Consider the following 107838-nt stretch of genomic DNA (forward strand, 5'->3'; position numbering starts at 1 on the left):
ACACACACACACACACACACACACACACACACACACACACACACATTCTGATGCCTAGAGGAGATACTAAATAAGAGACCAACTCGTGAGTGGCAGAGGTCATGTTTAGGTTTCAGATCTAGATCTGCTCTGTTTCTTGTTTTTATGATTATTGCTTCTTTAATATTTCATAAAAAACAAGAGACTACCATCTTATGTAATCGAATTATCTCATTCATGCTATAAATGAGTTAACTAATCTTAGGCGTACTATATATATTGTGTGGGTTCTTTTGTCAAATCAAGAGTATTTCGAATGACTCTCTCTCATACCTGGAGAAAGTAAGATATAGCTGATCCAAACACAAAAAAGTCTGATTCCTTTGACAGTGTCAAGTTTAAAATCCTGGGATGGGAGAGTTGATTGATTTAGTTTGGATCACTTGTCCCCACTGATGGAGATTTTTTTAAAAAAAAATTTTTTTTTTTAATATTTATTTATTTTTGAGAGAGAGAGACAGAGACAGCGACAGAGTGCCAGCCAGGGAGGAGCAGAGAAAGGGGAAGACATGGAATCCGAAGCAGGGTCCAGGCTCTGAGCTGTCAGCACAGAGCCCAAAGAGGGATATCAAGCCCATGAACCATGAGATCATGACCTGAACCGGACACTTAACAGATCGAGCCACCCAGGTGCCCCTGGGACTATTAATAGAAGGAGAAAGGGAAAGTTGAACAATAAGACAAACAATAGTAACCACCTCTCGCTAATCTAAATAGCAAATATTCACTCTCCTTAAAATGGTTCTAATCTGCCACTTCCTCTCTATTACTTGCTTTAGTCTACTTTCTCCAAGGCATCTCTTGGTAAAAAGTCTTCAGCCTTTAATCCTTTGCATTCCAGCTTGTGTCTTCTTCACTTTACCCTAATAAAGATCACTGTTACTCTGGAGGTTTACCATGATTTCTCTAAGGTTTTTTTTTTTTTTAATTTTTAAAAAATGTTTTATTTATTTTTGAGAGAGAGAGAGAGAGAGAGAGAGCGCACGCACGAGCTAGCGGACATGCACACACGTGCATGTGATGGGCAGGACAGGGGCAGACGGGCCAGAGGATCGAGGAGGGGCTCACACTCACTGTGATACCATGATCCCAGCCCAAGTCAAATGCTTAACTGACTGAGCGACCCAGGCACCGGTTAATTTTTTTAATGTTTACTTATTTTGAGAGAGAGTGCATGCGTGCACGTTCAAGTAGGGGGAGAGGCAGAGAGAGAAGAAAGACAGAATCTCAAGCAGGCTCTGTGCTGTCAGTGCAGAGCCTGACATGGGGCTCAATCCTATGAAACATGAGATCAAAATCTGAGCCAAAACCAAGAGTCTGCTGCTTAACTGACTGAGCCACCCAGGCGTCCCTTCTCTATGTTTTAATTCTTTTTTTAAATTTTTTTAATGTTTATTTATTTTTGAGACAGAGAGAGAGAGCATGAACAGGGGAGGGTCAGAGAAAGAGGGAGACACAGAATCTGAAACAGGGTCCAGGATCTAAGCCGTCAGCACAGAGCCCGATGCGGGGCTCGAACCCACAGACCGCAAGATCATGACCTGAGCCGAAGTCGGCCGCTTAACCGACTGAGCCACCCAGGCGCCCCTCTATGTTTTAATTCTTAAAATTTAATATGTATATACACATATGCTTTATACATATATTTTTATATTGTATGTATTTTATTATAAATACAAAGAATTTATTAATGCATATATATTTTATAACTTAGATATAATTGACATATAAGATCATATTCCTTCTAGGTGTACAACATAATTTAATATATGTGTATTACTATATGATCACCATAATAAGTTCAGTTAACATCCATCACCACACATAGTTTAAAAGTTTTCTTGTGATGAGAATATTTAAGATCTACTCTCTTAGCAACTTTCAAACATACCATACAGTTTTGGGGTTTTTAAATGTTCATTTATTTTTGAAGGGAAGAGAGACAGAGCAGGGGAGGGTCAGAGAAAGAGGGAGACAGAGAATCGGAAGCAGGCTCCAGGCTCTGAGCTGTTAGCAGAGAGCCCAACACAGGGCTGGAACTCAAGAGCCATGAAATCATGAACTGAGCCGAAGTCGGATGCTTAACTGACTGAGCCACCCAGGCGCCCCTACAGTTTAACTATAGTCACCATGCTGTATATTATATCCCTAGGACTTTATTAATTTGTAACTGGAAGTTTGCACCTTTTGGCCATATTCACCCACTTTGCATACTCCTCCATCTTAGAGTACATTTAGTGGTTTTGCAAGACAGCTTAGCCTCATTAACATCTCTCAAACATCAAACATTAAACATTTCTTGCAATTCCACCCTTTCTTGTCACCCTTGATTCATTTTTCTTCCATCTGTCTAAAGTTTGTTTGTTTCCATCATTTCCCCTTCCTACTCCTTTAAATACACCTTATTGGCAAACTTTTCCTGTAAAGGGCTTGCTAATACATAGTTTAGGCTACGTGCGCCATAGAGTTTCCTTCACAACTACTCAACTCTCCCATTATAACATGAGAGCAGTCATAAACACTAAATAAATAAAGGAGCTTGTCCATGTTCCAACAAAACTTTACTTACAAAAACGGCTGATTTGGATTAGGGACCGTAGTTTGCTGATGTCTCATTTAGGAGCCTCTTGAGAAAGGGAGACTAGGAAATGAATGTTGGGGACTTGCATGTCTAAAAATGTCTCTAATCTCCAACTTAAATACTCAGGATGGCTAGAATAGAATTCCAGGTTGGAAAAACCGCTCCTTATAATTTCAAAGGTACTGTTCAATTTTTTTCTACCTTCCACAATGCGTTTCCTTCAGCTCAGCTAGCTCCACTGGCCTTCAGAGGTAATGCTTTCCCTTAAGATTTTACTCAGGCTAACAGAGCTATTTTACTTCATTAGTAACATTTTTCACATTTCTAAAAATCCATTTGAAGAAATTGACCATTATGTTTTCCAATTTCCTATACCCAAGGAATACCTTTTCCTGGAATTTAGTACCAGAAAAATGTTTGACTCTCAGGGAAACTTCTATGCTGTCTTTTATGAGACGATAAGCATTTTTTTTTCCAACGTTTATTTATTTTTGGGACAGAGAGAGACAGAGCATGAACGGGGGAGGGGCAGAGAGAGAGGGAGACACAGAATCGGAAACAGGCTCCAGGCTCTGAGCCATCAGCCCAGAGCCTGACGCGGGGCTCGAACTCCCGGACCGCGAGATCGTGACCTGGCTGAAGTCGGACGCTTAACCGACTGCGCCACCCAGGCGCCCCAAGACGATAAGCATTAAGTAACCCACTGTGATCCATTTTTTGTCCTGACCGTTATTATCCAATTGCATTCAGCTCTCATTCCATATTCATTTGTATCCTCTGACTTTTATTAAAAGTGAATACATGTGAAGGAATTGCCGAAAGGAAGGCAACTATTTTGTCAGCTTGTTGCAACACTCAAGGCTGAAGGGACAGAAACAGGTATTTCCTTTCAACATCAACATCACATTGTAATAATATATTTCTAGATGGGCTAGATATCATTGCAAGCATCTTTACAAAATATTATCTACCATTTAGTGCATCATTTTGATCATTTCTTTGTTCCTACCTATCCACACTTGCAATAAATCACCAAGTCCTACTACTACTATGTCCTGGGTCTTTTTTTTAGTTCACCACCAATTAGACCACCTTCATCGAGCCACCTGGATTATTGCACAGCGTCCTGACAAAACTAGGCTTTTTGCCTCCAGCTTTACCTCTTTCCAATCTCTTCTCCATCCTGAAGCTAAAACAGCTAAAAAACAAGCAAACAAAAAAGCCCACTTATTTGGTTAAGTGTTCCCTTGTGTGCTTATCCTGACTAGAGATCCCACCAGATTGCTTATAAGTGAAACTCATTGATATGTGGTTTTTCTCTTTCTTTACTGATGCACAACCCATCACTCTTTACCGCGATGGTTGCTTTTAATCAAAAGTTAGTTTGGTCACCAGTTCCAAGGAATCATTTTTTCCTGGTAATTTATTCATATGCAGCATGTCACTTAATTACAGAACATTTCAACTTGTGTAGTGTTTCTCAAAGTATAGTCCAAGGATCACCTACAATAGTTGTGGAGCGGAAGGTCCCAAAATTTGTACTCAAATGAAGAATATCATGTGTTTCTAAGGTACACATTGTTTGAGAACCACTAATTAAAGTTCCTCTGACTTGCCCAGTTAAACCTGCAAGCCAATTTTATATCATGTCCCTCTGTTTTCTCCAGCTTCTCCTTGATGTCCCATTTTCAGCCTGACAAGGAGAGGTGGGTAGAGGAGAAGAGTATGTACTCAGACCTGGGACTGGGATAGCTTCGTTTTGACTGTGGGCAGTTTCTTCAGCTTGCCTTGCTGCCTGTGAGATGAACCCAGTGGTTCAATTAGTTGAGCCTGCTCTGTCCTTTTAAAGTCTCAGGGCCCCTCTCACCTTGCTCTCTCAGTCTAGAACGTTTTTCTCTCCTAACTCACTCCACCCTTCCAAAAGCCATCTAGTCATTAGAACCTTCCAAACAATCCTTCCTGAGTTCCTCAGCCCTTTTTGCAAGGTCCCCAGTAATCTGTGCAAGCGCCCATTTCTAAATTCAACAAATCTACTGACCACCTACTAAGCACCAGGTACTGTTTTATAAGGCCTGGAGATTGTTTCTCATGGAACAAGATAAAAGATAAAAATCCTTACTCTTGTGGAATTGGTATTCTAGTGAAGAAGGCAGACAAAAAACAAAACAAGACAGTAAGTAGTAAACAAATTAGAAAATTATATGTTAGGAAGGGAAACAGGAGTGGAGATGGATGGGTTCCAATTTAAGCATTGTGGTGGTGGGAGAGCTTCACCAAGAAGACATGATACGAAAGGGTAGGAGAGTGAGCCATATAGCTGCCTACAGCAAGAGCATGCAGCCAGAAATGCCAGGCAGGTTGGAAAGAGAGAGCAAGGAGGTCATTGTGACTGGAGCAGGGAAGTCCAGGAAGAGGTCAGGGAGGTTATGGGTGATCGATCAGATTCTATCCAGCTTTGTAGGCCACTGTTAAAATTTGGGTTTTTACTCTGAGTGAAATGGGAAACCTTTTCAGGGTTTTAAGCAGAGGAGGGACATAATCTGTTTCACGTTTTTAAACCATCTCTCCCGCTGCCGTGTAAAGAATAGACAAGGGAAGAAAAGTGCATTCAATCGGCTATTGCAATAATCCAAGGGGAGGCATGATGGTGGTTTGCACCATGGTGGCAGGTGTGAAAATCATAAAATTAATATTTGTTAAATTCGAGTATGGCTCGAATTTTTAATTATGGCTTACATAGAATGCATCACTAATATGCATTCTGCAGTGGGTTTTTCCAGCCTGGATTTAAGGGAAGGGTAGGGAGAGGAAGGAGGAGGGATGGTTTGAGGTTACCTAGGAGACCGAGCATCATAAATCTGAAAACCTGAGATGGTTCTAGGCCTTCAGGCCTCTGGCGCAGCAATAATTCTGTGGCCGAGCCCACCAGCCGTTTCCCAATGACCATGCGCAACAGGCCAGGTGGGAGCCTATGGAAAACACAGGACTTTCGCAAAGCAGGACAAACGCATTCCGGGAATCGTAGTTCTGCGCCCTTGCGCAGGCGCAGTGGCTCTTCGCGGGCTTGCGCGCGCAGCTCCTGCAGGACCAGCTTCTAGAAGCTCATTGCGGTGGCGTTGGTCCTGACTGCGGGTGCTAATGCAGGTAGTGGTTGTCCCGGGCCCCTGATTTGGCGGCCGCGGCCAGGTCGCCGGCTGCAAGGATGCACCCGGGCTGGGTGCATCCTTGGTGGTGTGGGTGGGTGGGTGGGGAGCCGAGCGATCTCCCAGTGCACTCCCGATGCTGCAGCTTCTGGGGGAGGTGGGCACTGTCCTGAATGACGGAGCTTTCCTCCATCCCCTCCCTGCTTCCATTCTCCCTTAACTTGGGTACGCGGACTTTTTCGGCGGGAAAATTCCTTTATGTGTGTGCGTGGGGGAAGGGAGCATTGCGGTGACTGCAGTATGTTAGCAGCATCCCTAGGTCTACTCGCTAGGTAGGTACCACTAGCACTCCTCCTCCAGTCGTGATAACCACGTCTTCATCCGCCCCCCACCCCCTTTGAGAACTTCTGCCTGCCTGCGTCATATTTTCGCGGAGCTTCTACTGTAGGCTCCCTGGAGACCTAGACGAGTGTCTTAGTCACCACAGAGCCCCAGGTGCTCAGAGCGGCGTCAGGTACGTGGTAGGTGCCTAATATTTGGCGAAGGAATAAATGACGTCATGCATTCGTGTGTGCCGGGCTCTGTGCTCAGAGGTGGGGGAATTATTGGTATACTTGCAATAGGAGGAGAGGGCTTTCACTTGCCGCAATGTAGTACATCTCAGACTGTATTTTCATCTCCTGGGTGCTCTCTGAGGGTGAGGACCCCACCAGATCTCTCCACGCTTGTCATAGTTTCCTGATCTCCAGTTATTTGCAGAATGAAAGCATGCGTGTAACACACGATAGGCTCCGTGCAAAAGAGCACTTGGGCATCAGAGAAACCTTTGTGCAAGAGGTGACAGTTGAAAGGAGTCGTTTTGAAGGATGAGTAGAAGTTTGGTAGGAGAGAAAGAAGACAGCATTCCTAGGAGAGGGAACAGCACTAGTGCAAAGGATGAAAGGGGATATAGTTTTTGTTTTTTGTTTTTTTTATGGCTGCAGCATCCATCAGGGGCAGCTAGAGCTCAAGAGGTGAGGTTCTCAGGGCAGGGTCTCTAGATCATCAATACATGGCCTCTGCATTTGAATTTCACCCTGAGACAGCTGGGGAGTGATAGGTCCCTATTTTGCAAATTAGAAGGGATCCTTAGGCTGCAGCATGAGACTGGATTGAAGGTACCCATACATTTGTAGTTTAAGTAGGATCGGGGCACCTGGGTGGCTCAGTCGGTTAAGGGTCTGACTTCTGCTCCAGTCATGATCTTGCTGTTGGTGAGTTCCAGCCCCACATCAGGCTCTGTGCTGACAGCTGAAGCCTGGAGCCTGCTTCAGATTCTGTGTCTCCCTCTCTCTCTCTCTGCTCTTCCCGCATTCATGTTCTGTCTCAACAATAAATAAACATTAAAAAAAAAAAAAAAAGGTAGAATGGGGAGGTTTTTGAGAAATAAAACTGCCAGAACTTGGTTGTTGATTACGTGAGAAGTTTGAGAGGCAAATACAAAATCGGGCTTCTGAGTTGAACACCTGTTGGGAATATGTGGCCATTCACTGCAACAGGACAGGAGGAATAGAATAAATTTGTGACTAGATTCTCTTCTAGCAGTGTGCCTTTTTTGATGTGTTTTGCTTATGAAGAGTCTTTAGTCTGAAGAAACCATTTTCTTGGTGGGTATCTTTAATTACCCTTAAATTAACTCCCCAGCCTTTCCCCCACAAAGAAAATTGCTCTTTAATGTAGCAGTTGGGCAGGGCTGTTGCTGGCCTCTGTGTATGTTTATGTCTGTGAACCATACCAAGAACAATGTTTTTAGAAGTAATTGTTTTACCTGTTTAATATCTTTTATTTCTTGACAGTTTCTGCAAGACCATAAGCTGAATGCCTGGAATCCTTGATATTTTGCTGTCCCTAGTGCCTGTCGGTGGACTGTACTGTTAATTCACCTAGAGTCTGAAGGGGACTGTATTCCTGCTGGTGATACATTTTGCAAGCTGTAGTACCTTGGACGAGATGACAGCCATCTCCCCAGACCCTCAAACTCTGGCCTCAAGTGAACCAAACAAGGTCCTAAGAATGGATACTCCTGGGGATCAAGAAGCTATCCGGAGAGGAGATGCGACTGACCCAGAGACTTTTAGACAGAGGTTCAGGTGGTTTTGTTACTCAGAAGTGGCTGGACCCAGAAAAGCCCTGAATCAGCTCTGGGAGCTCTGCATTCAGTGGCTGAGACCAGACATCCACACGAAAGAACAGATTTTAGAGCTTTTGGTGTTTGAGCAATTCCTGACCATTTTGCCTGGGGAGATCAGGATATGGGTAAAGTCACAACGTCCTGAGAGTAGTGAGGAAGTAGTGACCCTCATAGAGGATTTGACCCAAACACTTGAAGAAAAGGAAGGTGAGAATCATAGATGGTGGGAGGAAGAGGGAGTAATTTCCTCAAGGTGTGAAAGTAAACTCCTCCAAAGAAAGCAGTTGATTGCTAAAATAGGAGTCCAGGTTTGGGGTTGGGACTCGGTTTGGATCAGCCTCACCTTTTACTGTAGAATCTTGGGCAAGCTATGTAACCTCTCTGAACTTTCATTTTTTTTTTAATCTGTAAAAAAGGGGTTCCTGTCTGTTCTAAGTCTTTTGTGAGGGTTAAACAGGTCAAGGCATAATACTAATTTCTTTCCTCTTCCCCTTGAGTAAGAGGGACTCTTAGAACATGGGAGAGAAGGAAATTATCTGAATGTGTTTGGAGTCACAAGCATATCATCCTACCCAGGCCTCAACTTCTGCCTCCAGCGGGTGCAGGAGCACGTTTCCAGAACGGGGCTGCCCGATAGCTGCAATGATGGAAATGTGTTCTGCACGGTTTTGCTCTTCAAATTGAACATATGAAATGTGGCGAAGGCAAATAAGGAATTGAATCTTAAATTTAAATAGCCTTACGTGGTGAGCAGCTACCCTATTGGATAATGCAGTTCACAGCCTTAAGGGAGGAACAGCTGACTTATACTTTTATGCCTACATTATTATAAATGTATAAACTATGAATTATAACTTATCATTGTAAGATATGGATAAAAAGACTTCTAGGGTGAATAGCCCTTTGAGGGCATGTGGTTCAGCTTTTATTTGTTCCAAATATGTGTAACATATGAGTTACCATAAGACTCTCAATACATATGTACAAGTTTGTATTCTACCCAGAGTTCCACAGAAGTGGCATTTACCACCACAGACTTGAATTGTGCTTGCACAGCTAAAGGCATATTCAACATTTGGGTTTCCTGACTTTCCTCTCACTTATCTGTCATTGCAGTGTGGTGCTTCTCCAAAATTAGGTCCTCTATATGGAAGCCCCTGCAGTAAAAAAGTTCATGAATTGATTGCTTTAGCCTTCTGTAAGAACAGTTTCCTTAAAATGGTCCCTTCTTTCTCTTTGATTATATAATTCTCATTCTTAATTTCTGTTGATTGTCTAATCAATAAGCTGCCTAAAATTCTTTTCATAAGAAAGTGAAGCATGATTTAAAAAATACTTTTCTCTTATTAGAAGAACTGCTGACAGGGGCGCCTGGGTGGTGCAGTCGGTTGAGCGTCCGACTTCAGCCAGGTCACAATCTCGCGGTCCGTGAGTTCGAGCCCCGCGTCAGGCTCTGGGCTGATGGCTCAGAGCCTGGAGCCTGTTTCCGATTCTGTGTCTCCCTCTCTCTCTGCCCCTCCCCCGTTCATGCTCTGTCTCTCTCTGTCCCAAAAATAAATAAAAACGTTGGAAAAAAAAAAAAAGAAGAGCTGTTGACATTGCCAGGTATGCAATATATTTAGTTGATAGTTTGGCTTCCTGATTTCAGTCTTTAGGAATCTGCTGGTGACCCCAGAAGAAGGGTCTGTTCCTGAGACCATCTTGGTTCTCTCATTCAATAAATGACTCTACAAGGCATTGTGCTAGGACTGTGAAGAAAACAAATTAACACATAAAACAAAATGCTTTTTTACCTTAAAACATCCTATGAATATTTTAAAAGAATAATTAGTATGCCATTTAAATTCATAAAACTGTAGGTGTATGGATTGAATGAAATCAGTTATTGTGAGCTTAGGAATCGAAAGGCTTTTTTATGGGGTAGGGGAAAGAGCTTGGATTTTATTTATTTTTTTTTCAACGTTTTTTTATTTATTTTTTGGACAGAGAGAGACAGAGCATGAACGGGGGAGGGGCAGAGAGAGAGGGAGACACAGAATCGGAAACAGGGAAACAGGCTCCAGGCTCCGAGCCATCAGCCCAGAGCCTGACGCGGGGCTCGAACTCACGGACCGCGAGATCGTGACCTGGCTGAAGCCGGACGCTTAACCGACTGCGCCACCCAGGCACCCCAAGAGCTTGGATTTTAAAAGAGTGTATCTGTGGCTTTTATCTCTGTTTTAAAGAGTAGGGAAAAACTGTTTCTTCTGACGTTTTTATCCAGAGAGACCTGTAAGAAATTCTAGTCTGAGGAACACATTTGAAAGACCAGAGTGTTCTTCTCTCCCCTTCTTAGATCCAGCCTCTCAAGAGTCTGTTATTTCTGAAGAGGAGAACCCTGAAGAAAATAAAATGGTTTCTGTCCTTCCAAGTGCTGAGTCCCGGGTAAGCTTCCCTTCACTGGTTTTCATTCTTTAGTGAATACTTACTGAGGTCCTACAGAGTGGTATAAAAATATTAAAGAAGACAGTCTCCCTTTTCTTTATATTCTTCGAGCTCATTCTTCAGATGCTATTTTATTTCAGTTACCAGAATTTGTCACAAGTCTGACTCTAATGAAAATAACAGCTCTGTGGAGCTCCTGGGTGGCTCATTCGGTTAAGCATCGGACCTCAGCTCAGGTCATGATCTCATGGTTCATGAGTCTGAACCCCGCCTTGGGCTCTGTGCTGACAGCTCAGAGCCTAGAGCCTGCTTCAGATTCTGTGTGTGTATCTCTCTCTGCCCATCCCTGCTCGCACTCTGTCTCTCTCAAAAATAAATAAACATTTAAAAAAATTATAAAAAAAAACAACAAAATATTTTTACTAAAATTCTTAAATTATTCTTGGTAAAATTAGTCAAGTGGAAATAGGGTTATATTTTCTTAACACAGTAAAACTCTAGCTGAACAGTGTTGGAAAACAAAAAGCAACTCTCCTGTAAAAAGATATGGCTGTCTAATCATGCTGCTGTTAATGAGTATTTCTTGAATATTCTAGCCAATGCAGTAAGGTAAAAAGGAAATGAGGTAAGTATTGGTGTGAAAGAGACAAACGTGTGTTATCTGCAGATGACAGGGTCTATTTGTAAACCTCTGAGTATCAAGTGAATAAGTACTAAAACTCGTAATAGTTGAGAAAAGTGGCTGGTTACAAGTCGATAAGCTTTCTATAGACCAATAATTATCGGTTAGAAAAAAATTCTTATTCACAATAGTAAATAATACCGCTAAAATAGACTCATAATAGCTCCCAAAAGTATACCCAGTTCTTAATCCCCAGGACCTGTGAATGTTAAGCCGATGCAAAAAGACTGTGTTTTGTGTGTTCATTAGGAGTCCATAACATTCAAGGATGTGGCTGTGAACTTTTCCAGAGGAGAGTGGAGAAAACTGGAGCCTTATCAAAAGGAGCTCTTTAAGGAAGTGCTACTGGAGAACTTTAGGAACCTAGAATTTTTGGGTAAAGATATCTCTTCATGATCTAACATACAAGCTGTGTATCTTTTTGTTCACTATTATTGAAAGGTAAATGCTATTAACTGTTTTGGCTAGGCATGCAGGGTTGACCATGACTGATCCTAAAAGTGTGTTCTGAAAATGTACTTTTCTGCAATGTTTTCTCCAAAAAAAAGAGTTCTGCTTTATTGAACTGGAAATGTTGAGTATCACTGTGCTGTCATCAAGGGGCATACCTTCCTTGGTTTCCTCCTCATATTCCAGTGTTGATGTCTGTATGTGAAAGCTTCTTTTCCCTAGAGAACCAGAGGCTGTGTGTGAATGTTGGAACATTTTTGTTCTATGCAGAAAACAGTCATTTGGTATTCTTTTCTCTATGAGCAGGCTTTGCAGTTTCCAAATTAGATTTGATTTCCCAGCTTAAGTGGGTTGAACTGCCATGGCTGCTGGAAAAAGAAGTCTCAAAAGGCTCCAGACCAGGTGAGTTGGTGAAAAGCAGATAAAGAAATTAAAACGGTTGTTTAGCCAAGTCATTTGTGAAGAGCTTTTGAAATGTTGGGTGGGCTAGATGCTAAAATGGAAAGGTGATTAGAATATACCCCTTGCCTTCCTGGAATATTCATTTTAGTGAGGAGACTGTTGGTGTAGGTCCTCTGAGAAGTGGATGCCAAGACACGATTAGCTATGCCAGAGACTTACTGGGGAGAATTTCAGTGAAGGAAAATGGGGATTATTGGAAGAGGCTAGAGGACCTTTCAAGAGCATAGTGTGACTGTAACGTCTGTGAGTGAGAGAGGGAAGGGAGAAAGGTTGGGTAGGAAGTATCTTAGACTGCAGTGCTGCTTAAGAAAGTTTTGGCAAGGGGGCGCCTGGGTGGCTCACTTGGTTGAGCGTCCACCTCTTGATTTTGGCGCAGGTCCTGATTTCACTGTTTGTGATTTCGAGTCCCGCATTGGACTCTGTGCTGACAGCACGGAGCCTGCTTGGGACTCTCTCTCCCTCTCTCTCCCTGCTCTTGCCCCACTTGTGCTCTCCCTCAAAATAAATAAATTAATAAACAAACAAATAAACTTTAAAAAGCTCTGGCAAGGCCAAAAACTGGAATCACCTGCCCGTCAGATTCCTGAGTCTCACAAGAAATGGACTTGCCCAAGTGTCCCTGCTGTACTTGCCATGGACTGGGAGCAGCTTATGGGAAAGTGGCCTTGGCATGAATGTGGTGGTGGATATTCAGGGCAGCTGCAGGGACTGGTAAGTAAGTGTCCCAGAGTTGGAGATGTGCAAAGTGCATCTGTGTGGATGCTATAATATGGGTATCAGAACAAAAGGTATACTAACAAAAGGTTAGTAACGGGATGTGTACTATAATAATGCATGTGTAAAGAATAGTGGGAAATACAGGAGCGACAGCTTTTTTCACGTTTAAGTTGAATCTTGAAGGAAAAGTAGGAATTCATCCAGTGGACAATATGTAGAGTATAATCTCATCTTTGTTAAAAGCAAAAAAATGTTACATGTACAGGTATTAAATATATAGCTATGGATAGCTTTTTTTAATGTCTGGAGAGCTTTCATGTTCACCCTGGTTATCTTTGAGGGATTACATTTTTTTTCTTTATCCTTCCTTTATATTTAACAATAAATGTATTAAATTTACATTTAAAAATAATTTGTTACAATACTTTTTTATGTTAAATAATTTCACTTAGCTCTGTTCCACCTTTTATTTTATATAATTTAAGTTTATTTATTTTGAGAGAGACAGAGAAAGGTGGGGAGGGGCAGAGAGAGAGAGAATTCCAAGGAGGCTCTGCAGGGTCAGCACAGAGCCTGACAGGCTTGGACTCACAAAACCATGAGATAGTGACCTGAGCCAAAATCAAGAATTGGATGCTTAACTGACTGAGCTACCCAGGTGCCCCTTACCTCTATTCCATCTTCTTAAATTTTATTTTATTTTTAATATTTTTATTTAATTTTGAGAGAGACAGAGCGTGAGCATGGGAGGGACAGAGAGAGAGGGAGACACAGAATCCAAAGGAGGCTCCAGGCTCCAAGCTGTTAGCACAGAGCCTGACACGGGGCTCAAACCCACGAACTATGAGATCATGACCTGAGCCGAAGTCCTACGCTTAACCAACTAAATCACCCAGGCGCCCCATCTCTATTCCATCTTAACCAAAGTCAACCTGTTGGCTCTTTTCAGTATAGATACACAAATAAAGAATATTATGTTTAATATAAATGATATAAATATGTACCTCTCCACCCCAGAACCATCATGTAGATGTACACCTTGTTTAAAAAGTTATTTACAACAGACTGGAGATGACGGACAAAGCAGAGTCAGTAGTTATAATTCATAAAATACTTAAGTAAATCAGCAAGGAACTGATTTTTCTAATGCTGAGTCTGTTCGAAAAATGGGTGAAGAACTTGAGCAGATAGCTGACAAAATTAAAAATAACTGACAAAACTAAAATTTAAATACCTGCAAATTTGAAAAAATTTTCCCAGTCACTGGTCAACAATGAAATATACATTTAAAGCAGCAGATCTACTTATTATCCATCAAATTTGTAAAGATTTAAAGAAAGATCATTTGACCAGAGAGGAGGACTCAAATACTTGTGTTCATCATCTTTCATATGGTGGTAAAACTTTTCTACCCTTGGTTCCATAACTCCACTTTTATGACTGTTTTCTGAATATATATTAATCATTTGATAAACATTCAGTATGGGAATGTCTCAACTGTAATGCATCTAAATGATGAATTACTACTGATTCAAATTATTCTTACGAAGCATTATCCATGAGATGGGAAGGAATTATGAATGAAAAAAGTAATGCCATGTTATATGTGGTTTTACTTCTAAATGTATACAAAAGATTTATTCTAAAATATAGAGAAAAGTGTCTTTAAAAAATACACAGAATTTTTAACAATGGTTAGCTTCTGGGTAATAGAATTTTTGTATTTTATAGTTAGTGCTTTGAAAAATAGTTTCATGAGGGGTATGTGGGTGGCTCCATTGGTTAAGTGTCTGACTTGGTTTTGGCTTAGGTCGTGATCTCATGGTTTTTGAATTTGAGCCCTGTGCCCGGCTTGGGAATCCTCTCTCTCTCTCTCTCTCTCTCTCTCTCTCTCTCTCTCTGCCCCTCCCCCACTCGTGCTCACCCTCTCTCTCAAAATAAATAAACATTAAAATAATAATAGTTTTACGAAAGTGACAGTGTGATCTTATGATTAAGAGCCAAGTTGAATGATGATGGCTAGTAAATGAATTCAAAGTTCTGAGAAGGGTGTAAATAGAATATGGTATTAGAGAAGGCTGTGGAGATTGTGGGACTTGAACCCTAGGCCCTGTCAAATTTATGTGTTTGTAATAGTGAATAGTTGAATAGTGAATGCTTGGGATTGCATTTCAGGTAGTACAAAGACTGAGAGAATAGGATTGAGAACACCACCATAGTGTGTAGGGACAGCGAATGGATGCCTGAGTAGAGTGTATCCATAAGATTGATAGGGCCAGACTGGGGTAACGTGTGAAAGTCTAGCGTAGTTGATGTTACATGTCTGTGATGTGATTAACATTTTCTATAAACTTAGTGCTATTTGGCTGCTTTGAGAAGCAGTGTAGTATAGGGATCAAAAGTATAGGCTTTGATAAACATTAAAAAATAAATAAAATGGTTAAAAATAAATTATGGGCTTTGGTGCCAGACTAGATTAAAATCTGCCACTTACATGTGACTTTGGGTAAGCTCCTTACAGTCCATGTGCCTAGGTTGTCACATCCACAAAATAGGGATAATGACAGGACCTACTTTATAGGGTTGCTTTGTAGATTAAGTGAAATACAAGCGCCGGATGTGGAACCTGGCATTTACTAAGTATTCAATAAATGTTCGCACTGTCGTCATTATTTGGAAAAAGGGTAGATTGTAGAGAGAGTGAGTTTGAACATATTACAGAAATTTGAAATGAGGGTGAGAACATGCATCTTTATTTTAACTATAAAGCATAAATTCTTCATTTTCCTCAATATTTTTCCTAATCCCTATATTTACCTAGTTTTCCTATATTACTTTTCTCTTCTCTGTTTTGTAAGATTCTGAGAACTGTCCAAGCCACGTACCTACTGTTCATAGTCCTTACTATTTATCTGTATTCCTGTTTCAGTCCCAAATATGATAGCTCCCTTTACTGCAACAGGACATACCCTATTTATTATTTCTTTTAGAGTGTGAACCTAGAGGTGAATTGAAGGAATCCTTTCGAAATCAAGATGCTCTCCTGGATGAATCAACTTTAAATAAAATAATAGAAAGATGCCTAATGGGTGGGGATCATGGCTTAATGGGAGAATCCCGGAAGCGTAGCAGTAAGGAATATTCACAAGGCGCAGTCACACAAAAGAAAACTCATGGGAGAGGCAGTAAGGGTGAGGAATTTGACCCAGATAAGAGCCCCTTTGGAAGTAATTTCAAACAAACCTCGGACATAATTAAACATCTGAGAGTCTACTTAAGGAAGAAATCTCGGAAGTATAATGAATGCAAGAAACCCTTCAGTTTTCATTCAGACCTTATGAACCGCAAAGAACACACTGGAGAAAAGCCACGGAAATGTAACGAAGGCAGGAAAGCCCTAGGTCACTCTTCATCTCTTACTGAACATCAGAAACATCAGAAAATGGGGAGGAATTTGGGGAGGAAGGCCCAGAAATGCAGTAACTGTGGGATAGCCTTTACACGAAGCTTGTCCCTTACTAAGAGAAGAAACTGCACTATATGTGAAAAATGTTGGAAAAATCTACATCAAGATGCATCCTCAGATAAAGATGAGGGAGCTGAGATGGGAGAGAAGACCCACAAATGTAGCAAATGTGGAAAAGCCTTCGGCTATAGTGCCTCCCTGACCAAACATAGGAGAATTCACACAGGGGAAAAACCCTATATGTGCAATGAATGCGGAAAAGCTTTCAGTGACAGTTCATCCCTCACGCCACATCACAGAACTCATAGTGGAGAGAAACCCTACAAATGTGATGATTGTGGAAAAGCTTTCACCCTGAGTGCCCACCTCATTAAACATCAGAGAGTTCATACTGGAGAAAAACCCTACAAATGTAAAGAATGTGGGAGACCCTTCAGTGACAGTTCATCTCTTATTCAACATCAGCGAATTCACACTGGAGAAAAACCCTACACGTGTAACAATTGTGGAAAGTCCTTCAGTCACAGCTCATCCCTTTCCAAACATCAGAGGATTCATACTGGAGAGAAACCCTATAAATGTGGTGAATGTGGAAAAGCCTTTAGACAGAATTCTTGCCTTACTCGACATCAGAGAATCCACACTGGAGAAAAACCCTATTTGTGTAATGACTGTGGGATGACTTTCAGCCATTTTACATCTGTCATTTATCACCAGAGACTTCATTCGGGAGAAAAACCCTACAAGTGTACCCAGTGTGAGAAAGCCTTCCCTACCCATTCGCTCCTCAGTCGTCATCAGAGAATTCATACTGGTGTAAAACCTTATAAATGTAAAGAGTGTGGAAAATCGTTCAGTCAGAGTTCATCTCTCAATGAACATCATCGAATTCATACTGGAGAGAAGCCCTATGAATGTAACTACTGTGGAGCAACCTTCAGCCGCAGCTCAATCCTGGTAGAACACCTAAAAATTCATACCGGAAGGAGAGAATATGAATGTAACGAATGTGAAAAGACATTTAAGAGTAACTCAGGCCTCATCAGACATCGGGGATTTCACTCTGGAGAGTAGTTCTTGAAATACTGTAAGGGGGTGTGGGTGGGGGGTGGGGGCGGTGGAATCTCACCAAATTGTCCCTTATTAAAAACCTGGGGTGTAAACTACCACAGCCTTGATCTGCAGCCACAACTTTGATGGGTTGGCAGCTAGGAAAAACACTTTCTCCCATGCACGCTTCTTTGGCAAATCCTAATTTGGGTTGGCAAAGTCACATTGAAAGTGAAGAATGCAGGCGAGATGGGCAATGATTCTAAAAGGCCAAACGCAGATTTAAAAAGCAAGAAGCGGTGCACAAGACCCACTTAACCATTTCTCTTCAAGAGGTTTCTCTTAGCTTCTAGCAAGAACTGGTCGAATTCTGTTCCAGTTTGCCAACCACCTCGCTATATCACCTTGGGGCATGTCATTTGCCCTTTCTAAATTTGAGTTTCTTTACTGGTACAATGAAGTGGCTGAGGCTCATGATTTCTGAGTTTACCTCTGATCCTCTCTGAAGCTGTGGGAATAAGCTAAACACTTGGCTCGTTGGAATTTTCAAGTTTCTGTGGTAGGAAATTACTCAAGAGCCTGAGCTTCTAGCATAGTGAGAACGAAGTATACTCTTGGAATACTTGATGCCAAATCCCTAGACTGTCAGCAGGAACAGGTCAGTGAAGCTCACGCAGGTGTGTTTTCAGGGAGCATTTTAATTGGACAAAGTATCCCAACCTGTTTTTTCCTCTGGACTTTGAGTAAAGGGCTTAGGAATCTAGAGGGCATGCGTGGGAGCCATCTTAGCCATGAGAGTACCAGTCCTCGGAAAATAGGTTGGGGGCTGGGGAGGGGGGTGGTAGGGGAAGAAATGGGTGCTGAAAGCAGAGCTATTCTGGATGGATTGTCTTTTGCAAAATAGAATTATATTTTTTTAAAAGTTTGCTTATAGTAAGTATAGCTCCTTGTAATTGGAGTGCAAACATTGTGTATGGCAAAGGTCACGAGCTAAGAATGGGCCATTTGATATGGTTTCGTTGGTCTGCACGATAAGGGGTGTGTGTATGTGTGTTGGTGGAGTTGTCACCATTTAAAAATTAGATTTCATATTTAAAAAAATAAAGGCTTGCCTTGAAAAATTGCAAGGGGTGACCACACTGGCCCATATTTCAGTGGAGTAGTCAGCTGGTTTGGTGTGGTGCCTGCTGCCTTTACATGGGGAATCCACTCTTCTGCTTGCCAAGTTCTCTCGTTTATAGGACCTGACTTGCCCACTATAGGAACTTGATACTATGATCCTCTACCATCTGGAGAATGCAGATCCTAAAATCTAAAGAGACTCTATTGATACGGATATTCAGGAAAAGAATGTAGAAATCAAAAAAAACTTTTCAGTTACATTTTCTTGTTGAAACTGGACCTGAAAGGAATAGAGTGTGCAGATACTAGTGGATTGTTACTTAGAAATCTCATTGGTGGAGTGTGAATAACAATTTCTAACTGAAAAAGGAACTAGAGCCCTGAGTCCATTTGGGTTACGTCTCAGGTGATAGGGTTCTGGAGGTGCCCTACTGATTCAACAGTGGTACTAAAAAGTTCCTCAAGTTGAAGTTTGAGGCAGCTGTTATATGAAAGAGAATGAAACCAGAAAACTTTTGGCTTGTGGAAGAAGAACTTTCATGCTTACTGGAGACTCAGCAATATTTGCTGTGATTTAATAGGTGTGGGTTTGCAGTGCTACCTCTGGATTATACTGTTGGTTTCTTCCTTGTACCCCAACTCTCCCCACCCCAAAGCTTGTAGTTCAGATACTGCTGAGTGGTAAATTGATCTGCATAGTTAATTGCTCAGTGGACCAACCAGAGACATTCTAGCCTTGAAAGGAATATGGTTTATGAGAATCATTCAATCTGGTCTCAGTGTTTTTTGTGAACATATATAAACCCTGGTTTGGTTTTTTTTTCTGAAAAGATAGAGTATGTGAAGGGAAGTATTTAAAATTCTTGAGAAGAGGCTTGTTCCAGGATGTTTACCAACATTCTCCAACATTCATAAGAGGATGTTTTATACCATTGTTGGGAATCTGGAACATAGTTTTTTTTAACAAGTTTTTTGGGGTGTAAGTTACATATAAAAGTCATTTCAAGGGTATAATTGAGTTTTGGCAGATTCACTGAGTTGTGCAATCATCACCGTAATCCATTTTTAGAACATTTTATAACCTCAGATCTCTCGTGCCTGTTTACAGTTAATCCCTATGCCTACTCTTAATCCCAGGCAACCACTAATCAGTTTACGCTGTCCGTAGAGTTGCCTTTTCTGGACATTTTATACAAATGGGGTCATATGTGGTCTTTTGTTTTTCATTAACATGTTTCTAATTTCATATTATAGTGTATCAGTCCGTTATTTTTATTGTTAAATAATACCCTATTTTATGGGTATACCCTATTTTGTCCATTCACCAGTTGAAGGACATTTGGGTTGTTTACAATTTTTGGCTGTTAAAAAGAATGCTGCTTTGAACATTGATGTATAAGTCTTTGTGTAGACATGTCTTCATTTTTCTTAGGTAGATGCCTGAGTGGCTGACTCATCTGGTAAATTTTTGTTTAACTTTTTAAGAAATTGCCAAATTGTCTTCTCAAGCGAGTACATCATGTTGCTTTCTGAGCAGCACTGTATGGTCCCATACAATCTGGGAAATACAGATCCTAAAATCTAAAGAGATTCCATTGACAGAGAAATTCAGGAAAAGAATGTAAAAATCATACAGAGTGACTCTTCAGTTAAGTTTTCATTGTAAAATTACACCTCAAAGGAATAGAGTGTGTAGATATTAGTGGATTATTTCTTAAGAATTTCATTGACAGAGTCTGAATAATAATTTCTAACTGATGAGGCAGCTGAAGCCTTGAGTCTGTCAGGTGTCTCTACATCCTCACTAACCCTGGTTATATTATCTGTTTTTATGAGAGCCCTCCTAGGTATTTGAAATGGTATCTCTTTGTGGTTTTAATTTGCATTTCCCTGGTGGCTAATGATGGTGAGAGTCTTGTCATGTGCTCTTTAACTATTTATAAATCTTTGGGAAAATATTTATTCAAGTGTTTTTTTTTTCCATTTAAAAAATTGCCTTATTGAGTTGTCATGGTTTTTAGTCTACGTAAAAGTCTTCTCTCCAGTATGAACTCTCTAAATACCAGGTACCAGCCACAGAGAGTGACCTCAAACCCTGCTGCATGGTATTTATCAAAAGCTTGCTTTCAGTAACTACTTCTGTGTAATTGCCTAAAGGATATTTGATCTGGGCCATCATCCAAGTACTTAAATTCATTTTTATGCCCTATCAGCTCATCAAGATATTTTAAACTTTTTTTGATTCCTTATAGATTTGTTTTTATTAACCAGTATTTGACTTTATGCTTTTTATATACATTGACGGGTATTAAAATCAGCCCTTTAACACATTCTAATTTAAAATGCAGATCTTGCTTTTAAAAATGTTTCTTCTTACGGAGTTTCTGTTGAAGAAACTTCTTTCAGCTCACAGGACAAGATAAAAGCTTCTCCTGTCAGTGAGTCTACTTTTATTTACTTACTTTTGAGTTAGTTTTTAGTGTGGTAAAATACACAGAACATAAAGTTGAGCCTTTTAGCCCTTGTTGGGAGTACAATTCGGTGGCATGAAGTGCATTCGCATTGTTGTGTAATCTTCATGACTGTCTATCTCCAGAACTTTTCTGTCATCCTAAATGGACACTTATTACAGTTACTCCTCATTCTGTCCTGCCCACAGCCCCTGGTGACCACTATTTTACTTGCTGTCTCTCTGAATTTGAATATTTGTCTTTTTGTGTCTGATTTCTTACACTTAGCATAATGTTTTTAAGGTTCATGATACAGCATGTGTCAAAATTTCATTACTTCTCAAGGCTGAATGATGTTCCATTGTATGGATGTACCATATTTTGTTCATTCATCCATCCACGGACATTTGGGTTGTTTCCACCATTTTGGCTACCGTTAGTGGTATAAAATAGAGTCCCTAGTTCTAAGCAGATGTTCTTAATGGCATCTAGAATGGTGATCCATTCCAGAAGGTTTTCCATTTACTTTGCCGAGGTCCATCAGAGGAATCACTATCTGTGGCAGCTATAGCCTTACAAAACGTGTTTGTTAAATAAATAATAAGACCTGGAAGTTGAAATTAGTCCTTGATCCAGGGGCTGCAGAGTAGATACTGTTAGCAGTGATAAAAACAAGTCTTCTACATCTTCGTGAGAGCTCTTGGGTGACCAGGTAAATTGTCTTTGAGCAGTAATACTTTGAAGGAATTTTTTTTTTTTTTTCTGAGCAGATCTCAATAGTGGACTTAGAAAATTGAGTAAAAACCATGTGGTAGGGGTGCCTGGGTGGCTCAGTTGGTTAAGCATCCGACTCTTGATTTCAGCTCAGGTCATGATCTCAAGGTTATGGGATTGAGCCTCACATGGGGCTCTGTGCAGACAGTAGGGAGCCTGTTTGGAATTCTCTCTCCCTCTCCATGGCCGTGCCCCTGCTCGCACGCGCATGCTGTCTCGCTCACAAAAAAAAACAAAACCATCTTGTAAACAGTTGTGTTGCAATCCAGGTTTTGTTGTTTCATGTATAGAGCACAGGCAGAGAAGATTTAGTGTGATTCTTAAGGGCCCTAGGATTTTTGGAATGGTAAATGAGCATTGGTTTCAACTTGCAGTCACCAGCTGCATTAGTCACCAAATGAGAGTTAGCCTTTCCCTTGAGCCAGGCACTGACTTCTCTCTAGTTATGAAAATCCTAGGTGGCGTTTTCTTATAAGACTGTTTGGTCTGTATTGAAAATCGTTTGTTTAATGTAGCCGCCTTCATTAAATTGTCTTGCTAGATCTCCTGGATAACTTCCTGCAGGTTCCACATCAGCATGTGCTGCTTCGCTTGCTGTTAAGGAGACAGCTTCTTTCCTTAAACCTCATGAACCAGTCCCTGCTAGCTTCAAACTTTTCTTTCTGCAGCTTCCTCGCCTCTCTCAGCTTTCAGAGAATTGAGGGGAGTTAGAGTCTTGCTCTGGATTAGGCTTTGGCTTAAAGGAATGTTATTGGTTTGATCTTCATATCAGCAGTAAGGCTGCCTTGCTTTCTTATTCATGTACTTATGGGAGCACTGCTTTTAATTTCCTTCAAAAAACGTTTCCTTTGCGTTCATAACTTGGCTAACTGGGGCAAGAGGCCTAGCTTTTGGCCTATCAGCTTTCAACGTGCCTGCCTTATTAAGCTTAATCATTTCTAGCTTTTGATGGAAAGTGAGAAATGTGTGACTCTTTCACTTGAGCACTTCAAGGCCACTGGAGGGTTATTAATTGGCCTAATTTGAGTATCATGTCTCAGGGAATAATGAGGCCAGAAGACAGGGAGATGGGGACAGAGGGTCGATGGAGCAGTCAGAAACATGCACAGCGTTTATCGTTGGTGTTCGTTGTCTTACGTGGGTGTGGTTCTTGGCACCCCAAGACAATTACATGAGTAACATTGAAGATCACTGATCATAGTTTACCATAACAGCTATAATAATAATGGGAAGGTTTAAAATTTTGTGAGAATTCCCAAAATGAGACACCTAAAACGAGCAAATGCTGTTTGAAAAATGGTGCTGGTAGACGTGCTCAACACAGGTTGCCACAGATCTTCAGTCTGTGAAAACAAAAAACACCACAATCTGTGAAGCACAATTAAATGAGATATGCCTAGGTTCGTTTTCACAAATGCTACGTTTATTAAGGCTTCATATATACAGTGCACTTTAAGAGATGAGATGAATGAATATTCCCCAGAATATTCCTGCAGAAATCCAGTCTTATGTGTAAGACTGATGTGTGTTGGAGGGCAGGTAGGTTGCAGGTCACAGTATGGTTGCATTTAACAGCGAAAATGAACTGTGTTCATTGCTAAAAATGAAATGTAAACATAGCACGTGGGAACACCCAGGAAAGGTGGCTCTGATGCTTGGGGATAGGAGTCCGTTGTGTTCCTTGCTGCCACGGTGCAGGCCCTGCATTGTAAAGACCTTTCTTTCCAGCCCTGGTGAGGAGTTTGTGTTTTGTTACCAGGGCAGTGGGGAACCAGTAGAGGTTCTTCATGTGTGCATGTGTTTGCTGATAGAGAACTTCTGTTTTTGCTGTTTTTTTTGTTTTGTGTTTTCCTCAGAATTGTTTTTCCGTTGTGGAACAGCTTGATGCAAAGAGAGAAACAAAAATTTTAAGATTCTGGAAATACACTGTCAAATTGTTGTCTATACAGGATAGCACGTTCATAGGGTCTCTCCTTTCTGTGGAAATATGGATGTCTCTATGATCTGATGTAAGGGATCTTTTCCCCAAACCAGGGCACTTGTGAAATGTCTCTCCTGAGTTAATCTGATGCTTAGTAAGTTGCAAATTACTAGCAAAATATTTCCTACCCTGAGAACATTGGTGAGATCTCTCTGCTGGGCTCTCTCTCTCTCATAGGTTCTAAGGTTGAGAGGTCCTTCCAGGTTAGAGTCTTCAGGTCTCTACCCCTACAGAGTGGTTCTGATAATCTACAAGCTTTGCTAAATATCTGCAGCTTTTCTGGGGTTTTTTGCCATTGGTATTCAAGATGTTTGTCAAGATGTCCCATATAAAATGAGACCAAGGAGAGCATTCCTCTAAAGTAGTAATTAATGGATGCATAATCCCTAGTTTTTTCTCTTTGAAGAATCTTCATTTTTCTCACTGGATTTGCCAACCTCATCAGAACCTTCCTTTAGCTCTCAAAGCATCTTTAAGACCATTGTTTTAAAGGTCTTGTCTGGCAAGTGTGACCTCTGGGCTTTCCAAGGTACATTTTCTGTTGATTTATTTTATTCCTTTGAATGGGTCATACTTTTTTGTCTCTTTGTATGCCTTGTGATTTTTTTGGTTGTTGTTGAAAACTCAACATTTGAATCTTACAGTACGGTAGCTCTGGAAATCAGGCTTTCCCTCTTTTCAGAGTTGTCTTTTTTATTGTTTTAGCATGTCTCTGTGCTGGGGATCAGTCTGTGAATGCTTAAACTTTTCTCAGCTCTCTTCTGACTCTGTATTTCCCTGGGAGGAGTCCATGGTATTCTAAATTCTCCCATATATCAGATTTTTTCTCAATGTCTAAAAAAAACCCAGGTCCTGTCCCTTAATCCTCTGGAAGCTACTTGAGCCAGTGGGGGTTGGAAGAATGGTAGTTGGCTTCTGTGCTCTTCCTTCATGATCAGAAGCGGCCACCCACAGTCCGAACCCAGAACTCCGACATTTAGAGACAGAGGTTTTTATTACTTCCTCTGGCACCAGCAAGCCCAACTACAGATGTGGGTTTCGTCTCCACAGCTGCCTCCCCCTGGGCTGGCCAGTAGAGAATGAGTGGCTCCTACTGTCCTGAAGGCTAGAATCCACCACTAATCATTGCAGTGTACCAGTCAGGAGTTCCCCTGGGAGCTGTAAGTTTTAAAATAGACTTCCTCTATTCCAGAATTATCACTAGCTACCTTTTTCCAGTACAGTTGTTGTCTACGTGCACAGATGGGTTCCTGGCTCTTCCTTCTCCGCCATCTTCCCTGTCATCACTTCCTTCATGTCTTTGATCTTTATCTTGCTTTCTGGAAATTTTCTTTAGCTTTATCTTGCAACTCTACTACTAAATGTTTTGAATGTTTTATTTGTGTTGTCGCATTTATAATTCTAAGTGCATTTTCTGATTCTCTTTTCCTTTTTTGTTTCATGGGTGAATTTCTTTTCTCTGAGGATGCTAATATAGTGTCTTTATTCCATGTTCTTCTGCTCCCTGCATTATCTGCCTTTGCTCTGAGTTGCTTTTAATCTGTTTTCTCTCTTTCACATTGGAGGCTTTCCTCAAATGTCTGGAGAGCTTTGACTATTCGCATTTAAGAAGAGGGCTCTACTGTTTCCGATTCTGTGTCTCCCTCTCTCTCTGCCCCTCGCCCGTTCATGCTCTGTCTCTCTCTGTCCCAAAAATAAATAAAAAACGTTGAAAAAAAATTAAAAAAAAAAAAAGAAGAGGGCTCTAAAGAGCTGAATGGAAGGTATTTCATTTAGTGCATGCAGCACTGTCCGATAGCATAATGTGAGCCACACATGTAATTTCAAATTTTCTAGTAGCTGCTTTTAAAAAGCAAAGCAGATGAGGTGAACAATATATTTTAGAGACATATTATTTCAACATACAACCAGTGTAAAAATTGACGAGACATATTTTTTGCATTGTCTCCAAAACCCAGTGTATATTGTATAAAAGTTGCAGCACATCTTAATTCATACACTAAGTTTTTCCTTTGAAGTACTTGATCTATATTTAGATTTATAAAACTTAGCATTGAAAAGTAGATTCACCTAGTTCTTCCAACCATATCTTGATGTTAATGTAAATGTACTTAAAGTTTTCCAATAACTGGATCAAATATCAAAAACATTACTTTGATATTTGCATCCACATTGACAAAACTGCTCATTGTTTTATTGGAAGAATTGATTTGATTTTGAAGCAAAAGCAATCATTTTGAAAATTTTTTCAGTAAATTCACTAACTCTTGTGTCCACTCAGTATTGTGAACATCAAATTTGGCAAAATAATTGCATGAAATGGAAATAAAACTAAGTTTTATCCAATCAACAAACCATTCTTCACATTTGCTTTTTTCTTTTTTGGCATCCAACTTACACAGAATACTATTGATTACATTTAAAATTTACATATTGACCGATGTTAGAAAAATGTGTACAATTGTCATTTTTTATTTGTATTATGAAGTGTTTCAATTTTAACTAAATTATTTTACCTAAGTAGGTATAAGTTTTTCCTGTTCTAAGGAGTTTCATATTTAGCTCATTCACATGCAGCGTTCAGTTAAGGAGAAATATGAATCACACTGCCACTTTTTGTCCATGATTATTGAATATATGGCAAGCATTCCTTTCATTTTAAGAAGACCTTAAATTGAAATTCCTAGTACAGGAAATCTTTGTAAAAATTCTTTTCTAACTCAACCAAGGAACATTGGTAGAGAACACAAGATCATTAAAAACATTATCCTCGCCAGTTCCATAACCTGGCAATGATAATTTTGTAGCATTTGCACATTATATACTGAAGAATTTTAACATCTGTATTCTTGACTCTCTTTAAGAGTCTCCTTGAGAAGACTGAACACAAATATTTTCAAGAGTTATCAGACACTGGAACAAAGCAGTGAGGGAAACATCATTCTCTTGCTTTAAAATTCTAATACAGCTGGTCTTTTGACTTAACATAGCTGGAGTCTCATTCTTATGATAGAAACTCGTTTTTCTGTCTCTAGCTGAAATTCTTCTTTGACAGATGGAAAAATGTCAAAAATACCTGTCATGAGTTTGAGTTTTTAGGCAATGAATTCACATTTCTTTGTAAATTTGGATGTTCTTTGAGACAGAATGTACCAGATTTTCAATGGGCACTGTCTTAGTACATGACTCATCCAAAGCTAAAAGTAAATACTTGGAACTTTCTGAATTTTAAATCAATTGATCTTTGATAGTATTAGAAACTTCTTGTATTCTATGAACAACTTTGTTTAGAGAGTTAATTGAAAATTTCAATTTTTGTAAATGTCTTTTTAAGTCTTTCATAATTTCTGAATTACCATAACTAACATAATTTCTTTTTATCGTCTCTCCATGTAAGATTTCTTGTGTATGTGTTAAAGAATTCAACTATTGCATAGCTGGCCAAGTTGACAAGTTCAAAATCCTGTTAAAAACTGTTTAAATTTTTTTGATGGAAATTGCTCATTTCATATAACTAATTTTGTGGAATTTTTTTTTTTTTTCTGTTAGAATACTTAAACTCACTAGATTGTTGCTGAAAATGACAAATATTAGCTATTGTCTTAAATATTGTCTACTGTATCTAACACATTTGTATACAACAAACAGCTTCTTCATTTTGCTGTGCCTGCAGTAAGTTGCAATGGCCATTCATCGATTGTGCACTATACCCTCTCCCCCTTTTGTCTTTCCTGTACTAGTTGTAGTACTAGCTTCTGTATTGCACTGAATTCTGCCTCAGTAACATGCCTTCATTTTGAAATTTAAATATTTTCCCTTATTTTTTTATCTAGAAAAAAGTTATAATTAAAATAGTATCTCAGTTGGTGGTTAGGATTTGCATAGATGTCACTGTAACTGTGCTGTCTGCATAGGTATGCTTTAACTTGTGCTAGCTACATAACATGCCCAAGTAAACACATTGTGATGTTCTTTCAGTGCATAGAAGAAAATCATCTGAACTGAAACAATCCGTTGATAACTGTGTAGATTGAAGTGTTTGTCTGTAATACTAGAAATAATGCACGTCCCTCTACAAGCATTACAGTACAACATCCTATGCGATGCAACAGTTAAAGTGAATTGTAGTTCTACAAAAACAATAAAGTTGTGTTTAATGGAAAAACATTGACTCTGCTTCAGTTTTTTAAGCCTCAGAATGTGGCACTGTCTGTACTTGCAGTCCTAAGAAGCCTTCAGCAGCTACCATATTGGACAGTACAGAGTCAGAGTAAGCAGCACTAGCCACAGAGAGCCCAGCAGATCAAAGTGCTTAACTGATAACCGTTCATTTCCCAGGCAGGCATCCTACATTGTGGTGCATTCCAGTGTTTTGTAGCTGTACCATCTGGAGGTCCCAGAAGCAGAGAAAGCCAGAATGGGGAGCATTATATACATGGGTCCCAAATGGGTGCCACCGTGTCCCAGGTCACTGTAGAGAATTCTTAGGGGATTCCAGGATATTTTAAATTTTAGAGAAACACAGATACAACTATTGGGCATAGTACCAGATACTACTGTCTTATTATTTGGAACTTACTTAGCACATGGGACAGTTTGGTATTTCTTTTCTTGTGAAAAGACGATTGTGGTGCTAAGAATGCTCTAACCAAGAAACTTTGGGAACATGTAGCTTAGAAATCACTTCCTTGCTCTCCCATTGGCCAGAAATCAGTCACATGACACTAACTGCAAAGGAGGCTGGGAAATTGTCTTGCCCTCATTGTGAGCACATAGATTGCTTCTGCCACTATTTGTCCTGATCACTATACCCTTTCATTCTCCCCGCCCACCCTCCTGCTCCCCCCCCCCCAACCCCCGCCCAGTACATACCTTCTTTCCCCCAGGGAGATAATCCAAAGTCTGTTGATGAGTGTTCACACCTTGAAGTCCAGGGTCTCTGGGTTACAAACTGAGTACCTGAAGGATATTAGTGTGCGTGTGTGTGTGTTTATCCGTTCATATGGATACAAACACTTAGGTTGTTTGCATACCTTGGCTATTGTGAATAATGCTGCAAAAATTCATTTCTTTGAAGTGTACAATTTAGGGGTTTTTAGTATAGTCACAAAGATGTGCAACTATCACCACTATATAATTCAAGAATATTTTTATTTCCCCCCAAATAAATTCCATACCTATTAGTCATCAGTTTCTACTCCTCCCGGTCCCATCTGTACAACTACTAAATCTACTTCTGTCTCTAAATGTGCCCGTTTGTTCTGGACATTTCATATAAACAGAATCCTACAATGAATGGCCTTTTGTTTCTGTCTTCTTTCACTTTAGCCTAAGGTTTTCAAGATCTTCTGTTGTAACATGTATCAGTACTTCATTCCTTTTTATGGCTGAATAATATTCCATTATAAATATGCCACATTATAGCATATTGGACATTGGCTTGTTTCTTCTTCGGGCTGTTATGAATAATGCTGCTATGAACATTTGTGTACAAGTTTTTGTGTTGACATATGTTTTCAGTTCTCTTTGGTGCATACCTGGGAGTCACATTGATGGTTCATGGGGCAATTCTGTTTAGCATTTTGAAGAACTGCTCAACTATTTCCCAAAGCAGCCACCCATTTTACATCCCTACCAGCAATGTATGAGTACTGCTAGAATCATTTTTTTACCTCTTTGCCATCACTTGTTATTAACCTTTTTTGTAACAATTGGTTACAAAAATCCTACTGGTTCCTCTTTATTTTTCTTAAATGGAGTTTGCATTTTTTTTTTTTTTTTTTAAGTAGGCTTCATGCCCAGTGCAGTGCCCAATGTGGGGCCTGAACTCAAAACTCAGAGATCAAGGCCTGAGCTGAGATCAAGAATTGAATGCTTAACCAAATGAGCCACCCGGGTGCCACTGGAGTTTGTATTTTTGTTATGCCTTATGTTATTTTGGAGGATTTTCTGGAGGACAAAGCAGAATTCTTTACTCCCTTAAAACCAGAAGCCCTATAGATCTTAAAATTTTTCAGTTGGGCTAATAATATGCTGTCAGTGGTAATGTCCTGCCTGGTTCTTCATCTGGAAATGTCTGTCACTTTACTATTGAAATTTCACTGAAAAAAATTATATTCCTGGGATATGCACAAGTTCACAGAACATATTACATGCTGGAAAAAAGCACATTTTTGGTGCAATCAGTTGTATCATATCAAGTCCAATTAGCTACCTGGAAGCAGTTCTGGATTATGCTGTTAGCATCAGGCTAAAACACTGCAGTGATGATTTTAAATGAGTTAATCCGAAATACTGTATTTAAAAGAGCACTCTTTTCGGGACACCTGGTGGCTCAGTTGGTTAAGCATCTGACTCTTGGTTTCAGCTCAAGTCATGATCTCATGGTTTTGTGGGTTCGAGCCCTGCATCGGGCTCTGCACTGGCAGCGTGGAGTCTGCTTGGGATTCTCTCACCCTCTCTCTCTGCCCCTTCCCTGCTCACCATGTCTCTGTCTCTCTCAAATAAATGAATAAATTTTAAAAAATATTTTAAAAAGGAGCACTCTTGTAATACCCTATTACAAAAATGCATAATTGTGCATAGATTGACAGATTATTTAAAAACTTTCCCAAGCCCTGGGGCATCTGAATGGCTCAGTCGATTAAGCGTCCGATTCTTGATTTTGGCTCAGGTTATGATCTCACGGTGAGACTGAGCCCCACATTATTGGGGATTCTCTCTCCCCCTCTCTCTCTCCCTCCACTGCCTGTGCACCTGCACACACTCTCTCTCAAAATTAATAAACATTAAAAAAAGAAAAACTTTCCCAAGCTATAGGAATAACTAATAAAAAGTGTAATAGGAAAAAATCCTATTCCCAGTAGTGACAAAATAATGAAACACACAGATCAGTTGAGCGGGTTAGTCTAGCTATGAACCAAATACCTATGAATAGAAAACACAGTAAAAGATGTGTTTGAAATCAGTGAAGGGTAGATGGGAGTATTCCATAAATGATGTAGGAAAAACTGGCTCCTAACTTGGAAAAAATAAAGAGGGATATGTATCTTACAGTGGGGACCAAGATAAATTCCAGACAGAGAAGTAGATGGGAGTGGGGGAAACATGAAGACCTGTGTTCATCCTGTCTCAAGTTGAAAATATTAATTCCCATTTAGGAGGCTTTTCCACAAAGTACATACCTTGTGGTTGTAGATCTTACAGACTTTCGCCTTACGCTGGCTGTTTATCATATTTCTTTCTCTCTGCACGTAAGTCAGGAGTCTGCAGCGGTTTGGTAGCAAGCAAGCTCCTGTCTTGCAGCCTACCTTTCGTACTGGACATATTTTCTTCCTTTTAAAAATTAACTGTAGTAAGGTATAATTTACATACAATAAGATGCACATTTAAATGTACCACTTCATGAGTTTTGACAAATGTCTCCCCTTATGTAATACCCACCCCCAACAGGACACTGAAATCGCCCCCAGATAATTCTCTCTTGCTTCTTTGCAGTCAGTCTCAATCCCCTATTCTCTGCTGTCACAGATCTAACATAACAGCTAAAACTGTAAAACTTACAGAATAAAACATGGGAGAAAAATTTCATGACCTTGAGCTAGGCAAAGATTTCTTAGGCGAGAAACTAAAATCAGTAACCATCAGGGCACCTGGGTGGCTCAGTCTGTTAAGCGTCCCACTCTTGGTTTCAGGTCAGGTCATGATCTCATGGTTCATGGGTTCGAGCCCTGCATTGCTCTGCTGGCAGTGTGGAGCTGGTTGGGGTCCTCTCTCTCTCCACCCCTCCCCTACTCACCCTGTCTCTGTCTCTCGCAAAATAAATAATCTTTAAAATAAAATAAAATAAAAAATAAAATCAGTAACCATAAAGGAAAAAAAGATAAGTATTTTCAAAATTAAAAACAAATGCTCTTGGCTTCCAATTTCTGGGCCAGCCCATGTTGGGTTTGGAAGTCATCACTCTGTCCTAACAAGAAAGAAGTTGAGGAAACTGAAAAATCAACTCTCTTTAGATACAGCAGAGAACTGACGTCACAAACTGCTGCCCCCAAATTTAGAAAGTCAGACAGACACAGAGAATCATGTGATTGGAGTCAAAGCCCAAGAGCAGAAATCTCCATGGGAACCAGTAGTCCCATGGCAGGAAAACTTAAACTATAATTGAGGAATTATTGGAGGCTCAGTCTGGATATCTTTGAGAGTTAAAAAAACAAACAAAAAAAGCAGGGGTGCCCATCTTGGGGATACCCCCACACTTGCCTGAGTTTTATCTCATCCCTGTATGGGGGACCCAGAAAGGTGAAGATTTTTATTTTTTAATTGTATTTTAAATAGTGGATAATTTGTAAGACCTAGAATTCAAAAAGTACAAAAGGTTATATAGTGTAAAGTTTCTTGCCTTCAGGCACTCCCCAGTTCTCTTCTCTGGAGACAAATCATATTATCAATTGTTTATTACATCCTTCTTGAGGTTTCTCTCTCTCTCTCTCTCTCTCTCTCTCTCTCTCTCTCTCTCTCACACACACACACACACACACACACACACACACACACACACATTTTCTTCTTCCATTTTTTCCCTTCCATTTTTCACTGTGGTCTAATTTACCCCTTACCCTATTTGGAGGCAGAATTGACATCTTCAGAATTCTGAATCTTCCTATCCAAAAGCATGGTACCTTTCCAAATTTTAAGTCTTTGTGTTCCTCAGTAATGCTTTAAAGCTTTAAAGTGGGGGCGCCTGGGTGGCGCAGTCGGTTAAGCATCCGACTTCAGCCAGGTCACGATCTCGTGGTCCGTGAGTTCGAGCCCCGCATCAGGCTCTGGGCTGATGGCTCAGAGCCTGGAGCCTGTTTCCGATTCTGTGTCTCCCTCTCTCTCTGCTCCTCCCCCGTTCATGCTTTGTCTCTCTCTGTCCCAAAAATAAAAAATAAACGTTGGAAAAAAAAAAAAAAAAAAAGCTCTAAAGTGTTTGTGGGTGGGCACCTGGCTGGTTCAGTCAATAGAGCTTCTGACTCCTGATCTCAGGGTCATGCGTTCAAGCCCCACGTTGGGTGTAGAGAGTATATTTAAAAAAAAAAAAAAAAAAAAGAACTTGAAAGTGGTCTTCATTTAACTCTCAATCACTTTGGAGGCTTATATCCCCATGTGCTATCTTTTTGTAGCCGTTGGGAATGATAAATCCCTTCCTTGGTCTGTCGTATTATTAGACTCAGCTGCAGAGAACCAGTTTGGGCTGCCCTGAGACCCCCATGAGCAATGATTATTTCTGCTCATGTAAACATAAGCAATAAGAGTGATAATTTTATGACTTCAAATTCACTGATTTCTGCAGGGAGATAACTAACACTTACTGGGTACCTAATATAGGCCAGGCATTATGCTGGTATTTTAAATACATTTATAATATGTACATAACGCAGATGTTACTATCCTCACTTTACAGATCGAAAAAAAACAAAAAACAAAAAAACACAAAACTCCAAAGTCACAGAGGCAGTAAACTTTTGGCCTCTAAGCCATTATTTTCTCCCTTAACCTAGAAGGAGCTGTAGTAGGCAGTGACATGACTGGCCATTGTTCACTATGAAATTTTCACTCTCTGTTGCTAATTACATACCACTTAAATGTGTTTTATTAGATAGATCAAACTCATTACAATTTTTAGATAATGAAGGCAGTATGTATTTTTACTAAATGGTTAAAGAGACGTGGTAATCATCCAAATGAATTCTAGATTCCATGTGTCTTTTTTTTTCATGCTTTCACTATTGTTTTCCCCAAATTTTCACCTTTCAGCATTCCCATAAACGCAGCTGGCATGTTTTCAAACCCTTCAGTGATGTATTCACGGTACTGGATTTTACCCTGTATCAAAATGACAACAAATATAACAGATTAATTTCATATTCTGAATGATATACTTTTCTCATCATAGCAACAAATTTATCAGGAACATCATTATCTTGGACATCTAAGAGGGAGGCCCAATCCACCATGAGCGAATAGTCAATCTAGTGGCATGAGCCACAAAGTACACATAAAAGTTTGGTAACAGGTGTTAGGTCACAGTATAACAATAGAAGAAATGCTACAGGAAAGTGATTAAGCAATTTATAAGTAAATCACATGGAAAAGTTTAATAATGTAATGATCTCAGAAGAGGTGGAAGAAGATGGAAAAAGGGGCCCCCTTCCAGAGTATTATCCACTTTAATCCTTCCAGTAGCTTCATGATGTAGCATCATTACCTCTCTTTGACCCCTGAAGCGGCAGAGCCTGTTCAGGAATGGTAAATACCATGGCAATCTAATAATTCGTCCTCCCTTCAAGCCCAGATTCTTTCAATATGTGTTGAACATTCACTTAGGAATGTGGGAGGGAAGGGCTTATTTAGTGAGGGTTTTTCATTTCTCTGCTACAAGGCAGTCTACTAAGTGGAACTAATTTACATTTTCAAGGTTTTTATAAAGGGTCTTCTGTGGAGACTGGCGTTACCGGATACCATTTATTTTCTTAACATATTCCAGTGATGGCTTAGTACCCTTTATGAATTTATGGAGGGACAATTTGCTTGGGGTCACTCAACTAATTGATAAGTACGGAGGCTGGGATTTGAGGAGGCCTTGACTAGGAAGCCCCAGCTCTTTTCTGTTCTTAAAGGAGGCAAAGAACCTGTAAAGGGGAAAATGCTGTAATCAAAAGTTTATAAGTTAAAAGTAGAGGATGAATACTAATATATAGGTGATAATAATATGGTAAATTAAGGTGCAGAATACAGGGCATATTGAAACCCTTTGTACCATCTTTGTGATTTTTCTATATATCTAAAACTATTCTAAAAGAAAAGTATATTTTCAAGAAGAAAAAGAGACGAGAAAAAAAAATAAGTAGTTGAGAGAGAAATTAGGCCAATTCACTAGTTACTGAAAACAAAACTGTAATTAGGTCCACTCTGTTAGAAGGAGGCATTAGGAAGACCAGCACAGTGGTTTCTTGTTGTCAGTTGCCATCATGGGAGGGCTAGATCAGATTTCACCAACAGGGACAAAGAGGCTCCACACTGGGAGCTTGAAAATCATTCAGCTCTTCCCAGCTTCCTGGAAAGAGCCCAGCTCAGCACTCCAAGCGTTGGACTGGGAAAAACACCAAGCTCCAGTGGCTGCCAGAGGAGCAATCTATTTGAATTGGGAAAGGATGATAAAGCCAAGAGTTTAGAAGTGTGATATCACTTTTCCCCTCCAAAACTAAAATAATGCCCCTTGGTTATTCAGAATTCTGTTGACTAAAACTGCAAATTGTGAAAGATGGGAAAAGTATCACAACATAGGACAGGATTGGCTTCTTCCTGTGGATTGAAAGCCATGGCTATAGGAAGATGCCAATTTGGGACCTGGAAGAGCCACAGCCCCAAATATATGCCTCTCCAACATTTATCCAACAATATTCATCTAGAGTTTACATTGATTCAGACACTATTCTAGGTGGTGGGGATACATCAGAAAAAAACGCATGAATGTTGCTGCCTTCATGGAGGTTACATTCTCACAGGAGGGCGATGGGCAATAAATATACATGAATTATAGTATACATCATGTTAAAAGATAATAATTGCTATGGGTAAAAGTAAGATAAGGAGGATCAAGAATGGAGGGGGACTGCAATTTAAAATAGGGGCATTATGGGGCACCTGGGTGGCTTAGTCAAGTTAAGCGTCCAACTTTGGCGCAGGTCATGATCTGGTGGTTCATGAGTTTGAGCCCTGCATCCAGCTTTGTGCTGACAGCTCAGAGCCTGGGGCCAGCTTCGGATTCTGTGTCTCCCTCTCACTCTAACCTCTTACCTGCTCACACTCTGTCCCTTTCTCTTATTAATATTTAATAAACAAATATTTAAAAAATAATAAAAAAATAAAATAAAATAGGGCCATTTTAAAAGTTGCCTCATTCAGAATGTAGTTATGACTTGAAGGAGATGAGTGAATTAAGGAAGCAGTTACAGAGGGCAGAGGGAAGTGGGGAGGGATTGGGCAAAGAAAGCAAGGGGTGAACACTAAGAAATGAAATTAGGTAATGGAGGCCAGATCATGTACAATCTCGTAGGTTTTTTTTTTTTATTAGTTTATTTTTGAGAGGCAGAGAGAATCAGAGTGCCTGTGGGGGAGGGGCAGAGAGACAGGGAGACACAGAATCAGAAGCAGGCTCCGGCTCTGAGCTGTCAGCATAGAGCCCAATGCGGGCCCGAACTCAAAAACCGTGAGATCAAGACCTGAGCCGAAGTCAGTCGCTCAACTGACTGAGCCACCCAGGCGCCCCTCGTAGGTTTTATTGTAAGTGAAATGGGGAGCTTTGCAGAGTTTTGAGCATAAGAATGACATGGTTTGATTTATGCCTTAAAAGATCACACTGGCAGCTGTGTTGGGAATTGTCTGTTGGGGCACAAAGTTGGGAGGCCAGACAGAGGCTACTAGGCTAGATAAGAAGGTGGCCTGGACCAGGGTGGTGGCAGTAGAGGTGGGAGAGCTGGACAGATTCTGTGTATATTTTGAAGGCTGAGCCACCAGAATTTCCCAACAGATTAAATGTGGGTCTGAGAGAAAGAAAGGAATCAAAGATGATTTCAAGGTTTTTGGATTGAGCAACTGGGGGGGTGGGGGTGGGGATAGAATTGCCGTCACTGAAATGGTGAGGTCTGTATATGGAATGGATTTGGCAGGAAAGATCAAGACATATTTAGTTTTTGACGTGTTGAGTCGAAGATGTGTATTACACATCTAAGTGCAGCTGTTGAGCAGCCCAGAGCCCTGGGGAGAGATCCAGGCTAGAGACAGACATTCAGGAGCTGTCAGCATACCAATGATATTTAAAGCCAAGAGCCTGGATGAGCTAAGTAAGGGATAGACAGACTGTGGGCAGAGAAGAAAAGAAGTCCAGTGACCATACCTTGGGACACTCTATTATTGATCTGCAGAGGAAAAAAGAAGTTAGCAGAGGAGGAGGTCCTCTGAGAAGGACAAATCTGTGAGGAAAACCAAGAGACAAGGGAAGGCATGGGAAGAAAGTGTACCAAGGACAATGTGATCACCTCTGTCAAACACCCCCCAGAGCCAAGTGATACTAAGAACTGACCACTGCAGTTCACAATCAGGACATCGTCAACCTTGACCAAAGCAATTATGGTGGAGTGGCAAGAGTACAAAAGCCTGATATGTGGGTTCACGAGAGAATGGAAAGAGAGGAACTGCAGACATTGAGTGTCAACACTTCCTGGGGCATCTGGGGGGCTCAGCTGGTTAAGTGTCCCACTTGGGCTCAGGTCATGATCTCATGCTTCCTGAGTTTAAGACCTGCATGGGGCTCTGTGCTGACAGCTCAGAGCCTGGAGCCTGCTTCAGATTCTGTGTCTCCCTTTCTCTCTGCCCCTCCCCTGTTCACACTCTGTCTGTCTGTCTGTCTGTCTGTCTCTCTCAAAAAAAAAAAAAAAAAACACATTAAAAAACAAACACTTCCTGGTATTTTGTTCTAAAAGGGGAACAGTGAGATGCACCTGGATTTGCAGTGGAAATGAAGCCTGTCATGTCAGAAGAGAATGGGATCCAGTGTACAACTGGGGGAGTGGCTCTGGAGCTCCTCACCTCTAAGACCCATGTCAGCAAGTCTTTCAGAGCCTTCTGACGGACATCTCCTTGCCAGCGGGTGACAATGAACCCTTCCATGCGGAGTTGCTGATAGATGATATTCTCTGGGGGTGGGCCTGTGAAAAAGGCGGACACATTTAGGTGACAGGGTCCAGGGAGGTGGCCGTGGTGAAAACACAAGCAGGATAAGTCACATCACTGTTCTAGATTTCTCCACTCTTTTCTGATCCACGAGGTTGTCCAAAAATCAACATGCCCTCTGTGGTAGACAGAATAATGGTCTCCACAGGTGGCCATATCTTAACTCCCAGAACCTATGAATGTGCTTTCTTACATGGCAAAAAGGACTTGGCAGACATGATTAAGTTAAGGGCCTTTAGATGAAGAGATTATTCTGTATTATACAGGTGGGCCCAATATAATCACAAGGGTCCTTGGAAGGGATGCAGAAAAGTCAGAGTCAGGAAAAAATATGTGATGATGGAAGTACAGATTAGAGTGAAAGAGAGAGAAAGACAGACTTTGGAAGATTCCGTGCTGCTGGCTTTGAAGATGGAGGTAGGGACCATGAGCCACAGAATACAGGCAGCCTCTAGAAGCTGGAAGAGGCAAGGAAACAGACTCTCCTCTTGAGCCTTCAGAAAGAATTCAGCCCTGCTGATCCATGTTAGACTTTTGACCTCCAGAACTATAAGGCAATAAATCTGTGTTGTTTTAAGCCACTAAATTTGTGGTAATTTGTTACAGCAGCAACAGGAAACTAATACACACTCAGTCCCTGCACAGGCCAGGAAGCCAGGGAATGTTCAGCCTGCACATGCCAGAAGCAAGGCCCACCAAACACTGCCCAATGGCAGTCCATAGAACAGTGTTCTATGGAACAGAAGTGGGTCCTGAAGATAACGTGAAAATGTTCCTGTGCTAATCAACCATAAATACCCTGATATTCCCGACATGTAGAATGTTCTTTTTCAGAATCACATGGAAGGCTTATGAAAAGAGATTGCTGGCCCCTCCCCCAGTTTCTGATTGTGGATATGGAATGGGTCCCAAGAATCTATATTTCTAACAAATTCTCAGGAGATGGTGATGCTGTTAGTCCTGGGCCCACACTTTGAGAACCACCAGCCTAGAAAAAGTACCAGCCTACTCTGCAGCCTATCAAGAAGGTAGTACTCAGGGCCCCTGGGTTGCTCAGTCAGTTGGGCATCCAACTTCGGCTCCGGTCGTGATCTCATGGTTCATGGGTTCGAGCCCCATGTCGGGCTCTGTGCTGACAGCTCAGAGCCTGGAGCCTGCTTTGGATTCTGTCTCCCTCTCTCTCTGCCCCTCCCCCACTTGCGCGCGTGCGCTCTCTCTCTCTCTCTCTCTCTCTCTCTCTCTCTCTCTCTCTCAAAAGTAAATAAACATTAAAAAAAAAAAAGGTAGTACTTTTCTGTGTGAGAGAGAAAAGGTTGTGTTGGTTGCCTGGCTTATTTTCCCAAGGATCCTGAGTGACCAGAAACTGAGGGAATGACACCTGAACATAGTCTTAAAAGTTTCAGTAAGTCAGGTAAACATGCCCCTGAAACCTCAGCACCAGATGAGCCGAGGTGACTGGCAGAATTTATTTGCGGCATCCTTGATAACTGGCATCGCTCACGCTGAAAGTTCCTACTCCCTACTTTGGAGAAAGTCACATTAGCAGTCAGAAAAATAAGGCCTTGTCCTGAACCAAAAGAAACTGGTGCAAGAGGAGTGAGATATGAGGGTGACACAAGACAGCAACACGTCCAAATGTCAGGTTGCCCTTGCAGAGAGGGTGCTTCTTTAGGAGATGCACACCAACCATATTTCTCTTTAGGTTAAGAACTGGAATCCTCATTTCCTCATCTTGGGAGAGGATGAAATACCATTTTTGGGCTTATCCACCCTGATGGGAATATAGTTTCTTTATTGGGAGCAAGAAGAATGTGGCATTTGAACGTGGCATTAATGCTGGGGCAAATAATTACCTCTGAGCTATCCTAACAGTGATATATGTTAGAATTTCTGGAGCTCAGAGGCAGGGCAGGATCTCATCTAAAATGAATGGACAAGGCCAGCTGACGTCTCAAAGACCTTCAACTTCCAATCTAATTGCTAACAAGACAAGATCAAGTTACTGGACCCAAATATTTGGCTGTACCTTATTGGACTATGGTCAAGAAAATGCATCCTGGTGCTTTGCTCAACGGACAGGCAGAAGATTTCCCAGGATTCTAGCTTAGCTTCAATTAGAAAAATAGAGGGGGGAAAAGTCCATAGCAATAAGACTGCCAAGTGCACCTGGAGTCTTTTTGGAGATGGTAGTATCTTTGATTTTTCCCAGCCCAAGAGGGAGTCTGGAAGCTGTCCTTTCTCAGTCCCTTCCACTCTCGCTCACCTGTCTCAGTGCAGTTGTGGGATTGTTAACTAGCAGGGCTGTAGGGTTTCATTCCCATGAGTGAAGCCCATCACAGAAGCCAAATTTATTTATGGTTATCATCCCAGATCTTGATGATAATCTCTAAGATTCCTTTTGCTCTTTTTTTTTCTTTTTTTGGACCACAGGTCAATCTATAATCTCACCAACAGCACAAAATCGTTGTAGTAGGAAAGGACTCTGTACGAGGAGTGCAGAAGACCTGTCTTTGAGTCTCTTACTAATAGGATTTAAAGAGCCTCTGGCCTTCTTGCCCATTCATCTCCCCATTCATAAAACAAGAGGCCTGCACAACATCTCTCAGAGAGTTAGGATTTCACAAATAGAGTTCTCTAGTTGATACTGCTTTTAGACCTTTGTGGGTATAAAGAGGGCAGAGGGCAGTCTCAGCATAGGAAGAGTGGAGAAGTGGAGATGGATGCACGAAAGAAACAAAATAAGGACAGTCCAGGAACAGAGGAGAAATGCATGCTCCTCTCCCTTTCCATGGAAATTGTCAGTCTGGGGGAGCCAGTGTGTCCTGAAGCTCTAGGAGGCACTGCCCTCCACTGTCGGAAGGAAATGGCGGCCTGCTGTTTGCTTCACCCACATTGAGTCATCCTCTCCAATCCCCATTCCTCCAGCAATGTTCTGAAGAACCCTGATATTGCACCAGCCAGGCCAAGGTGTTCTGTCTCTAAATCAAAGCATGGCTGTCTTTTCACAACTTTGCCCAAAACAATAGGTAAACAATTAAAACTTTTAACAATTATCAACATTTCTTCCCTATTTTCAGATTCTGTTATTTCTCTATATCAAAATCGAACATAAGTTATTTAGCACAAACATATAAAAATACATAGTTTTAGTTTAATAAACACTACTTCATCAAGAATATCAGGAAGTCTGGGGAGCCTGTGTGGCTCAGCCAGTTAAGTGTCCAACTTTGGCTCAGGTTATGATATCGCAGTTCGTGAGTTCAAGCCCCAGGTTGGGCTCTATGCTGACAGCTCAGAGCCTGGAGCCTGCTTCGGATTTTGTGTTTCCCTTTCTCTCTGCCCCTCCCCTGCTCGCTCTCTCTCTCTCTCTCTCTCTCTCTCTCTCTCTCTTTCTCTCTCAAAAACAAATAAACATTAAACAAATTTTTTAAAAAGAGGAAAAAGGAGAAAATTATTTTTTAATTATTTTTTAAAAAGAAAATTATTATCAGGAAGTCTTTTTAATATTTTGATAGTCACTGGCCTATATACCATATCCGTGAATTTTCTCCTTGCCCAGTCTTTCTACATCTGTGGTCGTGTGCATGAGCTCATTACCTGGGGGAAGTGGGCGAGTAGTATTATACACAGAGATGGCCCCACAAATAGCAATCCTTCCAAACTTCTTCATCTGGGGGATAACAATGTTTGAAAACTCTCCACCTACCTAAACAGGATGAAAAAAAAAAAATCCACTTTAATCTAAACACTAGAAGATTCAGGAGAATCATTAAGTCACAATTACCATTTCATAACATTTATTTTAGAAGGAAAAAAATCAGACTGAATTAGCACAACAGTGCAGAAAATTGCACTTGAAAGGGACATGTGAGGTTGGACATTTCTGTTTTACTATAGGAACGTACCATATATAACTTATACATTTTACTTTATTATATTTTGGGGTTTTCTGACCAGTTCAATAATCTCTTTGCCCCTATCTAAAACCATGGAAAAAAATAGTCGGAAGACACATCAAGAACAAAGTTGGAAGACTCATATTTGACAATTTCAAAACTTACTACAAAACAGTATCAATCAAGACAGCATGGGAGCAGAAATATAGATCAACAGAGCTAAGTTATGAGTCCAGAAATAAACTCTTACTTTATGGTCAATTGATTTTTGACAAAGTCCCAACACAATGAAATAGGGGGAAAAAACAGTCTTTTCAACAACTGGTGCACAATTACTGGCTATGGTAAAGAATGAAATTGGACCCCTCCTTACACAATACATAAAAATTAACTTAAAATGTATCATGGGCCTAAATGTATAAGCTAAAGTCATAAAACTCTTACAAGAAAACATAGGAGTAAATCTTTGTGACCTTGGATAAGGTAAAGCCTTCTTAGACATGACATCAAAAGCCCAAACAACAAAAGGAGACATAAATCAGCCTTCATCAAAATTTAAAACTTCTACAGGGCTCCTGGGTGGCTCAGTTGGTTAAGTGCCCGACTTTGGCTCAGATCATGATCTAGTGGTCTGTGAGTTCGAGTCCTGCATCAGGCTCTGTGCTGACAGCTCCGCGTCTGGAGTCTGCTTTGAACTCTGTGTCTCCCTCTCTCTCTGCCCCTCCCCTCCTTGCGCTCTGTCTGTCTCTCTCTCTCTCTCAAAAATAAATAAACATTTTTAAAAAATTTAAACTTTTGTGCTTCAAAGGACACCATCAAGAAAGTGAAAGAAAAGAAAAGAGAAGGTGAAAGACAACTCACAGAATAGGAGAAAATTATTGCAAACCATATTCAGTCAATCCTCATTATTGGTATATTCCGTAGTTGAGAAAGAGACTACTTGCTAACATTTATTTATATCCCTCAAATCAACACTCACAGGGCTTTCCTGCTCATTTGCAGATGTGCCTAAAGCAGTGAAAGATGCACAAAGTTCCCAGCTAAAGTAAAAAAAAAAAAAAAGTTGAGGTTCTCTCTCCTTTTTTCACCTCTCCCAGAGATTACCAAGGGGGGAAGGCAGAAGGGCACAGTACAGAGTAGTTCAAAAAGCTCCAGCTCTGGGGTTGGTTGGATGGGGTCTGAATCCCAACTCTGGGAGGATCAGTTTGTGGGGCAGCCGTAGGCAAACTTAACACTTCTGAACCTCCTTTTCTCTTTTAAAAAATGAAGAAAAGAAAAGCTGTAGGAAGAGTTGTTTCTAGGATTTAAGATTGCAATGGAGGTAAAATATATACATGTATGTACATACTTGCCCTAGAAGCAATGCTCGTTGTTCATGGTGACTTGATAGAACATAACTACCAGGAATACTGAGAATTGACTGTATCTGATGAGGGACCTATCATAACTCTTATAAAGAACTCTTGGGTGGAAGAGAGCCAAGCATAAGAGACTCTTAAAAACTGAGAACAAACTGAGGGTTGATGGGGGGTGGGAGGGAGGGGAGAGTGGGTAATGGGTATTGAAGAGGGCATCTTCTGGGATGAGCACTGGGTATTGTATGGAAACAAATTTGACAATAAATTTCATATATTAAAAAAAAAAAAAAAGAACTCTTGGGGTGCCTGGGTGGCTCAGTTGGTTGAGTGACCGACTTCGGCTCAGGTCATGATCTCAAGGTCCGTGAGTTCAAGCCCCACATCGGGCTCTGTGCTGACAGCTCAGAATCTGGAGCCTGCTTCAGATTCTAGGTCTCCCTTGCTCTCTGCCCCTCCCCCACTCATGCTCTGTCTCTAAGAATAAATAAACATTAAAACAAAATTTAAAAAGTCTTAAAACTCAACAAATTGAAAAATGGGCAAAATATCTGAGTAGACATTTCTCTAAAGAAGATATATAAATGGCTCATAAGCACATGAAAAGATGCCCAATACCATTAGCAATTAGGGAAATGCAAATCAAAACCACAGTGAAATATGACTTCAAACCAACTAGTATAGCCATAATCAAAATGATAGTTAGTAAGTGCTGGCGAGGATGTAGGGAAATTGGAACCCTCATATGCTGCTGGTGGGAATGTAAAATAGTGCAGCCATTTTGCAAAATAGTTTGTCAGTTCCTCAAAATGTTAAATATGGAGTCATCACATGACACAACAATTCTACTTATAGGCATATACCCAAGATCATGAATGTTCACAGCATTATACGTAATAGCCAAAAGGTGAAAATTACTCAGATGCTCATCAATCGATTGATGGATAAATAAAATGTGGTATATCCATACAATGGAATATTATTTTTCAGCCATAAAAAAGGAATGAAGTACTGATACATACTACAACATGGATGAACCTTGAAAACATGCTAATGTACAGTGTAAGAAGCCAGTCACAAAAGGCACTTTGGGGGGAAAATGGGTGGTGATTCATTGTGGTGATGGTTGTACAATTCTGTGAATATGCTAAAAACCACTGAATTCAACACTTCAAAATGGGTGAATTATATCTCAATAAAGCTGTTTATTAAAGGCATATGTACTTTATATATTTTAGATGGAACTCTAGAAGGCTATTCCCTTGTATAGTACTTTGTTAGTAAATAAGATATTAAGTCCATTTCATGCTTACGTTATCAAAATAACAATCGTAACCATCAGGAGAGGCTTTTTTCAAAGTTTCTTCCAAAGACTCTACTGTTTTGTAGTTAAAGGCAACATCATATCCAAGCTTTTTAAGGTAGGCAACTTTTTCATCAGACCCTGCTGCTCCAACAACTTTGCAGCCCTAAATGGGGAGAAAAAAATGGAGACCATTTATAAGCCAAAAGCATGGACTAACTCACCTTCCTAGCCTAGTATGGTCAGGTTCCCCAAGAACACCCTCTTAGGTGCTGAACCACATACATGAAGATACCATAATGGGCCAACAGACCCATAGGTGAAATTGGTCCCTGAATCAGCCTACAACCCAACGTTAACTTTAGCTGGTCTCTGACCAACCAACAGATTCTGGTCTATGTTTATGTGGTTTACAGCTCCTTTCAACTTACTGACTTGACAACCTATTCATCTGACTCTCATTTCTTTATTTTGGGTCTTCTCTTGCAGTGACTTGCATGCTATCTTTTGGAACAGTGGTGCTTTAGACTATAATTTGGGCTCAGCTCTGGAACTCTCAGCCATCTTGTCACTTCTCCTGGTGACTGCCCCTTTATTATTTGATTTGGGCTCAAGCATTGGACTAGATAGAACCTGTCTAATCATACCATAGAGGAACTGGAGAGCATTCTGAAAAGCACTTTCAGGATGAGCTAGAGATTGTATTGGTACACAGAGAGTAGCACTTCAGAAATATCTCTTGCATTCTCAATGTATCTTCAACTTCCAAGCAAGACCCACTAAACAAAACTCCCTGAGATCAGAGAAGGTCTGCTCTGTTCACTGTTGTATTCTCAGTGTACACTGTGGGTATTGAGTAAATGTTGGGTAATGGAAGAAGACACTTACCTTGAGCTTAGCTATCTGGCCCACAGCAGAGCCCACTGCTCCTGCTGCTGCATTAACCATCACTGTTTCTCCACCCTTCACACCACAGATGTCAAGCAGGCCAAAGTAGGCTGTTAGCCTGAGGGAAGAAAATTAAAGATATGTGGGTTGATTTGTGGCTTTCTCTTATAAGTTGTTCAGATATATCCTGAAGGCCTTCTCAACAGCCCAGTGCCATGGGTCCAATAAAAGACAGAAAATATAGGAATTGAATATTACCAGCCACTAATGGTCCACCTCCTCCTTCCTCGCTCCTAGATAGGAATAAATATAATGGGAACCAGAGAAGAAATGGAGAGTTGGTTGGAAAGGCGCTGCACCCTGTTTATCCCTAGGCCAAGTCTCAAGAGCAAAAGAAGATTCTAGGACTCTGGGGGTCCTAGAATAGAGGGCTTGTGCCTCATTCCTATATACGCCCTGGGGAGATGGTGAACTTCATGGGGAAAGCCTCCATGTCATCATGGTGCCATAACCATAGAGCAGATGAGAGGATCCAAGAGAAACACCTTGAGTTTTCCATGGCTCCTAAGTGCTATGGAAGAGCTTCTGAAATTTCCCCATCTCATCCTAAGTGAGATGTTGAAGTTAGCTTGCAGGGAAAAAACTATGGGGTCTGCAAAGATGCAGCTCAGAGAGTACTGACAAGAACTGAGTGAAGAAACCACCAGCTTGGATGGCCAGCTTGGAAGGGGATGTCACTGAGGACTCAGTGGGAAAAGTCACACTTTGAAGCAGGAGAACAGCATAAGACTAAGATAGATCAAGACCAAGAAGTTATTGGGGCACCTGGGTGGCTCAGTTGGTTAAGCGTCCAACTTCGGCTCAGATCATGATCTCACAGCTCATGAGTTCGAGCCCCACGTTGGGCTCTTTGCTGTCAGCACAGAGCCCACTTCAAATCTTCTGTCTCCCTCTCTCTCTGCCCCTCGCTTGCACTCGCTCTCTCTCAAAAATAAACATTTTTTATAAGTTAAAAAAAAAAAGATCAAGAAGTTGCTGTCGCCCCCCTGCTGACATGGAATCTGTTAGCCCTGGAAGCTCTGCATCAATCTTGGGGAGAAGAAAAAGAAAATTCTGAGTTTTGAACCTGAACAATGTGAGAAATCACTAAATTAAACTGAGGCTCTGTTTTACTACACAAGCCAAGATGCAGGCTTGGGATAGAGATGAAGTACAGCAATAGAAAAATTTTTGAGTTTTATAATCACGCCCCTGAGTCTGAGTCAAAGAAATCTATATCCACTGTGGCAATTGCTAAGCCACTTGCAAAATTTCAGACAAATTCATGTAAAGTTGTTTCTATAAGAAACAAACTATACATTAGCCTTTGCCTATATCTGGGGACCCATTAGAGTTGGACATTAAAGGCAAGGCAGTGAAAGGCATAGAAATCTACACATTTTCTGAGGACCCAAAAGCTAATATTCCCAGTAATTTTCAAAAGATGAATGGGGCACCATCTGCCTCAGAATCACCTGGAGTTTTATTAAAAATTTAGATTCCCAGTCCCCACCTCAGACCCACTGGTCCAGAAATACTGGGACATGAACATCTGAATTTCATAAGAGTAGGTGATTCTTAGGAATTTAAGCAACTGAGAACCACCACCTTAATGAATGCCGAAACCAAAGCACACTGGGTGAGCATAACCTCAAAAGAGAAGCAGAAGGTGCATTTTCTGATTATATCATTCCACTCATGACAATCGTTACCACCCCCCAACCCCAATCTCCCTTCTAGAAACCCTAAAATCACCTCTCAATTAGACATACTGCCCTAGAAGACACAAGGCCTCTCCCAAACATCATATCCTTTTAGAAGTAAAATGGAGAAGCCAACAGTAAAGCAATCTTAGAGGAAAAATTAAAGGTACCCTTGGGACTAAGGGGGGACTTAACATATAACAGTTTGGAGAGCAAAACACATGAACTCCTCCAGCTTAACTGAGAAAACAGAGGCCCACTGAAGGAAATAATGCAAACCTGGAGGGAATGCTAAATCTCTGGAGCCTGGACAGCTGAAAGGCACCCTAGGTTTCAAAGTTCAACTTCTTTTTTTTTTTTTTTTTTTTTAATTTTCTTTTTTTTTTTTTTGAACGTTTATTTATTTTTGGGACAGAGAGAGACAGAGCATGAACGGGGGAGGGGCAGAGAGAGAGGGAGACACAGAATCGGAAACAGCCTCCAGGCTCTGAGCCATCAGCCCAGAGCCTGACGCGGGGCTTGAACTCACGGACCGCAAGATCGTGACCTGGCTGAAGTTGGACGCTTAACCGACTGCGCCACCCAGGCGCCCCACAACTTCTTTTTTTATAATGTTTATTTATTTGTTTTGAGAGAGCGAGCGAGAGGGGGAGGAGTGGGGAAGAGACAGGGAGAGAGGCAGAGAATCCCAAGCAGGCTCCACACTGTCAGCAGAGAGCCCCACAGTCTCACAAATTATGAGATCACGACCTGAGCCAAAATCAAGAGTTGGACGCTCAACCCATTAAGCCACCGAGGCACCCTAAAGTTCAACTTCTTTTATGGTCTATAGCAGAAGTTCTAGCACTCTTGAAGGGCCGACCCATCCCACTGGTAAGTAGTCCAGAAGGCAGGAATTGCTCAAAGAATGGGCAGTGTGTCACTAGAGAAGGTTAGAAGCATGGGATAATGCCTCTCCCTCAATCAGTGAGAACCAATGGTATGAAGTTGATTGTTTATGGAGTAAAAATGCACTCCTTGGGGGTTTGGAACAGGGTGAATGAGAAGTACACACAAATGAGTAAGTTATCCTCTGTTTTAGGATTCAAATCTCCTTATATTTTACAGATTACTTTCTCCCCATCTAAGTCATGGGAGACTTGCTCCAAGGTTTCCTCATGTCTGCCTTCACCCCTGCATTCTTACACCTGGCTCACAACTTAGAACGACAGGTGGGATAACAAGGTGGGAGGAGAAGCTCTCCCTCGTAGAGGTTATGGGGCAGGTAGGCAGGACCTGGAAGTGCTATAATTCTATTCAGTGCTTATTTGAAAGTAAGAAGGGGGCGCCTGGGGGGGCTCAGTTAAGTGTCCCGCTCTTGATCTTGGCTCAGGTCATATCTTAAGGTTCGGGAGATCAAGCCCTGTGTTGGGATTCTCTCTCTCCCTCTCTCTGCCCCTCCTCTGCTCATGCTCTCTCTCTCTCTCAAAAAATAAATAAACTTTAAAAGAAGACTAAAAAAAAAAAAGCAAAAAGGTATTAAGCACCCTCTAATTTCACATTAATTTCAACATTGCCTCTTGGTCACAGCAATACTAAGGAGGTCATAATCTGAGTGCAATATGAAGTTGGGGTGTATGGGACTGGTTTTTGCTAGAAGCTGATCATTTGAGGTATACATATCCAGTTCATTCTTTAGAAGTCCTTCAAAGTATGAAAAAGAAGGAGGGAGGGAGGGAGGAAGAGATCAAATAACTTAGAGAAAGAAAGGAAATACATGAATTTCAGGCTAAAAAAGTTTTGGGGGGATTCCAAAAGGAATTCAATTGACCTTGCTTCTCCAGGCCACAAAAGGAAATTTGAAGCCTAAAGTACAGCTGAGATAGGATGAACTGACCAGGAGTCTTCCTGAGGGACAAGGCCAAAGGACTCTTGTGGAGTTTAAGTCTGTGCCAGCTGAGTGACTGTGCAACCATACTTGTGATTCATCTCATTTAAACTTCAGATCTCTTTATACCTCAGGAGATTCAGATGTGCATAGGGAAAGGTGAGGAATGAGAGACAGCACAGAAAAGCCAAGGTATATTGAATTCTCTTCCCCTTTTCAAACTCTGAAATGGAGACAGAGACCCTGAAGCCAAGACCCTTCCAGGGACAAAAGGAGCTGGTCCCTTTGTGTTACCATTTGCCAGCTGCTAAAGAGGGATCATGCCCCATGCTGCTTCTCACTGCCGCTCTCTGGTTCTGAGGGTCTCTGGCTGGATTTTTCCCTTTCTTTCCTTTAGTCCAAGGCCAACTTTAACCCATCTTATTCCCTTCTCAGTCCCACCATTTACTCTAACCAGCCCCTGAGCCTAGAATGTCTTGGGTCTCTTCTTGTTGACCACATTCTAGACAAACTATTTTGGAAAACCAGAATGTCAGATATTCAAATAAATGAAACATACCCATGAAACTCACCCTGTCATGCCAACTGTTCCCAGAGCCAAAGACACTGGTAATGTGTCTGGCCACTCTGCAGGCAGTTTTTCCAGATCTTTCCCATCAGAAATGGAGTGAGTTGTCCAGCCTGAAGAAGCCACTACCATAGTTCCTGTTGGGAAGGCTGAGTTTTTACTTTCCACAACTCTGAAAGATAAAGCACATTAAGATGTGGGAAACCTCTTTTCTTTCAAGGGAGTTAGGATGCTGCATGGTTAGTATTCCTAAAAGGGCATGGAAGTTAATATTCCATGATTGAATACCCCACCACATCTCTCCATCTTATTCCTAGCCATTGGTTTCTCCTCCTCCTTGAGAAAAAAATATGGGCCATTAGGGAGGAACTCTCTGAACTGGTTCAACATCTGTCTCTGTCCTCACCCACTTCTCTTTAAGCAAGAGGTGTACATCCTCTGGTTCAAGGTGTTCTGTTCTGTTCTTCAGGGGCCACCCTCCATCTCCTAGCCCCTCCTCTCTCCTGAATATTTAACATTGTCCTCTCCACTGCCCCCTTTCCCTTTTATATTCAAACTTCTTCACTGCCCAATCACTTGACAACCCAATGCAACATGGCCTGCACCCCTGTTACTCCACTAAAGTCACAATTTCTGATTGCAAAATCTAGTGGACACTCTTCACTCATCATCTGATTTCACCTTTCAACTGTATTCAGCACTCTGGGCTACCCAAACTCTTCTTCATTGGTTTCCACAATACTGCCTTCACTGGGCTTTTTGCCTCTCCCTCTAAGCTGCTCCTTTTCTGTCTCTTGCTGATTCTTATTCCATCTTCTCCCACTGTTACCATTTTTTTTTACTGTCTTTCCCTTGATCATAAAATTATGTAACACATTTATTTTAGAAAAGTTATAATATATAAAATAAAAAATCAGTTCTAATCCCATAATACAAAGATAACTGCTAATATTTTGGGATATGTTATGGCAATCTTAATGATAGATTTAAAAATGTGTATTATAAGAATGCAAACTGGTACAGCCACTGTGGACAGCAGTATAAAATTTCAAAAAATTAAAAATATAATTACATATGATTCAGTAATTCCACTACTAGGTATTTACCAAAAGAATGGGAAAACACTAACTGAAAAAGATATATGAACCTCTATGTTTACTGCTGTACTATTTACAATAGCCAAACTATGGAAGCAACCCAAGTGTCCTTCCATAGATGAATGGAATAAGATACGGGTGCGCGCGCGCACACACACACACACACACACACACACACACAATGGAATATTCCTCAGCCATAAAAAAGAATGAAATCTTACAATTGCAACAACATGGATGGATCTACAGGGTATAATGCTAAGTGAAATAATAAGTCAGTCAGAAAAACAAATACCATATGATTTCACTCATGCGTGGAATTTAAGAAACAAAGCAAATGAACAAAGAAAAAAAAGATACAAACAAAAAAATAGATCCTTAAATACAGAGAACAAACTGATGGTACCAGAAGGGAGGTGGGTGAGGAGATGGGTAAAATAGGTGAAGGGGGTTAAGAGTACACTTATTGGGGTGCCTGGGTGGCTCAGTCGGTTAAGCATCTGACTTGATTTTGGCTCAGGTCATGATCTCCTGGTTCATTGGATTGAGCCCCGCATTAGGCTCCATGCTAACAGTGCAGAGCCTGCTTAGGATTCTCTCTCTCCCTCTCTCTGCCCTTCCCTGCTTGCTCTCTCTCTCAAAATAAAGAAAAAAAAATTTTTTTAATTTTTAATATTTTTGAGAGAGAGAGAGACAGAGCACAAGCAGGGGAGGGACAGAGAGAGAGGGAGACACAGAATTTGAAGCAGGCTCCAGGCTCCGAGCTGTCAGCACAGAACCTGACACGGGGCTCAAACCCACAAATTATGGGATCATGACCTGAACCAAAGTCAGGTGCCCAACCGACTGAGTCACCCAGGCCCCCCAAAATAAATAAAATTTAAAAAAAAAATTTTTTTTTATTTTTAAAAAAAAAAATTTTTTTTTCAACGTTTATTTATTTTTGGGACAGAGAGAGACAGAGCATGAACAGGGGAGGGGCAGAGAGAGAGAGGGAGACACAGAATCGGAAACAGGCTCCAGGCCCTGAGCCATCAGCCCAGAGCCCGACGCGGGGCTCGAACTCACGGACCGCGAGATCGTGACCTGGCTGAAGTCGGACGCTTAACCGACTGCGCCACCCAGGCGCCCCCAAAAAAATTTTTTTTAAAGGAGTACACTTATTGGGATGAGCAATGAGTAATGTATAAAATTGTTGAATCATTATATTGTAACTAATATAACACTGTATGTTAATTATACTTGAAAAGAAAATAAGTGCATTTTAAAAATGTTTATTATATATATTTACATAATTGAAATCACCTTATGTTTTGCAAGCCAGCTTTTCTCTCTCTACACTAGCATATATGACTTATACTTTTTCTCATGTTAGTAAGAATCCTTTAAAAATTGAAATGAATTTCAGGGCGCCCTTCTGGCTCAGTCAGCAGAGTGAGCAACTCTTGATCTTGGAGGTGGGAGTTGGAATGCCACGCTAGGTGTAGAGATTACTTAATAATAAAATCTAGGGGCGCCTGGGTGGCTCAGTTGCTTAGGTGACCAACTTTGGCTCAGGTCATGATCTCATAGTTTGTGAGTTTCAGCCCCATGTTGGGCTCTGTGCTGACAGCTCAGAGCCTGGAGCCTGCTTAGGATTCCGTGTCTCCCCCTCTCTCTACCCCTCCCCTGCTCACGCTCTGTGTCTCTCTGTCTCTCAATAATAAATAAACGTTAAAAAGAAAAAATTTTAATAATAAAATCTAAAAAAAACCTGAAATGAATTTATTATACCAGTATTAGACACTTAGGTTATTTCCAGTATTTTCTAAATTATACTTCAATTAATATTCGTAAATATGAATTTATAATTTTCCTAGGCAATATTTCTATAAATGGAATTACTAGGTCAGAGACTATTAAAACATTTGTTAACTCTTGTTGCATGCATATTGCCAAATTCTTTTCCAGAAGGTTATGCCAACTTTTGCTTCCACCTTCAGGGTATAAGTGTATCATAACAACATTTCCATCCCTCAGTACTGTCTGTTGTTCATATACAGTACAGTATGTTGTTCATATCTTTGATCATCATATACGACCTATATGAAGAAAACTGTTAATGGGCCATAAGACAAAGATGGATAAATGGAGAGGTATACTTTGTGCCTGGAGAAAAATGTACTAAAGATAACATATTTCCTCTAAATGAATCTATAAAGTCATTGAAATCCCAAAAATCCAAATATAATTTCAATAAATGGTGTTATAACTGGCTTGTCACTTGGACATAAAGTAAATACTTCACCCATATTCCAAAACAAAAATTAAAGGATCTGAAGATTTAATTATAAAAAATTAGCATATAAAATACCAGAAGAGAGGCACCTGGGTGGCCCAGTTGGTTAAGCATCCAACTTTGGCTCAGGTCACGATCTCATGGTTCATGAGTTTGAGCCTGGAATTGGGCTCTTTGCTGTCAGTGCCAGTCCACTTAAAATAAAATAAAATACCAGAAGAAAACATGAATAAATATTTTAGTTATTTTGGAGGGGAGGATGCCTTTCTAATGATGAAATGAAACCCAGAAGCCACAATTACAAATATTAATAATTGTATCACATAAAAATTTTAAATTATGACTGGACACAGGGGAAAGATAAAGATAAAGACACAGATATTTGCAACACTCCTATTCCTAACATATAAAAAGGCTTGTACAAATCACTAATAAAAGATAAAAAGACCTAAAGGAGGAAAGGAAAGGACATAAACATAATTCAGAGAAAAAAATTGATAATTAATTTACAAAAAGAATGTCAACATCACTAATATGAAAGAAATGGAAATTAAACTAAGCATGAAGTATCAACGTGAATTCACCTCAGATTGCCAAAATTGATGGTAAGCAATGGGCATTTATTTGGTATGAGAAAGGTTCTTTAATACTATCGGTGGAAGTGGATATTCATACAATATTTTTGAAGAGCAATTTTACATTAAGTCCTCAAATTAAAAATGTGCATCTCCTTTGGCCTAGAATTTATGCTTCTGGGAATTTAATGTGAAGCAATATTTATCCAAGTAGGCAAAGAATACACAGACATGCACATAAAGATGTACGTATATTCCCTGCAGAACTATTTGTAATAGAAAAAATAGGAAACATTTGCTATCAGGAATAGATTACTTAAATGACAGATAACAGTGGAATAATTTGCAGCCATTAAAAGGTAGGTAGTATATTTATATACTATCAACAAAAGATATCCATATTAAGTGAGAAAAATAAATTTGCTGAAGGGCATATAATACTGCTAGTTAAGAAAAATTATAGACATTGGTTTGTGTACTGAACAATTTTTGAAATAAGAATACATTAACAATAGTCATCTCTAAGGCTCAGATGATGGAGGAACTTTCAGTTTCCAAAATAAAAAATTGTGGTTCATTGGAATTTTTACTCTAGTCATAAACTGGACAAATGCAATTTTTTAACTAATTAAAAGCAAGACTAGCAAAGTGAAATTGCAGTGATGACAATCTCACAGCCGTCCCTCTCCCACAGGAAAGGGGCAAGATGTCCCAAGTTGCTTCCAAGGTCAGTGAGTGAACCATACAGGCTGAAGAAACTGTAGGGGCGATGGACAGACTCAGAACCCAACAGAAGGTAAAAGAGAGATGTATTTTTCAAGCGCTGGGACAAATAGAAATACCTGGCCACTTGCTGCCCCATCATCGTATCACCCTCCTTCAATCTTTTGGCTGCCACTCTGGAAAAAAAAAAAAAATTCTTAATACATAAGAGCATCAAGGGAAAACCATCTTGAGTTTCAAGCCAAATGGAAAATCAGTGGGAAAGTGTGTGCTGATACATGAAGGTAATATAACTGGGTGAAATGCGGGAGAGCTGCTAGAAGTAAGTAGTTCTGCTCTGTGACCCCAAAGAAGCATTCTGATAGTATTTTTCTGGGAAATGAACATGAGAATCTTACCATCATATTCCACTGGGGTTGAGTTTCTACCAATGACTTAAAAGATGACAAAGACACCACTGGGTACTTGTTACTCAAATCACAAGCTGTGATATTGTGATTTAGAATTAGAATTATTATATTCTGTCTATATCCTGTTTCTGGCAGAGCACCTAAACCCCTGGGATTTCCTAATTAATGAGACTGATAAAGGTATCTTTTGTTATGTTAATGAAGTGACTTTTGGAAAGCACCTAAGGATGGGAGCTGGTTGCCAGAACCAACCGTGTGATTAGAGGGCTGTAACTTTCATTTCCCTTATCCAGATCTCAGGAAGGGGAGAGGGACTAGAAGTCAAATCAGTTGCCAATGGTTAATGATTTAATCAACTGTGCCTATGTAATGAGCCTTCATAAAATACGTTCAGAGAGCTTCTGGGCTGGTGAACACAAGGAGATCTGGGGAGAGTAGTGCCCTTGGAGAGGGCATGGATGCTCCTTACCCCTCCCCACATACTTTGCCCTATGCATCTCTTCCATGGGACTTTTCCTGAGTTATATATCCTTTTATAATAAGCCAGTAATCTAGTGAGTAAACTAGCTTCATGAGTTCTATCTATGAGCCACTCTAGCAAGGAAGGTGTCGTTGGAAACTCCAAAGTACAGGTAACAATGTGGACTTGAGTCTGGCATCTGAAGTGTGTGGGGGCAGTCTTGTAGGACTGACTCCTTCACGTGTAGGATCTGACACTATCTAACTGTAGATACTGTTAGAATTGAGTCGAATTGTAGGACACCCAGGGGTTATCAGAGAATTGGTTGGTATTGTGGGGGGAAAACCTACAAATTAGAATTATTATTGCAGAATCGTACTCGCCACACATAAAGGGATGCTAGTTAACATTTTGAAACATTTTTTACATTAAATTTGAATCTCTATTGATCAGCTCTGAAAATCATTTTAAAGAATGATGACTACATTATTTACCTAGGCAAAAACCACTGAGAAGTTAGTGCCCCATAAAGGCCTTTTATTCCCTCCCCCCCTAAAATTGTTTCCTGAGTACACACATTTGATTACAGGAATACAGGTAAATGGAAGTCAAGAAAACCTTATTTTAGTCTTACCATCTTCCTCTACACAAATAAGTGCCAGTAGTAAAATGGACAAATTGGATTTGTCTTAATTTTTGGGGAAGCAATTCTGATAAGCAATTTGAGGCAAATTGTGTACATTAAGATAGGAGATGATGGTAAAATACAGGGGCAGGGTAATCCCTTGTCAACCTTCTCACACCTTTGCTGGCAGAATGAGCATCCATGAATCTTATCACTGATATTATACTGGGACAACAGGGGGAAATGACAATCAGTTGGATATTTGAAAAGATGGACTATTTCAGGGGCGCCTGGGTAGCTTAGTCAGTTGAACATCTGACTTCAGCTCAAGTCATGATCTCATGATTTGTGAGTTCGAGTCCCGCATCAGGCTCTGTGCTGACAGCTTGGAGCCTGCAGCCTGCTTCAGATTCTGTGTCTCCCTCTCTCTCTGCCCCTCCCCCGCGCTCTCTCTCTCTCTCTCTCAAAAATAAACATTAAAAAAACATTATAAATTTTTAAATTAAAAAAATTAATTAATCAATTAACTAATTAAATAAAAGATGGACTATTTCAAAACAAGGTCCCAAACACAATACATGAATTTTTAGGAGGAAAATAATACCTCATGTAAGGATCCACAGTGAGGAACAAAGCTTCCAGCAGGACCTCTACAAAATAAAGCATTCCATAGGCAATTAGATACTCAACACTCGATGCCTTCCTTGACTTTGGCACTCTAAATAAACACAGATAACCTTTCTGCTTCAAGGTTGCCCTTCCATCAGTACTTTCTATGGAAGAGACAAGAGGGGCTCTCACATTTGGTCCAGCCCAGATCATTATCATCATCATCACGTTATTTACTCAGCACTCCATGCTTTACATGGATTATTCTAGATGATATTCTCAGCGATTACTGTTTTCATTTTATTTAGGCCTAGGTTAAGGAACTTGATCAGGGCCACATTTGTAATCACTATGTTACAATGATCATATAAGGTTTCACTAACAGCCCCCATCAGTATTAAAGAATCTATATTTTGTTGCAGTGACCTCATGCACACATTCTCTGGAATTTTGAATCTGAGTCCTGGCTACCCCAATTTAGATGGGACTGAACTTTGCCATGCTATTTGATTGCATGTCCTTTTCTCAAAGCCTGCCTACCTACCTGTAAACACCTTTTATTGTCTGTTCTACAAAGCTAATCTCCAAACATGTTATGGCACGTGCTGCCATTTCTCTCCCCTAGATTTCTTTAGGTTTACCTTGTCCTTTCACTTTCCCTAAGGGGATGGGAGACTCTTCAATGAAGGAAGAGGGTTTATCCCTCCTGTCTGTGTATAGGATAATCTGAGCTTTGCACACAGCTGCTAGGTATTGCTTTCCCCACTTGCTTACCCCATCATCAGGCTTGCCAGGACAGAGAGGAAATCCTCCCCAGAGTCTGGTCAAAGTCATGAACAATGTACCCAACCGTGAGTTTCAATTATTCAGGAAATCAGAGGGATCCCACATGACATGAAGGCTTCACACAAGAACACCCTGAAAAAGTCTCTGTGGCAGATTGCAAAATTGTCACAAATGCCTCCCATCTCTTTGTGTGGGGCCTCTTTGCCACTCCTCCCAACAAGAAGTCTATTTCTCAATCCTTGAATCTGGACTTGGCTAATGTGACTTGCTTTGCATATTAGCAAACATGATATAACTTGAGGCATGAAAGTACTTGCACATTGGAGCCTGCCAACTCCTACTGTTCTAGATCAATGAGGCCACTGTGAAAACAAAGAGCTCAAGTCAGCCTACTAGAAGAACTGAGACACACACCTCAGCAGAAAGCTTGCTAACCACCAGACATATGAGGAGGGCCCATCCTACATTAAACAGTCAGCCCAGATGAGACGTGAAGAGTTACCACCAACTTAACCCAGCCCAAATTGCCAACTCACAGAATTGTGAGCAAATAATGATTGTTGTTTGACATCACTAAACTTTGAGGTACTTTTGTTATGAAGCAAAGGCTAACTGATACAGTCTTTTCCAACTCAAATCTTAGGACTTACCTCCATTGTTTAAGGGTGGGAGTTCAACTGTTTTCAACTCAAAGTTACCATGAGTGGGGCTGCCTTCGAAGTGCTTCTTCAGGGTCCAGCTCTTAGCATAAACCATCCTGAAGTTCCTGGAACACAGTAAAGATGTAGTCAGCTACCACAAAGTGACTGGATTATTAAGACTTCCTAGCCATTGCAATGAAGACAGGAGGGTCTATTCATCATCTACTTCTCTTCATTATCATTTAATACCAACCACATTTATTATTTATTATATTTCCATTGCTGTGCAAAACACTTCAAATGCATTATCTCATTTTATCCTCCTAAGTTCCCTATTAGATAGGCATTGTCACTGCCAGTACCAATGAGGAAACTGAGGCTTCCTCAGAACTCTCCAAGGCAAGGGAAAATGTAAACCAACACAGAAATTCTTCTCAGCTACCGCTAGGGTTTCACCAGGACACTCAACAGCCACCTCATGTGCAAATATTCTGTTTCTCACCTCACATAGAGCGAATCCTGAGAAAGAGTGTCAAACACAAAGAACCGAAGAGAGGAACACTCACATCTTTCAGCCGGATAAAGCAACGTTCTAAGGCAAACAGTCTCATCCTGCTGAACACCACGGCGTGGCGCTGCTGCTCTGCTCAGTGGTGAATTTACTCTGGCACCAAAAGGGAAATCCAGGGTTTAAACTTGCCTTCACAGGGAACCAAGAGAGATGATCCAGGCTGCCCTGAGCTTTGGGATCAGGACATTTTGCTTGGACCGATCTACCCCGCATCATGTGGGAGCCTCTCCTTCCTCACGTGTGTACTGCCAGCTGACAGGCCTGTCCCCCAGCAATGTAAGCAGAAAGAGGGGTTGACGGATATAAAAAGCTGAAATAGAGCTTTGCCGACACAGAAGTCATTTTAGGCCCTCCTGACACTACTTACCCAAGTGCACCTCCTTCAGAATTTCCTAGGAGGTGTTAGAATTACAAAGGAATGCAAAAACCTCAGAAGTTAAGGATTTTATGGAAACAAATCGTCTTTGCCGAGCCAGAGAAAAAAAATCAGAGACAAAAAATCAATGCCAAAGCTCCCAGCGCTGTTTCAAAAGCAAAGACTGACCTCATGCATATGGTTGGGCTGTTCTTTGCTAGACTGAAACCCTTTCAGCACTCAAATTCCGGGCTAATTGGAGCCAGAGAACTGACGATGCCCACCCTTGCTGACCCTCAAGACTTCAATCAACTAGGACCTGGACTCCGTCGACTCAGGATGACCTTTGCCCCAATTCATAATGAATTTGCCTTTGCAGAGCCCCTTCATGAATATGGATGTATCATTAGCTTAAAACCTCCTCACTTTTCTTGTTCGGGGAGACACTACTTTGGGAAACATCCCTGGTGTTCTCCTTTACTCGCAAATAAAATCCTTCCTTTTCCTATTCTTTGCAGTCAAATGCTCTACCCCTGAGCTATACCCCCTACTTTTCCTATTCTTTGGCTCGGTTGTGTCTTTTCACTGAACACCCACCAAGAGGCGACCCCAGTTTAGGGTAACAGCAGGGCCCTGGACATTTCTGCATTGCCAGGGGAGCGATCCCGGCGGGCGGATCCGTAGTCCTGCTCTTCTACTTCTTTTCCCAAAAAGGCAGCTGAGAGCGAATTCTGAACTCGCTGCCAGTACAGAAGCCCCCCCACCCCGGAAAGAACGTAGCCGAAGAGGCCGCAGAGTTCACGGAGTCCCACCCACCAGAGGGAGATGTCCAGGTGCAGAGTCCGGAGGCGCGCTTGCTCCTAGCTTCCCACCTCGTCGGCCTGCACACACCCGTGCCCACTAACCGAATTCCGACCCCTATCTTAATTGTCCTTCCACACTTGTCCCAGTTCCGCGGTTCCACAAGTTACTTGGCCAGCCGCCGCCGGGGTTGGGCAGCTATGCTGAGAACCCGGAATGCAGACAGGCCGTGCCCTTCCCTCCAGTAGGTCTCTGATTTCTCCAAGAACGTGCTGGGACTGGGAGGAACCGATCCAGACATCTGGCTTTCTAGTTTCCTCCTAGCCCAAGACTCAGAGGTTATGCAGCAAGAGGTGAGGGAGAGCAACGCGCAAACGCTCCACAATAGGGAATTCTAGAAAATCAGCAGGAAAAAACGGTGAGGATGTTTACTTACGAGAATACGCGGGCTCCACTACCTAGACACAGAACGTGTTTGAGGTTGTGCAGCGGGCCTTCCACCTTAAATCCAGGCGGGTCCCGGGAGAGGGTGGGGCTTCCCGCAGAGGCGGAGCTGCTCCTGCAAGAGTGGTGGAGCCCGGGCCCGCAGAGGGTTTCGGGAGGGAAAGCCAGGATTACCCACAAGTGTGTGTGTAGGGCGTGATTCCAATGATAATGGCCTCTATTGGAGCCCTGCCCAGGTGGAACTGTGCTTCCACTAGCGTCCTAAGTGGCAATCCGGTGGAAAGACTTCGCTTAGAAGAACGAGCCTTGGCGTCCACCGTTCAGGAAGGAAGAGCCAAACGCAGGGTCCCCCGGCGGCCGCAGCCCAGGTCTGGCCGAGTGCTGTTTTCGATCCGCAGGATCCTCCTCAGATCACAGCTTGCCTGGTGTCCACACCTCCACCCCGTGCCCAGTCCCCAAGTCTCCCTAATGAACACCTGTTTACCTTTCACAAGTCGATACAAAGGTCCCAACGTCTGTGAGCTGTGGTCAGATTCCCCCAGGCAGGAGTGAGTGCTCTTCACTGAGGCGACCTCCGAGTCAGAACGTCTAGCCCTTCACAGGGCCTTTCTGGGACTCGGGGAGGAGAGGAGAGGTGGTCTAAGGGAGGGAATGTACACAAAGCCAAAGTGCTGGTTTGGGCTACCCTGATTCGAAGCTGGTGTGTCTCCCTTTTCCTAGTGGTGCAGCTTTGAGGGAGTTCCTCAGCCTCTTCCTGCCTAAATTCACCCCTGTGCAAAATGGGGATAAGACAGTGCTTTATGGGGGCTCCCCCTAGCTGCCCACCCCGCAAAGCCTTCGACTCTTGATCTTGGGTCTGAGTTCCAGCCCCATGTTGGGTGTTTAAAAAAATAAATAAGACATTAAAAGAAAAACAGTGCTTTATGAACATTAAATATCTTCTCTCCCCCGTTTCTTTTTTCTTTTAGAGAGAGAGCTCACCAGTGGGGGAAAGGATCCCAAGCAGGTTCCGTGCTGAGCAGGGGCTGGATCACGTGATCCTGGGATCTTACCTAAGGGGAAATCAAGGGTCCAGAGCTCAACAGATGGAGCCACCCACGCACCCCTTACGTGTCTTTTTAAAGAACAAAATGAGTTCATAAAGCTCAAGTGCTTAGAGATTACCACACAGGTGTGTGGTAAACGCAATAAACCTAGCTCCCAGTAACAAAATCTTTGGACTTCCCCGTTGACCCTAAGTCAGTCCCAGGAGCCCCACATTGTGTCTGATTCAATCATGTATCCCCATCTTCTAGCCCAATTCTTGCCAGCCATGTCATGTAAATAGTGAAACAATGCAAAGATGTTTAAGGAATTTTAAAACTACCCCTTAATTTCCTCCATTACCCTCTCACTAAGCTAACTCATGTTACCAGTGCAGTATTTACCTTTCACTCCCTTCTCTGTAGCCAGGCAGACATATACATAGAGAAGACTTTTTCCCCTGTTTTGACATCACTGGGATCATTGTCAACATGGTACTCTGTATCTTTTTTCGTTTTTCTTTTTTTTCCTTCTGCATCTTTTTTTCTTTTTTTTTTTTTCTGATTTAACATCAGGGACCTGTCTCCAAGTAAAGAGATACAGATATAACTCATTACTGAAATAGTTCTTAGATAATATTTCATACTTTGGGTGTATGATACTTTATTCCTCAATGTTGAGATTTTTTTTTTGAGATGGTTTCTAATCTTGCTTTGCTTTGTCACTATCAACAGTGTTGCAATAAATGCCTATGTAGGAAGAGCTTTATATTATAATGATTTTATTCTTATACGCTAGTTTCCCAAAACTGAGATTGTTAGGTCAAAGAATATGTGTTTTTAAATTTTTTAAAAATGTTTTTATTTATTTTTGAGAGAGAGACAGAGCACAAGCAGAGGAGGGGCAGAGAGAGAGGGAGACAGAATCTGAAGCAGGCTCCAGGCTCTGAGCTGTCAGCACACAGCCAGATGCGGGGCTCAAACTCATGAACCATGAGATCATGACCTGAGGTGAAGTCAGAAGCTCAACCAACTGAGCCACCCAGGCACTCCAAAGAATATGTGTTTTTAATATATTGAGTTGAATCACATGAAACTATTGATACTCAACCACTGTGACCTAAAGAAATCACAATTTCAAAGGTTAAGCCTAATAACCTTGTTTTCCAAAAATAAATAGCAATTTACATTCCTCTCTTTATTTTTTTTTAATTTTTTTTTTAACGTTTATTTATTTTTTTGGGACAGAGAGAGACAGAGCATGAACGGGGGAGGGGCAGAGAGAGAGGGAGACACAGAATCAGAAACAGGCTCCAGGCTCTGAGCCATCAGCCCAGAGCCCGAAGCGGGGCTCGAACTCATGGACCGCGAGATCGTGACCTGGCTGAAGTCGGACGCTTAACCGACTGCGCCACCCAGGCGCCCCTACATTCCTCTCTTTAAAAAAAAATGTTAATTTATTTATTTTTGAGAGAGCATGTGCGCATGAGCTTGGGGGAGGGGCAGAGAGCGAGGAGAGAGAAAATCCCAAGCAGGCCCCATGCCCTCAGTGCAGAGCCCAACTCGGGCTGATCTGCATGACTGTGAGATCATGAGACTTTGATCTCATGACTGTGAGATCATGACCTCAGCCAAAATCAAGAGTTGCCACAGAGATGCCCCAGCAATTTACATTCCTACCATCAATGTATGTGAGCTTCTGTTACCTAAAGCCAATAATCAGGACTGGTGTTATTGTTGTATTCACTTTTTGCCAAACTGATCAGTGCAAATGAATTTATGCCCACAAACGGCTGAGATCTGATTTTATTCACATTTGTACCCTTGTACCTACCTGTAGTATCATTTAGAATATTTTTTCTTCCAAGTTACAGAGGACTCACATTGGCTTAAAAAATATGGCTCATGCGACTGAAAAGTGCAGAAGCAGAATAGGCTTCAGGGTTGGTCTGAATCAAGACCTGGCATATTTCATCCTTACCTACAGCTTTATGTGGCATCAGCATAATCCTAAAGCTTGCTTCCCTTATGGTAACAGAATGGCTGCAGCAGCTCCACTAACCTAAAGGAAAGAAAAATACCATGTCACAAAATTCCTAGCCAGAGTCCTCTACCTCTCATTGACTGAAATGTCTCTAAACCAATGTCTGGCCAATTAAAGACTGAAAAGCTTGGGCCTGGGTTACCTAAACCTATCATATGTCATCAGGGATAGGATTCCTCTTTTCCTTTTGCCAGGCTTTCAATTAACAAGGCACTGAAAGATTCAGAACTCCAAGAGAAAGACTTCTCAGTTTTCAACATAAAAATGGCATTAAGTAATAATCAGACGTTAGCAGTACAGTATTGTCAGTTTTGTAGGAAACCTTGTTTGTTGGCTTCGAAGGCTTTCAACAGAAGAATTGAAAGAAATCTGGGTGTCTCTGAGAAAGTATGTTGGATTTCTAGAACTGCCATAACAAAATACCATAGGTTGGGTGGCTCAAACAACAGAAATTTAGTTTTTCATGGTTATGGAGGCTGAAAGTCCAAGATCAAAGTGTTGGCAAGTTTGGTTTCTCCTGAGCCCATGCTTCGTGGCTTGCTGATGGCCACCTTCTTTCTGTGTCCTCACATAGTTTTTCTCTGTGTACACACATCCCTGCTGTGTCTCTCTTCTTTAAGAACACAGGTCATATTGGAGTAGAGCCCCACCTAAGAGTCTCAGTTGAATTTACTCATCTCTTTGAAGGTCCTGTCTCCAAATGCAATCATGTAGATTAAAGCTCACTCATTTATGACTTCATTGAACTGTAATTAACTCTTTAAAGGTTCTATCTCCAAATACGATTTATTCTCAGGTACTGGGGTTGGGCTTCAATATACGAATTTTGGGGGAACACAGTTCAGCTCATAACAAAATGTATGTATGAAAAGTAGATGGATGCACACTGTGAGGTATAATGCAGCAATCAGAAGCTCTGGGTTAGATGTACATAAAGCAACTTGGATGGATCCTAAAAACCCAATGCTGCCTAAGAAAAGAACATCATATGCCCCAACACAGTGGGGCATATAACTCAATATCATTTCTACAAATTAAAAGTATATGCCCAGAGGGGTGCCTGGTTGGCTCAGTCTATGGAACATGCAACTCTTGATCTTGGGGTTATGAATTTGAGTCCCACATTGAGTGTGGAGATTACTTAAAAACAAAATCTTAAAAAAATAAAAAATAAATACAAGTATAACCTCCAATATGCATTATGCAAGAACATTTACAAAAAAAGACAACTATACATTAAACACACCACTCTAATTGTCTATAGTAGAAGGAGGAGAAGAGTAGAGGACGGGTCTTTTAAGTACATAAATTAATGAGAGAGAGAGAATTTTGGACAGACCAGTGATGATGATACACCGTAAATTATGATGAGTATGAAGAACTCAACCCTCTGGCCCTGAGGTCCAAAATCAAATATGAACAGTGAAGAAATTAGGATACCTCTCTTCTTAGCAGGGTGACAGAAAGCTTTTGCCACAGTCCAGCTCCACAGACACAAGACAACCTATGTCCCTCTTTTTCCTCTAAAATATTTGGCCCATATGGTGACATCCAATTGCAACATATCCTTTCTGATTTGGGATGCAGAGAGTTTATGGTTTTCTCTATTATCCAACGGAAACATTGCAAAGTAACCAAAGTGGCAAGCATGTACAATTAATGGCAAAGAGCCAGATATAAACACTTAGAAAAATATTTCATGCTTGGTATTGCCTGTCCAATATCCACTTACCCCTCATTTTTCCTACAAACATATCCTAATTTTGTTCAGGGTAGCAGTGTGCCCAGTTAAAGAACTCTGCTTTCCAGATTCCCCTGCAGCTGGGGTTTTGACACAGTTCTAGTCAGTAAGATAGAAACAGAACTCTAATACCTAATGGGTAGGGATTTTAGGAAAGTTATTGTTTTCCTGATTAAGATGAAAAGGGACAAACTTAATAGACATGATTTTTTTTTAAGTAAGGTCTAAGCCCAATGTGGGGCTTGAACTCACAACCCTGAGATCACGAGTCACATGCTCTACCAGTTGAGCCAGCCAGGTGCCCCCAGATATGCATCTTTTGTCCTTGGTCTTTCTTCCTGCTTGGGATGTGGAGATACTGCCCAGTGGTACAACAAACATTTTGTGACTATGGAAGAAAGCCTTTCACTACAGACAGCAGTAGAAGAGAAAAGGTGTCTGTTTTCCTGAGCAGTTGCAGAAGCTCTGGACTTTCTACTTTGGACTCCTTGTTATATGAAAAAAATAAATAAATAAAAAGGTTTTCAAGCCATTGTGATTTTGGTTTCTGGAACCACTGAGCGCAGCCCTACATCTGGGGAATGGAACAAGATAAGCCTGTACCACCATGCTCCTGTCGTGAGAATTTATCAAGGCTATCTTTCTTCTAGATAAAGAGAGGACAATCATGACTATTGGTCAAGAAGCCCCTTCTGCCTGTGGGGTGAGAATTTCCAAAGCTTACCCGGCATGCATGGACTAGATTTTGGGGAAATATCTGCAGTGCTCACTACATTATTAAACAAGATTGTTGAAAAAATTGTGACATGGGACATAAAGTACCGGCAAGTGGCAAGCCTCCAAAACATCTTCATTTCCCTCCCCTCTTCTGTATCTTGTTTTTTTTTTTTTTTAAGACATTAAAAAATACTTATTGACACCTTTTAGAATGGATAAAATAAAAGACAAGGAAAAAAAAACAAGAAACAACAAGTGTTGATGAGGACGTGGAGAAAAAGGAACCCTCATGCACTGTTGGTAAGAATGTAAACTGGTGCAGCCACTGTGGAAAACAGTATGGAGGTTCCTCAAAAAATTAGAAATAGCAATATTATATGATCCAATGATTCCACTATTGGGCATTAATGAAAATAAAAACACAAACTTGAAAAGACAGATGCACCCCTACATTACTGCAGCATTATTTATAACCAAGACATAAAAGCAACCTAAGTGTCCATCAATAGATGAATGTACAAGGAAAACAGCACACATGCGCGCGCGCACACACACACACACACACACACACACACACACACACACCAGAATATTACACAGCCATAAAAAGGGATGTGATTGTGTCATTTGAGACAGCAAGGATAGACCTAGAGGGTATTATGCTAAGTGAAATAAGTCAGACCGAGAAAGACAAATACCATATGATTCCTTCCACTCACAAATGGAATCTAAAAAAATTGAATAAACAAACAAAAAGCAGAATCAGAACTATAAATACAGAGAACAAATCAATGGTTGCTAGAAGGGAGGGAGGCGAGGATTGGGCAAAATGGGTGAAGGAGAGTGGGAGATATAAGCCTCCAGTTATGGAATGAATAAGTCATGGGAATAAAAAGCACAGCATAAGGAATAGAGTCAATCATATTGAAATAGTGATGTAATGGGACAGAGGTAGCTATACCTGTAGTGAACACAGCATAATGTATAAGTGTGTCAAATCACTAAGTTGTACACATGCAACCAATGTAACACAGTATGTCAAGTATACTCAAATTAAAAAAAAAAATTACTTCTTGAGTGCCTATTGTGAACAAAGCATGTTTCAGGTAAGGTACATCAGAGTTCAAAAATGAGAAAAACACTCTCTGATATTGAATATTGGAAAAGCTGATAAAATCACAGGTATGAAAAGTCTTTGTAAAGCAAATAAGAGTTATAGAAAGAAAGTTCCAGGAACAAAGTCTGCCTTGAACACTTACTTTCTTGACATTAAATGGAAGGTATGGATAAGATGTGACCACTCTGGGCCAACCAGAATCTCTTTCTCAGTCAGTCATTGTGGCTCAGGCTTATGAATGAAGTGAGTGTCATGATGATTAAGCTCAATCAAGGCTGTTACATCATCACACAGAGTTAGTTAGAATATGTCTTAAAGGATTAAGGAAGATTTTCCCTTACTTTGCTTTAGGACAAGATCTTACTCAACTCAGTGCTCTGATGTTAGGTTTCAAAGAGCTCTGATCTAGCGAGCTGAGGGAACACTCCACTTAAAACAATACAATCACACAAATAATAAGAGTATGTATCTGGGCAAATAATTCAGATAATACAGATGTGTAGAGCATAAAAAGCAAAAGTCGTTATCTGTTTCGTGGAAATTACTTGATGGCTTTCTATGGCGATGCACTTTAAAAACAGACAGACCTGTCTTCCCTTTCTTTTCTACAACTTCCATTGCATTGGTCCAGTGAGATAAGGCTTGTGAAATTATTAGAAAACTGGATAGTAATATTAGTCTCATAAGTGAAAGAATCCCTTAATAAACATAAGACACTATGTTTGGAGAGATAACAATTATGCCTCTTCCCACACAGAACTATGACGTGTGGCTGGTGCAGCACCAACTAGGAGCCTTTGGTATCTAGTATTTCTTTCTTCTTTTTAAATTAAAAAAAAATTATTTTAGAGAAAGAGATAGATTGAGAGCACAAGAGGAGGAGAGGGGCAGAGAGACAAAGGATCTTAAGTAGACTCCACACTCAGTGGGGAGCCCAACGTGGGGTTCAATCACACAATCCTGGGATCTTTCTTTTTTTAATATAACTTATTTTCAAGTTAGCTAACATACAGCATAAACAGTGTGCTCTTGGCTTCAGGAGTAGATTTCCACGATTCATCACTTACATACAATAAACACCCAGTGCTCATCCCAACAAGTGCCCTCTTCAATGCCTATCACCCCCCCCCCCCACCAAAGTTAGCCCCCAGCTTGTTCTCTGTATTTAAGAGTCTCTTATAGTTTGCCTCTCTGTTTGAAACTATTTCTTCCCCTTTCCTTCCCCCACGGTCTTCTGTTAAGTTTCTCAAATTCCACATATGAGTAAAACATAGGATATCTGTCTTTTCTCTGACATTTCACTTAGAAATAATACCCTCCAGTTCCATATACGTTGTTGCAAATGGCAAGAGTTCATTCTTTCTCATTGCCGAGTAGTATTCCATTGTATATATAAACCACATCTTCTTTTTTTATTTTATTTTTTTATTTTTTATTATATGAAATTTATTGTCAAATTACTTTCCATACAACACCCAGTGATCATCCCAAAAGATGCCCTCTTCAATGCCCATCACCTACCCTCCCCTCCCTCCCACCCCCCATCAACCCTCAGTTTGTTCTCAGTTTTTAAGAGTCCTTATGCTTTGGCTCTCTCCCACTCTAACCTCTTTTTTTTCTTTTTTTTTCCTTCCCCTCCCCCATGGGTTTCTGTTAAGTTTCTCAGGATCCACATAAGAGTGAAAACATATGCTATCTGTCTTTCTCTGTATGGCTTATTTCACTTAGCATAACACTCTCCAGTTCCATCCACCTTGCTACAAAAGGCCATGTTTCATTCTTTCTCATTGCCACATAGTACTCCATTGTGTATATAAACCACAACTTCTTTATCCATTCATCAGTTGATGGACATTTAGGCTTTTTACACAATTTGGCTATTGTTGAGAGTGCTGCTATAAACATTGGGGTACAAGTGCCCCTATGCATCAGTACTCCTGTATCCCTTGGGTAAATTCCTAGCAGTGCTACTGCTGGGTCATAGGGTAGGTCTATTTTTAATTTTTTGAGGAACCTCCACACTGTTTTCCAGAGTGGCTGCACCAGTTTGCATTCCCACCAACAATGCAAGAGGGTTCTTGTTTCTCCACATCCTCTCCAGCATCTATAGTCTCCTGATTTGTTCATTTTGGCCACTCTGACTGGCATGAGGTGATATCTGAGTGTGGTTTTGATTTGTATTTTCCTGATGAGGAGCGACGTTGAGCATATTTTCATGTGCCTGTTGGCCATCTGGATGTCTTCTTTAGAGAAGTGTCTATTCATATTTTCTGCCCATTTCTTCACTGGATTATTTGTTTTTCGGGTGTGGAGTTTGGTGAGCTCTTTATAGATTTTGGATACTAGCCCTTTGTCCGATATGTCATTTGCCAAATGTCAAATATCTTTTCCCATTCCATCAGTTGCCTTTTAGTTTTGTTGATTGTTTCCTTTTCAGTGGAGAAGCTTTTCATCTTCATGAGATCCCAATAGTTCATTTTTGCTTTTAATTCCCTTGCCTTTGGGGATGTGTCACGTAAGAAATTGCTGCGGCTGAGGTCACAGAGGTCTTTTCCTGCTTTCTCCTCTAGTGTTTTGATGGTTTTCTGTCTCACATTCAAGTCCTTTATCCATTTTGAGTTAATTTTTGTGAATGGTGTAAGAAAGTGGTCTAGTTTCATTCTTCTGCATGTTGCTGTCCAGTTCTCCCAGCACCATTTGTTAAAGAGACTTTTTTCCATTGGATATTCTTTCCTGCTTTGTCAAAGATTAGTTAGCCATACTTTTGTGGGTCTAGTTCTGGGATTTCTATTCTATTCCATTGGTCTATGTATCTGTTTTTATGCCAATACCATGCTGTCTTAATGATTACAGCTTTGTAGTAGAGGCTAAAGTCTGGGATTGTGATGCCTCCTGCTTTGGTCTTCTTCTTCAAAATTACTTTGGCTATTCGGGGCTTTTTGTGGTTCCATATGAATTTTAGGATTGCTTGTTCTAGCTTCAAGAAGAATGCTGGTGCAGTTTTGATTGGGATTGCATTGAATGTGTAGATAGCTTTGGGTAGTATTGACATTTTAACAATATTTATTCTTCCAACCCATGAGCACAGAATGTTTTTCCATTTCTTTATATCTTCTTCAATTTCCCTCATAAGCTTTCTATAGTTTTCGGCATACAGATCTTTTACATCTTTGGTTAGATTTATTCCTAGGTATTTTATGCTTCTTGGTGCAATTGTGAATAGGATCAGTTTCTTTATTTGTCTTTCTGTTGCTTCATTATTAGTGTATAAGAATGCAACTGATTTCTGTACATTGATTTTGTATCCTGCGACTTTGCTAAATTCATGTATCAGTTCTAGCAGACTTTTGGTGGAGTCTATCAGATTTTCCATGTATAATATCATGTCATCTGCAAAAAGCGAAAGCTTGACTTCATCTTTGCCAATTTTGATGCCTTTGATTTCCTTTTGTTGTCTCATTGCTGATGCTAGCACTTCCAACACTATGTTAAACAACAGCGGTGAGAGTGGACATCCCTATCGTGTTCCTGATCTCAGGGGGAAAGCTCTCCGTTTTTCCTCATTGAGGATGATATTAGTTGTGGGCTTTTCATAAATGGCTTTTATGATGTTTAAGTATGTTCCTTCTACCCCAACTTTCTCGAGGGTTTTTATTAAGAAAGGATGCTGAATTTTGTCAAATGCTTTTTCTGCATCGATTGACAGGATCATATGGTTCTTATCTCTTCTTTCATTAATGTGATGTATCACATTGATTGATTTGCGAATGTTGAACCAGCCCTGCATCCCAGGAATGAATCCCACTTGATCATGGTGAATAATTCTTTTTATACGCTGTTGAATTCGATTTGCTAGTATCTTATTGAGAATTTTTGCATCCATATTAATCAGGGATATTGGCCTGTAGTTCTCTTTTTTTACTGGGTCTCTGTCTGGTTTAGGAATCAAAGTAATACTGGCTTCATAGAATGAGTCTGGAAGTTTTCCTTCCTTTTCTATTTTTTGGAATAGCTTGAGAAGGATAGGTATTATCTCTGCTTTAAATGTCTGGTAGAATACCCCAGGGAAGCCATCTGGTCCTGGACTCTTATTTGTTGGGAGATTTTTGATAACCAATTCAATTTCTTCGCTGGTTATGGGTCTGTTCAAGTTTTCTATGTCCTCCTGTTTGAGTTTTGGAAGTGTGTGGGTGTTTAGGAATTTGTTCATTTCTTCCAGGTTGTCAGTTTGTTGGCATATAATTTTTCATAGTATTCCCTGATAATTGCTTGTGTTTCTGAGGGATTGGTTGTAATAATTCCATTTTCATTCATGATTTTATCTATTTGGGTCATCTCCCTTTTCTTTTTGAGAAGCATGACTAAAGGTTTATCAATTTTGTTTATTTTTTCAAAAAGCCAACTCTTGGTTTCATTTATCTGCTCTACAGTTTTTTTAGACTCTATATTGTTTATTTCTTCTCTGATCTTTATTATTTCTCTTCTTCTGCTGGGTTTGGGGTGTCTTTGCTGTTCTGCTTCTATTTCCTTTAGGTGTGCTGTTAGATTTTGTATTTGGGATTTTTCTTGTTTCTTGAGATAGGCCTGGATTGCAATATATTTTCCTCTCAGGACTGCCTTCACTGCATCCCAAAGCGTTTGGATTGTTGTATTTTCATTTTCGTTTGTTTCCATATATTTTTTAATTTCTTCTCTAATTGCCTGGTTGACCCATTCATTCTTTAGTAGGGTGTTCTTTAACCTCCATGCTTTTGGAGGTTTTCCAGACTTTTTCCTGTGGTTGATTTCAAGTTTCATAGCATTGTGGTCTGAAAGTATGCATGGTATGATCTCAATTCTTGTATACTTATGAAGGGCTGTTTTGTGACCCAGTATGTGATCTATCTTGGAAAATATTCCATGTGCACTCGAGAAGAAAGTATATTCTGTTGCTTTGGGATGCAGAGTTCTAAATATATCTGTCAAGTCCATCTGATCCAATGTATCATTCAGGGACCTTGTTTCTTTATTGACCATGTGTCTAGATGATCTATCCATTGCTGTGAGTGGGGTGTTCAAGTCCCCTGCAATTACCACATTCTTATCAATAAGGTTGCTTATGTTTGTGAGTAATTGTTTTATATATTTGGGGGCTCCCATATTCGGTGCATAGACATTTATAATTGTTATTTCTTCTTGATGGATAGACCCTGTAATTATTATATAATGCCCTTCTTCATCTCTTGCTACAGCCTTTAATTAATTAATTAATTAATTAAATTTTTTTAATGTTTTCTTTCTTTCTTTTTTTTTTTTTAATTTTTTTTCAACGTTTATTTTTGGGACAGAGAGACAGCATGAACGGGGGAAGGGCAGAGAGAGAGGGAGACACAGAATCGGAAACAGGCTACAGGCTCTGAGCCATCAGCCCAGAGCCCGACGCGGGGCTCAAACTCACGGACCGCGAGATCGTGACCTGGCTGAAGTCGGACGCCCAACCGACTGCGCCACCCAGGCGCCCCTTTAATGTTTTATTTCTGAGACAGAGAGAGACAGAGTATGAGTGGGGGAGGGGCAGAGAGAGAGGGAGACACAGAATCTGAAGCAGGCTCCAGGCTCTGAGCGGTCAGCATAGAGCCTGATGTGGGGCTTGAACTCACAAACTGTGAGATCATGACCTGAGCCAAAGTCAGTGGCTCAACTGACTGAGCCACCCAGGCGCCCCAATTACAGCCTTTAATTTAAAGTCTAGTTTGTCTGATATAAGTATGGCTACTCCAGCTTTCTTTTGACTTCCAGTAGCATGATAAATAGTTCTCCATCCCCTCACTTTCAATCCGAAGGTGTCCTCAGGTCTAAAATGAGTCTCTTGTAGACAGCAAATAGATGGGTCTTGTTTTTTTATCCATTCTGATACTCTATGTCTTTTGGTTGACGCATTTAGTCCATTTACATTCAGTGTTATTATAGAAAGATATGGGTTTAGAGTCATTGTGATGTCTGCAGGTTTCATGCTTGTAGTGATGTCTCTGGTACTTTGTCTCACAGGATCCCCCTTAGGATCTCTTGTAGGGCTGGTTTAGTGGTGACGAATTCCTTCAGTTTTTGTTTGTTTGGGAAGACCTTTATCTCTCCTTCTATTCTAAATGACAGACTTGCTGGATAAAGGATTCTCGGCTGCATATTTTTTCTGTTCATCACATTGAAGATTTCCTGTCATTCCTTTCTGGCCTGCCAAGTTTCAGTAGAGAGATCCGTCATGAGTCTTATCGGTCTCCATTTATATGTTAGAGCACGTTTATCCCTAGCTGCTTTCAGAATTTTCTCTTTATCCTTGTATTTTGCCAGTTTCACTATGATATGTCGTGCAGAAGATCGATTCAAGTGACGTCTGAAGGGAGTTCTCTGTGCCTCTTGGATTTCAATGCCTTTTTCCTTCCCCCAGATCAGGGAAGTTCTCAGCTCTTATTTCTTCAAGTACACCTTCAGCACCTTTCCCTCTCTCTTCCTCCTCTGGAATACCAATTATGCATAGATTATTTCTCTTTAGTGCATCACTTAGTTCTCTAATTTTCCCCTCATACTCCTGGATTTTTTTATCTCTCTTTTTCTCAGCTTCTTCTTTTTCCATAACCTTATCTTCTAGTTCACCTATTCTGTCCTCTGCCTCTTCAATCTGAGCCGTGGTCATCTCCATTTTATTTTGCAGCTCGTTAATAGCATTTTTTAGCTCCTCCTAGCTGTTCCTTAGTCCCTTGATCTCTGTAGCAATAGATTCTCTGCTGTCCTTTATACTGTTTTCAAGCCCAGCGATTAATTTTATGACTATTATTCTAAATTCACTTTCTGTTATATTGTTTAAATAGTTTTTGATCAGTTCATTAGCTGTCGTTATTTCCTGGAGGTTTTTTTGAGGAGAATTCTTCCATTTCATCATTTTGGATAGTCCCTGGAGCGGTGTGGAACTGCGGGGCACTTCCCCTGTGCTGTCTTGAATAACTTGCATTGGTGGGCGGGGCCGCAGTCAGACCTGATGTCTGCCCCCAGCCCACCGCTGGGGCCACAGTCAGACTGGTGTGTACCTTCTCTTCACCTCTCCTAGGGGCGGGATTCACTGTGGGGTGGCGTGGCCTGTCTGGGCTACTTGCATATTGCCAGGCTTGTGGTGCTGGGGATCTGGTGTTAGCTGGGATGGATCAGCAAGGTGCACAGGGGCAGGAGGGGCAGGCTCAGCTTGCTTATCCTTCGGTGATCTGCTTCGGGAGGGGCCCTGCAGCACCGGGAAAACCACATCATCTTTATCCATTCATCAGTTGATGGACATTTGGGTTCTTTCCATAATTTGGCTATTGTTTTTTTTTTTTTTTAACGTTTATTTATTTTTGAGACAGAGACAGAGCATAAACAGGGGAGGGTCAGAGAGAGAGGGAGACACAGAATCTGAAACAGGCTGCAGGCTCTGAGCGGTCAGCACAGACCCCGACTCGGGGGTCGAACTCATGGGCCATGAGATCATGACCTGAGCTGAAGTCAGACGCTTAACCGACCAAGCCACCCAGGTGCCCCATTTGGCTATTGTTGATAGCACTGCTATGAATATTGGGGTATGTGTGCCCCTATGAATCAGCACTCCTGTATCCTTTGGATAAATTCCTAGTAGTGCTATTTTAATTTTTTTTTTTACTGTATCTCCTAATGTTTGTTTGTTTGTTTGTTTATTTATTTATTTATTTATTTATATTTATTTTTTAATATGAAATTTATTGGCCAATTGGTTTCCATACAACATCCAGTGCTCATCTCAACAGGTGCCCTCCTCAAAGCCTATCACACACTTTCCCCTCCCTCCCACTCCCCATCAACCCTCAGTTTATTCTAAGTTTTTAAGAGTCTCTTATGGTTTGCCTCCTTCCCTCTCTGTAACTTTTTTCCCCCCTCCCCTCCCCCTTGGTCTTCTGTTAAGTTTCTCAGGATCCACATAAGAGTGAAAACATATGGTGTCTGTCTTTCTCTGTATGACTTATTTCACTTAGTATAACACTCTCCAGTTCCATCCACGTTGCTACAAAAGGCCATATTTCATTCTTTCTCATTGCCAAGTAGTATTCCATTGTATATATAAACCACAACTTCTTTATCCATTCATCAGTTGATGGACATTTAGGCTCTTTCCATAATTTGGCTATTCTTGAGAGTGCTGCTATAAACACTGGGGTACAAGTGCCCCTATGCATCAGCCCTCCTGTATCCCTTGGGTAAATTCCTAGCAGTGCTATTGCTGGGTCATAGGGTAGATCTATTTTTAATTTTTTGAGGAACCTCCACACTGTTTTCCAGAGTGGCTGCACCAGTTTGCATTCCCACCAACAGTGCAAGAGGGTTCCTGTTTCTCCACATCCTCTCCAGCATCTATAGTCTCCTGACTTGTTCATTTTAGCCACTCTGACTGGCGTGAGGTGATATCTCTGTATGGTTTTGATTTGTATTTCTCTGATGAGGAGCGATGTTGAGCATATTTTCATGTGCCTGTTGGCCATCTGGATGTCTTCTTTAGAGAAGTGTCTTTTCATGTCTTCTGTCCATTTCTTCACTGGATTATTTGTTTTTCAGGTGTGGAGTTTGGTGAGTTCTTCATAGATTTTGGATACTAGCCCTTTATCCAATATGTCATTTACAAATATCTTTTCCCATTCCATCAGTTGCCTTTTAGTTTTGTTGATTATTTCCTTTGCAGTGCAGAAGCTTTTTATCTTCATGAGATACCAATAGTTCATTTTTGCTTTTAATTCCCTTGCCTTTGGGGATGTGTCAAGTAAGAAATTGCTGTGGCTGAGGTCAGAGAGGTTTTTTTCCTGCTTTCTTCTCTAGGGTTTTGATGGTTTCCTGTCTCACATTCAGGTCCTTCGTCCATTTTGAGTTAATTTTTGTGAATGGTGTAAGAAAGTGGTCTAGTTTCATTCTTCTGCATGTTGCTGTCCAGTTCTCCCAGCACCATTTGTTAAAGAGACTATCTTTTTTCCATTGGATATTCTTTCCTGCTTTGTCAAAGATTAGTTGGCCATAAATCTTTGGGTCCAATTCTGGAGTCTATATTCTATTCCATTGGTCTTCTATTTTTAATTTTTTGTGGAACCTCCACACTGTTTTCCAGAGTGGCTGCACCAGTTTGCATTCCCACCAACAGTGCAAGAGGGTTTCCATTTCTCCACATCCTCGTCAGGAGCTCTTGTTTCCTGAGTTGTTCATTTTAGCCACTTTGACTGGAGTGAGGTGGTATCTCAGTGTGGTTTTCATTTGTATTTCCCTGATGATGAGCAATGTTGAGCATCTTTTCATGTATCTGTTGGCCATCTGGATGTCTTCTTTGGAGAAGTGTCTATTCATGTGTTCTGCCCATTTCTTCACTGGATTATTTGTTTTTATTATTTATTTTATTATTTGTTAAGTTCTTTATAGATTTTGGATACTAACCTTTTATCCGATATGTCATTTGAAAATATCTTCTCCTATTCTGTCGGTCGCCTTTTAGTTTTGTTGATTGTTTCCTTTGCTGTGCAGAAGCTTTTTATCTTGATGAGATCTCAATAGTTCATTTTTGCTTTTATTTTCCTTGCCTTTGGAGATGTGTCGAGTAAGAAGTTGCTGCAGCTGAGGTCAAAGAGGTTATGGCCTGTTTTCTCCTCTAGGGTTTTGATGGTTTCCTGTCTCACATTTAGATCTTTCATCCATTTTGAGTTTATTTTCCACAACCCTGGGATCTTGACCTGAGCTGAAATCAAGAGTCAGATATTCAACTGACTGAGCCACACAGGCACCCCAGTATCTAGTATTTATAATCCTCATAACAGTCCAGAGAAGCAAATATTATTATTATCTTCCTCAGAAGCCTAAAGAACCTGAAGTTCTAAGAGGTGAAATCAGTTAGACAAGCTCACAGAGCTAGTCAGTAGGAGGGTTGAGATTTGAATCCGAGTTAACATGCTCCAAAGCCCTGCACTTTTCACTGTTCCATGTTACCTACCAATATAAGTGAGATGGATTCCTCTTGTAGGCAAGAACAAACGTGGGAAAGATCACACTTATGGGATCTCTGTAAACAACTATTAGTAATGTTATTTTGTACATACAAATATACTTGTCTTGGAATGTTACTCTCTCATCTTGGTTTCCTCTCTTAGTCCCTCTTCCCACCATCCTCTCCACTTGGCTGGTGTCTGATGTAATTCCGTGGCAGAGCTCCTTTCTGTCGCATGAAGGCTGTGGCTGGGACTGGGACAGAGAAAATACAAAATGAACCTGAAATACCTTTTGGTACCAGTAAGTAAGAAAACACATAAAATATGATGGGAACAAAAAAGGACATGGAACATGTTAAAAGGATACAGAACCATCTTAAAGGAGCTTCCCTTGGCCGATTCTAAGACAATTTGAGCATCAAAACAAGTAATGAAATTGACAGATTAGCACCCATATGATTAACAATAACGATTAATACATTAGTGGAATTAACATATTTTATTGCCCATAAAATAAGTTTCCATGAGTTTATAAATGTAGAAGCAAAGAAAGATCTTCGTTGGAGCACCTGGGTGGCTCAGTCAGTTAAGCATCTGACTCTTGATTTCTACTCAGGTCATGATCTCGAGGTTTGTGGAATTGAGACCTGGCTTGGGCTCTGTGCTGACGGCATGGAGCCTGCTTGGGATTCTTTCTCTCCCTCTCTCTCTCAAAATAAATAAATAAACTTAAAAAAAAGAGAGAGAGAAAGATCTTCTTTATAGTAAGAATGTAAATGTGGTTGGGGGGCACCTGGGTGGTTCAGTTGGTTGAGCGTTCCACTTTGGCTCAGGTCATGATCTCACTGCTTGCAGATTTGAGCCCTGCATCAGACTCTGTGCTCACAGCTCAGAGCCTGGAGCCTGCCTGCTTCAGATTCTGTGTCTCCCTCTCTCTCTCTCTGCCCCTCTCCCACTCATGGTCTGTCTGTCTCTCTCTCTCTCTCTCTCTCTCTCTCTCAAAAATAAATAACATTAAAAATTTTTAAAAATAAATGTGGTTGGGGGGCGCCTGGGTGGCGCAGTCGGTTAAGCATCCGACTTCAGCCAGGTCACGATCTCACCGTCTGTGAGTTCGAGCCCCGCGTCGGGCTCTGGGCTGATGGCTCAGAGCCTGGAGCCTGTTTCCAATTCTGTGTCTCCCTCTCTCTCTGCCCCTCCCCTGTTCATGCTCTGTCTCTCTCTGTCCCAAAAATAAATAAATAAAAAATAAATAAAAAAAAATAAATGTGGTTGGAACGACAAAATTAGAATGTCACCATTCTGCAACCATCGTATTAATCATTGGTTCAGGCAAAAATCATGGAAGCTAAAACAAATAGGTGAAAGTTTGTTTCAGAAAAGAATACACCTAAAAGTTTCTCTTCACACATTATTTATTAGGGGAAAAGGTAACTTTACAGTATAAAAACCTGGCAGATAAGTGGCCAAAGTTAACATTAACAATAATGAGACAGATGTTATCTTGTTCTTTCTGATATTATCCATTGAGAAGGACCTTGCATCGGTTCTGTGGTATCCTGACAGAAATGCATACCTGGAGTTAATTATGAGGAAACAGAAAACTCAAATTGAAAGAAGACCTTCTACAAAATAATTCGCTTGTGATCTTCAAAAGTGTCCAGGTCATGGAAGTCAAGGAAAGCCTGAAAGATTGACTTTCTAGATCAAAGAAGACTAAGAGACATGACACTGAGATGCAGTGCAGGAAACTGGGTTGGAATGGGGATTGCAAGACAGCTCTAACTGCGTGATAGAAACAGCCGGTGAGATCTGAATATGTACTATTGGTTAGAACAGGAGCTGGCAAACTGTGTATGACCCTCTGGTCAAATCCGGCCTACAATTTTTATATAGCTGGCAAGCAAAAAATGGTTTTAACATTTTTAAAAATTATGGAAAAGAGCCACAAAACATAAAGTTTATCATCTAAGTCATTTTTAAGTGTACATTTCCATAGTGTTAACTATATTCACGTTATTGTGCAACAGATCTCTAGAACTATTTTTGGAAAACTAAAACTCCATACCCTCCAAATGACAACACCCCATTGCCATCTCCCCCTAGCCCTTGGTACCCACAAGTCTATTTTTTATGTCTACATATTTGACCTCTTTAGATGTCTTCTATGAGTGAAGTCATACAGCTTTTGTCTTTTTGTGATGTGCTTATTTCACGTAGCATAATTTTCTTTTTAAAAACTTAAAAAAATTTTTTTAATGTTTTGTTTTATTTATTTTTGAGATAGAGACAGAGCATGAGTGGAGGAGGGGCAGAGAGAGGGAGACGCAGAATCAGAAGCAGGCTCCAGGTGGTCAGCACACAGCCCGATGCAGGGCCCAAACCCACAAACCACAAGATCATGACCCGAGCTTAGCCGACTGAGCCACCCAGGTGCCCCATCTTTTAAAAAACTTTTTAAAGTTCTTACGTATTTATTTTGAGAAAGAGAGTGAGCATGGGAGGGGCAGAGAGAGAGAGGGAGACAGAATCCCAAGCAGTCTCCACATTCAGCACGGAGCTGGGTTTCCTAAGCTCAGAGTTCCTCTGCTGTGATATCAAGCCACTGCACGTGCAGTATTCACCTGGGCTCCCCTATGTTGCCCCTGTGGGCTAGGGTGGGGTGCAGGTGGGGAGCCAATGTGAACATGAACTTCATGCTGCTTGCTGGGCTATAAATAATAAAGTCCTTTTTCTCTGACCAAGGAGTCTGTGTCTTCTGCCATCATCTGTGAAACTGTGGCAGGCTAACTTGCTAGCTTGCAAAGAAAGGTAAAAATCTCAACCCCTTCACGGTTCCTGACAATTACAAAGTACAAAAGCATTCACTCATATATAAGGAAGCACAATTTGGCAAACAAAAGTGATTATAAAAAGTAATTTCATTTTTCACTCCTATCTCTAAATGAATATTTAAAGGATTCAATTCATAATTATCTTACTGTACAACCATGGCACCATCCAGCTTCTTCCACATACAATTATGGTCCCCATCTTATCTCCTGATTTGAAGGATACTCCAAATGACCCATGGAATCTAAATCTATCTGGCCATTATCCAAAATCACTGATCGGTGGCCAAGGGGTAGAGTAAAGAGTGTTTTAAGAGAACTGGCATTTCTGAACTCCCTCCAATATCTCAACTGACCCCTTCCTCATTGATTCTGGTGTGTGATGCACAATTCCTAGTATCTTCTTCCCAAACACCCAACTTCAGAGCAACTATATAGTTTTGTCCCTGTTACTTCTCAGTCCACTCAGTACCAATGACATCCTGATGGCTGACCCAGGCCTAAAAGAAATACAACTCACCAAGAAGGACATCTAGGAAACCCTGAGTGTGTGTGTGTGTGTGTGTGTGTGTGTGTGTGTGTGTGTGTCTCAAACACTATTAGAACAATGATTAGTGGTACTAGCTCCAGACAGAAAACCTAAGTGGTGGACACTGCCTGGTTCTTCCATCATGATTTACATATCTTCAAGCCTGAAGGAGGAGCACAGTTACTTGAGTTCTCTCAACATGATGGAAGTTGGGGGCACCTGGGTGGCTCGGTCAGTTAAGTGTCTGACTCTTGATTGTGGCTCAGGTCATGATCTCACAGTTGGTAAATTCAGCCCCATGGCAGGCTCTGTGCTGACAGTGCGGAGCCTGCTTGGGATTCTCTCCCTTCCTCCCTCTCTGCCCCTCCCCTGCTTGCACTCTCTTTCTGTATCTCAAAATGAATAAACATTTTCTTTAAATGATGAAAGTTGTCAGACCAAAGCCCTTTGGATCCCAGTGTATTTACTCTGTCTTTTACCATTCTTTGTCACGCCAAGTTTAACGAGGGCACAGAATAGATAACAAGAGAATGTTGTTCCGGAGAGGCTGGACTCCTGGTAAGTCCCAGTACACAGAGGATGGCTGTGGGGATGGATCACCAGAGCCTTGCCCCTCCAAATGTGATCCCTTGATCAGCAGCATCAGCACCAGCTGTGAGCTTGTTAGAAATGCAGAATTTCAGGTCCCACTTCAGACTTACTGATTCAGAAACTACATTTTCAACAAGATTCTTGGATGATTCATATGCATATTTTACAGACTGAGAAGTATTGCGTTAAAGCTTTCTATGTGGGAAACCCACAGAAATACAAGTTCTGCTTTGTTAATGATGACCTGGGTGTGAGACAGAGTGTGTGTAATCTAAATGGCCTTGTAGCCCCTAATACTCTTCACACATCATTGTGGGTTTTGCTCTATCATCCCAGGAAATGTCTCCCAATCCTGTCTGGAATTCTGAAGCCATGTAATCTGTTCTGGGGTCTCTGATTGCTATCTCCTTATCTTGTACTGGGTATCATCTCCCTGATGCTTAGCTGTCTGCTCCACCCAATTCCACCTTTCATCCTCACCTCCACATGGCCATGGGACAATCTCATCCTGCCTGCATCCCACAAGCCCCATGTTAGCCCTCCCAAATTCTGCTTGTGTGGGAGTGGGGTTTAATGACACACACCCACCTCCCTGCTAGAGTTCTACACGCCCAGCTAGAAGCCTTTGGCCAGGAAAAAGTGAATCAGTAAGAAAGTGGCCTATAGGAGCACCTGGCAACTCAGTCAGTTGAGTATCTGACTCTTGATTTCGGCTCAGGTCATGATTCCAGGATCGTGGGATTGAGCCCCACATTAGGCTAGAGCGTGAAGCCTACTTGGGACTCAATCTCTCTCTCTCTCTCTCTCTCTCTCTCTCTCTCTCCTTCCCTCCCTCTACCCCTCTCTCCTGCTTGTGTTTACTCTCTAAAATTAAAAACAAACAAACAGTCTATGGTCTTTGATCTTTCTGGAAGGCTTGGGAGAAGAAACATCTCTTGGCTGGGTCCCATAGCAGAGGCTAAGGGCTCTGGCTAGACACTTCTGGGCATGTTTGTTTTGGCTGAGGCTGAAATGCAATGCTGGTATTTGCTACTGCCTTCACTACACTTGTCAGGCTCCGTGAAAAGCCTCTTGACAGGAAAGGAACAAGGAATGAGGCGTTGGCAGAGTCGGCAGGGCATAAAGCTCAAATTTAATAACCTATGGGTTCTTTTATTTATGTGCTTTTCTTTCCCTGGTTTTGACATTCTGACTTTTAATTACCATTATCATAGTGGGTATGAATTTTAGTCCAACTTAGTTCAGGTAAAATTCCAAGGTTCTTCACTATAATTACTGCCTAGCAAATGCCTTCAGCTTCCTTGCTTTTCTCTTCCTTTATCAGTCACCTTGGCATAATACTAACCCTGAGTAAAAATGATTGCCTTTTTCACATCTGCTCATGAGCAGCTAAACATTACTGGAGAAAACCACACAACCAGTGGTTTGGCTCAACCCCACCCAACAATCCCAGTCATTCTCCAGTAAATTTGCTTTCTCACACAGTGTGATAACAATTTTATATTTTCACTTCTATTCTCAAGTCTTATCCCTTAAGAGATAATCTTACCTTAGGTTTCATTAAGAAAATAGAAACCATTAGATCAGAGACCTTGACTTTTCATGGTCAAAGTTACAAGTTTCTCTGCATGTGCACACATCTTCCCTTTTCTTCCTCTGATGATGGGGGAAGCCATCTCCTCCTACTGAAGGTTCATGAACTTGTATTGCATCCCTTCTAACTTCTTAGGCTACTTAGGTTATTTCTTTTCTCCTGCATAATCAACCTCTTGTATCAACTAGAGTACTTTCGACAACAAATAAAAAGGCAAAAACCCCTTGTAGACTAAAGGCTCTCAAATTTATATCCCCTGCTTCCACTCAGGAGCCATCCATATCTGAGTGGGTATTATGCTAATTAGTAAATTCATATGTCCTTAAACTTCCCATGTAAAACCTTACCATGGAGAGTATTTCTGAAGTGACTGTTTACCTAAGTTTACACATTATTTTGACAAAAAGTAAATAGATATATGTTTGTACATCGGAAATGTTTTTCCTCCCTTTAAAAACAGAGCCAATGCTTTAAACAGTGTTTAAATTATATGTTTGGTGCAAAATCCTCGTAACCACCATCCTGTTATGAAGCATGCCAGGGAGTGGGTGCTGGAACTGTGTTTAGCTTTCCCCTTTTGTCTATGCAACCAATCAGGTTTTGTTTCCCTTATTAGATGCTTGGTTTTAAAAAAGTGCTTCATTCAAGAATTCTGAGGGAAGGCTAAGAAAAACAGAAACCATTGTAAATTATGGGGTTTATCCATCAGACATTTATAACAGACTGTGCATGAATGGGTAGCATCCTCTAGTGGACAATTTGGAACTGGCATCAGTCTCTGTTGGGTGCTTTGGAACCAGTTAGAGGTACAGGGCCAGGTTGAGTTCTCTCCAGAATTTCTGCTCAATGAGATTTTATCTGTGGTTTCCTGGTGGTCAGCAAATACACAACTGGCTTCTGTCTTCCTGATGACCTAGCAGGTCCAGGATATAAGCCCAGTAAGAGTGCGGTGTGTGTGTTGTGTAATTTTTGTCCTTGCCTTCAATAAGAATAACAGAGGAGGGGAGAATTGTAAAATGAGTTTCTCCACATTAGTGACTGAATGGGCTAAATAGTTGAAAGGCAAATGGATGTTTAAAAAAGCAAGAATTAATACAGTCAGATACTACCACTCTCCCATTCTTCAAGTGGGTGGCTGGTAGAAGAGATAAGGAAGAAACAGATATTAATTTTTAAAAAGATAGGCATATGTAAAGAAAACAAGAGAGAGGGTATATTCATACGAGTCTGACAAAATTTAAAAATGGGTTTGGCAATGAAATTGGTGGTGTTCTGACTCCATAAATCACCTCACTCACATGACCAGACCTCTGGGCTAACAGATATGACCAAAATGAAGTTCAAGAGCAATGCTGGTTTTGAGTTAGCTTTTTTTTTTTTTTTTTTGCCTTCCTAGTTTTAGGACATTCTTAAAAATCTTTTGAAAAGATCTTATAGTACCAATTCCTTGCCTTAGAAGTATAGAGAACTTTAAAACACTATAATATCCCAAGTTGTATATAGAATGGTTGTTTTTCAACCATTTATTGATTTGGGGGTATGTAGGTGTAACTTTTGTTCACTTAATTCAAGTCAACTTTTGGGCCAAGCAATTCAATGTAAGTGTGAAAAAAAGTATGCTCAATTTGAATGGGAAGACCTTTTAAAAGTCTTATACCAGAAATTATAACAAGGTTTTCTCTCACTTCAGGTGACTTTTGGCCAGACTGACCAGTAGTCATCTAGCATAGTGGTACAAATGTCATCTATCTGGGAGTGTGAATTACAACACCCCACTGCTCTAGTTGGACAGTGTAGATCCACTAGGCTAAAATCCATGGTTAGAGCAGTTTCTTATCTTTACTGTTTCACCATTGGAGACACAGAAAAAGCCAATCGACTCTAAATTATTTTACCCAGATTATTCACCTGGTAGATGAATCAATTTGTGCATCAGTTGAAATGTATTTATTGAATGCTAATTACATAAAGACACTAAAAGAATACAAAGAATTAGAAGGCATGGCCTTAGTGGCTTCTTTTTAAAGTTAATTTTTATTTTGAGGAGGGGAGGGGCAGAGAGAGAGGGAGAGAGAAAGAATCCCAGGCAGGCTCTGCACTGACTGATCTCATGAACCATGAGATCATGACCTGAGCCAAAGTCAGACGCTTAAGTGACTGAGTCACCCAGGTGTCCCCTTAGTGTTTTTTAATAGAATTTTTTTAGTTCTTAAAAAAATTTTTTTTAATGTTGATTTTTGAGAGAGAGAGAAAGACAGAGAGTGAGCAGGTGAGGGGCAGAGAGGGTGACACAGAATCTGAAGCAGGGTTCAGGCTTTGAGCTGTCAGCACAGAGTCAGATGTGGGGCTAGAACTCATGAACCATGAGATCATGACCTGAGCCAAAGTTGGATGCTTAACCAACTGAGTCACCCAGGCACCCCTTTAATAGACTTAAAAAAAAATTTTTTTTAACATTTATTTATTATTGAGAGAAAGAGAGACACAGAGCATGTGCAGGGGAGGGGCCGAGAGATGGAGAGACACAGAATCTGAAGCAGGCTCCAGGCTCTGAGCTGTCAGCACAGAGCCCGACACGGGGCTCAAACTCACAAACCACGAGATCGTGACCTGAGCTGAAGTCGGACTCTTAACCGACAGAGCCACCCAGGCGCCCCTAACAGACGTTTTCAAAGAGCGATTTTAGGTTCACAGCAAGACTGAGAAGAAGGTACAGAGATTTCCCATATGGCCCTTGCCCCCACATATGCATAGCCTCCCTTATTATTAACGTCTTCTACCAGAGTGGTACATTGGTTACAATTAAGGAGCCTACAATGACACATCATAATCGCCCCAAATGCAGTTTATACTAGTGTTCATTATTGGTGTTGTACATTCTATTTGTTTGGACAAATGTATAATAACATGTACTTGTCATTACAGTGTCATACAGAACATTTTCACTGCCTTAAAAATCTTCTGTGTTCTGCCTTTTCATCCCTCCCTCTTGCCTGGCAACCACTGATCTTTTTACTGTCTCCATATATAGTTTTGCCTTTTCCAGAATGTCATATAGCTGGAATCATACAATATGTAGCCTTTTAAGATTGGCTTTTTTCACTTAGTGATAGGCATCTAAGCTTCCTCTATGACTTTTCATGGCTTGACAGCTCATTTCTTTGTAATACTAAATAATGTTCCATTGTCTGGAGGTACTTCAGTTTATCCATTTCACCTGCGGAAGGACAGGTTGGTACTTCCAGGTTTGGGCAAGTATGAATAAGGCTTCTATAAACATCTATGTGCAGGTTTTTGTGTGGACATAAATTTCCACTTCCTTTGGGTAAATACCAAGGAGTGCAATTGCTGGATTATATGGTAAGAGTATACTTAGTGCAGTGTTTTTTTTTAATGTTTATTTATTTTTGAGAGAGAGAGAGAGAGAGAGCGCAAGTGGGGGAAGGGCAGAGAGAGAGGGAGACACAGAATCTGAAGCAGGTTCCAGGCTCTGAGCTGTCAGCACAGAGCCCAGAGTGGGGCTTGAACCCATGGGCAGTGAGATCATGACCTGAGCCCAAGTTGGACACTTAGCTGACTGAGCCACCCAGGTGCCTGTTTTTTTTTTTTTTTTTTTAAAGTAATCTCTATGCCCAATGTGGGGTTCAAACTCATGAGCGTGAGGTCCAGGGTGGCATGCCCTACCAACTGAACCAGCCAGTGTCCCAGAGTATGTTTAGCTTTATAAGAAAACATCAAACTGTCTTCCAAAGCATCTGTACCATTTTATATTTCCACCAGCATCCAATGAGAGCTCCTGTTGCTCCACATCCTTGCTAGCATTTGGTGTTGGCAGTGTTTCAGATTCTGGCCATTCTAATTGGTATGTAGTGATATCTCATTGTTGTTTTGTTTTGTATTTCCTTGAGGACATATGATGCAGAGCATCTTTTCATATACTAATTTTACATTGATATACTTTCTTTGGTGAGATGTCAAGATCTTTGGCCCACCTTTTAATCAGGTTATCTGTTCTCTCATTGTTGAGTGTTTTATTTAAGATTTTTATTTTTAATCAATCTCTACACCCAATGTGGGGCTCAAATTCACAACCCCGAGGTCAAGAGTTGCATGCTCCTCTGACTGAGCCAGCCAGGCACCCCTCTCTTTGTTTAGTTTTAAGAGTTCTTTGTATATTTTGGATAACAGTCCTTCATCAGATGTGTCTTTTGCAAATATTTTCTCTCAGTTTGTGGCTCATCCATTCTCTTGAGCTTGCCTTTCACAGAGCATAAGTTTTTAATTTTAATGAAGTGTAGCTTATCAATTATCTCTTTCATGGATCACATCTTTGGTGTCGTATTTTTTAAGTCACCACCATACTCCAGTTGACTTAGCTTTTTAAACCATAATTTCATTTTTTAAATATATGTGAATTAAGGCATTTCTTCCTCCACTTTGAAGGGAGTGATTTAAATTTTGAGACTTTCTGCTATGTGTGTAAATTAATTATGCTTGTACTTATAAAATTTCAAATGTTACTTTTATTTTTTTTTAAGTTAATTTATTTATTTTGAGAGACAGAGTGAGAGTGAGAGCACAAGTGGGGTAGGGGCAGAGAGAGGGAAAGAGAATTCCAAGTAGGCTCCATGCTGTAAGTGCAGAGCCCAATGTGGGGCTCAAACCCATGAACCGTGAGATCATTACCTGAGCTGAGATCAAGAGTTGGAGGCTTAACCAACTGAGCCACCAAGGCGTCCCTCAAATGTTACTTTTATAAATATTTTTTTCAACGTTTTATTTATTTTTGGGACAGAGAGAGACAGAGCATGAACGGGGGAGGGGCAGAGAGAGAGGCAGACACAGAATCGGAAACAGGCTCCAGGCTCTGAGCCATCAGCCCAGAGCCTGACGTGGGGCTCGAACTCACGGACCGCAAGATCGTGACCTGGCTGAAGTCGGACGCTTAACCGACTGCGCCACCCAGGCGCCCCTCAAATGTTACTTTTAATAGAGACTTACATTTTGGAACAAGTTTGTGTGCTTATTCCAAATGTAACAAGTTAACATCAAGTGAAATAAAGTTTATGGAAGTCTCAAGACCATGCTGACGCTATAAAATCAATTGTGTTCCATATGACTTTCCACTATGGTTTATCAAAACCTAGAAATGATGTAGAGTTCAATCTCAATTACCAGAATCCTAAATACAGTTGTCATCAAGTTGCTAATCACAAACTTGGTTAGCCTATGAACCTACTAACTCATTGAAGTCATTTGGCAAAGGGTTATCTGTGAAGAAATCACTATTTACCATGCTTAGTATTTCTCCTTTCATATACCTTAGGAAGAAATTCAAGGTACAGATAATTGGTCTGTAGAAACTACATCTCAAAATTCCATCTGTGATCATCTAATATTGAACTTTGGACTATAATAAGTGGAACCAAAGGCCACAGTTTAAGTAATAAGGATATTTTGGCTTAAGATATTATTACTCAGATAGGTTATAGTGGTCAACCAAACCTACCCAGATGATTTTTCTGATTTATTGAACATGTTTTTACCTAAGCAGTTGAGTCACAGGTAATAACAGCCTCAAACCCCCCAAATTTGATGACTTTACAGTTTCCTTCATATTTACATAAACACCAATCTTGGCGTTTTATATATTTCTAGGAACTTTTGCATCTCATCCAAATTTTCCAATTTACTACCCATATAGGAGTTTTCCTGATATTTTATTCCAGATTCTGATTCATGGAGTTTCCTATAGTGAGAGAGAAGAAGTGAGCCATAGGTGGGTCAACACTTTTAGAGCACCTTTTTCACCTCTCTGAGTAGGGTAATTCTTACCAGGATGTAGCCCCCTGACCCTTGTCTGGCCTGGCTTTTTGTGACCCTCCTTGGCTGCCCTCTGGTTTGCCTTACCTTCCCTCGGAGTTCTAACTCTGGATTAGGGATACTCCTTCATGGTGCCAGCCATAGTGACTAAAAGGGAGCTAAAGAGAGCTCTAACGGGTACAGAGCAAAAGAAGTAGTAAATGCATTGCATGCTTTAACAGATACAGCATTTCTTTTTGGGGTGATGAAAAGTTCTGGAACTAGATCATGGAAATGGCTGTAGGCCACTGTTGAGGTACTTAATGCCACTGAATTGTACATTTTATTTATTTATTTATTTATTTTAAAATATTTATTTATTTTTGAAATAGAGAGCAGGTAAGCAAGCAGGGGAGGCACAGAGAGAGAGAGATGGAGACAGAGGATCCAAAGCAGGCTCTGTGCTGTCAGTGCAGAGCCTGATGCCGGGCTTGAACCCACGAATGTGAGATCATGACATGAGCCAAAGTCGGATGCTTAACCAACTGAGCCACCCAGGTGCCCTATTTTAATTTTATTTTTTAATTTAATTAATTCATTTTAAGTAATCTCTACACTCAACATGGTGTTCAAACTCATGGCCCTGAGATCAAGAGTCGCACGCTCTTCCGACTGAGCCAGCCAGGTGCCCCTGAACTGTACATTTTTAAAATGGTCCAGATGGTAAATTTTATGTGTATTTTACCTCAATAAAAAGAATTAATCTCAGATGTGGGGCAAGACACTCCTCTGAGTTTCTGAGTTCCTTGTTTCCTTTTCCCCTTAGCCTCAGGGGTAGCTGTTACCCTTTGCATTTACTTTCTTTCTTTCTTTCTTTCTTTCTTTCTTTCTTTCTTTCTTTCTTTCTTCCTTATGTTTATTTTTGAGAGAGAGACAGAGACAGAGTGTGAGTGGGGGAGGAACAGAAACAGAGAGAGACAGAATCTGAAGCAGACTCCAGGCCTACTGAGCTGTCAGCACAGAGCCTGACGTGGGGCTTGAACTCACGAAACATGAGATCATGACCTGAGCTGAAGTCGGTTGCTTAACCGGCTGAGCCACCCAGGCACCCCGTATTTACTATTTCTTTTTAATAAAATTTACCATCTTAGCCATTTTGTGCAGCCATCACCATGATCTAGTTCCAGAACTTTTCATCATCCATTAAGCATGCATTTATTATATATTACTGTAATTCCTTTGGCTCTGAGGAGAGAGTGTGGTTATCACCGAAGCAGGCTGCCTGCTGCTGCGGCGAAGAAACTGCTGAAAGCTAACAGCTGCCGCCCGTGTGGTGACTAAGACCCTGACTGGAGATTTATCCATTTCCTAGGACTGCTGTAACAAATCACCATGAGCTGGCTGGCTTAAAACTACAGACCCTTACTCTCTCACAGTTCTTGAGGTTATAATTCTGAAATCAAGCTGTTGGCAGAGTTGGTTCCTCCTGGGGCCTCTGCGAGCAAACCTTTCCATGCCTCTCTCCTAGCTTCTGGCAGCTGCTGACAATCCTTGGCATTCCCTGGGTTGGGGTAGCATAACTCCAATCTCTGCCTCTGTCTTCACATGGTCATTTTCCCTGTGTGTCTGGCCGCTTTCTTATTAAGGGGACAAGAGTTGTTGGATTAGAACCCACTTGTATCCAGCATGACTTCATTTTCTTTTTTTCATTTTTTAAAAAAAGTTTATTTAAAGAGAGACAGGGAAAGCACGTGAGGTGGAGGGACAGAGAGAGAGAGAGAGAGAGAGAGAGAGAGAGAGAGAGAATCCCAAGCAGGCTCTGTGTTATCAGCACAGAGTCAGCCTCTGGACTCCATCCCATGGCCATGAGATCATGACCTGAACCAAAGTCAAGTCAGATGCTGAACTGACTTAACTGCCACCCAGGCACCTCCAACATGACTCTATTTTAACTAATTACATCTGCAAAGCCTCTATTTCCAACAAAAAGTTCACATTCACAGGTACAAGAGGTTAGGACTTGAACATGTCTTTTGGGGGGAGACATGAATCAACCCATAGTAGGAGCCATCACCAACATGGTGGCAAAGAAAGTGGTGCTGAACAGGGAATTTTGCATATTGATCTGTTTGAGAAAAAAAATGCAATGCTCTTTTTCTTTTCCAGCCTTGCAGTGTGCCCCAGCACCCTCTGTAGGTAGAGTTTAACAGTCAGGTGGCCATGGGGGAAATGCAGTCTGCAGAGTCCTGTTCCCCAGGGCAAGGAATTGTGAGATTGCAACTCAGAGGCACTAAATTAATATCCACCACAGTTCTGTCTGCTCTGAAGTGAGCTTTCCCTCTGCTAGTTTGATCTTGAGTACAAAGCTCCAAATCAGCTGTGGGACTATGACACGACAAGGGGAGAGTTCAAATAGAAGAGAACTATCTCTAAGTCCTGCAGGATATAGGGGGTTGGAGGGGACTGCAGCAGGGGAGGGATGATATTTTACACAGACAGACCAGTGTGAGCAAAAGCAGAGTGTATGAGGCCCTAGATAAATCTTGAGAGCCTGCTAAAGTATTTGAACTCTAATCTGAGGGCAAATTCGAGTGAGAGTAACACTATCACATTTGTAATGTAGAAAATTTCCTTTAACTCAAGGTAGAACAGCAAGTTCTTCCAGTTGGGAAGGAGAGCCTGAACAGGTAGCAATGAGCTTCTATAAGAAGAGCTTGCATGGAGGAAGTGGACTGGGAAATCTGCATATCTGAGAGCTTCATGGGATGTGAGGTTCAATGAGAATCATCAAATGTTTCAAATATGGACGTGCCATGCTCTGATGTGGACATGGATGGAATTTCAAACACAGTATGTCCCAAATGGATGCATCATCTTACACCATAAACCCACTTTCCTTCTGTGTTCCTTATTTTAGAGATGGCACCTGGCTGTCCAATCCAGAAATGTGGGCATTATCATGACTTATTCCTCTCCTTAGCTTCTCCAGAACCAATGATGCTAAACTGCCCATTTTGTTTCATGAAAGTGCCTCAACTTTTCACTATGCTTTCTCTATTCTCAGTGTATTACCTTGAAATGAGCCTGTAGCATCTCTTACTTGGACTCTTAAAACTGTCTCATAATGGTCGTCCTGACATCTTCCAACTTATTTTCTCAGCAAAGTAATTTTTCTGAAGTGCAAATTTGGAGGTGTCATTTTACTACTTAAAATTCCACTCTGGCTCTCCATTGCTCTTAGGATAAAAAGTAACTTCTTCAACATGGAATAAAATGTCCCCTCACAATTTGGCTGCTTCTGGTTTCATCCCCTTCACTCCTCATTCCCATCCCAGTCCTATGGACTATATTTTATTTCTTGAAAAGCTTCATGTTCTCTTCTTGCCTGTCTCTTTCCCCTTCTTGGTACTTCCTTCACAACTCCCTTATCCCAAAACTCCCTAACTCCCATTCCTCAAGTCATCCTCTATTTGTCCTTCAAAGTCAGTTTAGATGTCCTGAAATTGACCCTAACAATTGACCCTGGCTCTAATAATTTCAGCTTGGGTGACTTTCCTATGTGTTTCATTAATTCTCTCTCTCTCTTCTATGTATGTATGCTATATATCATACATATATGTGTATCTTTTCTTTGTTTCATTTTCTTAAAGGAAATTATTATATCTTAAAGTTTACTTATTTTCTTGTTTATTGTCTGTCATCCTCCACCAGAATATATGTTCCCTGAGATCAAGAACTTTTGTCTACCTTACTCACCACTATGTCCCCAGAGCCTCCAACAGTGCCTAGCTCCTATTCGAGACTCAATAAATATGTACTAAGCGAATGATAGAAACACATTTTTTGAGGCAAAGTTCTTCATATTGTTGTATAGTCCCATGAAATTTTTGGGATACAATTACACTAAGAAATTATTTGTTGTGTCAGAGATTCAAATTTAAGTGAGCCGCCTGTATTGTTTTTCTACACCCAGAACACATTTGGCAATATCTGGAGACATTTTTGACTGTCACGCTCAGCTAGGTGGTACTACTAGCGTGTAGAGGTCAGGGCTGCTAACCATTTTACAATGCATAGGCCAGCCCTTTACTTGGCAAATAATTATCTTGTCCAAAATGTTACCAGTGTGGAGGCTGAGAAACCCTTTAAGGGTCCCCAGCAGGCAGAGAGTGACTAGAATCTCTAAGTTCATCTTCCTTTGGGAAAGACAGCACGGGACTAAAGGAAGGCGTATGGGGCTCAGGACTCGCTTTAAAACCCTGTGCACACATCTTCATGGCGATAACCAGACGGTAAGAGAGCCAGACTACCAACTGACGCAGGTGAAGTAAGGCTGTACAAAAGATCGCGTGTGAAGGGTACCGTGGACGTTACGTAAATCACTTTGCGCACACTGGTTACGTGCGACACTGAGACATCCTTTAAGTCTAACAACAAATCCTCCAGCAGCTGAGGCTAGGAAAGAGGTCAGCTGCATACCGGAAGCAGCCCGGCGGATGAGGCGTCCTTCTCCCCTAGCAACGGTCGCGAAACAAGTGCTTGTCGCAGCAGTGCCCAGTGCGCCTGCGCGGAGGCGGCGCCTGCTGATGTGGAGTTAGGTCGGGGAGGCGGAGCCCGGCGCACGGCGGTGTGCGGCAGAGGTGCTGGGGTGGTGGAGCAGCGGCCGAGGCCGGCATGGCGGCGCCGCTCGCTCCGCGCCGGGGAGCCAGGGCTGCCGGCCGGCGCTGGTTGGTGCTGCTGCCGCCCCTGCTGCTGGTGCTGCTGCTGGTGCGGCCCGCGGGGGCCCTGGTGGAGGGGCTCTACTGCGGCACGCGCGACTGCTACGAGGTGCTGGGCGTGAGCCGCACGGCAGGCAAGGCGGAGATAGCGCGGGCCTACCGCCAGCTGGCCCGGCGCTACCACCCCGACCGCTACCGGCCTGAGCCTGGCGATGAGGGCCCGGGACTGACGCCGCAGAGCGCCGAAGAGGCCTTCCTGTTGGTGGCGACCGCCTACGAGACTCTTAAGGTGAGGTCTGGGGGAGCAGATGGGTTGCGAAGACTCCTGGCCTGCGGAGCAGGGTTCTCGGTGACCCCGACTCCGGCGCGGCCACCGCCACGACTCCTATCTAGGATGTTCGCGATTTCCTACGTGGCCCCGCGAAAGAACCCTTACGGCTCATTGACAAAGATGGGAGCCCCCTCGGGCCTTGGGGGACAGCCCTCTCCTTTTTTGTTACAGTTTTGCAAAGCTTTGGGCATCTAAGGATTTAGTGAAAGCGCTTTAAAAACGTGTAGCTTACAGTTGTAAAACAAGGTAGTTGTTATTACCGGGATCTGTGATAGAACACAGGAAAGGTCTCCAATATTGAATGACTGTGATGGCGCCAATTTGACATGACAGAAACTTGATTTCTGGGCATGGTATTAAATGTGCCATTTAGCGTGGGTTTACGGATCTAGAAAAACAAAACAATGAACAAGCAGTCAGAAGACCGGATATTTGACTCTTGGCTCCTACACCCCAAGTATGACCTTGGATAGTGACTCAATATGTCACAGTAGCTGTTTCTTCATATGCAAAAGTAAAGCTGTGATACCTCCTCAGAGGGTTATTATGAGTTAAGTGTGAGAAATCCACTGTATAGGACCTGTAAATAGGTGCTTAATGACTTGGGATTCAAGACTCTGAGAATTTTTGACAGGAAAAGTTTGTGAATATGTGTGTAGTCATTTGACAAAGGCTTTATGGAGTCCTTTGGGGATGGAGAGATTTAGCCTGATCCTGTTCTCTTCTCCTACTGCAAAAATCAAACCATATAAGGAATCACAAGTATAACTCCTATTGGATGGAAATGTTACTGCTTCAAGGGCCCCATCATGCAAATGTACCAGCAATTTACAGCAATTGTAAGGTACTTCTTTCCAGCCTTAAAAAAAAAATAAATATAAATATATATATGTATATATACATATATACTTTTATATATATTTATATATATATATATATATTTTTTTTTTTATTTGAGAGGGAGATCACCAGTGTGTTTGCGGTGGGTGGGGGTGGGGTAGAGGCGGAGAGAGAGAAACAATCTCAAGCAGGCTCCACACACACTCAGCTCTGAGCTGCCCCGCAACCCTGTGATCATGACCTGAGCCGAAATCAAGAGTGGAGTGATCAACTGACTGAGTCACCCAGGTGCCCCCCTCTTTTTTTTTTTTTTTTTTTTTGGAGTCAAAGTTTTCCATGTTGCTATGTTGTCTGCTTTTAATGACTACTTTGGGTATACTGTAATTTAACCATGGATTATTTTTATAGATTAGCTTCCCAGAGCTGAAAATACTGAAACAAGGAGTTAAAGGCTTTTCATTCATGCTTTCCAGAGCAGTTTATATAATACGGAGTCATATTAATGAGTGTGCTGAGTTTGCTAAATTATGACTAGCATTGTTTAGATTGTAATTCTTACTGGCAATTAACTGAAGAAATGAGTGGGGCATGGGGAAAGTGCAGATACCAGAGGGTTTAGTTGCTTATTATTTAGGATATAGAGTGATTGAAGAAAGACTTCCCAAAAATGGGAAAGAACTTCTCCATCCAGGACAACCCAGCATCTAAAGCCCCAATCTGTGTTTTTCTGCAGTGAGGAAATCTAGTGGTTCAGACAAACAGGCAGAAGGACCTGGTGGCATATAAGGAAGCACTGGAGGGATGGAGAACTTCCAGAAGAGAGGGCAGCAGAAACACTGGCAACTGTTGCCTTATGCTGGGGTTGGAGATGGTTTGGCATGAGAGTGGTGAGCATGTTAGTAAACGAGAACCAAGAATGAGAGATGGTAGATAAATTCTTGCTGGGAGGAACCCCAAGATTCTGAACTATTCTTGCCATTTTCTTGCAGACACATATTTGGAGGCTGATTTGGCAGATCTGCATTGGTTGTCTCTAAAAGGTTTTACCCCTAAAGTTTAGGGTTGATTGGTTAGCTAATGAAAGCTCAATGAAATAATTTGTGCACTTTTTGGCAGTTAAAAACTGGTATGTCTGGAGAAAGTAACACTTAATTTTTTTTCAAGTTTATTTATTTATTTAGAGAGAAAGAGCAAGTTGGGGAGAGGTGGAGAGAAAGAGGGAGAGAGAGAATCCCAAGCAGGCTCCCGCACTGTCAGTGTGGAACCTGACATGGGGCTGGAACTCATGAACCATGAGATTGTGACCTGAGCCGAAATCAAGAGTTGGACGCTTAACTGATTGAGTGACCCAGGCACCCCAAAAGTAACACTTTTAATCTTGATTCCAACAAGAGGTTTGCAGTACTACAAATGTCTCCAAACAGGAAACAACTGGAGTTGTGCTGATGGAGGAGGGAGTGAGAGAATGTGCAGTAGTTTCCCCAGCCCCATTCAGAGTTACTGTCAGAGGAAAGGGATGTCTAGGGATGGTTTGGACCCTGAAAATCAGACCTAGCTCAGCTCTATGAAACCAGTTTTACAGTTATAGAGATGGACTTCTAAGTGGAACACTTCAGAAACTTTTCTTTTTCAAACTTCATTGCAGATTCCCTCTCCTGGAATAAAGAAAAGGACTTTGATTTGCTGTATGTGGAAGTTATTAAAAACAAACAGGGTGGTCAGGTTTTATTTCTGTCATAATGAAAAACTGTGAGTAAGCGGCCAGAGAATTCATTTCTGGGTAATGCAAAGATCTAGTGAACTGGGGTCATCCAATTTGGACAGCCTCAGCCTTCAAATTATCCCTTTGAGGCAATGGGGATGTAACTACTACTTGAGTTATATCTGCAGGCTGGAATCAGGGCTTGTGAGGGATAAGAGGTTCACATGGCCTTTGCTAAGAGCAGATCAGATAGAATAGTGGGAGGAGTTGGTAGGTTCCAGTGGCTCTGGAATAAGGAGGTGCAGAAGCCTATCTAGAATTCCACATATCATCTCATGGAGGTAGCAGATGCCTACCTGGGACCACTTCTTTTCTGTTTGCTAGTTTTGGTATGCGCTGTATCTTTCTCCATAAAGAATAACAGTAAACCCTGTGAGAGGTGTACTATGTACAAAGCCAGCCAGAAAGAGGAAGGGACTTGGGAAGACTGTGTCCTCTTTCATAGCCATGTGCAGTTATTCCTGGCATATGGAAGAAGCTGATTTTATATTTGCTTTGTAAAATGCACAGGTAGATTCCATCTTGAAACAGTGTATCTAAAAGAAATTTTTCCTTTCTTGAAATCTGAAATGATTACTTATAAATTCATTGGAGCTAGGAGTCTTTTTTCTTCCCCCATAATTTTTTGATAACCTTTTGATTTCTCTTATTATTAGTCTGTTCAAGTCTCTTAATATTTTTAATATATGTGATATAAGAAGCTACATTATATCTTCATTATAAGCTTATAGTGGTTTTCCATCAAAACTTCTAATAACCAAGGATCTCTGAATGTTGATAATAAAGTATGTCACCAAAATGGGAACTTATATTTGTGAATTCTTGTGGATTTATGCCTGAAGTTGTCTTGGTCAAATAAATACCTCTTTGAGAGAGAGAGGCTTTTTAAGATGGCGGTTGTTAAAAAAATAAGTACACTAATGGGATTTAAATACAGTTGGTAAGACAGGAGATATCACACTTGGTCATTGTTATTTTAGCAACACAGATTCTACCTGTGCACAGAGATACTGAGGAAAACCAGAAAAAGAAGGATGGGTAATTGTGGAAGGCGAAGGCACTGGTCAGATGCTTTCATCAAGTCATGCTTAGTTCAGATTTTCAAATAACTTAAAAATGCAGTTCTCAGCAGGACGTCAAACCATTATGATTTTACACACTGTGTTATATTTGCTTCATCATATAAGCAAAGTTAAGACAATGAAATAGTATTTAGTGTATTCGACTACTGGGATTCAGGGAATTTGTGGACTTTGGAAGTTAGGTAAATGGACTCTTACTTGCTGTGTCAACATTGAATCTTTTTATGTGGATATAGCACTTATCACACTGCACTGCAAATATGGAGTAGCCCTCCTTTCTTCACTAAACCATCTCCTTGCCTTTTTGTATGTATATCCATGGAACCTAGCTCAGTGTCTGGCACATCAGATAATGAATGTTTGTTAAATGAAAACTCATATTTGGAGATAGATTCAGATTGAATGGAAATTGAAAGTGGATTTCTGACATTGTGACCTTGTTATGTGAAGCCTACTTTGGTATTTTACCCTAAATTAACTGTAGTTTTAAAGAGTGGTATAGATAAAGTAGATTGGATGGCTATGAATGAAAAGTTCCCGCATGAGAGAAAATGCACATCTATTTTTAAGGATAAATTCTGTTTTTTTGAGTGAAAACATTAACCCTTTTTGAATATAGATAACAATTGGATGAAGTAGATGGAATACGGAAGGCATAGAAGAAGTAAGCAGATGAGGGAACAGGTGGAAAGAATGCACTTAGAAAATGGGAAAATAGAATTTGACACCATTTTGCAAAATCACAAAAGAACAGAAAAGATCTTGGCAGTATTGCCAAAAGATCTTGGCATGAATGTTATCTGATAAGGTAGGAGATCTGTAGTGAGAGCCTTTTACTACTTTAGCCTTGTCTTGGCAGGGAAGTCACAAGAACACTTTAGTTTTCTATCAGTCTAGTTGGTGTAGCAGAGCTTTAGCACTTATGAAGAATTGGGCATAAGGGGGGGATTCTGAACACCCTACCCTTTTATGTGACTGTTTATTGTTCTTCCTTAGTTTATTCTCTTATTCAGTCCTTTCTGTAACTGGTACTGAGGGAGGCGCTGAGGGAGGAGACAATAACAATCAAGAAGGCACAGTTCTTGCCTTTAATCTTTTAACATAACAAGGAGACAGGTACTTATTGTGTGGTTATTATTTATTTAAGTTATATAATAAAATGTGTAGGTTATATTGCAGCACTGAGAGGACCCAATTATTTCTTCTTTGGGGATTGGAGAAGAATGTACTCTTTGATCTGGATCTAGAACAGTCACCAACAGTTGACAGTGAAGGGATATTTTTGGTAGAGGGAAAACCTGATCAACAAAAACATGGAGTCATGAGTATGTAAGACTCATTCCAGGAATGAGATCTAGTTTGGTAAGGTATTATAATAGTATTTTCTCCACCAATGATCACTTTTATTATATTTCTCTGAAGTACTCTTTGTTTCGAGGAACAATTAACTGCATTTCTTAGAATTATTGTTTTTCTTTCCTAGCATCTATCCAGATTAATCAATCATTCATAATAATTGGGTATTCATAAAAATAATAAAAAACATGTAAATTTTGAATACAGTTGTGATGCTGATAAACAGCCAACTTAATTAAGCTTGATGGCAGATAGTTTTCATTTTACATGTCAACTCTGATTGGTTATGACTCCCTGAAATACTTGTAAAGGTTTTGAGATCTTGTCTGGGTTTAGTGGGAAGGAGGACATGTTCAATAGTGATTTCTCCCATGGGCCCAGAAGAAGGGTGTGGTACCTTATGCACCACACACACTATTTCTGCTGTGAGTCCATAAGTGTTTATTTTTTACTGATCCCTTAATTTCAACTGTTATTCCCTACTTACGGCAAAGACTGATTGTATACCAGATGTATTTAATTTTAGTTCTGTGACTACCTGACACATGATGTTATCAACACCCAATCAGAGCTTTTGATTAACACAAAAACGACTGAGTTGATAGAATTCTGGCCAGAAACTGAGCACTTGAGATTTTAATTTAGCCTGTGCAGATTTATCATGGGTAAAAAGAACATTTTGAGATATTCACAGCACAGAGACCCTTATAGCATTTTTCAGAGATTTTAGAGGATCCACTACTTTTAGGTTAGAAGCCTGTCAGGCATATGGTAAGGAGATGTTTCAGGAGACTGGAACATAGTTTGGGATCAGATAATGAACAACCTTTTAATCTGTGTTCAGGAATTCGAACTTTATGTATCAAATAGTTACCAGAGGTTTTAAAGAGGAGAAATAACACAACCTGATGTTTCTCTCAGTAAGAAAATTCTGAGAACAATATTGAGAATGGGTTAGGGAAGACGGAGAGGTTTTTGACTGAATTCATTTCCACCATTTTCTGGAATTTTGTCATTCTTCTTTGGTAACTTGAAAATCTCTTAGTTGGTTCATTTCACATTCCTTTCACTTAGTTTTGCTTCTTTCAAAGCTACTGTCACATCTTTCTTCTTTTTTCACTGTTGGCTATCTTTACTTCCTCACCTCCTTTTCCTTCCAGCTGCTGTAGACTGACGTGTATCAGCACACATACTGGAATTGTTCTTCAGGTGAACAGTGGTGCTCTAGGTGTCAGATCTGAGAGCTGCTCTTCCTTTCTCCCTCCTGGTGTGATCTGTGGCATTTGATGTTGCTGATCATACAGTTCTTTAAGCTGTTCTCCCTAAACACCCTCAGTGTTATTCTCTCCCTTTTCACCTGTCTTTCTAGTCATTTCTTTTCAGTCTTTATAATCTTTTCTTCTGCCAACACCTTAAACACTGCTTTTCCTTAGAGTTCTATCCTTTGGGTACTCTTTTTTATTTTTGTTTTCTAATCTCTTCCTGGTGAAACTTAACTACATCTGTGACAACTCTAAAATCTGTGTTCTCTAGGTTCATATTTTCAGTTGTGTCTCATTTTGTAGCATAGTTACCCAAAATTAAACATTTGAGAAGTCAATCTTGTTATGTTTGTTAAAGCATACATTTTAAAAGAGGATGTAATTATGACTCATATAAACACAAAATGAACATTGTCAGATTTTATTTAATTAATGAAGGAACCACTAAGATATTAAAATCAGTTCAAAAGAGAAAAATTGCCACACATTCATGAACAGGGAACACTAAAGTGCCTGTAAAACTGGCCAGTATGACAAGGCAATAGTCAGTTGTATTCCACTGGACACAATTTATCTTTCTGTGAAGAAGAATTATCTGCATTACTTCCAGTTTTCTACATGTTACTTCTGTCCCTATAAAGGTGCAACCCTCCTTCAGGAATAGATAATCCCAGGAGGCTCCAAGAATTGAAAAGATTCCAGTAATTTTTTTCTTCCTTTTTCAGAATCTTCCACTATCTTCTCTAGCATCTTCTCTAAACTTGATATCCTGTTCTTTTTTTTTTTTTTAAGCTTATTTATTTTGAGAGAGAGAGAGAGAGAGCAAGAGTACATGAGTAGGAGAGGGGCAGAGAGAGAGGGAAAAAATCCCAAGCAGGCTCTGCACCATCAGCGTGGAGCCCCATATGGGGCTCGAACTCTTGAACCATGAGATCACGACCTGAGCTGAAATCAAGAGTCTGATGCTTAGCGGACTGAGCCAGCCAGGCACCCTCATTCCATTAAGCACGATATTGTCAGAGTTAGCTTTCGAAAATAAACACTTCTACTTAGTGGTATTGTTCTCATGCTTTAAAGCATTTTGTTTTTGAATAGCACAGACAATGCTACTCTAGCACTTCAGCATGGCATACAAGGTTCTCTCCATGGTTCTTATCCAAATCTGTCTTCCTGGGCACATTTACTACACTTTCTTCCTAAATTTCCCTACTGTGCAACCTTCACTGAATCCATTAAATTCATTGATGCTTCTGTACTTCAACACTTGATGTTACCTGTGGCTGGAACAGATTTTACACTGTACTTGCTTTTCAAGATCCAGTACTTATTTCTTCTCTGCTGTGGTTTCTGTTACCAGTGGTCTCAGGCAGAGTTAGTCTTTTCTTCCTTAGCACATCAAATTGCATTTTACTTGCTAGATTGTTCTAAATGGAAGAGTTCTTGAGACCAGGATGTTATCTTATTTGTCTTTTTATCCTCCTTTGAATTGAGCACAGGCTTAATGCCCCGTGTAATTATGCCCCTGATTTGAAAATAACCAAGGTTTTTAAAAGCTCAGGTTACCAAGTAGATGGTGATACTATACTATTAACTGACACGGAGGGACAGATTTGCATGTTTGTTTTGAGATAGTTATGTTGTATTTAGGAAATGCTTAGGAGACATTTGAAAATAGGAGGACACAGGAAAAGCAAATCCGAGTATCACTAGTATGTAGGTGATACTGCAAATCGTGGAAGTTGTTGAGGTCACATGTGGAAAGAAGAGAAGACATGGGAAGACAGTGGCATAGTGACTGGGGTCAGGAAGCAGGGAGAGAAATGAAACTGACAGCAGCAAATTTCCTTCCTCTGTAGTAGGATGTAATGGCCTGGATAAAAAATGTAGGAACAGATGTTATTTTTTTTAAAGGATCATTTGTGTGTGTGTATTTCTTTTAAAATGGGATTAATATATATTTTTAAGAATGAACAAAAATATTACTACTTTTTTTTAATATACTATTGATTCCTGGCCTTTAACATCCAACCTAAAATGGTTTCTACTATCTGTGTAACAGAAAAATTTTAATGTGTAAGTGGCTGCAATACAAATTATTGCAATTTATGTATATTGAGACCAAACAATTCATTATTTCTTCAAGGGCAAGAACATAATATATTTTTGCCTCTGGGGAGGTGGGGGGGAATGATCATTTTCATAAGAGAAGGAAGGATTCAGTGCTTTCTTTGCTTGTGGGTTTCCTCTTGTTCACTTTTGATCTAGATATTGGTGGTTCTGTTCCAGTCCTCCTGCATATGCCCAAGAGGATTGGGAGTGGAGTGGACACCAGCAGAAGCACCATTTTTTCCTGTAGAGATTAGAAAAAAGGAGCTTATTGCCCTGCTGGTCAAGGCTCAGGACAGAGAGGAGGAAGAAACAAGTATAAAGGTTTTGGTTTTGGAAAGAAGTTGGAATCTCCTGACCCTGGGACCTTAAGATCCACAAAATTGCTGAAAGAAAAAATACTACCTTATTGAAAGGTAAGACATTAAACTGTTTTAAGGTTTAAGCTGTTTTAGCCACAGTAGCATATTTTCATAAGCTATGAAATCAAGCAGTCATTTCTGCTAAGCCCAAGTTTTTGTGAAATAATCACCGGCCTTCCTGGTGAGATGAAGACCTGTGTATAGTGAGGGAGAGCCTTTACAAAATTTTACTCATTTTTTAAATGACACTTACTGAATGCCAGGCACTATGGTAGGTCTTGGATATACAGAGATTAATGTGTCACCCTACCTATCTTCCAGAAGTTCTCACTCAAGCAAAAGAAAAAACGAATGATTACAATGTGATAAGTGCTATAATAAATAGGGTGTCCTAAAGGATTAATAGGAGCTCATGAGGTTGGAAGAAAGGGATGGGCATTTGAGGTAGAAAGAATTATATGTTCAAAGACATAGGTATGAAAGGGCATGCTGTACTGGAAGAACACACCAAATTTCAGAAATTACTATCTGATGTTTGCTATGGGCAAAAGAGGGGCAAGTGATGAGATGTTGCTAGGTAAGAGTGCACTTGTTCTGGAGGCCTTGTTGCATGTCAAGAAATTTTAATTTACTAGCCACAGGGAATCACTGGAGATTGAGGACTGAGTTCCAGGATGGGTGGGAGAAAAAATAAATATAATGGTTTTAAAATATGTATGTACCTGTAGCTTTCAATTGGGTCTCAGCCTCTTGTCTTTTCTTTTTTGCTAGTATTCCAGGTATCCTTGCTAGTATTCCTGGTATCCTTTTTTGCTAGTATTCCTGGTATCGTTGGTAACCTAGTATTCTTACTAGGTTGATTCTAAACTTTGTAGGCTACTAGAGAGTAGAATTTTGACTTAGACTGTTGAAAACTAACTCTCCAATTTGTGCCAACCTTGAATACCTTCCAAGGTATATTATGCATACCTCAGCCCAAGATAATTTTCTTCAATCTGGAGAGAAAGCTATAAACCCAAGAGTAAAGATTCTGGCTGATTAAATCCTATAACAAGGAGGTGGCCAACCTTTCTTGTCTTTAATTGTGACAAAAACGGGGTCATAAATTTATGGTGACCCCAAAGAAAAGAAAACCATCCTGTGAAGTCAGACTTGATCCTGAAACCTTTTGCAGGAATTAATTTGAGACCTCATTAGAGGGCTCTGAATAGACTTCACAGGCTCTGGTTGCAGCAGAGAGGCCAGACACAAGGTTCAGATTTTGGAGTGGCTGGTTGCTGGAACATTAGTTGACCATCCTATTAGAAGAGCTCAGGACTCAATGAAGTAAGTCACAAATTTAGGGACCAGTGAGAAGATGGTGACCGTGGTAGAAGATCTGGGTGAAATGTTTGATTAGGGATATCTGCATTCTATGGATTGTGACCTTCACTAAGAGAACAAAGACGAGAGGATAACTGTTGGACCCATGACATTCACATAGCAGATTTCAGTCACACTCAAAGACAGTGCTGTATACTTTAACCAGGAGGAGTACAGTCAGGCTGGGCAAAGGGCTCTGTGTAGATAATGATGCTGGCTGGAGTTCTTTAGGAATCTGATCAGTGTGGCAGTTAGTTTCAAAACTACTACATGTAATCGAGTTGGAGCAAGAAGAATTGTGTTTGAAGAAATGCATTTCAAAAGGCATCTACCAAGATTGGGAGGCTGAATGAAAAGTCAAAGATTTCAGGCCAGAAATCAGAAAGCAGAACATTTCTATAAAATTAGTCCAAAAAGCAAAAACTAGAGGGAGAATGGAAAAATTCTTAAAAGATGCCTTAAAGTACTCAAAATGAGATACATCAAGATATGTGGGTTTTAGTCTTCAGAGCTATCTGTATGACCTATAAAGTTTTGCCCTTTTTAGGTTAGAAGCTATAAAATATGCCTTATAGAAAGAATAATGGATTGACAGCATGTGCCAATGCCATGTGTTGAGGCATGTGCCAATTGCCACAAGAAAATCTTTTTTTTTTTTTTTTAACAGAAAAGAACATTCAAAGAGTGAATTTGAAAATAAAAACAGCCTGAACTCAGCCCTCTCTGAATAACAGACAGTTCTCATACTGGCCCTCCAAATAGTGCTGTAGAGTAGACTTTAAATATATTTAAATTTCATTATACTAGATACTAGTTTATTTGGTTTCAAATTCTAGTCAGAGGTAAAAAATAGTTTGAATGTACCGAATTTAAGAGAATTGTCACTGAGAATGTGCTCAAACTCACAATTCTTATTAGAAAACATATAATGATTTTAATGGGTACAGAGGAGATATTGTCATTAGCAAACTCATTTCAAATCTCAGAAACTATACGTTGGAAGAGTCAGGAGGTCCTGAATAGACCCCAGAGCCTTCATCTGTGGTAGTAGAGCACTGGGTGTAGATTTTGAAATGCCTTTAGTTAAGAATTTACAATTTTATGAATATTAAATAATTCATGCTAGAAAGACAGCCTCTAGGTTAAATAAGATTTTTAATTTTCATAATGGTTTCTATTGTACTCCCTCCCTTACAGAGAGTAAAGAATTTGTTGTGGTTTTATTCTTTAACATTCTTTGGACATAAGACAAAATAGGGGGCGCTTGGCTAGCTCAGTTGGTAGAGCAAGCGACTTTTGATCTCTGGTCATGGGTTTGAGCCCCCCATTGGGGGAAGAGTTTACTTTAATTTTTTTTTTTTTAATGTTTATTTTTGAGAGAGAGAGACAGAGCATGAGAGGGGGAGGGGCAGAGAGAGAGGGAGACACAGAATTCGAAGCAGGCTCCAGGCTCTGAGCTGTCAGCACAGAGCCTGACGTGGGGCTCAAACCCACCAACTGTGAAATCATGACCTGAAGTCAGACGCTTAATTGACTGAGCCACCCAGGCACCCTGAGTTTACTTTAAAAAAAAAGAAAGACAAAATAGGTTTCCTGTGTGATAAAGAAGCAAATCATAACCCTGTGTAGAGTTCTTCAACCTATGTAGCTCAGTAAGAGATTGGCATTTATCTCTATTTGAAATTGATTAAAATTAGAGGTTTTAAGAAATGTTTTATTTGTGAACATTCAGAGCAGCATTTCAGAATGCTGTGATTTTTTTTTCAACGTGTTTGTGTAATTAAGAAAGATCTATATGTTACCTTATTTATGAACTGGGCTGTGACAATATAATAGTAAAATACTCTGTATTTGTAACATTTTTTTATAATGTATCACTTGATGTTGAAATAACCCTGTAAAATTAGAAGGGTAGATATTATCTCTATTTTACAGATGAGGAAGAGTGAGGCTCAGAGAGGCTAAAGATTTCACTTGAAGTCACAAAGTTAAACTTTTTACCATTATACTGCATCAGTGTTTCTTGGAGATGAGCATAATTCAGTTTTATAAGGCACACTGGCTTTGTCTGCTTTTTGTTGTCTTAATCATTGCTTTCAACAGAAAACTTTCTACACAAGGCTGGAAAATGATGGCAAATATCTATAATAGAGATAAACATTTGTTCCTATGAATAATTATTGAAAGTAGGTATCAACATGTTCTGAAGTTAAAAGAACGTGACAACATCCTTATTAGCACCATAACGCTGCCTAAAACATCATGGTTAATTGCTATTAAAATGTTTTTATTTTTTCAGGAGGACTAACAATACTTACGAATTTGGAGAGATTACTTTTATTATGCTTTATACCTAATATTAAAGTTCTAGAAACAAATTTTTGTGTGCCTTTGAAGAGTGGTGGGAAATTTTTTTATTTTGATAGTTTCAGTTCTTTTATTCAGATTTATTTTACATGATTATAAAATTCTGTTTGACTTAACAGATTATAAACTAAGTCCATTTAATGAAATGTCCTATGAAATTGAGTATCTTGTTATTTTACAGGATGAAGAAACACGAAAAGATTATGACTACATGCTGGATCACCCAGAAGAGTACTATAGCCATTACTATCATTACTACAGCAGGCGCTTAGCCCCCAAAGTGGATGTTAGAGTTGTGATTTTGGTCAGTGTATGTGCTATTTCAGTGTTTCAGGTTGGTATTAATGGAGGTGTATGTCTTCATGTGTGTGCTTGAGTGCACATTGCCTAGTACTGGGCATTAAAACTGAATTAGAAGTACCTTTTTAAAAAAAATTTTTTTTTTAATGTTTATTTGTGAGAGAGAGAGAGTGTGTGTGTGTGTGAGCAGGGGATGAACAGAGAGAGAGGGAGACACAGAATCCAAAGCAGGCTCCAGGCTCTGAGCTGTCAGCACAGAGCCGGACGCGGGGCTCAAACTCATGAACCGCTAGATCATGACCTGAGCCAAAGTCAAACAGTCAACTGACTAAGCCATCCAGGAGCCCCTAGAAGTACCTTCTTATAAAATTTATACTTCTAAATTCTTATAAAATTTTGCTTGCAGTTGAGACTAATTTTTTTAGACTAGAAAAATATTCATTTGTTCAACCAATCGATAACATTGGAATCATTGTAAATGGGAAGTCCAAGAAATTAATGATGTCATTATTTAACTATAAAAAACTCAACAATAGATCTTTTTCTCATTGTTCCATTTAGAGTATTTCCCCCCCAACAGCCAGAGTGAATGTTAATCTGATCATATCATTATTTTTGTAGGACTTTTCAATGATTTCTCATTAAATTTAGGGAAAGCCTGAACTTTTTCTTTATTTTTTAAAAAAAATTTATTTATTTTTGAGAGAGCGGGAGACAGAGAATCGCAAGCAGGCTCCACACTGTCAGCAGAGAGCCCAACATGGGGCTCGAACCCAGGAACTGTGAGATCGTGACCTGGGTTGAAATCCAGAGTCGGACCCTTAACTAGCTGAGCCACCCAGGTGCCCCCCAAACCTGAACTTCTTATTATGAACTAATAAGTCTTGGTGGCTATCCACAAAATGCCAGAAGTGCTTGCCATTACTATAACAACCAAAAATGTCCCACACATTTCCACTGCCTACTAAGGGCACTCTTGCTTAGGCTGAAAACTGCTGAAACAGATTAAAAGAGCTGTAGTAACTTTTCATGTTCTTCTAAATGTCACAAAAATTTAACTTCAGCTTGAAGTGAGTTTTTCCTACTATTCTTAAACTAACCACACCTGTTATGTTCTCTAGAGGAAAAGAACATGTCAAATGATTAGAATGAAGCAATTTGCTAGTCTGAAAACTGCTGCTCCAGCTTAATTCCCAGAAATGAGAGTCACTTTATATGACAAATAGAAATCCTGTTGAAAACTAACGTGTATTTTAAATGTATCCGCTTTTGCAGAAGTATTTTCCCTTCAAAGGGGAAAGCAGGGATAATTTTACCTTTGTGTTTTAGATAATGTGATATCCTAGTAACGTTTCTTTTCCTTAGTCCTAATAGATTGCTACTATAATATTTCAAGATATTATTGGTGTAACTGCAATATTCATTCAGTAAAACAGCAAATGAAATGTGTGGAATAGTGAGGAGTAGGGCTTTTTCTGACAATTAACAAAACGCTTTGTATATATTTATGAAATAAGTTAGATGTTTTATAGTCACAGTCCGTGTGTGTGTGTGTGTGTGTGTGTGTGTGTGTGTGTGTGTTTAATGTTTATTTAGTTTTGAGAGAAAGAGAGATCATGACCTGAGCCGAAGCCAGATGCTCAACCAACTGAACTACCCAGGTGTCCCAGATGTTTTCCAGTTAAATACGAGTTCAAACATATTTGAATCTTTTACTTCAGAATATAATGAGCATTGCTGTGATATATCTAGATGGTTTAGGAAAGAGATGGGAATGAATATAGTTGCCTGAGTCTATATCCTGTGATCTCTTTTTTAAACAAGTTACTCACTGGCTAGTTTTGCCAGTTAACTCGTCCTCCAGAATGTAGATCACAGTCTCACAGTCTTAAAAAGAGAGAGAGAAAGAGAGATTTTTTAATAGTGATCTAGGGAAAGTCATTTCGTAAAGATGTGAAATGAAAGGTATGGTGTGATTCCATGGATTTATCTTCTGATCTTGGTTATCTCCTGTCTGAATTAATGGCTGTTTTGGCCCAGCTCAGGGCTTACTTGATTTATCTAGCCTGAGACCCCATGTACATGGGGGTATTGTTCAATTTTATCTTTTACTTACAGAGAAACATGATTGTGGTCCCGATTTTTTTTTTAATTAAGTTAAGCTCTATGCCAAGCTCATGACCCCGAGATCAAGAGTTGCATGCTCTACAGACTAAGCCAGCCAGGCAGGCGCCCCTTGAGATCCCTATTTTTTTTTTCAACGTTTTATTTTTTATTTTTTTTATTTTTTTATTTTTTTTTATATTTGGGACAGAGAGAGACAGAGCATGAACGGGGGAGGGGCAGAGAGAGAGGGAGACACAGAATCGGAAGCAGGCTCCAGGCTCCGAGCCATCAGCCCAGAGCCTGACGCGGGGCTCGAACTCACGGACCGCGAGATCGTGACCTGGCTGAAGTCGGACGCTCAACCGACTGCGCCACCCAGGCGCCCCATTGAGATCCCTATTTTTAATCAGAATGGCTTTGGGGGGGGGGGGGAGGTGTTCACCAAGATGCATTTTGGTAGTAAAAATGACCCATTTTTCTTTGTTAAATATTCCAGTTTTTCAGCTGGTGGAACAGCTACGACAAGGCAATCAGCTACCTAGCCACAGTGCCCAAATACCGTATCCAAGCCATGGAGATTGCCAAGCAGCAGGGGTTGCTTGGAAAAGCCAAAGAGA

The 107838-nt window shown here is 40.7% G+C and overlaps 3 protein-coding genes across 3 annotated transcripts in view; 2 read left to right on the top strand and 1 right to left on the bottom strand.

The window, feature by feature from the left end:
- The first annotated feature begins 5653 nt into the window (after positions 1-5653).
- On the top strand, positions 5654-18553 carry ZNF483 (zinc finger protein 483). The gene is made up of 6 exons (XM_040481953.1): positions 5654-5764; positions 7599-8140; positions 10269-10357; positions 11289-11415; positions 11796-11891; positions 15659-18553. Exons 2-6 carry the CDS (start codon positions 7753-7755, stop codon positions 17206-17208), a joined length of 2250 nt encoding a protein of 749 aa, XP_040337887.1. The 5' UTR covers positions 5654-5764; positions 7599-7752; the 3' UTR covers positions 17209-18553.
- A 14565-nt stretch (positions 18554-33118) lies between these two features.
- Positions 33119-59399, bottom strand: PTGR1 (prostaglandin reductase 1). The gene is made up of 10 exons (XM_040481956.1): positions 59277-59399; positions 57123-57238; positions 55682-55727; positions 53702-53758; positions 48914-49081; positions 44733-44850; positions 43855-44010; positions 40888-40996; positions 37147-37265; positions 33119-33381 (listed from the first exon to the last, which is right to left on the bottom strand). Exons 2-10 carry the CDS (start codon positions 57226-57228, stop codon positions 33271-33273), a joined length of 990 nt encoding a protein of 329 aa, XP_040337890.1. The 5' UTR covers positions 57229-57238; positions 59277-59399; the 3' UTR covers positions 33119-33270.
- A 32485-nt stretch (positions 59400-91884) lies between these two features.
- The window catches only part of DNAJC25 (DnaJ heat shock protein family (Hsp40) member C25), a 20089-nt gene continuing 4135 nt past the window's right edge, over positions 91885-107838 (top strand). The window contains exons 1-3 of the mRNA XM_040481955.1: positions 91885-92274; positions 104997-105149; positions 107718-107838. The exon at positions 107718-107838 is cut by the window's right edge and continues 350 nt beyond it. Of these exons, the coding sequence (XP_040337889.1) occupies positions 91942-92274; positions 104997-105149; positions 107718-107838 (607 nt within the window). The 5' untranslated portion in view covers positions 91885-91941. The remainder of the gene's footprint in view (positions 92275-104996; positions 105150-107717) is intronic.

The sequence above is a fragment of the Herpailurus yagouaroundi genome, unplaced genomic scaffold, assembly GCF_014898765.1.
Source record: "Herpailurus yagouaroundi ecotype Mexico unplaced genomic scaffold, PumYag 160, whole genome shotgun sequence".
Classification (NCBI taxonomy): Eukaryota; Metazoa; Chordata; class Mammalia; order Carnivora; family Felidae; genus Herpailurus; species Herpailurus yagouaroundi.

Excerpts from the sequence above, each read along its gene's own strand:
- ZNF483 (XM_040481953.1), top strand. The coding sequence starts at position 7,753 with ATGACAGCCATCTCCCCAGACCCTCAAACTCTGGCCTCAAGTGAACCA. Across the intron at positions 11,416-11,795 it reads TAGGAACCTAGAATTTTTGG|GCTTTGCAGTTTCCAAATTA; the intron begins GTAAAGATATCT and ends CTCTATGAGCAG. Across the intron at positions 11,892-15,658 it reads CTCAAAAGGCTCCAGACCAG|AGTGTGAACCTAGAGGTGAA; the intron begins GTGAGTTGGTGA and ends TATTTCTTTTAG.
- PTGR1 (XM_040481956.1), bottom strand. The coding sequence starts at position 57,228 with ATGGTTTATGCTAAGAGCTGGACCCTGAAGAAGCACTTCGAAGGCAGC. Across the intron at positions 44,851-48,913 it reads GGAACAGTTGGCATGACAGG|GCTAACAGCCTACTTTGGCC; the intron begins GTGAGTTTCATG and ends TTCTTCCCTCAG. Across the intron at positions 37,266-40,887 it reads TACTCGCCCACTTCCCCCAG|GCCCACCCCCAGAGAATATC; the intron begins GTAATGAGCTCA and ends CCTTTTTCACAG.